The sequence below is a fragment of the Pelophylax lessonae genome, assembly GCF_965119305.1.
Source record: "Pelophylax lessonae genome assembly, chromosome: 1".
In the NCBI taxonomy this organism is placed as follows: domain Eukaryota; kingdom Metazoa; phylum Chordata; class Amphibia; order Anura; family Ranidae; genus Pelophylax; species Pelophylax lessonae.
In genome coordinates this window covers 508,206,545-508,350,723 of record NC_138768.1, presented here as the reverse complement: position 1 = coordinate 508,350,723, position 144,179 = coordinate 508,206,545, and the positions used below count along the sequence as shown (strand labels likewise).

Sequence of the window (144,179 nt, the reverse complement as noted above, 5' to 3'; positions counted from 1 at the left end):
GAAAAGGAGCAGAGCCTAACAAGAGCTGCTTGTGTATAGAGAAATTTCAAACAATATCTCTTTCCTGCTGTAAGAAAAAAACTTTATCTCCTGTCATATAAGAATGAAGTTCTTGAAAATAAATAAAATTCATATAACAGATTAACTGTATGTTGCTCTAAACAGGGCTGATCAATCCTTAAATCCGCCCCATCAGAGATCCTTTCCATGTGACCTTCTTCATCAGCTTTTCAGCACAAAAATACAAAATTTTCAGTAAAGTTTTCCTTTTAGAGTTAAGATAGAAAATCATAGAAAAAAAATCTGTCTTTGAGCTCCCACAAGTGCCCTTTTCTGATTGGTGATATAACCCTCTCACACACCATACTGAAATTGACCATGGGATTAAATGGGTCCAGCAACGACTACCAACTGGTTATGGGGTACGACATGGATAAAAGATATTTCACCAGCACACTGACAAGCTTGTTTTAAAGTACAAAGCTCTTTATTCTTGTATGATCACATTGAAAATCAAAGTCTGGGGACAACACAAAGACTTTTTTTTCACCCAAGTGTAGATTTTGTTTTTCATGGATGTGGCTGGCACGGCATTGCACCTTCTATATCTGAAAGACAACCAGCTTAAAGGAATTGTAAAGGCAGAAGGTTTTTAATCTTAATGCATTCTATGCATTAAGATAAAAAGCCTTCACATATGGTGGGATTGCCCCCCCCCCCCATTCGGAATCTCTAGGAAACCATTTTTGTTCTGTACTGCAGGCTGATGGTGACCTCTATCCAACCCTCAACTGAAGTAGCCCTACTATCTATGATTACGGGCTCTCTCAGATCAATTAAAAAATATGTCCTGTGCTATTTCTTGGTTGCAACCAGGGCAGTGATCTCTAGATACTGGAGGGCGTCAGACGTGCCTTCCCTGGGGGAGTGGGCCATTGAAATGGACCAAATCAGAGACCTGGAACATCTTTTGGCTCAATAATCTGGAAAGGAAGAACAATTCTTCATGTCGTGGACTTCATGGTCCATGTTTAGGTTCTCAGTGGAGTTTGACAAATGGGCTGTAGGCACACCTGACAATACTGCCCCCTAACCGTAATGGAGAGTGTTTCCCTTTATCTCACCTGTGTCTTCCCCCTCTGCTCCATCTTTTATCCTCCCTTTTAATGTGACAACCTATTGGAATTTACTCACCCAAAAATCAGATCCACGACGCCATCCATTCATTACAAAATCTAAGCAATCCCGCCAGTATAACATTTCCTGAGAGAAGGAATCTGCAGATGAATATTCGAGGCCTTGCAATACTATATAGTGCTCACATACTAGCACAGGCTATTTAGGTTAATGATTGCTATGGAGTCTGTTAATGTTTTCGTATTACTTACATGGTAAGTTACTTTAATACATCACAATATAGATAATGTATTGTCAATATTAACCCTCCTTCCCCCTTTTTTTCTCTACTTACTTAGAGTGCCTTGCGAAAGTATTCGGCCCCCTTGAACTTTGCGACATTTAGCCACATTTCAGGCTTCAAACAAAGATATAAAACTGTAATTTTTTGTGAAGAATGAACAACAAGTGGGACACAATCATGAAGTGGAACGAAATTTATTGGATATTTCAAACAAATAAAAAACTGAAAAATTGGGCGTGCAAAATTATTCAGCCTCTTTACTTTCAGAGCAGCAAAATCTCTCCAGAAGATCAGTGAGGATCTCTGAATGATCCAATGTTGACCTAAATGACTAATGATGATAAATAGAATCCACCTGTGTGTAATCAAGTCTCCGTATAAATGCACCTGCACTGTGATAGTCTCAGAGGTCCGTTTAAAGCGCAGAGAGCATCATGAAGAACAAGGAACAATACTACACCGACCAGGATCGATAGATCAGCGCTCACTGCAATCACATAATGAAGGACTGTACATAATGTTATATATGGCACATAGTCATAAATCCAAAAAATCTGTCCGCAGGTGTGCTTCAGTGTGGTGTCCTGGGTTGAAAGATGAGATGGTCTTTGTAGTATATGTGGGGGAGGGAGTCCAATTATGTTGAGGTGCAAGACCGGCTGCTCCTAGAAGAGGTGAGGGATCCCTCCAGACATGCAGAATAAACGAAACAAGGGCGCCAGGTCAGAGTAATGTTTAAATTAAAAACAAATTTATTGCAATGCACTTACATTTAAGAGAATCAACATCAGCATTCAGGTGAACAGCATGGATCCCCAACGATAGGTGCCGAGGGGTGGTTGGGACGCAAGCACCCAGCCACAGGTGTATTCACAGATCCAGGGATGGAGGATGGGGAGTGGATGGTCCAGAGAACCTGAGGGAAGGGGATCTCGCTGTGCCTCCTCCTCCTGGGGACATCCACGGTGCACAGCCGCAAGCCGGATGCAGCGTCACAAGACACTGCCGGTTCCTCCACGGAAGCCGGCAGGAGACAGCTGAGACTGTGGAGAGGGCGGGCCGCAACGTCGTTTCAGAGGATCAACCTCCTTCGTCAGGCTGGCCCGCCCCTCCACTTGAGGTGCTTTTATCACGCCACAGGGGAGTGACAGGAGTAGAATATTATCGCTAATTGGTACTACTAAGGAACTGCTATTGAGGGAAGGAAAAGGAGGTGTATGGACTTAAAAACAAGGAAGGCTAAGGGACCATAGGCAATTTCCAAATGTGAAAATAATAAGGTGCACCTACTAAACAATGGAAAACATGTATGTATATCTGGAAAAAAAAAACGCATGTTAAAATCACTAAAAACGTAGAAAAATCAGAATGGAGGAAAATGGGGAAGGGGGGGGGGGTTGAAGGGGGGGGGGAGATTGTATACAAATTTATTAAGAATATGTAAAAAAACAATATAATATGACGATGATACTGATATGCCTTATGCACATATAGTGATGCCTCGAACAATAAAAAGTAAGAGGAGGGGGAAGGAAGGAAGGAGGGAAGGGCAAGTTAATAAGGTCACATCGGAGGATCGTGTTTATCTCCAAATCTTCGTTGAGTCCACCGGGCGACAATGAATTCAGGGTGAATATCCAAAAAGTTTCCCTGCAACATAGGGTCTGAAACCGTTCAGCCACCGAGTCGCAGGGAGGGATGGCCTCAATGACCCAAACACGCAAGCCCTCTGTGGACTTGTTGTGATGTAGAAGGAAGTGTCTGGGAACACTATGTTCATCAGAACCCTTTTCTATGAGTCCGAGATACTGTTGTGGAGAAGTTTAAAGCTGGATTTGGATACAAAAAGATTTCCCAAGCTTTAAACATCCCAAGGAGCACTGTGCAAGCGAAAAAATTGAAATTGAAGGAGTATCAGACCACTACAAATCTACGAAGACCTGGCCGTCCCTCTAAATTTTCAGCTCATACAAGGAGAAAACTGATCAGAGATGCAGCCAAGAGGCCCATGGTCACTCCGGATGAACTGCAGAGATCTACAGCTGGGGTGGGAGACTCTGTCCATAGGACAACAATCAGTCCTATACTGCACAAATCTGGCCTTTATGGAAGAGTGGCAAGAAGAAATCCATTTCTTAAAGATATCCATAAAAAGTGTCGTTTAAAATTTGCACACCAAACATGTGGAAGAAGGTGCTCTGGTCAGATGAATGCAAAATCTTTGGCAACAATGCAAAATGTTATGTTTGGTGTAAAAGCAACACAGCTCATCACCCTGAACACACCATCCCCACTGTCAAACATGGTATGGCAGCATCATGGTTTGGGCCTGCTTTTCTTTAGCAGGGACAGGGAAGATGGTTAAAATTGATGGGAAGATGGATGGAGCCAAATACAGGACCATTCTGGAAGAAAACCTGATGGAGTCTGCAAAAGACCTGAGACTGGGACGGAGATTTGTCTTCCAACAAGACAATGATCCAAAACAAAGCAAAATCTGCAATGGAATGGTTCACAAAACAACATATCCAGGTGTTAGAATGGCCAAGTCAAAGTCCAGACCTGAATCCAATTGAGAATCTGTGGAAAGAACTGAAAACTGCTGTTCACAAACACTCTCCATCCAACCTCACTGAGCTCGAGCTGTTTTGCAAGGAGGAACGGGCAAAAATTTCAGTCTCTCGATGTGCACAACTGATAGAGACATACCCCAAGTGACTAACAGCTGTAATCGCAGCAAAAGGTGGCGCAACAAAGTATTAACTTAAGGGGGCTGAATAATTTTGCAAGCCCAATTTTTTAAATTTGTTAAAAAAGTTTGAAATATCCAATAAACTTCGTTCCACTTCATGATTGTGTCCCACTTGTTGTTGATTCTTCACAAAAAAATGACACTTTTATATCTTTATGTTTGAAGCCTGAAATGTGGCAAAAGGTTGAAAAGTTCAAGGGGGCCGAATACTTTCGCAAGGCACTCTATGTACTTGTAACATCATTATACAAGATATGTATACTTTATTCTGTGTTCTCTTCAATAAAATAAGATTGAACTAAGATAAAAAGCCTTCTGTGTGCTGAAGTCAATCAAAGTCAGTTAGCCAATTAGGAGAGAGCAGGGGCAGGGCTGAAAGGCAGCTCCGTGTCTGAATGAACACAAGGAGCTGCAGCTTGGTTCGGGTGCCCCCAGGGCAAGCCTAAAATGCCTTTGACACTTATGAAATGCTTGTAATCGTACTTCAGTTCATAGTAATGTCTGACAAAAATATCTAAAAACACTTGAAGCAGCAGACTTTGTGAAAATGAATATTTGCATCATTCTCAAAACTTTTGGCCAGGGCTGGAGATTGAGCCACCATACAACCCATTTTCCAAACCTGTGGGTATATCTCACAGAGCTTTCTTTCCCTTTTGTAATATATTTATTAGCATTTTTGATTGGGTAACTGCCATGATATTGTGTGAGTAGCGAGTGCACAGTGTTTTGGATATATGTCGCTTTTCTGTACCCTATGCTCCCATTGACAGCAGCAAATACTGACATGTAAGGGAAGAGCTTAGCCCAGAGACAGACCAGATTTTAGAATTGAACCTGCATTCACACCAGAGCAGAGAGTACGGGCATTTTAAAAGCATTTTTCTGTGTGTATTAAGCCTCAGGAGTTTGTTTCCTGGACTGAACAAGGGAATGAGAGCCGTTCTATGGGAGGAATTCTTCAGACATCAAAATGTGAGCAAAGACGTGCATATTATACACACACACACAGTTGCTCTCATGATTAAAGCGTAATACTAATTTTTTGAGCATAGGGCGATTGAACATACAAGTGTGAACAGGGATAACTGGAAATAATGGGATTCTGCATGTTGAGCATAGTCAGCCATAGAAAAACAAGCAGAATAAGGCTCAAGTGGGAATGGGGGATACATTGAGAGCTACAACTAAGCAGTGTGCAAAAGCAAAAGGCAAAAGTCTCAGATTACATGTCAAACACTGGGCAATGCTTTGTCCCATGCAGGAGCCCTATGCATTACATTGGTGAGTTTAAATGTTCCCTCCATTAAATGACAGGTATGGAGGTACAGCTATATACATACATAGTAGGTGAGGTTGAATAAAGACAATAGTCCATCCAGTTCAACCTGTGTAGGTGTGTGTGGCTGTAATCATCTCTCATACCCCTGAATGTTCTGATCCTTGAGATGCACGTCCAATAGTCTTTTGAAAGCCACCATACTACCCGCAGAAACCACCTCTTGTGGTAGAGAATTCCACAATCTTGTAGCCCTAACAGTAAAGAACCCCCCATGTTGCCTGAGGTTAAAACGCTTCTCCTCTAATCGCATTGTATGCCCCCGAGTCCTCATGCAATCCCTTCGACTAAACAGCTTTTTTTCTAAGCTGAGATCCCCATTGAGATATTTAAAAATTGCTATCATGTCCCCCCTCAGGCGTCTCTTCTCCAGGGAGAATAAATCAAGCGATTGCAGACGCTCTTCATAATCAAGGTCCTCCAATCCCCTAATTAGTTTAGTTGCCCTTCTCTGGACTCTCTCCAGCTCCAACACATCCCTCCTGAGGACTGGCGACCAGAACTGGACAGAATACTCCAGATGCGGTCGGACCAGAGTTTTATAAAGTGGAAGGATTATAGTCTTATCTCTGGAATACATCCCTTTCTTTATGCATGCTAATATTCTGCTAGCTTTGGCAGCTGCCGCTTGACATTGCATGCTGTTGCCTAGTCTATCATCAACCAAGACTCCCAGATCTTTCTCCATTTTTGATTCCCCCAAGGGTTCCCCTCCTAACGTGTATTGTGCTTTTATGTTTCTAGTCCCCAAGTGCAAAACCTTACACTTCTCTACATTAAACCTCATTTGCCAAGTCGTTGCCCACTCCGTTATTTTGTCCAGGTCATTCTGTAGGATATCTGCTTCATGCTGTGCGGTTATTGCCCTGCCCAATTTTGTGTCATCTGCAAAAAACTGATATTGAACTACTGACCCCGACCTCAATGCTGTTTATGAATAAATTCAACAAGGTTGGTCCCAGGACTGAGCCCTGGGGCACCCCGCTTACTATCTCAGACCAGTCCGAGTATGCGCTGTTTATTACCACCCTTTGGACACGCCCTTTTAGCCAGTTCCGTATCCAAAAGCACACCCTGCTGTCGATACCTGCAGACCTTATTTTATAAATGAAGCGTTTATGGGGAACTGTATCAAACGCCTTAGCGAAATCTAGGTACACCACATCCACTGGTCTGCCCCTATCTAGCTCACAGCTCACCTCCTCGTAGAATGCTAATAGATTGGTTTGACAAGAACGCCCACTTGTAAACCCGTGCTGGTTATTACTGATGATACTGTTGTCTACTCTACGATATAGTCCCTTATCATCCCCTCCAGAAGTTTACCTACTATCGATGTCAAACTGACAGGCCTATAATTTCCCGGGACATGCCTCTGACCCTTTTTGAATATCGGAATCACGTTAGCTTTCCTCCAATCTCCTGGTAGATCTCCTGTCCTAATACTGTCCGCAAAGATCAGGAACAGTGGTCTGGATATAACCTTACTGAGTTCCTTGAGTACTCTTGGATGTACGCCATCCGGGCCTGGTGATTTGTTTGTGTTAAGTTTATCCAGCCTTTCCCTGATTTCACCCTCTGTTAGCCATAGTGGCAAGTCCTGTGTATTACTACTAACCAAACAGTCATGGTCAGTGTACCCCTCCGTTTCCTGTGTAAATACTGACGAGAAAAAAGCATTCAGCACGGTTGCTTTTTCAGTGTCCTCTGTAACCATCCTCCCATCATCGCTAATTATGTGTGCAATATGCTCTGCCCTAGTTTTTTTGCTATTGATATACTTAAAGAATTTCTTTGGGTTTTTTTTACTATCCTCCGCTATTTGTCTCTCAAAGTCTATTTTAGCCATCTTGATTTCGTGTTTACACTTCTTATTTGCCTCCTTGTATTGGTCGAAAGCCAATACTGTGCCTTCTGATTTATATTTCCTGAAGGCCAATTTTTTTCCCCTAATAAGGTTTTTAACGCTACGGTTTAGCCAGCCAGGTTTGGCTTTGTCTCGTCTAAATTTTTTTCCCATAGGAATGCACTGCAAGATGCCTTTGCTTAATATGTTCCTAAAGCATTCCCATTTTTCCTCTGTGGTCAGGGATCCTAGGGTTCGGTCCCAGTTTACCCTTTCCATCAATGAGAACAATTTTGGAAAGTTTGCCCTTCTGAAGTTAAGGGTTCTTATGTTCCCCACTTGCCTTGTTCTATTGTTATTTACACTAAATGTGATCATCCTGTGATTGCTAGAGCCCAGGTTGTCCTTGACTCCTACCTCCGAGATTATGTCTGGGTCATTAGTGATCAATAGATCCAGGACTGCATTTTCTCTAGTCGGAGAGTCCACCAACTGTGACATGTAGTTGTCCTGTAAGGTTTCCGTGAATAGACAGGCCTTCTGTGAGTGTGTAGTCCCCTCTCCCCAGTCAATGTCGGGATAATTGAAGTCCCCCAATATGATGACAGATCCTAGCTTTGCCACTTTACCCAACAGTGCTAAAAATTCCAGCTCTACCTCCTCCCCTTGTTTAGGTGGCCTATAGCAAACCCCCACAATTAATTTTCCCTTTTCTCCTTCCCTAAGGAGTTCTACCCTCACGGATTCTAACTCCATACTCATCCCTTCCGTAATGTCACTCCGCTCTATCACCCTTACATTGTTCTTGACGTAGAGACATACCCCTCCCCCTCTTTTTCCTATCCTGTCCTTCCGGTACAACGAATACTCTTGGATATTTGCCAGCCAGTAATGTGAGGGGTCGAACCAAGTCCTTGCTATTCCCACAAGGTCTATGTCCTCCTCATGAACTAACATTTCCAACTCATCTATTTTATTAGCTAGACTCCTGGCATTAGCATATACCCCTCTTAGTTTTACGGACGTTAAACGTGATTGGTTATGTTTATTCCTGTTCGGTCTGAGGTTCTCCCGCACAGACCTACCGATTGACGTTGTGGACCTACTGTCGCTGCTGACCCTACAACTGCCTTCAGTACTTTGCTCCCTCCTGACTGACTCTACTTCTGAGCCCTCCCCCCCGTCTCCTAGTTTAAAAGCCCCTCCAATATAGTTTTCAAAAGGTCCACACATTTTTAATATAATGTTTATACACATATTCATATGCACCCAGAAAACACAAAAAATTGAACAATTTTTACAACGTGCTTCACGTTATTCCTAAAAATGGTTAACTGCTTCCCACCTGTGTCATTGTATTGTTCTAGGAGGACGTCATATGACGTCCTCCCAAGAATGGGCTGTGCTCCACTGGATACAGCGGATGACTGTTCACTATACTGGCCCACTGCCAGTGTCACGTGATTGCTCTGAGCAATCACAGCAGATCACACGGCAGTTATAAACAATGAATGGCTTCTTTTCATGCCATTTATTGAATACAATTGTGTTGCTAGATGTGATTGGTCATAGTAACCACATGGTACAGACAGGGCCAATCACAGCCCATTTGCACCAGGTGAATAGCTGTGACCAATCACAGCTAATCACAACAGACAGTGTCTACACATTGTCATTCAGTAAAAATATTTGCTTATAGCAGTGAAATTTACTGCAATAAGCAAGTATAGTAAGTAAAAGAAAAAAATCCTGATCAACTCCTCAGGGTGGTACAGTGTTACTATGGTTACACTGTATTGCTCTGGCCACAGTGTGAAAAAAATAAAATAAAAATATTTTATTTTTTTACATACTGTCACCAGTCAGTATCTATGGTGAATGCCACACCAGTTATATGATGCCGCTGCACTGCACTGGTACATTCTTCATTTTCCAAAAAAGAAACAAAAAATGACATGCCATGCCTCTTACTAAATACTTCAGACTGTCTTTTTCCAAAAAGGTCATTTGGAGGGTATTTGTACTATTCTGGCATTTTTGATTTTAAGAAATTAAATTGGACGTCAGTACAGCAGGATTGATCGATTTTCAGATATACTGTATATACACCATAGCTTGTAGACGCTATAACTTTCCTACAGACTAAATAATATACACTAATTTGGGTTATTTTCACCAAAGAAATGTAGCAAAGACATTTTGGCCTAAATTTATGAAGAAAGATTATTTATTTGTTAAAGTCTATAACAGAAACTAATAAAAACTCATTTTTTTTAAACATTTTTGGCATTTTTTTGTTTATTTAGCAAAAAATAAAAAACCCAGTGGTGATTAATGACCACCAAAAGAAAGCTCTATTTATGTGAAAAAAAGAGAAATTTGATATGGGTACAGTGTGTTGCATGATCGCACAATTGTCATTCAAAGTGCAACAGTGCTGAAACCTGAAAATTGGCCTGGGCACAAAGGGGGTAAAATGCCCAGTATTGAAGTGGTTAATCAAAACAATGTATACAGCAGACACAGAAGCATACATTTTTACATGTTCAAAGACAATAAATCAGCATAAAAATAAAGCAAAAATAGAATTTTTGTAAGAGCGTACCATAAAATTATTTTTTCTGAGTCCACCTTAGGGGCTGTCTCTCTAGACATTACCCTCAGACACTCAGAGCTACTATTCAGTTTCGTTGCAAGCAGTACAGGAAGACAACCAACCCCAAGATAGAGGGGCAGGGTCTACGTCTGTCAGAGGATTCAGAGAAAATAATTTTATGGTAAGTTCTTACAAAAATTCTATTTTCTCTTACGTCCTCTGACAGATGCAGCCCTTCCAAGTATTTTTCACTATTGTCCCAAAGCAGTGCAGGTGTGAGGGGTGGGAAAAGACAAAACCAACAGAACGGTAATGTACCAACAAGGCCATAAAACAAAACGTGGCCAACAGGGCAACAAAAGCTCACCAACAGGAGCTAACCCCAAAACAAAAATTCACGAAGAAGAGAAAAAACATGTCTCTTCAACAAACAGCAGCGTTTAAAACTGGGCTGAAATCTTGTCTGACCTGTCCGGGAAACGCTCACACCTAAAGTCCTGTCGGGGGCAGATCTTAGGTGGAAGACTCCGGTGCTAGCGCTTATTTTATTGACAGTGCATTTGTTACAGCGAATTCCATACCCTTGCAGCCTCCTGTTTCTCCACTGGTTATTGAGGCGATTGATGGCAGACCCATGCAACTGGCACAGGTTACCCACAAGATTGGTCCGGTTGATATGGCGATAGGGGCTGTTCACTAGGAGTCGACCTGTTTCCAGGTTATTTAGTCCCCGGACTACTCTGTTGTTTTGGGGTACCCTTGGTTTCAGAAACTAAATCCGACCTTTGATTGGTAGTCAGTCGAGATCCTCTCTTGGTCTCCGCAGTGTGGCCCTGTTTGTATCCGTGGGCCTGTTTAGGTACTTTGTACCTCCTCTGATTCAGTGTTCCCTACTGAATATCATGAGTATCAAGATGTATTTGACAAGGTGCACGCTGGTACTCTTCCTCCTCATCGTCCGTATGATTGTGCTATAGACTTGCAACCTGGAGCCATTCCCGATCATGGCAGGGTTTATCCTCTTTCGGTTGCGGAGAATAAGGCCATGGAGGAGTACATTGGGGATGCACTTGCCCGGGGGCACATTCACAAGTCCTCTTCTTCAGCAGGTGCCGTTTTTTGCTTTGTAAATAAAAAGGGGAGTGAGTTGCGACCTTGCATTGATTATAGGGGCCTCAATTGCATCACGGTCATGAATGCATATGAAATTCCATTGATTACTGAGTTGTTCAACCGTCTCAAGGGAGCAAAGGTCTTTACCAAGCTTGAACTAAGGGCCGTATATAACCTCGTAAGGATCAAGGAGGGCGACTAGTGGAAGACTGTGTTTATTACCAGAACCGGTCATTACGAATCTCTGGGTATGCCCTTTGACTTGTGCAATGCACCCGTTGTCTTCCAGGAGTTCATCAATGATGTCTTTCGTGATATGTTGCAGGAATGTGTGGTAGTCTATTTTAGGGATGCAACGATCCGATATTAGGATAGGATATCAGCGCCGATATGGCCATAATAGCTGGATCGGGGATCGGTAAAATTAAAAGATCCACGGGCCGATCTGGTTTTGCTCTTTACATAGCTGTGAGGGAGCAGAGAAAAGCTGTCAAAGGAAAAAAAAAAAAAAGAGCCTCCTGCAAATGCCTGTCAGTCTCCCAGTTAAGTAAACACAATGCATACAATGTATATTTTCGTTCCATCTGCCAGAGGAGGGAAGTTTAACCTCTTAAATGCACAATGTTATAAGGTATCTGCCGATGCCGATCCGGAAGTATTATTTTGTTATAAGCTCACAAAACAGTCCTTCCGGATCGGACTCGGGATCGGCGATTTCACAAAGCAAAAGATCGGCATCGGGACCAAAAAAGTCGGATCGGTGCATCCCTAGTCTATTTTGATGACATCATGATTTACTTGGACTCCATTGAATCACACTACCTGGATGTCAGATGGGTGCTACAACAGTTAAGTGAGAATGGGCTTTTCCGTAAGCTGGAATAATTGTGAATTCCACCTGTCTCAGGTTGCCTTCTTGGGCTACATCATTTCTGCTGAAGGGTTCTTAATGAACCCTCAGAAGGTTTTCGGCTGTTCTACAATGGCCTCAGCCCAGTGGTCTCCGTTCCATTCAGCGTTTCTTTGGGTTTGCCTACTATCAGAAATTTATCAGGAACTTTTCCTCTTTGGCCAAACCTATCTCTGATCTGACCAAGAGGGGTAGCGATTCCCACAATTGGACACCTGCTGCCATCTAAGCTTTCGAGGCCCTTAAGTCTTTTTTCGCTTCGGCTCCTATTCTATCTCATCCCAATCCTGGTTTGCCCTTTCTCCTAGAGGTGGATGCATCTGAGACGGAAGTAGGCACCCTCCTGTCTCTGCGATGGACACCTGATGGACCCTTACTTCCTTGTGTGTTCTACTCCCAAGAAGCTGTCTCCAGCTGAATGCAATTATTAGATTGGAGACAGAGAGCTCTTGGCCATTATCCTGGGTCTCAAAGAGTGGAGACACTTGCTCAAAGGTTCTGTGGTTCCAGTTCTCATTCTCACCGATCATAAGAATCTGACGTATCTCTCGGGGGCCAAAAGGCTCACACCCCGTCAGGCCAGATGGCCTTATTCTTGTCTCGTTTTAACTTTGTGGTCTCCTATTTGCCCACCTCCAAGAATGTTAAGGTTGATGCTTTGTCTCACAAGTATTCTGAGTTGTCCAGGGAGGACTCCGTGCCAACAACGGTCATACCTTCCGATCATATCCTGGCTGCGATCCACACCAACTTAACCTCTCCTCTTGGGGAGCAGATTTTGGCTGCTCAACCTGATGCCCCCACAGAGACCTGCTGGCAAATGTTTTGTACCTGAGGGGTTGCACATCAGACTGCTGTGCACATACCACAATTCCAAGACTGCTTGTTATCCTGGTAAGAACCAGGTGTCCTGGGCCATTTTCCATTAGTTATGGTGGCTGTCTCTCCGCACAGATGTTGCTGCTTGTTCGATCTGTGCCCAGAAGAAATCTACTTGGCACCTTTTTTTGGGCCTATTGCATCACATTCCCAATGGGGAGAATCCCTGGTCTTACCTGGCCATAGATTTTATTGTGATACTTCACGCGTTTCGAGGTTACACAGTTATCCTCAGGGTGGTCGACCGGTTCTCCAAGATGTGCCACTGTGATCCATTTAAGAGGCTGCCTACCACTCAGGAGCTTGCCTCTGTGTTTGCCAGAAAGGACTTCTGTTTACACAGGTTGCCTAAGGAGACTGTCTCAGACCGTGGGAGCCAGTTTGTCCCTAGGTTCTGGCGCGCCTTTTGCTCCCAGTTGGGTATTCGACTCTCCTTCTTCTCAGCTACCCTGGGCGGAGTTTGCCAGGAACTCTGCCATCAACTCGTCTTCCGGAATGTCTCCATTCATGGGCAATTATCAGTTCCAACCCGCTGTTTTGCCCGAGGCGTTCTTGCCACAGGACATCCCGTCTGTGAAGGATCCTCTTCATGCCCTCTGTTCCTCATGGGTGCAGATTTAAGAGTCTTTACGGGTCTCTGCACAGCGTCAGAAGCTCCAAGCAGACCGGACTCCTTAAAGGGGAACACACACTTCTGTGGCTGACAGTGTCCAAACCTGGCACAGTGACCTATTTACCAATGGGTACCCCCGAAGAGGAGGTTCTTATGTGCATTATGTGGGTCAAAAGCTAAAGATGAGGGATGCAATTCTCACAGAGAATTGTTTTCATGGTTTGGTGTGCAGCGCCAGAGTTGTGGTATCACAGTCTATTCACAAGAGACTAACAAGGACTTTATAATCATGTTTTTACGTTGGAGTTTAATTCCCATTGACTGTTTGATGCTTTCATTGTTTGAGCACTTTAGTTGCGGTACCACAGTTCAATTGCAAGAGGACAATAAAGATTTGTTTTTCACACTTGAATTTTAATTTATCACTGTATATTTTATTTCTTCTGGTTGACTTTGTAGTTGCCCCTGCCAGCTGCATATACTTACCTTTCTGGTGCTTCATTCAGCAGGAAAGGAAATCTCTGCGTAAGTCACTGGAGTCAAAGCTTATGTAAAACTCCCCAGTGAGCTAAAATAAAATAGAATTTTAGACTTTGGAGCTGTCCAGATACTGAACAGCTCCTCTTAAAGTGTACATAATAGCAAGAACAAACATTTGTTATATTGTAGCTTGCCAGTCCTTCGATGTGGTGGTGTGGTTAATTTTCCTTTTTTTTTTATTTATTTTTTATTTATTTTCCCCTGGTGATTCTACAGTTCATACTTCCTGCTCTGGGTTAAACACTCATTTACTGTTCTGTATCTTTAAAGGTGCAGTGCTCTCACCCTAGTACAGGAAGTTTGCCAGGGCTACATAACATGCCCTCCTTACCTCATCTCCATAACAAAGGTGGGAGATATTCTGTAGTTCACATAAGTGAAATGAGCAGGACTGATAATACTGTTTGAGATAACACTGCAGGTAGCACAAGACAACACTGGATTTCTGTCAGGATCAACAGGTATTTTTGCACTAATTGGACAGGTATACTAAAATGCTTTTGGTGGTCTTATCAGACCAAAAAATAAACAAATAAGAGAATATCATCAACTTTAATGCAATATAAAATGACTGTCATATATTTAAAATAGCATAGGTCCATATGCTAAAATATTTGCTGCAGCAAAACAAATGTCATCTAGAATAAAGTAATACTTTAATCAACTGAGGACTGAGGTATAAGGTGCGCTCCCTACAGAACTTATGCAAAGAACGTCTTGCATGCACCATACACCCTGCTCCTCTTCTCCTACCGTTAAGAGTTGCCAGACCTCCAAATCTTTTCTTATATAAAATTGTGAAAAATGTACTGACAGATTTTTTTTTGGGGGGGGGGGGATTTGGTGTACAGAATGCACACTCAACAATTATGGCCTCTGCAAAGCTCAGGCTGGACTCCCTGAGGCTCAGGCTGGACTCCCTAAGGCTCAGGCAACATGTAGCCAGCATCTAAGGCTTCATACTCTGTTTCAAATCTCAGAGTTTCCATGCACTGCACGCATGCATCACACGTGACAGGTCTAGGAATGCTGGGGTATGAAAACTAAACTTTAGCTGTCCAGGTATGGTGAATTAGTACACCATAACAACAAAAACAGTTTGCCATGAAATAAAGCTGAATGAATATTTAAAAAGGGATTAAGGCATTCACTCCATAACCTGTAGGTTTAAAGTGTATGTATAGCTGAAACTATTTTCTTTTGGTTTTGAATATAGTAGGGAATGGTAATAACCCACTGGTTTATTATTTGCTGTGTTCTGTTGGGGGGGGGGGGGGAGTTCCCCTCACTTCCTATCCCAAAGACACAACAGGAAAGGAAACCATTTCTGGCTGGTCTCAACCTGTCCCCTCCTTGACAGCATCACCTGTAGACACTCATCTGGATCCAGAGAGAACTAGGGCAACAGATATTGATTTGGAAGTGTCCATGTCACGCAGGTGGTAACGTGGACACCCAAAGGCTCAGGATGGGAACTTCATATGATTGCAGATTTACAGTAATTAAGTAAAAATGGCAATTTAAATAATGGGCTTTTTTTTATGACAGCAGTTAGTGAGGGGGGGTGGGGTGGGCAGAAGAGACAGCCCAGAGTTCAGATTTAACGTCTATAGTAGGGAAGTTATTGGAGAGTTTGTTAAGGGGATAAATATGTTTAGCTGCATGAAAACAATATCCTAATTGATAGTCAACATGGATTCATGATAGATGACATTGTAAAACCTACTTTCATTTTATAAGGTAAGCAAACCTTGGAGAAAATAGGTGGCTGTGGATTTAGAATACTTGGCTTTGTTAAATGGTTAAACAAACATCCCCACATATGGTTGTGTTTTTAATGTCATATCATGTGATATGAAATTTCAGGCTGTAAATGGATAGAAAACTGGTAAAAAAAAAACATTCAGTAGGGATTAATAATCTATACCCTGAATGGTCAGTTTGTAAATTGTACATTCTACAGCCGGTGAACCATCACTTATTATCCTCTTTAAAAAATATACAGAGCTTGGCATGGAAATCACCATTTTTATGCTTGCAGGTGACACTAAAAACTATGTAATGGAATAAAGTCCCTACAAGATGTCTTGTAAGGGTTCATGTCAACAGGAGTTAAAGTCAAGTGCATTTTGAAAACTTATGCAGCTGTGGTCCAATGGAAAATGCTGCATTTGACCTGCTTCTCCTGCACCTTAATAGGACAAGTTGTGTTTAAAAAAAAAACAGCACAACAGAATGCAAACCAGATCAAACGCATCCTCTGAATGGACATATTAACTCTTGTATGGTCAACAGGACTTTGCTGATCTGTGTCTGGAGCACATTTCAAACGCACATTGAATTCATAGAAACGCCTATTAATATCAGCCCTAACCTATTAACTAAACCTGATGTACTCTATGGAGATAGAATGACAGTTGAGGATTAATGTTGACAAATGTAAAGATGCACTAGGGAGGTAAAAAAAATGCAAACATAATACAATATAGGGGCAGTGGAACTGATGGAGTCAATTGTCAAGAATGATCTCGGTATCTTGGTAGATATTAGACTTAGAGTGTAAGTAAAGGCAGGTAAGGGAGGGTTATAACCCTTATCAGACTCATTCTTTTTTGCCATCTGTGTTCCATGGGGGGATTCCCCTTTACTTTCTGTCCCACAGCCAAAGTAGGAAATTGCGGTTTCCTCACTTTGCAGGAATTTCCTCTAGTGTGTCACCAGAACTAGTGCCCCCATTGGAAGATTTCTCCTACATTAGTGTTCTGATGGCAACCCATCAATGCATTTTGAAGCAGCTGCTTCTTTATCAAATTGATTTCAGACTGATTTGAAAAAGATGCAGCCGTTTTGAAATGCATTATGCTTTGGGAGTCTTGTTGTGGTCCTTTTCCCCTCTATGGTGTCATGCAGCCTCCTGGGTTTGCCTTCACCCGCTTTGAATGGCCACAAGCCAAATGAACAGGCAAGTCCTAGAGCCACAAAAGATACAGAGAGGTGGTTAGTTAAATATCAATGGCTGAACCGTATGTGGCTGACAAAATAATGGATGGGCAAAAAATCATGAAGTCCCATTGATTTTCATATACTTAGGTAAGTTAGTGGACAAGGCTGCTGTGTTATCACACACACTGGCACCTCCTTTTCTTTTGTTGCAGTTGTGGCAATGAAACTTATTTAACTGTGTCATTCCCGTGGCTATTGGCCCATTCTTTCAGAGGGAAGTTTGATTTTTTACTAGTATCATCTATACCTTATACCTTTTTCATATACTGTTATTACCAGCCATCTCAAGACTCCTCTCGCTTTCCGCCCTGAGCTCATGGACACCCGCGAGCTCAGGGCAATATCCCGGTCACAGTCAGGAGCATCGATGCAGAGTGTCAGCGCCTGTGCAGTGAGAGTAAGAACGCCCGACAGAGCCGCTGTAGATCCGGCTCATAGGCGGAGTGATATGATCACATGCACTCCGCGGCAGAGAGGAAGCAGAAGCTTTGCTCTCTACTTAAGCCGCATCTTCCACTTCAGAGGCATTTTGGCGCGCGCTGGATCATCGGCCACAACACTGACCAACTCTGACCTAACCTAAACCCAGAGGCCTGTTATACCTGAAGGGTTTCACATGTACTGTCACTTTAAGGCTGGCTCCACCCAGGAGTGATGACAAGGGTCAAGGGGCAGAGTGGCCATCTTGGAGACATGTAGGAGATGTGTGGTGATACAGAGCTGTCCTGTAATGCATGCTGGAGTGTACAGAGAGTCCTGAATAAACATCCGTTGTTCCAGACCAGAGTCCTGTGTCTCTCACAACACGGAGAATATAACAGTGGCGACAAGGATGGGATTTACAAGGTTACTATCCGTGTGAGAAAGGAAAGGAAGAAAAAAAACTCTGGATTGTCAGCTGAATACAAAACCCACAGAGCCCAGCAGGAAAATGTCATTGATCGGGACATTAAGTGAATTTGATGGCGAACAGACATCATGGAGCTCCTGGATTGAAAGATTAGAACAATATTTCTGTGCAAATGCCATCCCAGGCGACAGGCAAGTAGCAGTATTTCTGACACTGGTTGGTGCTAGGACATATGACACTCTTAGGGATCTCCTTTTCCCTGAAAAACCAGCAACTAAGACTTTGGCAGAGCTCCTGACACTGTTAGGGAATCACTAAACCACTAGAGATTGCAGAAAGATTCAGGTTCTATCAGCGGCAGCAGCAGCCGGGTGAAGATATTAAGGCTTATGTGCTCGCCCTTCGCAGACTAGCCTCAACCTGTTCTTTTGGGGAGTATTTACCAACTGCACTGAGGGATAAGTTTGTCATGGGACTAAATAGTGAGTCTAGCCAAAAGAGACTGTTAACAGAGAAAGTCCTTACCCTTACAAAGGCAATTGAGATAGCTTCAGTGATGGAAATGGCTGTGAAAGATACAGAGGCATTGAACCCCCAGAGCAGATTGAACCCCCAGGTTAAAGAGGAAGTTTTCAGAACAGCAGTCAAGCAAACTGCAGCTAACGGTAAATATAGACTCTCACCAAGCCGGGAGTCAGCTTGCTACCGTTGTGGGAATACAGACCATGATCACAAAGTCTGCCGGTTTAAGGATCAGCTCTGTCATAATTGTGGAAAGGCAGGCCATCTGAAACGAGTCTGCCGTAGTAAGAAGGTGCGAAATAAACAACCTCTGAACACCAGGACAAAGGCATATATGGTGGGAAGATATACATCGTCATCTGAATCAGAGGATGAGGAAGTGCTCCACAGATTGGACATACATCATATGCATTCAGCACCCTCAGCAATGACTGTAGAGGTAACCGTGGAAGGAAAGAAACCCAAGATGGATGTAGACACAGGAGCAGCAGTTTCAGTTATCACCCAGAAACAATGGAGAAAACTTCTGATCCGAACAACTGTCCGTCCAACACCAATCAAACTGCAGACATACTCAAAGCAGATACTCCACCCACTGGGTTACGTGAAAGTACAGGTATCCTACAAGGGTCAGACAAAGAGAATGCCATTGTATATCCTAGAACATGGGGGACCCCCCCTCTTTGGGAGAGACTGGATTGCTCACTTTGGCATGCCAGACATCACCATTAACCCTTGCAACACTGTGACCATCACATCAAGAGATAACGAGGGATGGGTGGAATCCCTGAAACAGCGATTCCCACAAGTCTTTGATCACCATTTGGGAAAAATAAAGCATGACTGTGTGAGACTCAGGCTGAAACCCAATGCCCAGCCTAGGTTCTTCAAAGCTCGGACGGTACCTTTCGCACTCCGAGCAGGTGTGGAAGCTGAACTAAGCCGGCTGGAGGAACAAGGTGTCATCTCAAAGGTAGAGCACAGCGAGTGGGCATCACCAATTGTACCAGTAAAGAAAGCGAATGGGGACTTACGCATTTGTGGCGATTTCCGCATGGCACTAAATTCTCAACTGGAGATAGACCAGTATCCCCTACCCAGAGTAGATGACATTTTTGCCTCTCTTGCAGGAGGTCAAAAGTTCACCAAGCTTGATCTCAGGCAAGCTTATTTACAATTTGAGGTCCACCCTTCGTCCCGTAAGTTTCTAACCATCAACACTCACAAGGGACTAAATTGGAGTTTTGTGGCCACCTTGTGGATGCAGAGGGTATACACACCACGGAAGCCAAAGTTGATGCTTTAGTAAAAGCTCCAGCCCCAACCAACGTCCAACAGCTGCGATCATACCTGGGCTTGCTGAACTATTACCACAAATTCCTGCCGGATCTAGCACACACTTTGTTTCCGTTGAACAAGCTTTTGGAGAAACACTCCAGATGGAACTGGTCGGCTGCATGCCAACGTGCTTTTGAAGTTTCTAAGCGAAAGCTGTTGGCGTCACGCATATTCGTGCACTATGACCTCCAAAGGCCTCTCACCTTGGCTTGTGATGCCTCACCCTATGGTCTAGGGGCTGTACTATCTCACGTTTTACCAGATGGGTCAGAGAAACCTGTGGCATTCGCCTCCAGGTCCTTGACAAAAGCAGAAAGCAATTAATCTTACATTGACAAAGAGGCTCTGGCGCTCATATGGGCAATTAAGAAGTTTCATCTTTACCTGTATGGTAGGAAATTCACCATACTGACTGATCATAAACCACTCCTTCAGATCTTTAGCCCTGACAAAGGCATCTCCCAGACGACTGCGGCCCGTCTTCAACGCTATGCCCTATTCTTGGGAGCATATAGCTACAAAATCCAGTATCGCAGCCATGATGCCAATGCTAATGCGGACGCCATGTCCCGGCTGACAAGGACATTAACAGACTCTTCTCCACCTGTCAAGAGTTGTCGTTACACCAGCCTGTCCTTTCTGTCTTCCGGGGAAGTAGCAGCCCATACAGCCAAGGATACCTTCCTTCAGACAATACTCTCCTGGGTACGGTACGGTTGGCCTGCAACTGTCACACAGGATTATGAACCTTACTTCCGTAGGAGTCTGGAATTAACTGTGGCTGGCAACTGTGTTTTATGGGGAGACCGAGTGATCGTTCCACAGACCCTCCGGAGACACATTCTGGACTTGCTACATACTGGTCATCCCGGGGGCACACGTATGAAACAAAAGGCCCGAGGCTATGTGTGGTGGCCGAACCTCGACTCCGATATCACGACATATGTGAATGCGTGTGCTGGATGTGCACAAACTGCAAGAGACCCTCCTCGAGGGTGCGTCCAGCCCTGGACTTGGCCCACGGTCCCCTGGTTTCGCCTACACTTGGACTTTGCAGGCCCGATCAGAGGACACACCTTTTTGATCATTATTGATGCCCATTCAAAGTGGCCTGAGGTCATTCCTGTTACCCAGCCAACGACTAAGGGGACGATTTCCATACCGTTACATCTCGCTGCTACGTTTGGATACCCCAGAGAAATTGTCACAGACAACGGTGCACAATTCACAAGCCAGGAGTTTCAGAGTTTCCTGACTGCCCACAACATCAAACACAAGTTGACCGCACCTTACCACCCGGCTACAAATGGTCAAGCAAAAAGGTTTGTACAGACCTTCAAACGCTATTTCAAAGCTACTGTGGCTACAAGTAAACAACAGTCCCTGTCACCCCAGCAGCTGGACTCCTTCCTTTCTGCTTACAGAACCACACCACATGCAACTACTGGGAAAACTCCAGCTGAACTTCTTTTGGGTCGGCAGCCATGGACTGTTTTGGATATGCTCCGCCCTCAAACGGTCCAGGAACATGTACGGCAGTCCCAAGACAAGAGGGTCGAACACAACGAGATTCCCCGGTTTACAGCCCAGCAAAAGGTATGGGCTCGATCTTATGGCGCTTCCAACACTCATTGGCTTCCTGCTATAGTCGCAGAGACTTTGGGACCCAAAATGTATCGGGTCTGCCTGGAAGATGGTTCCATTTGCAGAAGGCATGCGGACCAATTGCGTCCTCGTTCTCAGCTGCCCGAATCCCTGACATTGGCTGCACCTCCAGTGTCTCAAGGATCTGCTCCTACTGGATCAGGAGGCATTGAGACTGATGCTTGGGGAGACTCTGAACTTTTGAACTCAGCTCCAACAGAGCGCTCCAGCCCTGGTCCAGAGGTCTGTTCACCCTCTGAGCTAGGGGATCCCCTCTTGGCCCCGCCGGTGTCCATTCCGGCCAGCCCTGCTTCCTCCGGCCCCGAGGCCCTGGGTGTCCGTCCTCAACTACACTGTCGCCCTCCTGACCGGTTTCAAATGCAAGAGCGGTTACGAGACTTTCGACGGGCCCACCGAAAGTGATCCGCTGCCATGTTCTCCCCGTAGCGTCCCTGGAAGTTGTTCTCACATCCGAACGCGGAAGAAGCCATGTAAATCTCCTGAGTTGGAGAACTGTATTGGACAATTATTAGTTACTGTTTTATGCCTGTTCTCATATTGTTGTGTTTTTTTTTTTTTTGTTTTTTTTTAGGGATGGATGGAAGGTGTTATACCTGAAGGGTTTCACATGTACTGTCACTTTAAGGCTGGCTCCACCCAGGAGTGATGACAAGGGTCAAGGGGCAGAGTGGCCATCTTGGAGACATGTAGGAGATGTGTGGTGATACAGAGCTGTCCTGTAATGCATGCTGGAGTGTACAGAGAGTCCTGAATAAACATCCGTTGTTCCAGACCAGAGTCCTGTGTCTCTCACAACACGGAGAATATAACAAGGCCAGCACAGACAAGAGAGCAGCACAAATGACCAGGCCAATACCAGCACCAGTTACCAGGGCAGCACTAGAGGTCAGTACCAGTGACCAGTACCAGTTAACAGGGCAGCACCAGTGACCAGTACCAGCATCAGTTACCAGGGCAGCATCAGTGACCAGGCCAGTACAGTACCAGCACCAGTGACCAGGTATACTGATTACATTTCATTTCCTTATTCTCTGGTTGTGTTAAATTGGAAAGGGGGGGGGGGTGCGGCGTGCGTGGGGGGGTGGCGCGGCGGCGTGCGTGGGGGGGCACCTCCCTGAAATTACTTTGCCACCTCCCTGAAATGAGTTTTTGTAGGTTGGGATGTCTATTACACAATTACGTGTCTCTGATGGATCTATGTTATTGTTTAGTTATGGCTTATGAATTAGGAACTGACTAGACATATGCCGGTTTTCGGTAATTCGATATATTACGGTATTGCATACCCACGGTATTGTTATTGTGGCATTTTTAAAATACCGGGTTTATCTGCTCCTCGGTCTGACTTGTGAAATGATACATTTGGATGACTCATTCCTCACTCAGCAGTTCACACACTCAATAGAAACAGCTCTGGTAATATGATCCTAGAGTGAGAGACTTAGCTCCTCCCTGTAACCAATCAGACGACTCCCACTCAGCACACACCCACATGTGTGCTTCCCGGGCTCAGAGAGACACAGTGAGAGACACAGTGCCTGCCTTCTACAAGCAAGTGTCTGCAAGTTTTTTTTTTTACCATACACTGTCACTAGATAGCTAGATGGAGAGACAGCTAGATGGAGAGACAGCTAGATGGAGATGGAGATATAGATAGATAGATAGAAATACATACACGGGCATAGCAGTATATATGCACAGGCATAGCAGCCCACATTACATTATTATATAGTCATCAAGCAGTGTCTGGCCTACCTGGTGATGACTGGTCCTTGCGCTCAGCTCCGATCCAATGGCCTGGTCATTAAGGGGGCAAATCCTTGCAGCCCAGAAGTGGTTAAACCTGCAGGAGGAGCGGTGTTTTTATTTGTACATTACTTTACTATTGCTTTAGGCCTGGTTCACATGTATGCGGGTTAGCGGTTCACATGTATGCGGGTTGGCGGCCCATATTTGCACAGGGATAGGGATAGCAGCCCATTGATTTGAATGGGGTTGGGCTGCTATGCCTGCGTTTTCAGCTGAAAAAAGCCGCATGCAGAATTTTAAAAAATGCATTGGCCGTGAACCCCATCCTGCTTTTGCACCATGTGACTTACTTGCAGTTCCTGCACACGCAAACTGTGTTTTTAAATGCTGGGCCCATGTATTTAAAAACGCAGAAAGCTTGCCAGAGCAGGAACTGCAGGTAAGTCGCATGGTGCAGAAGTAGGATGGATTTCAAGGCCACTGCATTTTTTTTAAATCCTGCATGCACCTTTTTTCTGCGTAAAATGAGGGCATAGCAGCCCATTCAAATCAATGGGCTGCTATGCCTGTGCAAATGTGGGCCGCCAACCCGCATACATGTGAACCGCCAACCCGCATACATGTGAACTAGGCCTAAAGCATGTGAAAAGTAATTTACAAATAAAAACACCGCTCCTCCTGCAGGTTTAACCACTTCTGGGCCACAAGGATTTAGCCCCTAATGACCAGGCCATCGGATCAGAGCGCCAGGACCAGTCATCACCAGGTAGGCCAGACACTGCTTGATGGCTTATTTTAGGCCTGGTTCACAGAGTCTGTACTGACTGACTATATAATTATGTGCAAAAGTGAACCAAAGTCCCTAAATTCAGCAATGAAATTGAAGTGAGGTAGAAATTTAATAATTTAAGTTTAATAATTGAATACCGTGATAATACCGTATACCGTGACAAAACCCTAATCAATTAATCGCAGCATGGAAATCTGATATCGTCACATGCCTAGAACTGACATAGATGTTGAGATCAAATCTGCATTTTCTAAGGATACTGATGAATTCTCGGATAACTCTATAGAAGTCATCAAAGATAAATTCGGGAATCACAAAAAATTAACTCTAAAATATCTTAATAGGAAATGGGGTATATCATCCTTGGAGTCTTATGTTGAACATTGGATAATCCCTAGAGGTCTCCATGAGAAAATGGTCCCAGCGGAACATCTACATACGGATCGATTCCTTGAAAAGTGAAAAAACCTCATGCCTAAACCGAAGCATTGAGGTTATCTGGCTGATAATCGAGGAAGAAAAATTACAACTAGAGGATTTACATAAACAAATTGAGGAAAGTGTGAGTGATCTTGATCCATTCAAGGAGGATATTAAAATTGACAAGCAGAATATACTGAAATTTAAAAGACATTTCGAGGATTGGAATAAAGGACCGATCTTTGACTTGACCATCAGAAAAGGAAGAAGAAGTCGCTCCAGAAGGAGACGTACCTCCTCAAGACGTAGTGGGATTTCATCATCTGATAGCAATCATGAAAACAAAGAGACAGGGAAACTTAACAAAACGGTTACATTGGAAAACAATCCGAGCGGAGGAAAGGATTTTTCAAAGGGGAAAATCTACCAGATGCACCAGGAGTCAGAAATGAGGATAATTTCCAAGTCTGACACACAACTAGTCCAAGCAAGTGACCTTACATTTATTAATTTATCTCATTTTAAATTTTAAAACAGTCATTATAAATTATTACAAAAGGGCCTCTCGTTTTCAACTAATAAGATGGATGAGTTTGAGGTATTTAACCACTTCCATACAGAGCAGTTTGACACCCTTCCTGCCCAGACCAATTTTCAGCTTTCAGCACTCTCACACTTTGAATGACAATTGCTCAGTCATGCTACACTGTAACCAAACAAAATTTTTATCATTTTTTTCACACAAATAGAGCTTTCTTTTGGTGGTATTTGATCACAACTGGGGTTTTTTTTTCGTGATATATGCAAAAAAAGAGCAAAAATTTTGAAAAAAAACACACTTTTTTTTAGTTTCAATTATGAAATTTTGCAAAAAATAAATTTTTCTTCATACATTTGGGCCAAAATGTATACTGCTACATGTCTCTGGTAAAATTAACCCAAATTAGTGTATATTATTTAGTCTGTGTGAAAGTTATTGAGTCTAGAAGCTATGGTACCAATTACTGAAAATTGATCACACCAGATGTACTGACGGCCTATCTCCTTTCTTGAGGCCCTGAAATGTCAGGACAGTACAAATACCGACCAAATGACCCCTTTTTGTAAAGTAGACAGTCCAAGGTATTTAGTAAGAGGCATGGTGAGTTTTTTGAAGTTGTAATTTTTTCCCACAATTCTTGGGAAAATGAAGAAAAAATTTTTTTTTATTTTTTTTCCCACAAAATTGTCAATTTATAAGCTATTTCTAACACATAGCATGTACACAGCAAAAATTACACCCAAAAATACATTCTGCTACTCCTTCCGAGTATGGCGATACCACATGTGTGAGACTTTTACACAGCCTGGCCACAAAAAGAGACTCCACGTTCAAGAAGCACATTCAGGCGTTCTAGGAGCATAAATACACATAAAACTTTCTTACTACCTATCACACTTTTCAAGGCCCTAGAGCACCAATACAATGGAAAAGTCCACAAAATGACCCCATTTTGGAAAGCAAACACTCCAACGTATATTCTATGAGGCATTATGGGTCGTTTGAACATATCATTTTTTTCCACAGGTTTTTGGAAAATGTGGGAAAAAAATGAAAACTTTTTTTTTTTACACAAAGTTGTCAATTTATAGGATATTCCTAACACATAGCATGTACACAGCAAAAATGACACCCCAAAATACATTCTGCCACTCCTCCTGAGTATGGCAATACCACATGTGTGAGACTTTTTCACAGCCTAGCCATATAGAGGGGCCTAACATCCAAGGAGCATCATCATGCATCCTAGCCACTTGCCTAGGCCTATTTTTGACATTTGGTGTTTACAAGCTAAAATCAGTTGTTTTGCTAGAAAACTGCTTAGAACCCCCAAACATTATATATTTTTTTTTAGCAGAGACCCTAGAGAATAAAATGGAGATTATTGCAATATTTTTTATCACACCGTATTTGCGTAGCGGTCTTCCAAACGCAATTTTTTTTGAAAAAATTCACTTTTTTTAATTAAAAAATAAGAAACCAGTAAAGTTAGCCCAATTTTTTTCCATAATGTGAAAGATAATGTTACGCCGAGTAAATAGATACCCAACATGTCATGTTTCAAAATTGCGCACGCTCACGGAATGGTGACAAACTTTGGTACTTAAAAATCCCCATAGGCGACAATTTAAAAATTTCTACAGGTTGCCATCTTTGAGTTACAGAGGAGGTCTAGGGCTCAAATTATTCCCCTTGCTCTAACGATCGCGGCGATACCTCACATGTGTGGTTTGAACACCGTTTACATATGTGGGCGGGGTTTCTGTATGCATTCGCTTCTGCGCGCGAGCTAACGGGGACAGGGCGCTTTAATTTTTTTTTTTTTTTACTATTTATTTTATTTATTATTTTTTATTTTTACACCGTTTAAAAAAAAAAAAAATTGATCATTTTTATTTCTATTAAAAGAAATGTAAATATTCTTCGTAATAGAAATAGGCACGACAGGACCTCTTTTTTGTGAGATCTGGGGTCAAAAAGTCCTCAGATCTCACAAGTACACTAAAAGATAGAAAAAAATAAAAAAAATAAAATAATTATAATATAAAATGAAAAAAAAAAAAAAAGGACCTTTAAACCGGTTGCTAGGCAACAACATTTTCCGTAGCTCCGGTCCTCCAAGACCATAGAGTCAAGTGAGGGCAAGCTTGCCCTCACTCGACATCCTGTCTGTGAGGATTCGGGACCGGATCGTTTTCCCCGCTGCCGGCGGGTCCGGTAAGCGGGGAAAAGGACCGGAACGCGTCGGGAGGGGGGGGGCGCCTCTTCCGCCATCCCGGAAGGGTGATCCCACGGCGAATCCGCCGCTGGGACCACCCTTATCGGAAAGCCAACCGTCCACCGTTTAAAAAAATACCAGGGTTATGGCAGCTATCTGCTGCCATAACACCGGTATTTAGGTTTAAACGGAGGACGTATATAAACCTTTTTGGACTTGGACATGGTGGCTGTATGAAGGGTGACAGGTACTCGGGTACTTTGTTGGGCAGGTGACAGGTACTCTGGTACTGGTGAGCAGGTGGCAGGTACTCGGGTACTCCGATAGGCAGGTGACAGGTACTCGGGTACTCTGATGGGCAGGTGACAGGCAGGTGATAGGTACTGATGAGTAGTACTCACTGACTGATAGGTGATAGGTGATACTGTACTGATGGGTACTGATGATCAGTACTGATACGTGATAGGTACTGATGAGTACTGATGAGTAGTGATGGGTACTGATGAGCAGGCGGCAAGTACTTGGGTACTTCAGGCATCAGGTACTCTGATGAGCAGGTGGAAGGTACTCGGGTACTCTGATGGGTAGGTGACAGGTACTCAGGTACTCTGATGACGGGTACTCCGTTGACAGGTACTCAAAGTACCCGAGTACCTGTCATCAGAGTACCCGAGTACCTGTCATCAGAGTACCCGAGTACCCGTCATCAGAGTACCCGAGTACCTGTCATCAGAGTACCCGAGTACCCGTCATCAGAGTACCCGAGTACCCGTCATCAGAGTACTCGAGTACTCGCCATCAGAGTACTCGAGTACCTGTCATCAGAGTACCCGAGTACCCGTCATCAGAGTACCTGAGTACCCGTCATCAGAGTACCCGAGTACCTGTCATCAGAGTACCCGAGTACCTGTCATCAGAGTACCCGAGTACCCGTCATCAGAGTACCCGAGTACCTGTCATCAGAGTACCCGAGTACCTGTCATCAGAGTACCCGAGTACCTGTCATCAGAGTACCCGTCAGAGTACCCGAGTACCTGTCATCAGAGTACCTGAGTACCTGTCATCAGAGTACCCGAATACCTGTCACCAGCCCATCAGAGTACCCAAGTACCTGTCATCTGAGTACCTGATGGGCTGGTGACAGGTACTCGGGTACTTTGATGGGCTAGTGACAGGTGCTCTTTATTGGGGGGGGGGGGCAATCAGTGTGATTGGGTGCACTGTAGTTGGTAACTAGCTGTTACCACAATCTCCTCCTCACACAGGATCAGTGTGTGAGGAGGAGAACACGGTGACAGCTAGTTACCGTGTTCTCTGTTGACATTTGTGACCGGCTGTGATTGGACACAGCCGGTCACGTGGTAAAGAGCCAATTTCATTGGCTCTTTACCTAGATCGGGGATCGACTCTGTCCGAGGGACGAGCCTCGTCCCCGATCGCTGCTCTGCGCGCCCCCGGGGGCGCGCATTGCAGAGAGAACGAGCGGCTCGTGCTGGAGCCGCTCATGTGATCGGCTGTGATTGACACAGCCGATCACGTGGTAAACAGCCAATTTCTATTGGTTGTTTACCTTGATCAGGGATGGGCTATGTCCGAGGGACGAGCCTCATCCCTGATCGCGCCGCTGCGCGCCGCCGGGGGCGCGCAGTAGCAGCTAGAACGGGCCGACATCATATGACGGCGGCCCGGATCTAGACAACCACTTTGCCGACGTCATTTTACATGACTCGGTATGGAAGTGGTTAAAGATCTACATTTTTTCTTAAGGAAGGTTATTTTTAGAACATACCATGACAAATTGGGGGGTAACGAACCCATCCCTGACATCCCCTTTAATGAGAGGGAAAAGCAAGCACTAGGTGATCTTGAAAGTTTATTGGAAGAATCAGAACAATTTACCATAGATGAGGGTCAACATCAATCTCTAGGTCATGGGTGTCCAACCTTTTGGCTTCTCTGGGCCACATTGAGTGTACAAAAATTTTCTCGGGCCGCATAAAAAATATATAATTTAGTTACGGTATATAAGTAATAAAATGCCGCCGCGCCCTTCCCGTGCTGCCATGACCCAGCCTGCACTAATTTAACACAACTAGAGGATGATGAAATGAAAAAGAATCAGTATACAGAGGTTTACTTCTTCTGAGAGATATTAAAGGAACACTCTAACCACCATGACCACTTCAGTGATTTGAAGTGGTCATGGTGGTAGGATGTCAGAAACACTGCACATGCTGGGATACTTACAGTTATGTGTTGGGGGATAGTTGCACCCCTAGCACATATCACTTAGGTAGCCAGAAAATGTCATGTCCTCATTCATACATGTATGAACAAGGACATGACATATTATGACAAAACACAACTAGTTATTAAAAAAACATATTGCAACAAATTACACACGCTCATGCACATACCTTTTCTACTTATTTTGCAGACTGCTGGCGATTACTGCTGGCGGGTACTGCTAGTACGGTTACTGCTGGCGGATACTCCTAACGGTTACTGCTAGCAGTTAATGCTGGTGGGTAATGCTGGTGGGTACTGCTGGCAGTCACTGCTGGTGGGTAATTCTGGCAGTTACTGCTCGTGATTACTGATAGCGGATACTGCTGGTGGTTACTGCTGGCAGTTTCTGCTGGTGGGTAATGCTGGTAGGTACTGCTGGCAGTTACTGCTGGTGGGTAATTCTGGCAGTTACTGCTGGTGATTACTGCTGGCAGGTAGTGCTGGTGGGTACTGCTGGCAGGTAGTGTTGGTGGGTAATGCTGGCGGTTACTGCTGGCGGGTACTGCTGGACCCACAGGCAATGGCCAACAGGATCCACAGGCCATGGCCAACAGGACCCACAGGCCATGGCCCGCTCCCAGCAGAACCCACAGGCAGTGGCCAGAAGGACCCACAGGCCGTGGCCAGCAGGACCCACAGGCCAATGGCCAGCAGGACCCACAGGCCAATGGCCAGCAGGACCCACAGGCCAATGGCCAGCAGGACCCACAGGCCAATGGCCAGCAGGACCCACAGGCCAATGGCCAGCAGGACCCACAGGCCAAAGGCCAGCAGGACCCACAGGCCAATGGCCAGCAGGACCCACAGGCCAATGGCCAGCAGGACCCACAGGCCATGGCCAGCAGGACCCACAGGCCATGGCCGATGGCCAGCAGGACCCACAGGCCATGGCCAACTGCCAGCCGGGCCCACAGGCCATGGCCCGCTCCCAGCAGGACCCAAAGGCATTGGCCAGTTGGACCCACAGGCCATGGCCAACTGCCAGCTGGGCCCACAGGCCATGGCCCACTCCCAGCAGGACCCACGGGCATTGGCCAGTAGGACCCACAGGCCATGGCCAACTGCCAGCAGGACCCACAGGCCATGGCCAGCTCCCAGCAGGCAATGGCCAGCAGGACCCAAAGGCAATGGCCAGCATTACCCACAGGCCATGGCCAACTGCCAGCAGGACCCACAGGCCATGGCCAGAAGGACCCACAGGGCATGGCCAGTACCAGATAGAATTGAAGGCTATTTACTATTTTAAGGTTACTGGGTGTGCAGGGCACTGGAGCAGGGTAAATGGGGTGTATGGGGAGGGGGAGATGGGATGTGGGGGTCAGGGTCTCTCACCTCAGTGATGCAGATTGCAGCTCCTTGAACAGCCTCCTGGGGGGGTGATGACATCTTTAAGTAGCAGCCAGCATCAAGTCCGAGCCAGTCACACGTGTCCCCTTGCAGGCTGCCATGCCCTGCCTCTGCCTGCCTCCAGTCCAAAGACACCCGAGAGTTAATAAAAGTATGCTGTTCTCTGGGTTTTTTAAGGTTTCACTGCTGCAGACCCAGCTGGTCACGACATGCATGACCCGTCGCCACGCCCCTCGCCTCTTCCTGCCTCCACTCTGTCTTGTAGTTTCCTGCTTCCTGGTGCTCTATTCTCTCCACCAACCGCCTCCAGGAATTTTAGCACCGCCCGGACTACAACTCCCGGAATGCAGTGCAGCAGCAACTCAGCCAATCGGCGGCCGCGGCGGCCGACTTCCTCGAGAAAAAAAAATGTCAACAGAGCGGCCGTGATAGCGGCCGTTTTGAATATACTGTATGTTAGCGGGAGACTGTCTGGAGTTCCGCGGCAGGTGGGCCGCATTGCCTGCGGCCCGCGGGCCGCAGGTTGGACATGCCTGCTCTAGGTAAAAGGAAAGCGGAGTTATTGATAAAATCTAAAAAGATGCCCTCTCTTCAAAATAATAGATAGATTAGTACGTTTCTTGAACTGTTTGGTCTTGACCTAGCTAAGGTTGATTGGTTCAGCCAACAATATGACAATCTAACTAAAGCAAAACGTAAAGCCCTACTTGAATTGAAAAAGGCACCCAATCTAATTATAAAACCTAGAGACAAGGGTGGCAATGTAGTTCTACTCAATGATATTGACTATCTAGCTGAAGTGTTGAGACAAATAAAAGATCAACTAACTTATATGAAATTGCCTCTAAATCCCTTCCCAAAATTGGTCCATCAACTTAATAACCTTTTTCTTTCTATGGAATCGGGTCTCCTCCCCAAAAAAGGAATTTGATTTTGTTAGAATTGAGACATATAACACACCAACATTCTATACGATTCCTAAAATTCATAAGGACCCACTTAAACCTCCCAGAAGACTGGAAGTGTCTGCAGTGAATGGTCCTTTTAAAAGAGCCAGCAAATATATTGACAATCTCATTAAATATCTGGTCATTACACTGCCTTCCTATGTGCAGGACACTGGTGATGTTTTGTGGTGTATCTATAATTTGGTGATTCCTGATGGAGCTCTCCTTGTTGGGGTAGACGTGGAATCACTCTACATGTCTGTTCCCCACAGGTTAGGAATTGCTGCTGTTACTTACTTCCTTGGGAGATACTTTCCTCAAATGGGTGCACAAAATGAATTATTGAATTACTTGAATTCCTATTAACTGTTTTCAATTCCTGGGTGGCTTCTATCAACAAACTAGGGGCACCTCAATGGGTGCACCCTGGGCACCTGCATATGCCTGCCTACATCTTGGTAAATGGGAAGAAGATTTGGTGAACTGTTCTCTAGCTTTTAGGTCTCATGTTTCCACTTGGATTAGCTACATCGATGACGTGTTAATCGTGTGGACTGGTTCCCTCCAACAACTTCATGATTTAATGACGGAATATAAAAAACTTACCTTTAATTTCCATTATGTTGAAATTCCCTTTTTGGACCTCTTTATCTCGATTCAAGATGAGAATATTAGCACTAGAACTTTTAGAAAGGAAACAGCTGCAAATACATTGCTCCATGCGAGTAGTCACCATTCCAAGTCGTTAAAAAAGAGGGATTTCAGAGGGTCAGTTTCATAGGATTAGAAGAAACTGTACCCAAATGGAACAATTCAAGGAAGGAATCTAAGGCTATGTATAAAGGATTCTGTGATAGGGGCTACTCGCATCGTGTGTTAAAAAAGGCCAAAAAATTAGCTTTTGATTGAGAATGGAATACTTTATTAGATTGTATGTGATAACCTATGAAGTCATGGATCCCACTTGATTGATCACCAGATTTGGCTCACAGTGGGAGGCAGTAAAAACAATCCTCAGTAAACACTGGCATGTACTCACCGTCAATCCCCTTTTAGCAGGCATTGTAGGATCATGACCCCACATGGTAGCCCGTAGGTCCAGTGTTCTTAAAGACATCCTTGTACATTCTGAGATCCCCAGACAAGCTCCGGTGAACTGCAGGAATGTTTCCCTGTTGACATTGCTCAATATGCATCTTTGTGGCAAAAACCAAGATGTTCACCAACTCCGATTGCTCTAAGATCTTTGATATCAGAAGGTTTATTAACTGCTCTACTGACAGGGTACTCTAGATCATTGAGTGTCCCTGCCATGGGTTCTATGTGGGTAAGCCCAAAAGACCCTCAAGGATATGGATTGGTGAAAATCTTAGAGGAATCAGGAGTAAATCAAAGAAAAAAGATAAGGAGAATCCCCCTCATTCTCCATTTCAAAGAGAAACATGATGGCAAAACTGATGGATTACAAGTGAAGGGCTTCTTTGCCCTCAAACTGCCTCAACATAGAGGTGACTTTGACAAAATTCTGTTACAACATGAAAAAAAAGTGGATCTTTAGATTAGGGACCTTTTTTCCAGGGGGGACTGAATACTTAGTTAAAAATCAGGGTGTTTCTTGACAATTAAAAAATACACCTGAACATATTCTGTGTTATTTCTAACTAAATACCCCTAGCAGAGATACTTCCCCTCTACTCTTTTTGTCTCTCTTGTGCACTTTATGTCAGTTTCCTTAAATTGATAATTAGAACTTATGCCTTTGTACTTGAATAAATATTTATCCCCAGCAGGTGTTCTGAATGACAGAGTTTTTTTCTTTTTAATTATCTTCCATTTGTGGGGCACCACATACTGGAAGGGATCCCTTACTATCAAGATCTATAAATTAGATCTCCACAACACCCCCTACTGTTCCTGAAGAAGCTTGCGGAGATTGAGCAGACGAAATGTGTCAAAGTTGATGGAAGTTCTGGACTTCTGATTCGACCTCATGCAATTTTCTGGCTACGAGCTGTGAACTTGCTTTTGTTGACCGGATTGGAATGGGCCATGTAGGCCAACACAGGATGAAGTTAGCCACAGTTATACAGATATTGAAATGAATAATAAATCAGTGCAATCATAAAGAGCAAACAATTGTGTATAAATATCAAAAACTCTATTCCCAAAATGAAATCAAATAACCCAATGGCTGCTTACATTATTAAAGCGTCTTTCACTACACACATAAACAGATAATCAAAAAATGCAGCGCCAAAAATAATCAATTATAATATTCAATACAATACTTAAAAATCAAGTCCATACATAATATGTGCCAAATGACACGTTCCATCAGCGAGGTTCCCCCATGCAGTGCAAGTAAAGTAATATAAAGTGCTGGTGCAGAAACTCTACATAAGAAGTGCTGGTGTTCGCTTCCACCTGTGCATACAGGCTGCTCACCTTACATTCTGACCCCTGTGTTACCAGTGAGTCAAATAGAGCTGTTCCCCTCCAGAGGTAGATATTAGTCAGGATACAGCTCACTCCTCTCCTCCTTGCTCTTCCTCCCTCCCTGATACAACGTCTCCCTCTTCATCATACCCGGAAGGCATCGCTAAAAGGAAGGGGTCACTGCTCCTATGATTACCTCTCTTTAACATAAAATTACAGAGCCTGCCCACTTATGCCACTACCAATCCCTTTACAGTAATACTACCAGGACCAGTATAGTGCCTTCTTTAGTATGGATACCCCTTTTTTTTGAGTTTCATATACTTGGATCCACAATTAGGTGAATTAGTGGACAAGGCTGCTGTGCTATCACGCACACCGGCACCTTCTTTTCTTTTGTTGCCGCTGTCTGCAATTAAACTTATTTAACTGTGGTATACTCCCTCTCTCTGCTATAGGTACTCAGTTTTGTTACAAGCAGTGTCAGAAGAATTACAACTCTACAGGGGGGTGGGGGTGGGTGCTGTGTCTGTCGATGAACATCAAAGAAATACATTTTATGGTAAGTCAAAAATCCCACTTTCTCTTTCATCCATTGACGGACACAGCTCCTGATCTTCATAATCATTGGGACGTCCCAAAGCAGTGTTAAACATGAGAGGTGGGAACAGCAAAAAAAAAAAAAAATTCCCCAAGCTAAACAGTAGCCAACCAGGCAACAGGAGCTCAACCAAAACAACTGGAGCCCACCTGAAAAAAAAACAATACACCCTCAAAGAGGATCAAGTTCTCTAAACAGCAGACTGCAAAACTCTGCGGCAAAAAGAAGCATCCGCAGATGCCAACACATCCACTTTATAGAGTTTTGTGAAAGTGTGCACCAACGACCAGCCCTGCAAACCTGCGTCACTGACGCCTGATGATGGAAGGCCCAGGAGGCACTGATCACCAGAGTAGCGTGCGCCTTGACAGAGAAAGGAGGAACCAGACCCTGGATGGAATAGGCCTGAATCACCGTCTGTCTGATCCATCCACAGAGGAAGCCGACAACACTTTCCGAGGCCCATCCTCGAGCACAAATAGTGAGTCTGACTTCCTAAAAAACTCTGTAGCTGCCAGGTGCACCCAAATTTCCCGGACCACATCCAAGGAATGCAAGGCAATACCTTCGGATGTTTCGGCCTGAGACACAGGGAAGGCAACACAATGTCTTCATTCAAATGAAAATCAGAGACAAACTTTGAGATGAACGATGGATAGGGGCATATAACCACCGTATCAATATGAATCACCAAGTAGGGTAAATGACAGGATAATGCTGCCGATTCCAACACCCTGCACGCAAAGGTGATAGCCACCAAAAAGGCCACCTTCTGAGACAACGCAAGCAAGGGAATCTCCCAAAGATTCTCAAAAGGAGGCTTCTGGAGGACCGAAAGCACCAAATTGAGGTCCCAAGGTGGCAACGGGGACCGCACTGGAGGAACCAAATGTCGGACAGCCTGAGGAAAGGTACGCATCAGGGAGTGAGTGGACAAGGGTCGCTGGAAAAAGACCGCCAAAGCCGACACCTCGCCCTTGATGATATTCAAGGCCAATGTCTGTTCAACCCCTCCGTTGAAGAAAGGTCAAAATCCGAGCCACAGAGAAGGAGCGAGGATGAACCCCAAGAGACTCACACCACGCAATGTACATCTTCCACGTAAGGTGGTAGATCTTCCTAGAAGTAACAGCATTGGAATTACTGATTTAGATAAACCTCTATCCATCAGCACCTGGCGTTCAATAACCAAGCCGTCAAAGCCAGGGACTGTAAAGCAGGTTGGGAGATTGGTCCTTGGGACAGCAGATCCTCCCTGAGAGGAAGCTTCTAAGGAACATCGGTGACCAGCCTCACCAGATCAGCATACCAAGCCCGGGGAGGCCAGTCCGGAGCAGCTAAGATGACCGGAATCCCTTCTGCTTCAATCCTGCGTAGAAGTTTTGGCAGAAGCTTGAGAGGAGGGAAGGCGTAAATCAGACAATACTGACCCCACAGGGCCACCAGCGCGTCTGTGGCCTCTGCCAGATGATCCCGTGACTGAGCCACAAACCTCTGCACCTTTCTGTTGAGCCGAGACGCCAACAGATCCACCTCGGGGATGCCCTACCGGAGACACAATCTCTGGATGAAGGGACCACTCACCTTGGTCCAGCGCCTGCTGACTGAGGTAATCCGCCTGCCAGTTTTCCACCCCGGGAATGTATATGGCGGAGAGGGTTGGAATGCACCATTCTTCCCACCTTAACATGCCAGCCAAACCCTGTAAACGGTCCAGGGACAGGCGCAAGTTGGAAAGGAGAGAACCTTACCGGGGGACAACAGTGAAACTCGATCTTGTAGCCGGACTGAATGACTTTGTGGACTCACTTGCCTTGTACCAGGGAAATCCACAGCTCCTGAAACCAACGAAGACGTCCCCCCACCTCCGATAAAGGTGAGGACGCACCTTCATGCTGAAGGAGCCTTGTCCGCGGGTCTGGAGAAGCCCGCTCTCAGCTTGCCAGACCAGGTTCATTTGGATCCTCCAGAAGAGGCCCTGAAAGGCTTCGAGCCCTTGTCAGTCAACCCTGAGGGACAAAAAAGCTTCTTATGAGCCCAGAAGGAGGGCCCACGTCTATGACAAGGTTCCTTGCCCTTAGTAGCCTGCGGAAGAGAAGTACTCTTTCCCCCTGTGAGACCTTTTCCAGGGTAGCCCCAAACAGGCGATCCCCTTGAAAGGGGAAATTAGTCAAGGGCTTTTTAGAAGCCTGATCCGCAGAAGGACCAGTGCTGAAACAGAGAGCCGACCCACTAAGAAAGCTGCATCAAAAAGAAACTGCAGCCCCTGGACCAGCTGGTCCGCCAGTTCAGCAAAGTTCAGCTGTTCTCCCTCTATGTCATGTCATAAAAGCTTAGCCCACTGGGTCAGAGTTTGCGACACCAGGGCAATGGTGAATACCGGCTTCAGTGCTGAACCAGCCAGAGTGTACATATTGCAGGCCACAGCCTCCACCATTTACTGCTGCAGTCTGGCTCTCCTGGGCAAACCGACGTAGGGCTACGTCGCTCGCCCAGAAGCCTCTAGGGGGCGAGCGCGCGCCGCTGGAGGCGCGCTCCCACCCCCGCTCATTCCCGCAAATCCCTGCGCGTGTGACCGGCGGCTCCGATGTCCGCAGATCACTTGGGATCTCCCGCTGGAGAGGGAGAAAGGCAGGCGGCTGATGTAAACAAAACCGCCTGTCATTCTCCCTGATGTAACTTCAGAGACTACACGATCCTGCTATGTAGGATCGTATGTCTCTGTTACATCAAAAGCCACGCACCTTTACAGTTAGAATCACGCCCCTAGGGAAACACTTAACCCCTTGATCACTAATAAAAAGTTAACCCCTTCCCTGCCAGTGTCATTTTTACAGTAACAGTGCATATGTATAGCACTGATTACTGTAGTAATGACACTGGTACCCCCAAAAGTGTCAAAAATGTTAGTCAGAGGTCCGATCTGTCCGCCGCAATGTCGCAAAAAAAATCGCAGATTGCCGCCATTACTAGTTTAAAAAAAAACAATAAAAATGACATAAATCTTTCCCTTAGTTAGTAAATGCAATAACTTTTGTGCAAACCAATCAAAATACGCTTATTGCGATTTTTTTTACCAAAAATATGTAGCAGAAAACAAATTGGCCTAAAATGTTAAAAAATTTTGATTTTTACATTTTTCTTTTTTTTTTTTTGGGAATTTCATATAAAAAATGTGAAAAAGGTGTTTCCTTTCTCCGCCTCTTTTGACAGAATTGTCGCTAAAAAGTGGGGACAACCAAAGTGTCCCTTTGGGGTCTCTAAGCGATGTACTCGGCGCTACCCCTACGAGGAGTCCCTTATTAACCACTAAAGCCCGGAGGATTTTCCTGCTCAAAGACCAGGGCCTATTTTGCGATTCGGCACTGCGTGACTTTAACGGACAATTGCGCCGTTGTGCGACGCTGTACCCAAATGAAATTAACATCCTTTTTTTTCCCACAAACAGAGCTTTCTTTTGGTGGTATTTGATCACTTGTGCGATTTTTATTTTTTGCGCTATAAACAAAGAGCGTAAATTTTGAAAAAATAACTATTTTCCGCTCTGGATGGCTTGTGAGTGCCAAAGGGAACCTACGCCTCAGTCGCAGCTACGTCCTCCATCTTCAAGGTCTCACGCATAGATACAATCCATGCATCTACTAGCGCCTTTTCATGCGCAGTTGCAGATGTGGAGGATTCCGGGCGCGAGTACGCAGACCCAGCAGGGTGACCTACGTCCGCGGTGGCCAATTCAGATTCAGGATCTGATGAGACAGATGAGGCAGGGGAAGGGGGGTGCTTTTTGCTAGCCCATCGCCCGAAAACCACGTCCACCCGGGACACAAAGGACTCCATGACCACCACTGTCAGTGCACCACCGCAAAATGGCCGCTGGACTACACAAACATCCAACGCCGTGCATAGAAACACACAGGCTACAGCAAAGTGAGGGGGGACAGCTACACACCATATCAGGTGGGCACCGCTCCAGACAGAACCCCTCGCTATCGAAATGGGGGGGGGCTGTCAGCCAGGAGGAACGCTGCGACTCAGGCCGAGACCCGGTCATATGCGACCTCTCAAGGCGTTTAAGTCGCAGGCAAGCCCCCGTCAAGTGGGGCTATGTAGTGGCCGACCTAGCGTGGATCTGAGATCTACGCACACTCGCTGGCCATTGATTGTAGATTTCACAGCAAAAAAACAGGAGAAACAGTTTCTATCTAAAAAAAATTTCCAGGACCACAGATCCCAGCAAGGAACTAGGCCCTTACTCCTAGCTAGGCAAAAAAAAAACCTGACTACCTATAGCAGGGAGAGGGAGTATACCCCCCTGGGACTGCCCATAGGCATAGCCAGATTATTTTTCTGCCTAGTGTCCTACTTCTGTAGGGGGCAGTATAACCAATGGTTATGAAGATCAGGATCTGTGTCCGTCAATGAACGAAAGAGAAACATAACTTCATTTGCTATGAATAGTTCAGTCCAAGTGTGCTGTACACAGTGCATCTGGAAAGCATTTACAGATCTTCACTTTTTCCACATTTTGTTATGTTACTCCAAAATAGATTTAATTCGTTATTTTTCTCAAAATTCTACAAGCAATACCCCATAATGACAATGTGAAAGAAGTGTGTTTGAAATCTTAAAAATAAAAAACGGAGGAAAAAAAAAATCACACGCACATATGTAAGCACCTTTGGCACCAATTATAGCCTCAAGTCTTTTTGAGCATGATGCTACAAGCTTGGCACACCTATTTTTAGGCAGTTTCTCCCATTCTTCTTTGCAGGACCTCTAAAGCTCCATCTGGTTGGATGGGGAAATCGGTGCACAGCCATTTTCAGATCTCTCCAGAGATGTTCAATCGGGTTTAAGTCTGGGTTCTGGCTGGGCCACTCAAGGACATTCACAGAGTTGTCAATTAGCCACTCCTTTGTTATCTTGGCTGTGTGCTTAGAGTCATTGTCCTGTTGGAAGATGAACCTTCGACATAAACTGAAGAAAAAGTGAAGCGCTGTCAATACTTTCCGAATGTATTGTAAGTAGACTAGTGATTTAAAAGATGGTGAGATTCATGTCAGCTAATGTTTTTTGCCAATAAATTCCAAATATATGCACTGAACTGGCTCTGATTTTGTCCACAATATTTGATTCCCTGTACACAGATGTATGCAAGTCATGACATGCAATCCATCTTTCAATAGGGAAATGTGGTAGAAACCTCCTAATCCCTCTCTGACAGACATTCGCCCTCATTGGTAAACACTACTTTATTCTCTCTGGAAAAAGGTGTTAGATTTCCCCCACTAAACCAGAATTGTGTATAATTACACCCGTGTGTGCTCTGTATAAGCCTTTTCAGAGTGGAAGAGGTTAACACCCTGAAGATATATGGTTTGTGTTTTCACTTACACCAGATTCTGACATTTTAATATAAGAAAAAAAATCTAAAAAGAAGAAAAATATAATGAAGTTTTTTTTTTCCAATGACAGATCAAAATGAAAAAATAAGCATAGTTTTCTTCCATTGGTATTTTTCTACATAACTGTGTTCACTCCAGGCGCTTGTGGCCTGCTCTTTCCACTTCAGTAATGGTGAATGATCAAACTTTCCAGACATAGATTTCCAGAGTTGGCTCAATATGCTTGTTTATAATGAAATAACAGCCCAAGCAAACAGGGAAACAATAGTTAAAAAAAAAAAAAAAAAAAACACGTCTTTCCGTGGAGTAAATTGCAGTTATGGCTTCTCTTCTATGTGCAGATCCCAAAACCTTAATGAATTCAACAAACTGGGTAAATATTTATACATATGTACTTACATGTGGTGTGACAAAGTAAGTGCACCCCATGGAATTTGTTGACTCTTAACATATTTGAACATTAGATTTGATTTAAATAGTGCCTACAGAAAAAGTTATATACAGTACTTAAATTACATAAGAATGACATGGTGTATTCAGTCATCTTAATGAATGAAAATGCAGATTTGTCATATGGAAAAAGTGCACCCCTACTTTTACCACCACTACAAATCCATGATATTGAATTAGGTGTCAGTGATTAGAACCTCCTTAAGAAGTATGCAGGCAGAACCAATCTTACTGTACCCCTTCACGCCGACGGAATGCAAATTTGCAGCCTCGGCTTAAGGGGGTTGTACGGGGGTGATGCCTGCAGCTAGAGGCATCACCCTGGTACCGTTGTTTAGAGCCGAAGGTCGGCTTTCTTGTAATGACAACCGATGCAGCTCAGCAGCTGCTCAGTTGTCATTACAAGGAGGGGGAGGAGATGTTCCCGCCCGCCTCGCCCGGGACTCCTGTATGACCATGAGACATGAGCGACCAGCTGACAAATCCGCCGGCTGGCCGAAGACCCGAACAAAGCCAGATTCAGGTCTGATCAGGTCTCCGACGTAGAAACCTGGAAGCGATGTCATGACATCACTTCCGGGTATTGAAACCTTAAAGGCACCAGATTTAAAATAAAAAAAATGACAACATTCAAAACAGCCAAATCTAGCATTTTGAATGCTTTTAAGTGCAGAGGAGGAGTTTGGGGCCTTTTTAGACCCCAGATCCCTCCATAAAGAGGACTTGTCACTGTCTATTAGTGTCACAAGGGATTTCTACATTCCTTGTAACAGCAATAAAAGTGATTAACCACTTTACCACTAGAGCATTTTGCTGTCTTATGTCTGGGCCACTTTTTGCGATTCGGCGCTGTGCGACTTTAACTGACAATTGCGCGGTCGTGCGACGCCGTACCCAAACGAAATTTACGTCCTTTTTTTCCCACAAACAGAGCTTTCTTTTGGTGGTATTTGATCACCTATGCGATTTTTACTTTTTGCACTATAAACAAAAAAAGCGTTTATTTTGAAAAAATAACAATATTTTTAACATTTTTTTATATGAAATTCCCCCCCCCCCCCCCCCCCCAATAAAATGTAAAAATCAAATTTTTTTAAAATTTTTGGCCAATTTGTTTTCTGCTACATATGTTTGGTAAAAAAAAATCACAATAAGCGTATTTTGATTGGTTTGCGCAAAAGTTATTGCGTTTACTAACAAAGGGAAAGATTTCTGTCATTTTTGGTGTTTTTTTTTTAACGCGTAATGGTGGCGATCTGCGATTTTTTTTGCGGGACTGCGACATTGCGGCGGACAGATCGGACCCTTGACTGACATTTTTGACACTTTTGGGGGGTACCAGTGACATTACTGCAGTAATCAGTGCTATATATATATGCACTGTTACTGTAAAAATGACACTGGCAGGGAAGGGGTTAATTTTATTGGAGAGGGAGGGGTTAATGTATGCCTGGTGCTTACTGACGTGTGGGGGGGGAGGTGACTGAGTGACACAAGGACAGATCCAGGGTTCAGCTATGCTGAACCCTGCAATCTGACCCTGCCTGTCACTTAGGAGATCCGCCCGCTTTGTTTACACAAGCGGGCGGATCTCCACACTCGATTCCCCGACGATCGGGGAAGAGCGGCAGTGATCGCCTCTGCTCCTCCCCTGACCCGACTCCCGCTGTGACTGAAAACAGCGGGAGCGCGCCGCCGAGAAGGGGGAGTGTCTGACGACGTAGGTCTACATCGTCAGACCTACAAGAGCCACTTTGCCGCAGTAGTACTACGGTACTCAGCGGTAAAGTGGTTAAAAAAGGTTTAACATTTTTTGAAGCGAAGGTATAGGCAGGTCGCGTCCGCATATGTAAATAGTGTTTAACCACCTCCTTCCCAAGTCTATTCTGACACTTCGCTCCTACATGTAAAAAACTACTATTTTTTCTAGAAAATAATTAGAACTAGTGATCGACTGATTATCTGTAAAGTCGATATATCGAGGGCCGATATGCACTTTGCCCGATATATCGGAATCGGCTTTTTGATTTACCGATATTGCCGATATATCGGGAAAGTGCTTGTACCGGGGTGATGCCTGCAGCTAGAGGCATCACCCCGGTACCAGTGTCGATAGCTGACGGTCGGCTGTCTTGTAATGACAACCGATGCGGCTGAGAAGACGCTCGGCTGTCATTCCAAGGAGCGGGAGGGGACACCCCCCCCCCCCCCTCTCGCGGCTCGCCCGGGTCTCCTGTCCCACCGAGAGACCCGGGCATCCTAACTTCACCGCCGCCATCTGACTGGAACTCCATTTCTTTGAATTCGGCATCGCCGAGTACCCAAAAGTGATGTAATGACATGACATCACTTCTGGGTACTGGCGGCGCGGAATTAAAAAACTTACAGCATTCAAAACAGCCAAACTTGGCATTTTGAAAGCTTTTAAGTAAAGACCCCCAGATCCCTCCACCACAGTACCTGTAGACATTAAAAAAAAATATCGGCCAATATCGGACGATACCGATATCCGAAGAATAAAATATCTAACATGTCACGCTTTAAAATTTCACCTGCCCGTGGAATGGCGGCAAACTACGGTGCTTAAAATTCTCCAAAGGTGATACTTTAAATGCCTTTACAGGTTACCAGTTTAGAGTGGCACAGGAGGTCTGGGGATAGAATCTCTCGCTCAGACGTTCGCAACAATACCTCAGGTGTGGTGCGATCACCGTTTACATATGCGTGCGGGAGTAACGTATGCGTTCGCATTTGCGCGGAAGCACAGTGAGTATCGGATTGTATAATTTTTTACCCCCTTCTATTGGTTAAATTGGATGGACTTTTTTCAACCAGACTAACTATGTAACTATGAGTCAACAGAGAATGGAGCCTAGAAGGGTCAATGCCAACTTTTGATGTCAAGTTTGTACTACCTTTCTTTATAGTTCATCTTTACATTTATTGTTTTATTTTTTTTTATTTATTTATTTTTTTAAATGATTGAAAAGGAAATCTTTTTGTGCCTATGCATTCATTTATAATCACATTTATCTAGGGGCAAGGTTTAAAAATTGATCCAATGATTCACATATGTTGAAAAAAGTCAATATTCATTGGGTGTACTTATTTTTTTACATAAATATATGGATTAGTAAGCAATATGACACCTTGTATGGGTCTTCTCACTACCCACAAACTCACCCGTCCTCCCCATCTCCAAACACTATATATACAAAAAGAATTTTAATGAAATTAAATAAGAAAGGTCAGAAAAGAAAAATTGCAGTGCCCCCTTACATTGATTATTAGTGGTGGCTTGTTCTCTTCCCCTGTTACATTGTTGGTAATTAGTAATGTACACCTCCCCAATACATTGACGGACAGTTGTTGTTTCCCCTCTTCATTACACTGGTGGTTAGTGATAAAATGCCTTTCTCCACCGGTTACATTGGTGGTCTGTGATGACATGCCCTGTTTCTTTGGTGGTCAGTGGAGGTAAAATGATCTTTGGTAAAGAGCAGTGGCAAAACAACCAGGGTGGCAGCACTCAGAGCATCTCTATGATACAGCCCGCACGGATGGGAGAGGAGAGAGCTGATCGGCTCCTTCTCCTCCTGTGTGCACCGCAGGAAGTGTGAAGCTAAGCAGCTTGATTTTGATCATTCACCTTCCGCAGAGCACACACAGGAGTGGGGCGGGAGGAGAAGGAGCAGATCGGTTCTCTCCTCTACCGTCCATGCGAGGGAGGAGAGAAGGGAACAATCAGTGCAGGCTCTGGGCTGTATTAGAGAGACACTCTCAGCTCACAGTCCTGCTGAGGAGGCACTGATAGGCATCATTGATGAGCACTCATAGGTGCTACTGATAGGCTGCACTGATGGGCATGCACTGATAACCATGAATGCCCTCCCAGAACTGGATGCCTGGGGATAGGTGGGGAGGGGAGGGGGGGCTTCATGGTTTCTTGCACTGGGGCCCTGAAGGTTCTAGTAAGGCCTCGGATAAAGAGGGTTCCTTACCTAAGAGAAGAGACACCATTAGCTGTGCTGTTGGCTCTTTTAAGTGATATTAATACCAAATCAGGATATCAGTAAGTACCTGCAATGCCCATCTTTTTTGGGGGTACCCAAAGCAAAGCACACCTATTTTGGTATGCAATGTTTGTACTCAAGTTTCTACTGCAGTCATTAGTACCCAATACATATTCTGCACAACTACACCAACATTTTACTGTGCAGCAATATTACAATTAGTTCCAAATGTTAAAGGCAGCCTGGAATGAAAGAGGAATCCTTAGCATAAAGAAAGTTTAGTCTGGAGCCACAAAAATTATACAAGAATATTAAATGACTTAATCCCCGTTCACACTGGGGCGACCTGTGAGGCGACCTGGTCGCCTCACAGGTCGCCATAGGTCGCCTTCCATAGAGAAGCTGCGGACCCGTTCTAATAGGAGCGACACAAGTCGCTCAGACTTAGAAAAAGGGTCCGGAGCTTCTTTGGGGCGACCCGGAGCGACCGTCATAGACTTCAATGTTATGAAGTCCGTGCCGGCCGCTCCGAGGTCGCGGCGAGCTGCTCGCACCGCGACCTCGGAGGTTGCCCCGGGAAGTCGGATCGCCCCAGTGTGAACGGGGCCTTAAAGTAACTAATCATACAACTTTGTATATATTTGCTGTATCTTTTATTTATTATAGTATAATAAAACAGAGGTGTTGAAGACCAAAATATCGTATTAATTTGCAAACAAAAACGACTCTGCCACTGCAGATCAATAAATCAATACATACAAAGAGAAAATCGAATTAAAACTAATCTAAGAAAACTTAAATATAAATGGGAATCATAAAAGCTGCCACTGGTCACTTTTCCTTCTGCAAAGCTAGTTGCCCGGCTGTCAAGGTGATCCATTGGCAATACATTTTTGACCTAGAACAAGCATGCAACTTAGGAGTTGTCAAAATTCTGATTTTACTGAAGGCATGAGTGCTACATGTCAGAGATTCAGTATTAGAAGTAAAAGGACCACTGGAGCAAGAAATCCTGGAGGCAGAGAGAGATCTCGTCTTCTTGTGGGAAGCATTCCACATAGCATGGATGCTTCACAAAACGCTCCAGGAACAGGCAGCAATCCCTAAATGTTGCACCTTCCTATTGCATCCACCACACCGACAAGGACATGCTGCTCCTGAATTCCAACAACGACCTGGATGAAACCGTCTGCGTGCAGAAGAGAGGCTGTATGGTGGCATTGATGGACAAGGAAGCTCACTACTGACTTTGGCTGGGGCGCTTTCATTCCAGTGGAGATCTTGCATCGGGTCTTCTGGTTGCTGGCGGACAGTGAGGGTGCGGTGCCCATTCTGTGCAGGCTCTCCCAGGTATGTTGGCTATGGCAACAGGTAGCGTCCAGTCGTGTGACAGTGAGTCGTTGCTGTGTCCTTCCGGGCATCACAGATGCACCGAGAACCCAGAAAAGGGTGATGAAGACAATTGGAGCACTCATCCAGCAACAGCTTCCTCAAGTTTCTGACGTTTCCCTTCATCAATGGAAGAATTTTGTGTCCTTTGTACTACAGAATTTGTCACAGTCCTGCCCACTGCTAAAGTTTCTTACGCTGTCACATTGTAATCAGGTGACTATGGAGGACCTGCTGTCAATAGGACGTTTTGTGTCCTTTGTACTACAGAATTTGTCACAGTCCTGCCCACTGTTAAAGTCTCTCACGCTGTCCCATTGTAATCAGGTGACTGTGTAGAACCTGCTGTCTATAGGACGTTGCTGTCCCCAGTTGCAGAGCCTCAACCTGCAGAACTCCAAGGTTCAGTTTGATGCTGTGCAAAGATTCCTGGAGATGTATGGCGCTCGTCTCAGGCGACTATCAATGTCCTACAGCCTTCATATGAAATAAATTATGAGCAGAATAGCACATGGCTGGTGCCCAGAACTGAGGCTTTTGGAGGTGAATCTTCCCTTAGATTCAAAGGTCATGGACTTTCAGCTCCCAATTGAAGAGTTTCAGGCTTCCTGCCCCAAGCTGGAGGTGCTGAGACTGGTAAACATCCCATGGCAGGCAAAACCCAAACCTAAAATCCCCACCAGTGCCCCTGGTTTTCCTGAGCTGCAGGAATTAATCGCCAGCTTCTTCTACTCCTCTGTCAACGATACCGCCTTCCAGAGGCTGCTGAAAAGTTCTAGAAAGCTGCGAGTCCTAGACCTGGGGGGATGCTATAAGATCTCACCACAGGGATTGTCGGCGCTCCCATGTACTGATGTGGAGCGCCTCGTCCTGGGCTTGTACTGCAGCTCTATGGTGTCTTCATCAATGGTTTCTGGGTCCCATCTGCTGACCCTTAAATGGTGGCACAACCTACAGGAACTGGACCTGACGGGTCATGGATACATAGAGGAGGATTTGGCGGAGGCCTTGCTTAATCTTTGCAAAGGAAGTGGTACAGGCAACGATCCACTCGGCAATGACACTCTCCAATCCTTAAACCTTTCAGGAACCCGAGCCACGCCTCACGCTGTCAGAGATGTCCTCCTCAGCTGCCGGTCCCTCACCCACCTCGACCTGTCTTCCTGCCGCAACATTCCCCAAGGACTGGATCGCGTTTACCACGGTAGAGAAGACATTGAGGGGTGTGTAACGGATCTGTTTCAAAAACTTCAGGAGGCGGAAGAGCAGGGACACCCCTCATGAACTCCCTCCATTGAACAAAGCGATCCAGTGGATCTCCTGTGCCCATATAATTTTGGCATAGATGTGGTCCAAAGGGTCTGAGGTTTTGGGGGGAACTACCAAAAACATTTATGGGAAGGAAATTTTATTAGGACACTAAAGCAAATTGAGTCCTGATACAGTACTTGTGTTCTGTCCCCAAAAGGGTTAAATATAGAATTTGACCTGAATTGTCTTAGCATTAATTCTGGGAAGACCCCCCCCCCCCACCCACCCACCCCCTTACTTAGGCTGCTCTGGTTTTCCCTTTATGTATGTGTTGTTTTGTTTGTTTTTGTTTGTTTTTTGGGTTTTTTTTTCTCCTAGGTCTATATATAAGGTAGATTTAATAAATTAGAGATGTTTGTTTTATTTTGTATATTGGATAAAATAATTCTACAGCCCTCTCTCGGTGTATATACTCACTTTTGGTTTCCTCTACCCTCCCTCCTTTTTTTTGTTTGGTTTTACATTAAAAAAAAAAGAAGTAAAAGGACCAGAATCACAGCCAAAAAAAAATAAAGTAGCTTTGCAGAAGATGGTCAGTAATGGCAGCCTCTACATGTCACTTACTACAAATTTCCTTAAAGTGAACAAAAACAACATAACTGTGGCACCAACCTTATTTTTTTGGGGAAATGAAGATAAAAATAAAAGGTTGTCTCACTGGAAACAGATCATAAGACATTTTACACATACCCTATGAAAACATTTATTGAAAAGAACTGCAGATTAAGGCCCAAGTGCAAATGGATAGAAGATGCTGTGCAATAAAAGGCATCCCCTGCCATAGCTGGAAAGCAGAAGCACCTATTAATAAACAACCAGAATGTCATCCCAGAGGGCAGCAGATGAAATGGTTCTGTTGTAGTGCAGATTCAAAGAAGCGCTCCGGACTGGGCCCCATTTTCTCTTTGTGACTTCCAAAGAGGGAGACGTCATTGTACTTCTTCACAGTCGTACTTGAAATCTTGCAGTACTTCACTGATTGCTTCCACGGTTTTAATTATCCTAAGGGAACGGATGGGAGCTATAAATAATATACATCTGGCTTACATTACACACAATATAGAAGTTTAGGTAGTGTTTATGAAACACCCAGAATAACAGCCGCAGTGCTTGTTTAGAGCTGAGGCGCTTGAAAAGTGTTGTCATAGTGATGTATATCAGTCACAATAATAATGAAAATAACCATTATCACTCTTTGTCGCCTAAACTGTTTTAATGCAGTGTACCACTTGTTAAAATAATACATGCATGAGTATCTTATTTTTTTGTAGCCATTTAGCTCCTTTCTTTTTTTTTGTGCATCGCATTGATGCCATAAAGGACCTTTCTAACTGTCCAGCTATTTGATTGGTTTCTAACTCACAATGGGGGTTATTTACTTAAATTGGATAATGCAAAATCTGGTCCAGTGCTGCATAGAAACCAATCAGCTTCCTGTTTTTTTTGCCAAAGCTTATTTGAACAAGTTGAAGTTAGAAGCTGATTGGCTACCATACACAGCTGCATCAGATTCTGACTGCACCAGCTTTAGTAAATCTTCCCCACTGTCACCATTGTTATGTAGAAAAAGTGTATGCCTTAAACTCAGGAAATATAGAAATTAAGCAATGACTCAAATACTTTATAGATATGGTGAATGTTCAATTTTTTGGGCCCTTTTGGGGTCTTACCAATTTTCCTAAAGCTGGCCATATACAGATTCTGCCAGGCGGACTGCATAGCGCAAATGGGTTAATCTCCCACTGCAGCTATTGTGTTTTGACAGCTAGCCCCACCAGCTATATGCTACCTCTTGTGGATTATTTGTCAATCATGGACTCTGCCTCTCAATGCAGCAGCTGCATTGGATGCAGGAATTGTTCAGCCAACAATTTCCTGCCTGCCTTCTTCCATTTTTCAATCGTAGGATGTCCGGTAGTAGGCCGCTGGCAGGGTCACCCACTAAAAGTTCCTGATGAACTGGCCAAAATTTGTTCCATGTATGTCCAGCTTTAGGGTAACGTGATGAAGATAGGCTGCTCATAGACTGAGTGGAGTTTGGAAAATCTTTGCATAGTCTTAGAGGATATATACATATACAGAAGATGCTTAATGTTATATTACCATAACCACTGCACAAACATGTTGTCTTCATATTGGTAAAAGACCATATACACCTCTCTTCTCCACCTTTTTTTGTAATTCATATTATATATATATATATATATATATCTTTGAAAAAATATTAAAGACGGAATAATGGCAGAGGCACATCTCTGTGTGACTCCCCGCTACCCAAGTAAACTTAAAGGTACTGTCAGAATTATTGGGGGATATTAAATAAAAGAAATATGGAAATATGTCTTATTCTGGTTTACATAGAAATGTTGAGCAGTGGCATCCATGTTGTAGAAGGTCACTAAAAGTTCAAACCTCCTTTTAGGAAAGGTGTCTATTCAAGAAAAGTTTCAACAGACATGCTGTGTTGACCTAAGGTAATAAATAAATAGTCTGTTTAACTTTCTTTAGATAAAGTCTAGCTGGCGCTATACCAAGATAATCTTGTGCGTGTGGGACCAAAAAACACTGGTTAACCACTTAAGCCCCGGAAGATTTTACCCCCATTCCGACCAGGGGGTATTTTGCGATTCGGCACTGCGTGACTTTAACGGACAATTGCGCGGTCGTGCGACGCTGTACCTAAACGAATTTGGCGTCCTTTTTTTTCCCACAAACAGAGCTTTCTTTGGTGGTATTTGGTCACCTGTGCGATTTTTTTGATCACGCGCTATAAACAAAAAAAGAGCGTCAATTTTGCAAAAATAACAATATTTTTCACATTTTTTTATATGAAATTCCCCCCAAAAAAAATGTAAAAATCAAAATTTTTTAACATTTTCGGCCAATTTGTTTAATGCTACCTATGTTTGGTAAAAAAAATTGCAAAAAGCGTATTTTGATTGGTTTGCGCAAAAGTTATCGCGTTTACTAACAAAGGGAAAGATTTTTGTCATTTTTGTTGTTTTTTTTTTTTAACGCGTAATGGCGGCGATCTGCGATTTTTTTTGCGGTACTGCGACATTGCGGCGGACAGATCGGACCCTTGACTGACATTTTTGACACTTTTGGGGTTACCAGTGACATTTCTACAGTAATCAGTGCTATATATATGCACTGTTACTGTAAAAATACACTGGTAGTGAAGGGGTTAACTTTATTTGGGAGGGAGGGGCTGTGTGTGTCCCTAGGGGCGTGCTTTCTACTGTGATTGGCTGTGGCTTCAGCTGTAAGGACACTGATCAACGGATCTACATAGTAGATCCATGTGATCAGTGTCTTTGCAGCGAGGAGAATGACAGGCAGCTTGTTTACACAAGCTGCCTGACATTCTCCCTCTCCCCCGCCGATCGCCGAGTGGCCGGCGGACATCGGGTCCGCTGGTCACACGCGCGGGGGGGTCCGTGACCACGCGGGAGCGCGCCTCCGGGGGCGCGCGCTCGCTCCCTAGACCCTCACAAGCAAGCAATGTAGCCCTACGTTAGTTTGCCTGTGAGGGGCTGACCGCCGACGTAGATAGTCGTGCGGCGGTCGGCAAGTGGTTAAATATTCTGTGTTTAAACCTATGTAAAAATAAGATTTACAGATATATTATATAATCCTATATGTAACAGAATATTAACAATGAAATATATATAGAACTAACATACATAGATATGTAGAAAACCGTTATATATTATAATTGTTTCATTCTTGCTAACTGATATTGATGACTCATCTCTGTATGTCAAGAGAGGCTTCAGTAAACATTTGTAAAATGTAAGTTGTAGAAAGCATCATAAAATTTTGTTTAACCTTGCCAGACTCTAGAAGGTCTGAGATTGTAAGCTCTTTGTCAATATAAGGTGCAAAGTTTATTTGAAGATAAATAATGCTGCTATATTGCTATATGCTGAAGTTAAGAGCAACACAATACTGCCATCTCTGGTGACTGACTGTTAATAGTTGAAGTCTTAGGTTGAAAAGTAATTTTCAATATATCTAGATATATATATTAATAATATATAATGGTGTTACCAGATTTAATCTTTACCTAGATACATGGTGGATATTAAATGGACATGTAATAGATGAGAGCATGGATACATTTTATGTTGTTTCATGATAGTCTTAAATGGAGAAATCCTATAGATTTAATTTTAATATTCTGGTCAACCAAGAGGTGTCACCCAATGACCTCACCAGTTAATGAATAAGATGTCCCAACCAATGGGGATAATGTCACTCCTTCTGGGTTTAACTTATGGTAATTTTTAGTACTTTGTTCTATACCATATAAAAAGGAAAACCCAGATGAGAGAGAGACACATGACATTTGCCCAACATACATCACACATACAACACACACACTACTACAGCCATGCATAGACTCATCTACACAGACTCCATTTTGCTCCATCATGTATCTGAAACTTTGAGAGACGCCAAACGAAACTCCTCCCTACCTGGCCACCATCTTGGAAATGCAGCCATCTTAAGGACTCTGGTAACGACCATTCTAAGCTAGCAGCCATTTTAAATATGCTAAATATACCTTGCTGTGTTATTTGAGATTATGTACTATCATTTGTTTCCTTCCTTAAATGTTTTACATTTCATATTTTAGGGTAACAAGATTACAATCCCAGCCGTATAAACCATATGTAGATTTTTCTCTAAAAAGCTGATTTTTGTTTCTATATGTTTTTATTAATATCAGATTTAGCGCATATTGGCGTATTAGTCTCACGTTTTGCATAGCCTATTCTCGCTTCATCTGCAGTGGAGTGACTAATTGACTGTGCATTGCGCAGACAATTGTGGTCTGATTGTATAGTACGCTTATCTATGGTTTATGCTACTACATCTGGGAAAAACGTAATCTTGCTTTATTTTTACTTTCATTATTGAGCTACAAATCACATTGCATTCATTGTTTGAAGTTTGTAAAGTTATCTTTTTGTGTCATCTCAAGTTTGATCATTTATCGTGAATACATGTCTCGTGAATAAATATTCTTATATATTCCATACTGTAGACTGTTTTCACTAAGATTGGTATATGCTTGTAAAAAGAAATGAATCAATAAAAAGAATTTATTACATATTGATTTATGGAAATAAGTGGAGATTCTCCTACCTCACAGATCTTTGCTTATTGACATAAATAGACACTGTTATATTCAGAGCAGTATAAATATTCTGACAGTACCTTTAGGTGACACAGCATCACACAGCGGTTACTAAATTCTATATGGAAACAGATTATATGGTTTAGATTCTAACAGGCAAAAATACTTACCTTAGTTCCAACAGTCCGATGCCCGCAAGGTACAGTGGTGATCGAAAGTTTGGGCACCCTAGGTAAAAATTTGTATTAATGTGCATAAAGAAGCCAAGGAAAGATAAAAAAAATCTCCAAAAGGCATCAAATTACAGATTAGACATTCTTATAATATGTCAACAAAAGTTAGATTTTATTTCCATCATTTACACTTTCAAAATAACAGAAAACAAAAAATGGTGTCTGCAAAAGTTTGGGCACCCTGCAGAGTTAATATCTTGTACTGCCCCCTTTGGCAAGTATCACAGCTTGTAAACGCTTTTTGTAGCCAGCCAAGAGTCTTTCAATTCTTGTTTGAGGTATCTTTGCCCATTCTTCCTTACAAAAGTCTTCCAGTTCTTTGAGATTTCTGGGCTGTCTGTCACGCACTGCTCTTTTAAGGTTTATCCATAGATTTTCAATTATGTTGAGGTCAGGAGATTGTGAAGGCCATGGCAAAACCTTCAGTTTACGCCTCTTGATTTAATCCCCCCGTGGATTTCGAGGTGTGTTTAGGATCATTATCTATTTGTAGAAGCCACCCTCTCTTTAACTTCAGCTTTTTCACAGATGGCATCAAGTTACCATCCAAAATTTGCTGAAATTTTATTGAATCCATTTTTCCTTCTACTCGTGAGATGTTCCCTGTGCCGCTGGCTGCAATACAACCCCAAAGCATGAGTGATCCACCCCCATGCTTAACAGTTGGATAGAGGTTCTTTTCACTAAATTCCCCTTCTTCTCCAAACGTACTTTTGCTCATTCCGGCTAAAAAGCTCAATTTTAACCTCATCGGTCCACGGAACTTGTTTCCAAAATGCATCAGGCTTGTGTATATTTTCATTTGCAAAGATCAAACGCTGATTTTTGTGGTGAGGACGTAGAAGAGGTTTTCTTCTGATGACTCTTCCATGAAGACCATATTTGTACAAATATTTCATTATAGTGGAATAGTGTACCACAACTCCAATGTCTGCCAGATCTTTCTGGAGGGATCGTGCAGTCAAACGTGGGTTTTGAATTGTTTTTCTCACAATCCTGCGAGCTGTTCTGTCTGATATTTTTCTTGGTCTTCCAGATCTTGCTTTAACTTCCACTGTTCCTGATGACTGCCATTTCTTAATTACATTCCGAACAGAGGATATTGACATCTGAAAACGCTTTGCTATCTTCTTATAGCCTTCTCCAGCTTTGTGAGCGTCAACTATTTTCAGTTTCAGTTTTCTAGGCAACTGCTTAGAAGATCCCATGGTGCTGATTGTTGGGGCAAGGTCAGATGAGTCTGGGCATTTAAAACCTTTGAGATTGACATCACCTGGTCTTCCTAGACGATGATTGAGAACAATCCATGACACTGGCAGGTCTCAGCCTTGCAAAGGGGGCAGTGTATGCTATAAATTCTGCAGGGTGCCCAAACTTTTGCAGACACCATTTTTTTGTTTTCTGTAATTTTGAAAGTGTCAATGATGGAAATAAAATCTAAATTTTTTGAGATATAAGAATGTCTAATCTGTAATTTGATGCCTTTTGGAGATTGTTCCATTTTCCTTGGCTTCTTTATGCACATTAATACACATTTTTACCTGGGGTGCCCAAACTTTTGATCACCACTGTATTATCCCCAACTTATTCCGGCTGCTGATCTTCGGTCTTGAAAAAGCATGAGCAGGAGTGCAGTCATTCCGGTGCACAGGCAGTGTGCTGGGATGCAAACAGCTGTGCACAGGAATGCAAACAGGCAATAAAGGACCTGCCTGTTCAGTTCTATTTTAAAGAAAACCTGTGCCCAGACTACGTACATGTAATTTACATGTTACCTACAAGTATTTAAAAGCACATTAAGGCACCTTTTACACTTGTGTGACTTTTCCTGCGACTTGGGACTGCAAAGTTGCATGACAAGTTGTACTCCATGATTTCAAAAGAGTACCGTTCATATCTGTGCGACTTCAAGTTGCGACGACTTCAAAGAAGTTCCTGCACTACTTTGGTCCAACTTTGGTGTGTTTTGAGGTCCATAGACAAAAGCATTGCTTCAAGTCTATTCAAAATCGCGGCAAAATTTTTTGGCAAAGTTGCGTGACTTTTAGGTTGCACAAGTGTGAAAGGGGCCTAAAACAACCCCTTCATTTACCACATTTACCAGCTGCACTTAAGCTGTTAGAAACCCACTGAAATCTGACTTTAGTGTCTCTGTTGTTATCTTTGAGGATAAATCACTTACATGTAGATAGAAAAGTCAGTGATTGCTTGTTTTAAACTTTTTACTGCCTGTTGGGAATATGTAAATACTTTTGGGCAAGTTCACACTACAACACTGTGCACCTCAACGCACATAATTTCAGTGAGACGAGTTGCAGCATGCTGTATTAAGCAGCCCATTCAAAATGAATGGCCTGCAATGTACCTTAACATCTGAAACTTTTTTGTTTATCATAATTATTTTTAATACATTTTCAACAATAAGAAAATATACAAAATGTACAACATACAAAACACAAAAATGTACATATATCAGTATCAATACAACACTAAATAGGGCAGGTGGTGGTACAGAGCATTGTTTCGGTGGATATATAAAGATCAACTCATACATAAGTGCATTGAGGAAAATACACAATGGGTGCATGCAGGCTGTGGGTGGCAAAAGGGTAAGAAAAGTAGGGAAAGTAGCAGATAAAGGAAAGGGAAGTTACAGTGGGGAGGTATAGGGTAGGGACAGAAGATAGGGCAAGGAAAATATAAGCCAGACACTGTCAGAGATATTCAAGCTTCACATCATAAATGATAACAGATGACAGGAATTGTCAATCTCAAAATGGCCATCATGGAGTTTAAAGTGTTACTAAACCCAGGACCCTGCATTAACTATATCTGGTCTCCCACAGTACACAGAACATGGAAATTGAATTATTTTAGTAAATATAAACTGCTAAGTAAGTTTTCTCATCAACAGTATATAGCAGTCTTGTGACTTCTATCAGTGTCTGACCGAGCACTAGGTAAAGCTTGTTGGAGGAGTTATTCTCCTCTGACTGTCCTATGAGGCTGCATGACCTGAATTCTGTCTGGACAGTGCTGATTGGCTCTGTGCTGACCACATACACCCTCCCAAAAAAAGAAAAAACTCTCTAGCAATCCACGCCAAACTGAACATGTGCAGAGTGCCTCCAAGGCTCTGTACTATCAGCAGATGGATTAGGAAAGTAAAAGGGAGGATCAGTGAAGACAGGATCAAACAGCATTTTTACACAATGCGGAGGTTTACCCCTTAGGTTCCACAGGGAGTATAAAAAGCATGCTTTACTGCATATATAGACTGATTTTACTCATGTGGGTTTAGTAACGCTTTAAGTTCACAATGACAGATCTAACCCATTAAACTTTAGTGCAGGATGCATATTTGTGTTGCGTTGTGTTGCAGTACAGGTGTGTTGGAGTCGCTTTCAAAATTAAGTGCTCTGCAGTGAATCAACGCATGTACAGCTTAATTCTTCACATTACCTAAGCCTGCTTTGAACAGGCCCATAATATTCTTAGTCAAGAAAAGCACCACTAAATTACAAGAAGTGCTTTCACCAAATTTCTAGATTATCGCATTTGGTATTTAAAAAAAAAAAAAAAACAGTAGAAAAGCAGTGAAGAAATTTCCCCTCTTTTTCATCGCAGAAACTCAGAAGGTGGGCCCCGCCCTAAAATTATACCAGGCCTTTCGTGTCAACTTTGTACCCCATACTCATTCACATAGGGTAGGGTGGGACGAGATCTGGGGGCCCCCTGTTAAAGGTGGCTTCCAGATTCCGATAAGCCCCTGCCCGCAGGCCCCCACAACCACAATCCAGGATTGTGGGGAAGAGGCCCTTGTCCCTGCCAACATCCAAATAAGAGTATATTGATTGGTTTATCTGGAAAATAAAGCGTCTACAAACGATGGGATATATTTATGGAATATTTATTTCATATAAATTTATTTAATACTACTAATGGCAGCAATCTGAGACTTAAAGCGGTACTGCAATATTGTGGCGCACATTATGACACTTTGCCTGGAACCAGTGGCACTAATACAGTGATCAGTGCTAAAAATATGCACTGTCACTGTACTAATGACACTCTCTGGGAAGAAGTTAACATCTAAGGTGATTAAGGGGTTAACTGTGTGCCAGCCAGTGTTTGTGTGCTCCTATTACTAGGAGAATTAATACATTCTAGTCCTTGCTTTGCAGGAACAGAGAATCTATTGTTTCCCCTGTCAGAACTGAGATATGTCTTGTTTACATAGTCATATCTCAGTTCTCTGTGTATTGCCGACAATCGACGGGTGTTGGAGGACATCGAGTGCCCGACACAGGCAGATCGGCTTCTGCTGTGAATTGTCACAGCAGAAGCAGCCCACCAGCAGCGCACGCATCCCCTGCAGGGGGGAGTTAATAATCACGTATATATGATCAGGCGCACAGCTACAGCCCTGTACCAGTAAAACTGCTATTGGGAGGACGGCAATCGGTTAATAGAGAAACATAAAAAGATTATACATAGAGAGCACAAGCATGTGTATAATCTAATATTTGTGTGGAAATATGAAGTTAAAGAGGAAGTAAACCCTCCTCTGCAACTTGTACCTATAGGTAAGCCTATGATAAGGCTTACCTATAGGTACTGTAAAGATCTCCTAAACATGCACCATTTAGGAGATATTTATTACCTTGCATGCAGCCAGTGACATCACTGGCGCATGCGCTCTGAAGGAACGGCAGCTGGTGCCATTCCTTCAGAGCCCCGTGCCATGACCGTCGGCTCCCGCGCGCTTGCGCGGGAGTGACGTCACTGCGGCTCCGGCCAATCAGATGGCCGGATGCCCGGTCCTGGAAGACGGGCGACTGAACATGTCGCCCGTCATAGAGGTAAGCGGGCAGCACGGTGGGGGCTCGTTCTAAGGTATGCGTTTCTCTTTCAGGTTAAAAAAAATAAAAAATGTTTGGGTTTACAACCTCTTTAAAAAAATATATGAATTACAGAAAGCAGTTTAGGGAAAAAGGACTATTCAGTAAAACAAGAAAATATTTTAAAACACTTAAATGAGTGACATGGAAATACACAGATGGCATAGTTGCTGGTTTAGTGTTCAGATATAGCTCCTTGTAAATATTTTAACTTTTGGGGTCTTAAATCGCAAGCAAGTTTTATCGAGTTTAGCAATTAATTAAGGTTACTTACTTATGTTTTAGTTGCCGCACCTCATCTTTGTAGGACTCCTCACTGGGGTGGTCTTGGGCATTCTGTTTGGCCAACTGCAGCCTAGCTGTCTGATAAAATTAGATCAATCCTGTAAGTACAGAATTAGCTCTACTCTGCACAAAAGAAAGACAAGAAAAGCAAATCTGCATATGTGACTGTAATTTAAAAACAGCATATATACTTTACCAATGATAATTTCTCTTTCTCCAGCTCCTGAATCTTTTCTAGGTGTTCTGAGAGATCTGACCGATCATATACTTCCCGAAACCGATCCTTCATCTGGATAATCTCTTTGCTGATGCCATTGAAAGCCTGGGTGATCTCATGCACCAGCATCCGGTATTGCATAAAGTCATAGTGTGGACCAGATTTTATGTATGCCTGATGCCCCCTATAAAAAAATAAAAAAAATGGATAAAGCTACCTCTAGGCTCCTTAAAACAAATCTGAGTTTATGAACAATAGTAGAAAATCGAGTAGAAATAAATTATTTAAAACTGAATTTTTGTAAAATCTTACCTGTAAAATTCCTTTCTCTGAGTCCTCCGACAGTCGCCGCCACTTCATATTCATCACTAATGGGGTTATTGACCTTTGCTCCGCAGGAGTAGCTAGGCAACAAAATTTATTAATATCAAAGCTTTTAGCATATCCCACCCCTAGGGGGTGGTCCCCTCAGTCAATACCTCCCTGCTTCCTGCATTCCCAACTCAGTTTCAATAGCATAGCAGTAGAGTACATAAACAAACCCCAAAAGAGGGGCGGGGGCGGCGACTGTCGGAGGACTCAGAGAAAGGAATTTTACAGGTAAGATTTTACAAAAATTCCGTTTTCTCTTACGTCCTCCGACAGTCGCCGCCACTTCATATTCATCACTAATGGGGACGTCCCATAGCAGTGTAGACATGAGGGGTGGGAAAAAACGCAGCCGCGCCTAAAGCAACGCAGTACCCACATCAGAGAAAAAGGAACCTTACCAAAGTAAGGAAACCAACTGGGCAACAGGAAAAAAACGTGTTCAACAGGAGCCACAACCCAGGAAAACAAGTAACCTAGGGATAAAGACATCCCAACAGCCAAGGACCCAAAACAAGGGACCCTAAGGCACCGCCGCACTAAGAACTTTGCGGCCAAAGGAAGCATCCGCTGATGCCTGAACATCCACCTTGTAGAATTTGGAGAAGGTGTGAATGGACGACCAAGTCGCCGCCTTACACACCTGGGCCACAGAAGCCTGAAGACGATAGGCCCAAGACGTACTCCGAGACCTGGTAGAGTGCGCCTTAACAGGGAAAGTAGGAACCTTCCCCTTCAAAGCTTAGGCTTGCACAATGGTCTGTCTGATCCATTTGGCGATGGTCGCAGCCGACGCTGCCATGCCCTTCCGAGGACCCTCTGGAAGGACAAATAGAGAATCCGACTTGCGAAAGGATTTTGTCGAAGACAGGTAAACCCTGATCGCCCGAACAACATCCAAGGAATGCAAAGCCACCTCCTTTGGATGCTTAGGTTTCGCACAAAGCGAAGGCAAGACAATGTCCTCATTGAGGTGAAATTCCGAGATCCTTTTCGGAAGAAAAGAAGGGTTAGGTCGTAAGACCACCTTATCCAAGTGAATCACCAAGTAGGGAGAGCTGCAGGACAAGGCTGCCAGCTCCGACACCCTGCGAGCCGAAGTGATCGCTACCAAAAAGGCAACCTTCTTGGACAACGAGATCTCCCTGATCTTTTCAAAGGGAGCATGCTGTAACACGGACAGAACAAGGTTCAAATCCCATGGAGGTAAAGGATCCCTCCGAGGAGGGGCCAAGTGTCGCACCCCTTGAACAAAGGTGCCAACCAAGGAATTAGACGCCACAGGGCGTTGAAAGAGAACGGCCAGAGCAGAAATCTGACCCTTAATCGTGGCCAACGCCAAACGCTGGTCCACGCCCGTTTGAAGGAAAGCCAACACTCTCGATACCGAGTATGAGCAAGGGGAATACCCCCTGGACTCACACCAGGCAAAATACGCCTTCCAAGTACGGTAGTAAATCTTCCCCGAAGAGGCCTTCCTGGCCTTAATCAAAGTGGGAATGACCTCAGGGGAGAGACCCCTATCCTTCAAGACCTGGCTTTCAACAGCCAGGCCGTTAAAGCCAGCGACTGTAAAGCAGGATGGAATATCGGTCCTTGAGACAGGAGGTCCTCTCGAAGAGGCAGACGCCACGGAGCGTCGACCGACAGATTCACGAGGTCTGCGTACCAAGACCGGCGAGGCCAGTCCGGCGCCACCAGAATCACCGTGTGCGGTTCCGAGGCTAACCTGCGAAGGAACCTGGACAACAGTTGAATCGGTGGAAAGGCATACATCAGACGATACTGACGCCAGGGTGTCACTAACGCGTCTGAGGCGTCTGCCCGAGGATCGCGCGTCCTTGCTACGAACCTTTCCACCTTGTTGTTTAGACGAGACGCGAACAGGTCCACATCTGGGGACCCCCACTTCGCGCACAGCATCTGAAAGACATCCGGGTGAAGGGACCATTCTCCCTGGTCCAGGGTCTGGCGACTCAGATAATCCGCCTGTCAGTTCTCCACCCCCGGAATGTGAACTGCCGTTATCGCCGGGACGTGCGTCTCGGCCCAAGACAGAATGTCGGCTACTTCCCGAGCCGCTCGGGCACTCCTGGTGCCCCCTTGGTGGTTGATGTAGGCCACCGCTGTGGCATTGTCCGTCTGCACCGAACCGGACGGCCTTGAAGCCTGTCCGTCCAATGCAGAAGGCAGAGATTTATCGCTTGCAATTCCAGAATGTTGATCGGAAGAGAGGATTCCTCCTCCGACCAAGTTCCCTGGGCGGACAGAACGCCCAGAACACCACCCAAGCCCGACAGGCTGGCATCCGTGGTGATCACCGTCCACGAGAAAGGGCGAAAAGACTTGCCCCCCGACACCGCCGGGGACCGGAGCCACCACAGAAGATCCCTTCTGGTACGATGACTCAATGAGATCCGTAGATCCAGAGATTGCGGTCGCCCGTCCCACTCGGCCAGAATCTCCTCCTGGAGACCCCGCGTGTGAAACTGGGCAAAAGGGATCGCCTCGAAGGCCGAGACCATCAATCCCAGACACCTCATACACGTCCGGAGGGACGAGTACTGATTGTCCCTGAGGGACTGAACTGCGTCCTGAAGCGTCCGGAGCTTGTCTTCCGGCAGGAAGACCTTCGCTTGAGCAGAGTCCAGGATCATTCACAGGTAGGGAAGACAAACCGACGGACACAGAGTTGACTTTGGAAAATTTATCGTCCACCCTAACTCCTGCAGAGTCTGCACCATGATGGACAGGTCGGTCACCAGGCCCTGACTGGTCGCAGACCGAATCAGGATATCGTCCAGATACCCCAGGACAGAAATGCCCTGGGCTCTCAATGAAGCCAGAACCGGCGCAAGCACCTTGGTGAAGACCCGTGGAGCCGAAGCGAGACCAAAGGGCAACGCCACAAATTGGTAATGATCCTCCGCAATGGCGAATCGAAGGTACCTCTGGTGACCCTCGAAAATGGGGATGTGAAGGTACGCATCCTTCAGATCGATGGAGGCCATGAATTCCCCCGGAACCAGGGCAGCCACCACCGAGCGCAGGGATTCCATGCGGAACTTGCGAACCCGCACAAAGCGGTTCAGAGCTTTCAAGTCCAGAATCGGACGTACCTTGCCCTCCTTTCTGGGCACAGTGAACAGATTGGAATAGAACCCCCGAAATCTGTCCTGATGAGGCACCGGAACCACCACTCCCTGGGCCTGCAGGTCCCGCACCGCCAGGTGCAGATCCTGCAAGCGCTCCGGAGTCAGCTGAAGGTTTGAGGGGAAAAATCTGCCCGCCGGCCGAGAGAGAAACTCGATCTTGTATCCAGATCGAACGATTTCCTGAACCCACCTGTCCCGAATGCGGTCCAGCCAGGGTTGAAGAAAACCGAGCAAACGTCCCCCCACCCCAGAACCGGGTGAGGGCGTCCCTTCAGGCCGCATTGTTATGGGCAGCAGACCCGGACTGGCCGGACTTCTGCTTACCTGTCCACGGCTTCTTCTGGGAGCCGTGGCCCTTGAAGGGCTTGCCCTTATAGAGCGACCGAAAGGCTCGAAAGGACCCCTGAGAGGGCCTAAACGAGGTATTCTTCTTACCACGAACAAACTTATTCTTGTGGGTTTGGGGCAAGAGAGTGCTCTTACCCCCAGAAATTCCCTTTATCAGAGTATCCAAAGATTCGCCAAAAAGGCGGGATCTCGCATAGGGCAAATTAGCTAAAGTCTTGCGAGAAGATTGGTCAACAGACCAACATTTCAGCCATATCAGGCGACAGTTCAATACCGCCACACTTGAAAGACGCGCAGCCAAAGGGACCAAGTCCAAGTCCGCATCACACAAATACATGACACCCTGGTGAATTTGATCCACCATAGCCAAAGTTGTTGGCGGGGCAGAGTCAGCCACCAGGGTGCGCCTGAGCACCTGCGTCCAATCCGCAATAGCCTGGGCTGCCATAATCGAAGCAAAAATAGGCGTCAGCATAGAACCAGCAACCGTATAAGCATGATGGGCCAGAGACTCCAATCTCCTGTCCGTCGGGTCCCGGAACACCGGGGTATCCTCAGCGGGGATCGCAGTGGATTTATTCAAAATCGCCACTGCATGATCCACCTGAGGCGGCACACACCAACGCTCATCAGTGGTGGGTGTAAATGGATAACGCAGTTTGAACCTACTCGGCACAGCAAAAGGCTTCTTTAAATTGCGCCATTGCTCATCAACCGCGCGCTGAAATTCCGTAGAGCAAGGAAAAACCTGCGATGTCTTGCGTTTCCTTTGCGTCCCATAAGAGGACATCAAAGCAGGAGGACATGGTTCATCCTGCAAATGCAGCGTTTGCTTGATAGAAGCAACCAACTCATCCATGAGTGCAAGCTCTTCAGACGAGCCAGGGGGAGAATTATCAACCCCTTCCACCTCAGCCTCCCCCTCAGACCCCACAAGGTCTAGAGATGAGTGAGACCCTGAGAAGGGCACTCCAGCCATAGCAGCCCCATCGCCCTCTGAATCAGAGGAAATAGACACTCTGGGCCGTTTTGTGGATCGATCAGCCACCAGCATCTGCACCTGAGCAGCCAAGTTCGCCACAATAGTAGCCAGATCAGCCCCCTCGGGGGATGCAGCAGCCCCTTGGCCCCCCACCAAGGTGGGAGGAAACTTGCAATCCTGAGAATCCATGCCCCAGCAATATTAGGAAAAAAAGGAGTACTGCCCCTTTAAGATCGCGGCGAGCGCAGCCCACCGCACCCACTGAATACACCGACCCCCACAGGGATAAGAACACTGGGCAAGGAATACAGGAAAAGGAAAGGTAAAAACTTGGAGAGATCACACAGGCTGCTGCACCGATCGCTGTCCCAGAGCAAAAGGAAGTGATGCAATGACTGACCGCCCCTATAAAGCCTATGTAAGGCTACACAAACATGGCCGCTCGGCTGAGGATTCCTTAGGCAAATAGAAAACGGCGCCGACATGTGGCCTGATCGATCGCCGCCAAAATGGCGGCGTTTGGCGCCAAAACGCAGCGCCTTACCACACAGGACCGGCCACCATAATTCTGCCACAAAAAAATGGCGGGTCGCAGCAGCGATCGCCGCACAGCACGCCTAAGCCCAGACTGCTTCATACATTCACCCAGCAGAGCGGGAGAGCCCCCCCCCCCTCGCAGCCCACACACAGGCAGCAATTCCACACAGGAATCTGACAGGGAGCTCAGCAGCCACACAGACATGCAGGGTCACACAGTCCCAGAAGACACCCAAATAGACAGGTCCCCACATCGAGTTACACTTACCAGTCCGGATGGCGTGGGGAGCCTTCTCCAGCGACCAAACCGCTGCACTGAGGACAGGGAGTGTCGCAGCCAAGACGCAGTGGAACTGCGGTGCGAAACCGCAATGGCGTCCAGTGAGGTAGCCACCTCACAGATAGCATCCCTGCAGCGAACAGGGATGGGTCGTTCAATGTGCCAGGGAAACCTGCGCTGAACGCTCGATGGCAGGCTGGGAAGCCCCTGGCCCTGAGCCCTGGGATCCAGGGTGGCCAGTCCGAGACCCAGCTCCGCACGATCATCTTCATCCGAAGAAGCTAACTAATGCTGAAAATTAACAGCTAAGTAAAAGAAAGAGAAAAAGACTCAAAATAAAATCAAAAAAGAGAATAGAGGCTGGGACTGAGAGCCCCAGCACAGGAACAGCCAGCCTACTCCTAAGCTAGGCATTAGAAACTGAGTTGGGAATGCAGGAAGCAGGGAGGTATTGACTGAGGGGACCACCCCCTAGGGGTGGGATATGCTAAAAGCTTTGATATTAATAAATTTTGTTGCCTAGCTACTCCTGCGGAGCAAAGGTCAATAACCCCATTAGTGATGAATATGAAGTGGCGGCGACTGTCGGAGGACGTAAGAGAAAATACAGTTTAATTACAAACTTTAAGTTAGGGTCACATACACCTTCTCTCTTGCTAAAGGAACCCAAAGTCTAAACCAATTGAGTAGGAGGGTGAAGGAACTAAAGTTGATGACTAAGAGGTGTCTGTATGATGAAGGTGGCCTCCAGCGCCATGCAGTATATAGCCAAGCCAAAATCTTAGAAACGTGAGTGTATTTAGGTTTTTTTTTTTAATTGAACAAGGAAAAACATTTTTTTAATATTTTAAGAGCACATATCTATTGGAAGAAGTAGATAACATCATCTATGATAACAGAACGATTGCCTAACCAGGAGAGTGGAATTCAAAGCATGATTTGGTGTATTTCATTTAGTTGAGCATGGCTGTTCTCCTGTGGGCAGGGTTTGGGTAGAACTATGAACAGAACTGCTGAGACAGCTTGATGTATGGTTCTATTAAATGGAGCAAATCCTTATTATCCAGTGCAGTACTTGCAAAGAAACCTTCAACAAAAATGGGTGGCAAAGTGACAGAGAATGTTAATAAAAAAAAACAAAGCACCCCCAAAAATGTCACACTTTTGTACATAATGAATGTCCAAATCTTTGCTACACCTGGTGTGCTGGTGAGTTCCTGCAATCTAATGGTACAAAAAATCACATGGGAGTCCACATATGCCATAGCCGCGGTGCTTTGCATTGAACTGCCCACCAAACCTGACCTATTTATCTGCAATGCACACAGATGTGGAGCATTTGTGTCAGATTTTAGCAGTGAAAACGGGTGGTGAGGAGGCAATACAAGTTTTAACAAAGCCAACATTGACATGAGTGAGTCAATGTCATAGTTGGTAAAAGACAGCAATCACCAATTCCCCAGTGTAAAAGGTATAGAAGCTCTATGCAGTTCACAGTAACAATCTCAACCCTTGTGGTCCTGGATATTACCACCATTCTATTTAAAGCAAGCACAAAATAATCAGGTCCTGAAATCACCATTGCAAATGTATTTGAAAAGCCATTGTCACATTAAAAAACTGCAGTAAAAGCACAGAAAAATCTAATATTTTAAATGCCTAGGAAGCAGCATCCCTTTCCATAAAGAATTTTCATTCACTTGCAATGTGCAAGTAAATTTTACTTCTTTAGGAAGATTAAGGGCTGGTTCATACCCAGACTGCGCAGGAATGCAGCATGCTGTCCTGTGTGATTCCTGAAGTCCCATGCAGTGCTATTTTGCAGCCCATTCTTTAAATGGATGGAAATCGCACCAGAATGCAGAGAAAGTCATGCATGCACTACTAAAAATGTGCCACATCAAATAGCAGGTTACTGCTGTACCATGCGGTTTGGTGCCTGCAAACGCACTGCATTTGCAATCTGTGTATGAGGTGCTGTTACATTGGTATCCCCAGAAGACTGCAAAGGCATTCAATTTGAGTGCAGGAAACATACAAGGAACCTGCCTTTCCCAAACCGCGTTCTGTTGTGAACCACCCCTCAATTCTTTAGCATAGCCACACTCCTGCCATAGAGGGGGTTCTAATTATTCTTTCTACTGGCTCAGCATCTACTTCCCTCTCTTTCCTGCATAACTTTTTATGAAGTTGCACCTCGCAACATTAAGAACGTTTATGTGTCTACACAAGAGAGGCTCTTACAGGTGAATAATATGCATAGAAATTGTTAAAGGCACATATCATATAGGAAGATTGTTGTTAAAATTATTGGTCTCTTTAACCACTTAAGCCCCGGAAGATTTTACCCCCTTCCTGACCAGGGCCTATTTTGCGATTCGGCACTGCGTGACTTTAACGGACAATTGCGCAGTCGTGCAACGCTGTACCCAAACGAATTTGACGTCCTTTTTTCCCCACAAACAGAGCTTTCTTTTGGTGGTATTTGATCACCTGTGCGATTTTTAGTTTTACTATAAACAAAAAAAGAGCGTCAATTTTGCAAAAATAACAATATTTTTCACATTTTTTTATATCAAATTCCCCCAAAAAAATGTAAAAATCGAAATTTTTTAACATTTTAGGTCAATTTGTTCACATATGTCTGGTAAAAAAAAAAAAATCGCAAAAAGCGTATTTTGATTGGTTTGCGCAAAAGTTATTGCATTTACTAACTAAGGGAAAGATTTTTGTCATTTTTGTTGTTTTTTTTTTAAGCGCGTAATGGCGGCGATTGACTGACATTTGTTACACTTTTGGGGTTACCAGTGACATTACTGCAGTAATCAGTGCTATACATATGAACTGTTACTGTAAAATGACACTGGCAGTAAAAGGGTTAACTTTTGAGAGGGAGGGGTTATGTGTGTCCCTAGGGGCGTGATTCTAACTGTGATTGGCTGTGGCTTGAGGTGTATGAACAGTGATCAACGGTCCTACATAGTAGAACCGTATGATCACCATTCATACACAGGGGAGAATGACAGGCGGCTTGTTTACATTAGCCGCCTGCCTTTCTCCCGCTCTAACGGACGATCGCGAGTGACACACGCACGGGGGGGGGGCTCCGGTGGCGCTCGCTCGCTCCCTAGACCCTCACAGGCTAGCAACGTAGCCCTACGTCGCTCTGCCTGTGAGGGTCTGACTGCCGACGTAAATAGTCGTGCGGCAGTCGGCAAGTGGTTAAAGTGATAATAATAATGAACATCAGAGAAATGGATTTTACTGTAAATCAAAAATACCATTTTCTCTTTTGTTCATTGACGGACACAGCTCCTGATTCTGCTTAACCATTGGGACGTCCCAAAGCAGTGTCAAACATGAGGGGTAGGAAAACAGCAGAAAAAAATTCCAAAGGCGAACCATAGCCAACTAGGTAACACGGAGCTCACCTGAAAAAAACAATACACCCTCAAAGAGGACCAGGCCCTCTAAACAGCAGCTTGCAAAACCTTGTGGCCAAAAGAAACATCTGCAGATGCCAACACATCCACTTTATAAAACTTTGTAAGCATGTAAACAGACGACCAGGTAGACGCCTTGCTAACCTGCATCGCTGATGCCCGATGACAGAAGGCCCAGGAGGCACTAAGCGTCCTAGTAGAGTGTGCCTTAACAGGGAAAGGAGGAACCTGACCCCTAATTAAATAGGCCTGAATCACTGTCTATTGCAGGGGTCTCCAAACTATGGCCCTCCAGTTGTTCAGGAACTACAATTCCCATCATGCCTAGTCATGTCTGTGCATGTCAGAGTTTTACAATGCCTCATGGGACGTGTAGTTCCACAACAGCTGGAGGGCCGTAGTTTGAAGATCCCTGGTCTATCGGATCCATCTGGAAATGGTCGCAGCAGAGGCGGCCATGAGGCCTGGGTGCGCTCGCTGGCCAGACTGGGAGGACCCTCTGGATCTAGATTTTACAGTCCGTCGCCCAGTCTGGCAGTTGATAGTAGATTCTCACAGGAACAAAATAGCAAAGATAGGAAAAAATCCATTTAAAAGGAAAGAAATTGCCAGCGCAAGAGATTCCAGCAAAGAACTAAGTTCTTACTCCTGACTTGGCAGAGTGTAGGTATATACCCCCTGGGACTGCCCATAGGCGTAGTCAAGCTTTTTCCTGCCTAGTGTCCTATTCCTGTAGAAGGCAGTTTAAACAACATTGCACAGAAAGGTCACTTTCCTCCTCTTCCTGCAATCCCCACCAGCGCTGAAGGCTCCTACCTCCTTCTGGTGCCTCCTTTAGCACAGTGTCAGTAGCACCTGGCTCTGCCCACAAGCAGGATAAGATACATAGCCAACTGAGCTGCTTTATATATGCAACCAGGGCAGAGCATCATGGACTAGACTAAAAAGATGTGCTCTGATGTGGCATGGCTAATATCTTCCAATACCTTCCAACTGGCAAGAAAAACTGAGCAATTCATAGCATAAGCAGGCGGGTCTTCTGCTGGTTTCTCTGACGATCTCGGGAGGCCGGGGACAATCGCTACCACTCCTCCCGCGGCCTGCCTCCCGCTGTGTCTAAACACAGACACTCAGTTCCGAGGGTGCCCATCATGCATTATTTGCCTAAGGTGCATAAAGATCCACTGAACCCACCCGGGCGACCAATTATTAGTGGCATTAATTCGGTTACTTCCCAGGTGGGTAAGTATATCGACTTCTTTTTGCAACCTTTGGTAACTAAGACTCCCTCATTTTTGAGGGATTCTATGCAAGTCATCAATATATTAAAAGACATAGAATGGAAAGAGAGTTACTTTCTAGTCACTGCGGATGTTTCATCCTTATATACAGTGATCTCGCATCAGCACGGTAGGGAGGCCGTAGAGCATTATTTGGGGCAAAGTCCATTACTGAACTTTCAGAGCCAGTTCATCCTTTCTTTATTGGATTATGCCATGGCCCACAACTATTTCTGGTTTGGGGGAACCTACTACAGACAGAATAGAGGTGTGGCCATGGGCGCAAAATTTGTGCCGAGTATTTTGAGGCTACAGGTGGCTCCGAATATCGTGGATCCCCCCAAGACTATCTCTTTCTTCCAACAAAGGGGGGGGTTTTACCCCTGTATAAGATGTGCCATTTGTAAATTAAATGCCAGCAAAAAGAGAAGGGTTGAATCTTTCTTTTCAAATAATTTGCAGCAGGATTATAAAATCAAGCCGTTTATCACATGCACCACGCGGTACGTCGTTTACCTCATACGTTGCCCTTGTGGCTTGGAATATGTGGGGCGTACGATACGCATGTTGCATGTGCGTTTGAAAGAACACGTGGCAAACATAATAAATGGTTTTCCTAAACACAGTGTCTCACGGCACTATGACCTCTGCCACGGGAGAGATCCTAGTGGCACAGTCTTTTTGGGAATAGACAAATTCCCGGGTAATTGGAGGGGCAGTAATCTAACAAGGGGAGTGTCTCAATTGGAGACTAGTTGGATTTACCGTTTAAAATCACATGCCCCCCAGGGTTTAAACATAGAGTGGGATATAAATTCCTTTATCAACAACTCTGAAAACTGGTATAAGAAAGTGAGGTAAAAAAATTGGAAAATTTGCCACTTCGGTCACCAAGGTGTTAAATAGAATAGGGTCAACTATTTTAAGATATTTGGAGATATTTTTTAATTTAAATTTATTATGATTGGGATTCACATTTTATACATATTTATGATATTATTGTATTTTAATGCATTAATTTGTGTAATTTTTTATGCAACTTATTATGGAAGCTGGCTGTGCGATTGGAGTTTCCTTGACTGTCGGATTGCTAGCCAGGGGGTGACGCCGTGTCCTAGGGAAGTCAGGCGTGATTGTGTTAATTTAATCGGTGTGTAAATACACTACAATTTTCATTTTTAAATTGGGTCTCATCTGGACAATGTTTTGTGTTGTCATTATATGAGTTATTAATCTAATCCCAATTTATTGTATATCTTTTGATATTGTCTTAGAATCTAGTGCCTTGTACATCATTGTTTTGCTTCCTTTACTAGGTTACTATCCGGTTCCGGTCGTTGACACGCAGGTGTTTATGTTCTGGTTCCGGATATTAAGTATTGTGCTTTGCCTGTTTCGGATGCTGACACGCAAGTGTCTTATTTCCCTGTTTCGGATAGCAAACACTGTGCTCCGCTCGTTCCGGATGTCGACACGTAAGTGTCTTACTTCCGGGATCCAGGTAATGAATTTTTTGCTCTGCCCGTCCACTTTAGCAGCCTATATATTGAAAATGACAGCCGCAGGTCACACCCCAACAACGTTAGTATTGTAACGAAACGTTTAGGTGGAGCCTGCGGCACGTCACGCTGTGACCAACGAAGGGACGCGGCGGCCATTTTCTCGGTGGGTTACAGAGTCAAGGATACTCCATGCTACACGCTCGATATTCCAGCTGAAATGTGAGTTGCCATTTTGCTGTTTTACCTATCAATAAAGTCTCTTGATGGTGTTACACTATGGAAGTTGTTCCCCTTCTTTTCCACATACACCAAATTTGAGAGGAGCAGGTACGACCAGCAAGGAAGCCAGTGTGTGATCAGGTTGCGGTTCTGGATGACATTTCATGCTGATTATGATCCCTGTAATGAGGATCATGATATTGTGGTAAGAGGCCAATCTATTTCCCTTGGTGGTGGCATTTCTTGCACTCGGCTGTCGGAGTTTGGAGTATTTGCATGCTTTTGGGATTACACACTATCATTTTGGAAGACTATCAACCTTAGAGTGGATATGTCTGGAAATTTTAGAGATGGACTGTGGTGTTCACCTCTATGGTTACCTTATAGCGCTACACCATTCATTGCTATATACGATTTGTGATCTGGTTCTCTGATTCAGGGTCAGGTGTTGGCAGCTGCACTGAAAGTTTTACATTATTTTTGTATTATATTCATACCTTTTATACTATATATTTCTATTTATATCCATGCGCAGCAAAATTCCTATTTTGAAATGTGGGTTTACAGTATATTATCAGTTAAATGATTCCATCTCCTACATAATTACATGGGTACTTATATTTTGACATCCAATCCAGGAAGTAAATGGAAGCCATAGCTCAACGAATTGTTTGTTATTATAAGTCATTCATCTATAAAAATATATAATGTCTGTCCTGTATTTTGCAGTGCTTACTGTAAAGTTATTTCTTTATCATTTAATTATTGTATTAAATGTAGAAATTTTTAGAAGAATCAGCCACTAGAGGTAATTTAGCTACCACAACGACTCTACATAATTACTTACTGTGTGTTGAGGTAAGTTGTCAGCTACAAAGGTGATGCCATGTGAATGAGTTGGTCAACTCATGGGAGGGTTAATATTTTGCAAAAGCTAGAGTTGGGCTTTAGTTTGGGCTAACATCCTTTGTTTCTGAATTGTCCAGAACCTGAGCCTGTGAAAATGCAAGTTGAACCCTGCCTATATTTCTCAAAAAGGGAAGTCATACCCAGTCTGGTAAAGGCTACACCCCAGGGCATTGAAAACTAGCAGACTTTTGCTGCAATTGTTCTTATAAAACTCAAATCAATAAAGCCAATTTTGTAGACATTTGACCTTACATACAGTTCAACAGCTTGTGGGTAAGCATCTCCACCAGGTAGGGCACCACAGAGCACAATAAAAATGAAAGTGTCCTTTACAGCATTACGTTTGGAGTCTTATTCAAAAAGGTTCCTCTGGGGGAGTTTTACTAAAAAAATGCCAACTATTACATATACAAAGACAAAAGGAATGGCCGTGGGACTTTTAAAGAGACAGACACCCACTATTAAATTAAATGCACATATTTTAAAAACAATGATAACATGGTGAATTCATCAATAGACAAAAAAATCAATAAATAATGAAATACAAATTCAAACTATATACAGCTTCATATGTGGATAATGATTTGTATTGTATAGATCCTGTTGTACACAATATCGTATAGAAGCGACAGTCTGTGTTGCATAAATCTCAACGCATGTCAGAAATGTTAGATTTGCTTCATCGGGAGACCCAGAGATGTGCATCCACAGTAAAGAGACATAATAAACCTAGACTACCAAAGGGAAGAAAAAAAAAAAAAAGGAAGGGGAGGAAAATTGTTCCACTCCTTTTCAATTCTTAAAACTTACAAATAATGCAGCAATGCGGATCGTTGCAAATGACCCAACAAGAGTCTAAAATATTCCATTGGTCATTCCATCAAAAGAAGTTGTCAATAGAGGTAACTGAAGAAACCCCCCCAAAAAATATAGGAGGTGCATGAATCTTCCCCCCAGGAGTTGAGGAGTTGGGGAGGGGAGGAAAGTCCCATCACAGGCAAATCTCACGCATTTCCTTAAAAGAAAACCCATGTAAAGTCAATAATAAACCTAAAAAATAAAAAATAAATAAAAAACAACAGTGAAGTGAAGCGGTGATGTATGCCCAAAAAGCCAGAAAAATCAAAATAACCAGTGAAGGGACTTGAAACAGAGTGCACATAGAGAAAAAGAGGTAAATCTGAATATATTGCCAATAGATAATAAACATATGATCACGAGGGCGTGCAACTCCTGAAAGAAAAACCAGCACCCATGGGGAGGAAAACATTTTTTTTTCTCTCACTGAGGCTTTTATGGCTCTGGCTTTGGATCATTGCAGTGTTTTTTATTTTCCCCAATTGCACTTTTCATTTATTACTTTTTCTCCCTTTTTTTTTTTCTCTTTCTTTCTTATTCTCTTGGCATGTCACTTGTTTATTATAATCCACAATGACTGTTCGCCAATTTGCTTTTATAATAACCGATTGATAATTTCTTTCTCAGATGTCACTTTTTTATAATTTACATAATCATTCTTTAAATCAATATTTTTCCATATTGTGTATTGGCAATATATTCAGATTTACCTCATTCATTTTCTCTATTTGCACTCTGTTTCAAGTCCCTTCACTGGGTATTTAGATTTTTCTGTCTTTTCGGGCATACATCACCTCTTCACTTCACAGTTATTTTTTTTTTGTTTTTTTTTTAAGTTTATTGTTGACTTTACGTTTTCTTTTAAGGGAATGCTGCAGATTTGCCTGTGATCGGACTTTCCTCCCTAACTCCTGGGGGTGGAAGACTCATGCACTTCTATATATATTTTTGGGGGGGATTTCTTCCGTTACCTCTATCGACAACTCCTTTTGAAGGAATGACCGTTTGAATATTTCAGACCCTTGTTGGGTCATTTGCAATGATCCGTATTGTTGCATTATTTGTAAGTGTTAAGAATTGAATACGAGTTGAACAATTTTTGTCCTCCACTTCCTTTTTTCCCTTTAGTAGTCTAGGTTTCTTATTATGTCTCTTTACCTTTAGATACACATCTGTGCTTCTCTTGATAAAGCGAATCTAACATTTCGCGAAAACGTATTGAGATTCATGCAGCACAGGCTGTTGCTTCTATATATTGTGTACAACAGGATCTATGCAATACAAATCATTATGCACATATGAAGCTGCTGTATATAGTTTGAATTTGTATTTCATTATTTATTGATGTTTTGTCTATTGATGAATTCACCATGTTTATTGTTTTTAAATTATGATGTGCAATAAATTTGTTTAATTTTAATATTGGGTATCTGTCTCTTTTAGCCCCCGTTCACACTAAGGCGACCTGTGAGGCGACCTGGTCCCATAGGGAAGCTGCGGACCCGTTCTAATAGGAGCGACACAAGTCGCTCCGATTTAGAAAAAGGGTCCGGAGCTTCTTTGGGGCGACCAGGAGGCGACCGCCATAGACTTCAATGTTATGAAGTCCGTGGCGGCCGCTCCGAGGTCGCGGCGCGCTGCTCGCACCGCGACCTCGGAGGTCGCGGTGCAAAGTAGCGTCGCTTGCATGTGAACGGGGGCTAAAAGTCCCGTGGGCCATTCCTTGTGTTTTTGTGTTCAAATTTGGGACTGATACACTTACACATTCCCCATATATCAGCGTTCTTCTCTTAGTACTGTTACATATATTTTATTTTTATTTCACAGGAGTAGACTTTAGGATGACATGGCTGCCTCTCTAGCCATTATTGGGTATCTCTGCAGCTAATTGGTTGCCATGCACAGCTGCTCTAATTCTGTCTGCTCTAGTGCTATGTCAGGTACACACAATGAGATTATCGGGAGAATAATTTTTTGTTTTGCAAGCTAATCTCAAATCGAAAATGAAGAGTTTACTAAAAGTACGAAAATTCTCGCACAACAAAATAAAAATTTGGAAGTAATGTAATGTTTTGTAGTGTATTTGTATTGTATTTTCGAATGACAACTGCACTGATTTAATTAAATCGTACCATCTGGTATCATACGAGAACAATTTTCATGCTTGCCTGATCTGATAATAATCGGACGAACTAATAATCGTAATCGGCTCTCGAAAGCTGTAATGATCAGATTATCGTACGATCGCTTTGAAAGCAGTATTTACGTGTGTACAGGCCATTAGGCTGGCCATACATTATAGATATTTCTTAATCCTTTACATTGTCCTTCAACTATGTAGTGCAAGAGCCTGCCTGATTGCATACAAATTGAAAGTGTTTAGGTTTGACCTAATATTATATGGTTTTGGTTAATCTAAAGGAAAATTGTACAAGTGTATAATATATACACTTAGTAAATTCCCCTCTCTGTCTGCAAGGTTTCGACAAGTGGGCTGATGTGCCTCACACTGGCTTGGCCAGCAATAGGAAGACAACTCTCTCTGTTTTGTAGTGAGATAGGATTGGTAACGAATAACCATATGCAGCCCTACAATGCTAAAGCAGCATTAACATATCTAAATCAATAAATATATCTGATTCTATATACATATTGAATTGCAAACTACCCAAAAAGCTATTTTATACACATTACAACTCTTTACATTAGCCTTACCTCTTACATTCTATACAGTACTGTGCAAAAGTTTTAGGTATGTGTAAAGAAATGCTGTAAAGTAACAATGCTTTCAAAAATATTTATTTTAAAGGTTTGTTTTTATCAATTTACAAATTGCAAAGTAGGTGAACAGAATAAAAATCGAAATCAAATCAATATTTGGTATGACTACCCTTTTGCTTTAAAACAGCATCAATTCTTCTACATATACCCTGTTTCCCTGAAAATAAGCCCTACCCCGAAAATAAGACCCAACATGATTTTTAGGGATGGCTGCAATATAAGCCCTAGTAAAATCCTTGATCTCAGCTCCTCCCTCTGCAGTATTCGGAGAGGGAAAGTAGAGCTTCGGAGGGTCACGTGAGTGCCCAGCGGCGCTGTAAATAAGGTATTTTCCACAATAAAGTTACAAAAAGGTGACACACTGCACATCACATAATCTTTTTACAAAATCATTTACATAAATTTACAATGACTTTATACAAAATTTATTTTTGGGAATAAAGAATGTCTTAAAGCTGACTCCTGAACTGACAGGGAGAGAGGGGGAGAGAACTTTTTTTTTTAACATTCTATTGTTTTATTCCAGGTTTTTAGAACATAGAGAGGGGTAAATGACACAGCACAAGCACTGTGCTGTCTATCATGCTTTAAAGGATCAGGATATTTATTTTTTTTATTTTAGGGTTAAAATCACTTTAAGATTATAATTGTACATACTGTAAATAAGACATCCCCTGAAAATAAACCCTAGTGTGTTTTTTGTAGCCAAAATTAATATAAGACCCGGTCTTATTTTCGGGGAAACACGGTACCTGCACACAGTTTTTGAAGGAACTCGGCAGGTAGGTTGTTCCAAATATCTTGGAGAGCTATCCACAGATCTTTTGTGTATGTAGGCTGCCTCAAATCCTTCTACTTCTTCACATAATCCCAGACAGACTCAATGATGTTAAGAGCAGGGCTCTGTGGGGGCCAAACCATTACTTCCAGGACCCCTTGTTTTCTTTTGCACTGAAGATAGTCCTTTACGGCATTTGCTGTATTGTTGAGGTTGTTGTCTTGCTTCAGAATAAATTTGGGGCCAATCACACGCCTCCCTGATGGTATGGCCTGATGCATAAGTATCTGCCTGCATGTCTCAGCATTGAGGACACCATTGATCAGGCAATGTTAAGGACTGTAGACACAGTGGTCAGCCAAAGAAACTTAATGCAGTAGATGAAAGACACATCATGCTTATTTCCCTTTGACATTGAGTGATGCCCAGCAGTGCCATCAGCACAGAACTGGGGGAAGTCAGTGGGACTCAGGTACACCATTCTGCTGTCCGGAGAAGTCTGGCCAGAAGTGGTCTTCATGGAAAAATTGCGGTCAAAAAGCCATACCTCTGACGTGCTGCAAGCGACTCTGGAACTATGCATGAAAACATAGGAACTGGGGTGCATAAAAATGGTGCTGTAGATCGATGAGTCAAAATCTGAAATGTTTGGCTGTAGCAGAAGTCAGTTTGTTTCACGAAGGGCTGGAGAGCGGTACAATAATGAGTGTCTGCAGACAACAGTAAAGCATGGTGGAGGTTGCAAATGGAGTTTGGGATTTAATAAGGATCAATGGTCTCTACTATGCTTATAAATACAGGCAAATATTTATCCATCATGCCATACACACAGGGAGGTGTGCGATTGGCCCCAGATTTATTCTGCAGCAGGACAACAGCCCCAAACATACAGCTAATGTCATTAAGAACTATCTTCATTGTAAAGAAAAACAAGGAGCCCTGGAAGTAATGGTTTTGCCTCCACAGAGCACTGATCTCAAAAATCCAGTCTGGGAGTACATGCAGGAACAAAAGCATTTGAAGCATCCTACAACCACAAAAGATCTGTTAGTTCTTCAGGATGTTTGTAACAACCTACCTGCCGAGTTCCTTCAAAAACTGTGTGCAAGTGTACCTAGAAGAGGGTAGTCACACCAGACATTGATTTGATTTGGACCCCTCTTATATTCATTTCCTTTCTGTTTTGGTAATTGATAAAAGTAAACTATTAACACTTCTGTTTCTGAAAGCATTCCTTATTTATGGTATTTTTTCACACCTGCCTAAAACCTTTGCACAGTATTGCGTTTATATATATATATATATATATATATATATATATATATATACACACACACATACATACATACATACATACATACACATATACACACACACACACATATATACATATACATACACACATACATATATATTCCTTAAATTGCATCAATCACAGCAGCATAGCTAAAATGTGCAGTCCCTTTTCCTCCAAACTGATGTGAAAAATCATAGCAGAACAGAAAAACACTAAAGACACTGACAACACCGTAAAAGGGGGTTCGTTTTCCAACAAATTCACTTTACCTAAGATTCATTTGTATTTGAATCCCATTCTAGAGGTTAATATTCTCAAAGTATTATAGGCAATAAAACACACAATTTCTACACTGACTTTATGAGTGTGTTTGTTAATCTTCAGTAACACAAATATGATTAACACATTGCAGAAAAAGTTGTATATTTCTTATAGATAAAGGACACGGAGCTAGCAGATGTCTTTATATCAACAATCTGCAATATCCTGTCATCTGGGAAAGTTTAACTTTTTATTATATACTTTTTTTTATTTTATTATTTTTTCAAATATACGTTCCAGTTTTATAAAAATGTATTTAAATAAGCCAATGATATGAGGCAGAAGTGTTAAAATTGGAACAGACACTGTTTTTGTCTTTGTAAAACTAACTTGTAGATTGACCTTGAAAGATTAACCTTTAAAATCTAGTATACATTCATAAAGAGCTGTTTAAATGAAAGGACAAAGTTGCAGATGCTTTTGGATAGATGTATGAAATAATAATATTCAGGTTTTACAGCTAAAAGATGGAAAATCTGGATTGCATATTGTATTAGATACAGCTGAGATAGATAACATAAGTTACATATCTGGACACATAAGTTACATATCTGGCAGGGTTTCTACCTTCACTTCTCAGAGTTCAAAGGTGAAAAGACTCAGTTTTAGGTCTCATGAAATATAATAATTTATATTTGCAGCAGAAGCAAACAACCCTACTGCATACAGTTAACTTCACACTTGAAGAAAATTCGGCAACAAAATTTAAAGGATAAGTTCACCAAAAAATTTAGATTTTTGAACATCTATTAAAATCTCTTTCTTGGAGTTCATTGAAGGACAGAGGATTCTGGGACTATTGGATTATACTGTTGCCTACAGTAGCATTTGGACACTGGCAAAAAAAAAAACAGTGACCAGCCCAATATAACCCTTCTCACTTCCCACTCGGTTTTATAGAGAAGCAATACTAGGAGCAAGATCATATACACAAAATGGTAGAATTCTGTCCCTCACTGAACTACAAGAAATTGATTTTACAGTACAAGACAGTAAGAAATTTCTCTTTCTCATTCATTGAGCGACACAGGATTCTGAGATGATTAAGACTTCCAAAAGCAGTCCAAATAACGATGGCCAACAGTAACAAAATACTAAAAGGCAACACGGCAATAACAGAAATGAAGGCTGTCTGTAGTTCACCGAGCTGCCTAAAAGGAACTTAAACCCAATGGCATCAAATGAGGGCTGAACATCTACCTAGTAGAACTTTGAGAATGTGTGAACAGAAGAACAAGTGGCAACATAGCAAATCTGGGAAACAGTTGACTCCAATCAGGTTGGAGTACCACATGTGCCTGGACCAGTCCAGAAATGAGGTTCACCAGAATGCCCTCTATACCCAGGGCTGTTGTTTGAGCAGGTGCCATGACAAAGAGGATTTGTCAGCAGGTTTGAGGGATTTAAAAAATTAGGGTTTGTGGTTGAACTGGGCACCTGGCTTGGGTCTGATTTAGGAGGTTTAGGCCTCAGAGTACAGAAGACCTTTTTCTTGGCTCAATGAGGGGTTGGGTCTTTCTTGCCTGAGGCAATAGACTAAAGCCGGCCATAGACGGTTTGAATCTCGGCCGGTTCAGCAGATAACGGGCGAGATTTGAACCATGTATGGGCAGGCTGATTGTACCCAGGTTGATCGGTCAGCTTGTCAGATTTTTCATGCGATTATTGCCAGCGGCTATATCAATAATCGCTGTGTGTTCTTCCAGCTGGGACAGCTCCTCTTGCCAAGAGAACACAATAGCTCCACGAGAGGAAGCAAGTACTTAACTTATTAATGGGAAACACTTTAAACCATAAATTAAGGAACTAGAATCATGTCTCTCAGTGATCAATTAACAGTGATCAGTGCTAAACAAACTGCACTGTCATTGCGCTGACACTGGCAGGGAAGGGGTTAACATCAGGGGCGCTCAAAAGGTTAAGTGTGGGATGGACTCACTGGATGAACACAGAGATCCTGCTTAGCAGGAACACAAGATCACGACAGAACGGCAATCTGCCTTGTTTACATAGTGTCAGAACCTTCTGTAGCACAGTGTAAAGCTCCGCTTATGAAGTCAATTTATTTTTACAATATTGTCAACACTTGTATTCAGCTGGCAGCTTTCATTCAGATTCCTATTATCATCTAGCGCGGACCTTTTACTTATTTATGTTAAAATATTTATCACTTGTGGAGATAATACTTTTCTCAATCTCATATTGTCCCTTATCAGACTCGAATTGAAGATATTCAAGAGTGGATAGTGTGGTTAAATGATCAAACAAGAAAGATGCTGATGTGGTTTGTTGACTCCTAAGTTTTTTGGAGGATTAGCAGGAGAGCCCTGTTTCGTGAAGACTGAACCAGCTGAGTTGCAGGATGTATTAGGTGATCTGAATTCAGCTGTCACAGAACATTCCGATTGGTTGTCTGAAGCCTCTGGTGAGCTAAAGTTGACTTTCTTGTCAGTTGCCGTGCCCAGTTTTCTTTTTAGTTTCAAAAGTTTTTATTGAGTTTTTAGCAGGCATAACAGGGATAAACAGCCAAGTGAACAAATCACAGTAGTATAAATAGGGTCAAGGCGTAGAGTACACAACAGTAAGAGAAAGCAAATACAAGTATCATTATATCATAGCTTAGTTATACAGGTGAGTGAACATATCCATAACACGTCTGACATCACCCCCTGGGCACCCCAAGGGGAACAAACTGTGCCCTGGGAGGATGACAGGAGATAGTTTTGATGGTCTGTGAACCTGTAGAGGTCTAACAATTGTATAACCATTCCGTATCACAAAATGCCCAGAACGTAGAGCAAGATACATGAGGTCGACCCAGTTATCAAGGTAGAGCACTTGGAGGAGGCAGGGGCTGGAGAGGCAAAACGGTGGGGAGAAGAGATACGAAAAACAGGGACAGGATCGGAGGTAGGGAAGAGCAAGGAGAGCAGAGGGAAAGGGTAGGAAGAACAAGACCGAGAAAGGTCCAGCTAGGTCCAGGTAACGAGATCAGTCTAACATATCAGTCTGGGATCGTGCACTTGGGGTGAGACAGCCAAGCTTCCCACTTCCTCCGGAACGAGGGAGTGGCAAGGTTGACAATCGCAAGTGTTTTCTCCATCATACAATGGTGGTTAAGTGCTAGGATGACTTCATTACAAGAAGGGGGTACAGGAGATTTCCAGTGTGTAGCTATAGCAGTTTTTGCTGCAATAAGCAAATGTATAATAACCGTTCTATGGTGAGGCTGAAATTCATGAATATTAATATGCAGGATGGCTAAAGCCGGAGATGGGGGGACCTTGTGTTATGTCCAATATTAATGTAAATAATTTGTTCCAGAAGGACCATAGTGAGACACAAGACCACATCGTGTGGTACAGAGTACCTATTTCTCCACACTGTCGCCAGCATAGGGAGGGGTGGGAAGGATAGAACTTAGAGAGCTTGAAGGGGGTGAGGTACCAGGAGTGGAGCACCTTCTGGTACTGTTCCCAATGGGTAACACATTTCGTGGCTGCATAGGCGGAGGCAAAGGCTTTCAGCCATGTGGAATCGGAGAATGACGACGACTGGGTACCTTCCCATTTGGTGACTGAAGTAGGTTTAGAGTTTTCTTTTTAAAAAGAACGTAAAGACTTACAATTCCAATGCACATACACCGTGTCATCTTAATAATCTTTGAGATCCCGTATAACCTTGGATCTCTTGTTTTCTTTTTTTTATATTTATAAAGTTTATTGATTACAACCAGGTACAGTTAATTCAAAAAGTCATTAATTAGGTTTTAGCATCATCACATACGCAAATCAACCCCCCCCCCCTTAAGTACCCTAGAGAGAGAAAAAAGAAACCCCTTACTGGTATGCAACCTTTTCTTTTTTTTTTTTTCCTTTCCTTTTAGTAGGCAAAAAGGTCTACCATTAGGATCAAAATAAGAAAAGAGAGAGAAAAAGAGAAGAAAGGAAATAGTAATAAAAGAGAAGAAAAAAAAAAAAAAAAACACCCAAAGAAGGGGACCTATATCCCTAGGCCATATTTGACCCTGCCATCAGACCTTAAGTATGACTATCTGTTCTTTTAATTTAATCATTCCACCATCAGACGAGCCCCCTCTCCGGAAGTGTTAAAGAGATCCCACATCCTCCATTTTTCCGCATGTCCATCTCCCCTATGTTGGTAAGTCACGATCAAATTCTCCATCCTATTAACCTCTTCAACCCTCTGTAGCCAATGGGCAATACGCGGAGGTGTCGTCTGTTTCCACATAGATGGTATACATGCCTGGGCAGCATTCAAAAGAGGACAGAGCAAGGATTTCTTAAAGGCTCCCAATGGAACATCTACCACTTGAAGCAGAAAAAAAGTCGGATCATCCGGGATATTCCATTCCGTGAATCTTACTAATATTCTACGGACCTCCCTCCAGAAAGGTAACAGCATCGGGCATGACCAAAAAATATGTAACAACGTACCTTTCTCGCCTTTACATCTCCAACACCGATCTGATGCCTCATGAAAAAAATGATGGAGACACTCTGGGGTATAATACCAACGTGTCAAGAGCTTAAAATTAGTCTCCTGTGTCTTGGTACAGATCGAGGAATTCAAAGCTAGATGGATCATATTTTGTTTCTGCTGCACAGTAAGCTGGGGTCCAATATCTGTCTCCCACTTCTCAATCCAGGGTAGAGCAACCTGCTCAGGCTGAGGTTGAAGCAAACTGTATGACTGAGAAAGGGTATGAGGAAGCACCGCTTTCTCCAAACACAAAGCTTCAAATGAGGTCAGAGGCCTAGAATAGGCAGCCGGCGTCAGGAGAGAGACAAGGAAATGATGAACTCTAATGGCAGACCAAAACTGAAGTACAAAAGGTCCCCCTTCTGACATTAATTCGGCGACAGTTGGCCATCGGGTCCCTATCAAAAAGTGGGAAGCTCGATAAATCCCTCTATCCCGTAAAGCCGCCAGAGCACGATCCGAAGTTCCCATAGGGAACAACGGATGGCCCAGCACCGGCAGAAGGGGTGAGGGCAAGGAAACAAGATGGTGGCGTTCACCCCAATGTTCAATCACTGTAAGGGTGGCCCCAATTAAAGGATGCCAGCGAACCAGTGGTGGAACATATCGGATGCACCATGGTGCTCCCCGTATTGGGAAGCCACATTGTGCCTGTTCCATCTGGACCCATAGCTTGGAAGTAGCATGTCTGCACCAATCCAAGGCCCTGCAGAGATGGGATCTCTTGGTTTCCATTATTTCTGATTCAATAATTTTTATGTTGGTTTGAAGATCCCTGTTAAAGCATATAAAGGCAGGGAACAAAATTGGTTGGCCGGTTCCTTTAAAGGTGCAATATCTTGATTTACCTCCAACAAAAACTTCTCTTTAGGGTGTACTTTTAATAAACAGAGAAAAGCCGTGATCCTCAGGGTCACGACTGATCTCTGGTGTGTACCGGTTTAGGTAGCTGAGATGAAGAGCAGAGAACATGTTCTTCACTGCTCATCACAGTACATGACCGTTCTGTCACAAAATGCCAGTTTAGAAAAGTGAGATCTGAAGATCTCACAGCCGTTTCTCTGAAATATCTCCATTCCAGATTCTCCAGCTCAGAGGTGGAGAATCAGGGAGAGAAGCTAGTGTGATTAGAGGAAGAAGACTTCTTTCTTCCGATATATCAGCACCAGTGGGTTCAAAATTAAAAAAAAAAAAAATATATATATATATATATATATATATATATATGGTATGTGTGTGTATGTGTGTGTGTAAATATATATATTTACACACACTATATATATATATACACACACACACACACACACACACACACACACACACACACACACACACATATAAACACTGTATGTACTGGTGTGTGTGTATATATATATATAAACACTGTATGTACTGGTATATATATATATATATATATATCTATATATATATATATACACACACACGTACTGGTATGTATATATATATATATATATATATGTATGTGTGTATATATATATATATATATATATATATTAGGGATATATGTATATATAATGTGTGTATATATATATATATATATATATATATACTGTATATGTGTGTGTGTATAGATAGATAGATATTGTGTCAGAACATGTCATTACGAGTGCTTTTAAACTTTGGTTTCACTTTTTAAACTTAGCGGCACTGTAATCTCACAATACAGTGCCTTGCGAAAGTACTCGGCCCCCTTGAACTTTTCAACCTTTTGCCACATTTCAGGCTTCAAACAAAGATATAAAACTGTAATTTTTTGTGAAGAATCAACAACAAGTGGGACACAATCATGAAGTGGAACAAAATTTATTGGATATTTCAAACTTTTTTAACAAATAAAAAGCTGAAAAATTTGGCGTGCAAAATTATTCAGCCCCCTTAAGTTAATACTTTGTAGCGCCACCTTTTGCTGCGATTACAGCTGTAAGTCGCTTGGGGTATGTCTCTATCAGTTTTGCACATCGAGAGACTGAAATTTTTGCCCATTCCTCCTTGCAAAACAGCTCGAGCTCAGTGAGGTTGGATGGAGAGCATTTGTGAACAGCAGTTTTCAGTTCTTTCCACAGATTCTCGATTAGATTAATGTCTGGACTTTGACTTGGCCATTCTAACACCTGGATATGTTTATACATATGGAACCATTCCATTGTAGATTTTGCTTTATGTTTTGGATCATTGTCTTTTTGGAAGACAAATCTCCATCCCAGTCTCAGGTCTTTTGCAGACTCCATCAGGTTTTCTTCCAGAATGGTCCTTTATTTGGCTCCATCCATCTTCCCATCAATTTTAACCATCTTCCCTGTCCCTGCTGAAGAAAAGCAGGCCCAAACCATGATGCTGCCACCACCATGTTTGATAGTGGGGATGGTGTGTTCAGGGTGATGAGCTGTGTTGCTTTTACGCCAAACATAACGTTTTGCATTGTTGCCAAAAAGTTTGATTTCGGTTTCATCTGACCAGAGCACCTTCTTCCACATGTTTGGTGTGTCTCCCAGGTGGCTTGTGGCAAACTTTAAACAACACTTTTTATGGATATCTTTAAGAAATGGCTTTCTTCTTGCCACTCTTCCATAAAGGCCAGATTTGTGCAGTACACAACTGATTGTTGTCCTATGGACAGAGTCTCCCACCTCAGCTGTAGATCTCTGCAGTTCATCCAGAGTGATCATGGGCCTCTTGGCTGCATCTCTGATCAGTCTTCTCCTTGTCTGAGCTGAAAGTTTAGAGGGATGGCCAGGTCTTCGTAGATTTGCAGTGGTCTGATACTCCTTCCATTTCAATATTATCGCTTACACAGTGCTCCTTGGGATGTTTAAATATTGGGAAATCTTTTTGTATCCAAATCCAGCTTTAAACTTCTCCACAACAGTATCTCGGACCTGCCTGGTGTGTCCCTTGTTCTTCATGATGCTCTCTGCGCTTTAAACGGACCTCTGAGCCTATCACAGTGCAGATGCATTTATACAGAGACTTGATTACACACAGGTGGATTCTATTTATCATCATTAGTCATTTAGGTCAACATTGGATCATTCAGAGAGCCTCACTGAACTTCTGGAGAGAGTTTGCTGCACTGAAAGTAAAGGGGCTGAATAATTTTGCACGCCCAATTTTTCAGTTTTTTATTTGTTAACAAAGTTTGAAATATCCAATAAATTTCGTTCCACTTCATGATTGTGTCCCACTTGTTGATTCTTCACAAAAAGTTACAGTTTTATATCTTTATGTTTGAAGCCTGAAATGTGGCAAAAGGTCGCAAAGTTCAAGGGGGCCGAATACTTTCTCAAGGCACTGTATCTCGTGAGATTACAGGCAATCCACCCTGTTATACACGGATCTTGGCCGTTTTCAGAGGAAAAACTTCTCCTCTGATCACCCTTTGAGAAGGGAAGTTCTCCGCCTTCTAAACTGGGTGCCAGAGGAGATAATTTTTCTCTGAGAACTGCCGAGAAGTGAACTGAGTGAAAACTTCTCAGTCTATTAAACGTACACCTTGATGACAGGATGAGTCTCATAAGTTTCAAGGAATACTGTCTAAGTATATCATTCCACTCTACTTGGAATTTGTCAGAATAAATCATCTATGGTGCTTTTTTAATTCTCAGACCTCTGGGTATCATATTTTCATCAATTAATTTCTGTAATTCCATGTGGTCTAACCAAAGTCTCATCTCCTTTCGCATTAATTTCTTCAATCTCTCAATTTGCATGAAGCCTCAGAAGTTGACGCACTCTCATCTTTGGAGAAAACTTGAGATGACTTTATACACCGATCCAGGATGGTAGGATTTGGGTATACAGGGAGTGCAGAATTATTAGGCAAATTAGTATTTTTGAGGAATAATTTTATTATTGAACAACAACCATGTTCTCAATGAACACAAAAAACTCATTAATATCAAAGCTGACTATTTTTGGAAGTAGTTTTTAGTTTGTTTGTAGTTTTAGCTATTTTAGGGGGATATCTGTGTGTGCAGGTGACTATTACTGTGCATAATTATTAGGCAACTTAACAAAAATCAAATATACAGTATACCCATTGCAATTATTTATTTTTACCAGTGAAACCAATATAACATCTCAACATTCACAAATATACATTTCTGACATTCAAAAACAAAACAAAAACAAATCAGTGACCAATATAGCCACCTTTCTTTGCAAGGACACTCAAAAGCCTGCCATCCATGGATTCTGTCAGTGTTTTGATCTGTTCACCATCAACATTGCGTGCAGCAGCAACCACAGCCTCCCAGACACTGTTCAGAGAGGTGTACTTGTAAATCTCACATTTGATGATGGACCACAGGTTCTCAATGGGGTTCAGATCAGGTGAACAAGGAGGCCATGTCATTAGCTTTTCTTCTTTTATACCCTGTCTTGCCAGCCACGCTGTGGAGTACTTGGACGCGTGTGATGGAGCATTGTCCTGCATGAAAATCATGTTTTTCTTGAAGGATGCAGACTTCTTCCTGTACCACTGCTTGAAGAAGGTGTCTTCCAGAAACTGGCAGTAGGACTGGGAGTTGAGCTTGACTCCATCCTCAACCCGAAAAGGCCCCACAAGCTCATCTTTGATGATACCAGCCCAAACCAGTACTCCACCTCCACCTTGCTGGCGTCTGAGTCGGACTGGAGCTCTCTGCCCTTTACCAATCCAGCCAGGGGCCCATCCATCTGGCCCATCAAGACTTATCAGTCCATAAAACCTTTGAAAAATCAGTCTTTTGATATTTCTTGGCCCAGTCTTGACGTTTCAGCTTGTGTGTCTTGTTCAGTGGTGGTCGTCTTTCAGCCTTTCTTACCTTGGCCATGTCTCTGAGTATTGCACACCTTTTGCTTTTGGGCACTCCAGTGATGTTGCAGTTCTGAAATATGGCCAAACTGTGGCAAGTGGCATCTTGGCAGCTACACGCTTGACTTTTCTCAGTTCATGGGCTGTTATTTTGCGCCTTGGTTTTTCCACACGCTTCTTGCAACCCTGTTGACTATTTTGAATGAAATGCTTGATTGTTCGATGATCACGCTTCAGAAGCTTTGCAATTTTAAGAGTGCTGCATCCCTCTGCAAGATATCTCACTATTTTTGACTTTTCTGAGCCTGTCAAGTCCTTCTTTTGACCCATTTTGCCCAAGGAAAGGAAGTTGGCTAATAATTATGCACACCTGATATAGGGTGTTGATGTAATTAGACCACACCCATTCTCATTACAGAGATGCACATCACCTAATATGCTTAATTGGTAGTAGGCTTTCGAGCCTATACAGCTTGGAGTAAGACAACATGCATAAAGAGGATGATGTGGTCAAAATACTAATTTGCCTAATAATTCTGCACTCCCTGTATGGCCCCAGGTCGATTATCCCCCCTGGATGTTTGTATTATGCTGTGTGCTCATATTGCATGAAATATTTGTATGAAGCTGCACTCGAACTCAAAACTTATATCCAAACTCTCTTCAGCTGGAGTGGGTGTAGGAACAAAGTTAGGCTGGCCATACATAATCCAATTTTCTTACAATTTTCTGTCCAATTTTCTTTAAATTTACCTTCAAGTATGTAGTACAAAGGCCTGCCTAATTGGATACAAGTAAGAATGTTGTTTAGCTTTGACCTCATATTATGTGGTTTGTGGTAAATCTATCGGAAAATTGTACAACAAAAATTGAACATGTATGGCCAGCCTAAATGTAGAAACAAAGGAGACTCACCCAAACTCTACCGCAGTATTGAAAGATATACGAGTTGAGTGTCAGTGCTCAGGCTATAACGTCCAACACAAATTCATAAGTTTAAAAAGCCGGCAACCCGAGAGCTTCTTTGTTATGGAACTTTATTTGAGCACTGACAGCAATTGCAACATCATTAAAATGCTAAAGTGTTTTGGCCGAAGCCTTACTTAAAGCATACAAGAACAACAATAAAATCAAACTTATATTGTAATACACACCCGCACTGCATGGGCTAACTGCTTGTTTTGTAGAGGGGTGAACACAGAGTCTATACTCACCTGATCCTTCAAATCTCGGGAAACCGGCACTCCCCCACGTCCAACGGTGGACTGTTCCTGAAGTCTTTGGTGTGATGACGTCAGGAACAGTTCACGACACAAGATCGCTGGAACGTGAGGAGGCAGGAGCCAATGGGGTCATCTTGCTCTGGGAGGATAAGAAGTTTAGGTGAGTATGTCTCGGCTCTTCGAACCCCTAGACAAAATCGAGAAGTTAACCCATGCAGTGTTGTCACAGGAACAAATTTGCCCAGAGTTTTGCTTTAATGCTGATAAATATAAAGTCATGCATGTTATGATAATGAGCACTGGGCACCCAAAAATTGTGTGAGAAGACACAGGGCAGCCTTGTTGTTTGAAATTCATAGGTCAGCAATGAGAGTTTTTAGAACAGGAGACACAGAGGCACCAGTTACCCCTTTCCCGAACATGCACAACTTTTCCAGCAGTACCAAAAAAACCTCTTAGTCCTGACCGATTATTAGCTAAAGCTGTAAACAACTACCTGAATGCTTTAACAGAAGGTCTGGAACAGAACACTGCAATATGGCAGGCGTTGCTTATTTTAAAGAGGAGCTCAAGTCATATTTGTATTTATTAAAAGTCAGCAGTTACAAAAGCTGTAGCGGTTGACTTCTAATAAAACAGACACTCACCTGTCCCAGGAGCAATGTGCTTACCCTAGACATTCTGTCCCCAACACCAACATCTCAACTGTGGACAGGTGATAGCTTGCGGCTTCACAGCCGAGTGCCCAGAGCCCATGGTCCCTCAGTCTTCCAGACCTGTGATGTGTCCCAGAAGACTGCAGGGAGGGGGTGGGGAGGAGAACTTTCGTGGGAGCAGGTTCCTGTCATTACCAGTAAAACTGTAGTGTAAAGAGCTGCGCTAGACAGGTGACAGGTTTGTCACCTCTACATATTTTAACCGCTTCCATACAGAGCAGTTAGACACCCTTCCTGCCCAGACCAATTTTCAGCTTTCAGCACTCTCACACTTTGAATGACAATTGCTCAGTCATGCTACACTATAACCAAACAAAATTTTTATCATTTTTTTCACACAAATAGAGCTTTCTTTTGGTGGTATTTGATCACAACTGGGGTTTTTTTTTTTCGTGATATATGCAAAAAAAGAGCAAAAATTTTGAAAAAAAAACACTTTTTTTTAGTTTCAATTATGAAATTTTGCAAAAAATAAATTTTTCTTCATACATTTGGGCCAAAATGTATACTGCTACATGTCTCTGGTAAAATTAACCCAAATTAGTGTATATTATTTAGTCTGTGTGAAAGTTATTGAGTCTAGAAGCTATGGTACCAATTACTGAAAATTGATCACACCAGATGTACTGACTGCCTATCTCCTTTCTTGAGGCCCTGAAATGTCAGGACAGTACAAATACCGACCAAATGACCCCTTTTTGTAAAGTAGACAGTCCAAGGTATTTAGTAAGAGGCATGGTGAGTTTTTTGAAGTTGTAATTTTTTCCCACAATTCTTGGGAAAATGAAGAAAAAAATTTTTTTTTCTTTTTTTTCCCACAAAGTTGTCAATTTATAAGCTATTTCTAACACATAGCATGTACACAGCAAAAATTACACCCAAAAATACATTCTGCTACTCCTTCCGAGTATGGCGATACCACATGTGTGAGACTTTTACACAGCCTGGCCACAAAAAGAGACTCCACGTCCAAGAAGCACATTCAGGCGTTCTAGGAGCATAAATACACATAAAACTTTCTTACTACCTATCACACTTTTCAAGGCCCTAGAGCACCAATACAATGGAAAAGTCCACAAAATGACCCCATTTTGGAAAGCAAACACTCCAACGTATATTCTATGAGGCATTATGGGTCGTTTGAACATATCATTTTTTTCCACAGGTTTTTGGAAAATGTGGGAAAAAAATGAAAACTTTTTTTTTTTACACAAAGTTGTCAATTTATAGGATATTCCTAACACATAGCATGTACACAGCAAAAATGACACCCCAAAATACATTCTGCCACTCCTCCTGAGTATGGCAATACCACATGTGTGAGACTTTTTCACAGCCTAGCCATATAGAGGGGCCGAACATCCAAGGAGCATCATCATGCATCCTAGCCACTTGCCTAGGCCTATTTTTGACATTTGGTGTTTACAAGCTAAAATCAGTTGTTTTGCTAGAAAACTGCTTAGAACCCCCAAACATTATATATTTTTTTTTAGCAGAGACCCTAGAGAATAAAATGGAGATTATTGCACTATTTTTTATCACACCGTATTTGCGTAGCGGTCTTCCAAACGCAGTTTTTTTGGAAAAAATTCACTTTTTTTAATTAAAAAATAAGAAACCAGTAAAGTTAGCCCAATTTTTTTCCATAATGTGAAAGATAATGTTACGCCGAGTAAATAGATACCCAACATGTCATGTTTCAAAATTGCGCACGCTCACGGAATGGTGACAAACTTTGGTACTTAAAAATCCCCATAGGCGACAATTTAAAAATTTCTACAGGTTGCCATCTTTGAGTTACAGAGGAGGTCTAGGGCTCAAATTATTCCCCTTGTGGTTTGAACACCGTTTACATATGTGGGCGGGGTTTCTGTATGCATTCGCTTCTGCGCGCGAGCTAACGGGGACAGGGCGCTTTAATTTTTTTTTTTTTTTTACTATTTATTTTATTTATTATTTTTTATTTTTACACCGTTTAAAAAAAAAAAAAAAAATTGATCATTTTTATTTCTATTAAAAGAAATGTAAATATTCCTCGTAATAGAAATAGGCACGACAGGACCTCTTTTTTGTGAGATCTGGGGTCAAAAAGTCCTCAGATCTCACAAGTACACTAAAAGATAGAAAAAAAAAAAAAAAAAAAATAATTATAATATAAAATGAAAAAAAAAAAAAAAAGGACCTTTAAACTGGTTGCTAGGCAACAACATTTTCCGTAGCTCCGGTCCTCCAAGACCATAGAGTCAAGTGAGGGCAAGCTTGCCCTCACTCGACATCCTGTCTGTGAGGATTCGGGACCGGATCGTTTTCCCCGCTGCCGGCGGGTCCGGTAAGCGGGGAAAAGGACCGGAACGCGTCGGGAGGGGGGGGGGGCGCCTCTTCCGCCATCCCGGAAGGGTGATCCCACGGCGAATCCGCCGCTGGGACCACCCTTATCGGAAAGCCAACCGTCCACCGTTTAAAAAAATACCAGGGTTATGGCAGCTATCTGCTACCATAACACCGGTATTTAGGTTTAAACGGACGACGTATATAAACCTTTTTGGACTTGGACATGGTGGCTGTATGAAGGGTGACAGGTACTCGGGTACTTTGTTGGGCAGGTGACAGGTACTCTGGTACTGATGAGCAGGTGGCAGGTACTCGGGTACTCCGATAGGCAGGTGACAGGTACTCGGGTACTCTGATGGGCAGGTGACAGGCAGGTGATAGGTACTGATGAGTAGTACTCACTGACTGATAGGTGATAGGTGATACTGTACTGATGGGTACTGATGATCAGTACTGATACGTGATAGGTACTGATGAGTACTGATGAGTAGTGATGGGTACTGATGAGCAGGCGGCAAGTACTTGGGTACTTCAGGCGTCAGGTACTCTGATGAGCAGGTGGAAGGTACTCGGGTACTCTGATGGGTAGGTGACAGGTACTCAGGTACTCTGATGACGGGTACTCCGTTGACAGGTACTCAAAGTACCCGAGTACCTGTCATCAGAGTACCCGAGTACCTGTCATCAGAGTACCCGAGTACCCGTCATCAGAGTACCCGAGTACCTGTCATCAGAGTACCCGAGTACCCGTCATCAGAGTACCCGAGTACCTGTCATCAGAGTACCCGAGTACCTGTCAGAGTACCCGAGTACCCGTCATCAGAGTACCCGAGTACCCGTCATCAGAGTACCCGAGTACCCGTCATCAGAGTACCCGAGTACCCGTCATCAGAGTACTCGAGTACCTGTCATCAGAGTACCCGAGTACCTGTCATCAGAGTACCCGAGTACCCGTCATCAGAGTACCCGAGTACCCGTCATCAGAGTACCCGAGTACCCGTCATCAGAGTACCCGAGTACCCGTCATCAGAGTACCCGAGTACCTGTCATCAGAGTATCCGTCATCAGAGTACCCGAGTACCTGTCATCAGAGTACCCGAATACCTGTCACCAGCCCATCAGAGTACCCGAGTACCTGTCATCTGAGTACCTGATGACAGGTACTCGGGTACTTTGATGGGCTAGTGACAGGTGCTCTTTATTGGGGGGGGGGGGGCAATCAGTGTGGTTGGGGTGCACTGTAGTTGGTAACTAGCTGTTACCACACTCTCCTCCTCACACAGGATCAGTGTGTGAGGAGGAGAACACGGTGACAGCTAGTTACCGTGTTCTCTGTTGACATTTGTGACCGGCTGTGATTGGACACAGCCGGTCACGTGGTAAGGAGCCAATTTCATTGGCTCTTTACCTAGATCGGGGATCGACTCTGTCCGAGGGACGAGCCTCGTCCCCGATCGCTGCTCTGCGCGCCCCCGGGGGCGCGCATTGCAGAGAGAACGAGCGGCTCGTGCTGGAGCCGCTCATGTGATCGGCTGTGATTGACACAGCCGATCACGTGGTAAACAGCCAATTTCTATTGGCTGTTTACCTTGATCAGTGATGGGCTATGTCCGAGGGACGAGCCTCATCCCTGATCGCGCCGCTGCGCGCCGCCGGGGGCGCGCAGTAGCAGCTAGAACGGGCCGACGTCATATGACGGCGGCCCGGATCTAGACAACCACCTTGCCGACGTCATTTTACATGACTCGGTAAGGAAGTGGTTAAACCTACAGACAGAAATTCTTATATCCGGTCAATAGTTGCTATCATGGCTCTTGGTTAGGATCAGTTCCCAAGGGCCAATATATAAGGCTCAACCGTAATTGTACTGAGCCAAGTGAATTCTTTATACAAGCTGAAGTCTTGAGCAAGAGATTTGTAGAGAAGGGTTATTCCCTGGAATCATTAAAGTCAACCTTGGGCCAGGTGACTCAGATGGATAGGGCTGACTGAGAAACCCCTTGGTTAGAGGAACCCCACCTCCCCTGTAGATCCCTTTATCACCTATTTTTCCATACAGCATCGTAATATTAAACACCTTATACAGAAACATTGGCACATTTTGGGCAATGATAGGGTGCTTAATACGGTTCTGCCTAGCAAGCCCCAGGTGATTTTTAGTGGTGTCCCTTCTCTGAGGGATAGGTTGGCCCTGAAGGTCCTTGATCCCCTTACAAAGCGACCTAGCTTCTTTCAAAACTTGACCAGATACTATCAATGCAGGAAGTCTCAAGTGTGTTCATCAATAGTTGTGGAACCAGGAGGACAACTGGTTTTACTTCTATCAGCACTTCAACAGAATTTTAAATAAGACCATTTGTCACATGTTCTACGGTCAGAGTGGTATACCTACTGCAGTGCCCTTGTGGGCTACAGTATGTGGGTAGGACCAAACGTCCACTTCAGGTTCGACTCAACAAGCGTATCAATAATATTAGGAAGGAGTTCAAAAACCATTCTGTATCCAAGCATTATAGAGACCCTACCAACACCATAATTTGGGGATAGATAAGTTCAGTCCCCATTGGCAGGGCAGTTCCCTTGTTAGGGAGATCTCAAAATTGGAGATGTCCTGGATTTATAAGATAAAATCCTATGCCCTTTCGGTTTGAACGTTGATGTGAATGTTAATGCTTTTATTAATAATTCTTGAGCTCAAATATTTTTTGGGCAATAGCAGTGACCATTTTTTGTAAATTAATTGTGACATTATTTGGTCCCAATTTGTGTATTTGTTCTATTTCATGTAATTTATATACATTTATTGTTCTTGTGAACTTGATTTGAGTCTTGGGCAACTGCGTCCTTTCCCCTCCTTTAATTTGTTTTTTTCCTCCTTAGTATTAGGTTTATCTATTTATTAATATTAGTCAGTTTAATTTAATTATGACTAATTCTTAAAATTCATTGTTAGGATTCATGTGGTATTTCAATTCTGACCACTTTAACAATTGCAATGTCGGGTTTGTTTACATAATGTATGTTAGGTTTTTTTAAATTTTTAATTTGGTGGGGTGGTCCATATACCTGCAAGGTTGATATCTTTTGACCCTTCCCTTTTTGTTTCATTTAATTTCATATCAAGCTCGGCGAGGCCAGTCCGGAGCCATATGAATGACCGGAATCCCTTCCTCCTCGATCCTGCGAAGAAGTCTTGGCAGCTACTTGAGAGGAGAAAATGCATACATCAGCTGATACTGACCCCACGGGGCCACCAGCACGACTGTGGCGTCTGCCAGAGGGTCCCAGGAGCGGGCCACAAACCTTTGCACTTTTCTGTTGATCCAAGATGCCAACAGATCTACATCTGGAGTGCCCAAACAAAGGCACAACTACTGGATCACCTCTGGATGGAGAGACCATTCCCCTTGATCCAAGGTCTGTCGACTGAGGAAATCAGCCTGACAATTTTACACTGCTGGAATGTGAACAGCGGAGAGAGCTGGAACAAAGCATTCTGCCCATCGGAGGATGCCGGCCACTTCCAAGGCCGCAAGAACACCTTTGGTGACTTGGTGACTGACATAAGCCACGGCCGTGGCATTGTCAGATTGAATACGCACCGGACAACATTGATGGTACTCGGTCCAGTGGACTAGGCAAAGTCTAAGCGCTCTCAGCTCCAGTACATTTATTGGTAACCTGGATTCTTCCAGGGACCAGACTCCTTGAGCAGAAAACCTCCAGAGAACCCCAATTGTGCAATATATAGGAAGGAAGGATTTTCCTTGTTTGAGCGTCGGGGACTGAAGCCACCATATCAGGGACTCCCTGGTCACCTGGCTCAGCTGGATCTGATTGTCCAGGGAATTTGGATTCTTATTCCATTTGAGAAGGATTTCCCTCTGGAGGATTCTCGTGTGGAATTGAGCGAAGGGGACCGCCTCGAAGGACGACACCATCAGTCCCAGAACTCTCATACAGGTCCAAAGGGACGACCATTTGCTGGACAGCAACAGCTGAATATCAGTCTGGAGTTTTTCGAGAGGAAGAAACACCCTGGCTGAGGACAAGTCCAAAGTCAGGCGCAGATAGTCAAGTCTCATGGAAGGGACCAGGGACGACTTCTGAAGGTTCAGAATCCACCTGAACTCCTCCAGAGTTCTCATGGTGATCCCCAAATTTGTCACCAGCACCATGGTAGACTCTGTACAGAGAAGCAAATCATCCAGGTAACCCAGGACCCATATCCCCCGCTGCGGTAACAGCGCCAGGACCAGAGCCAATACCTATGTGAAGACCCGAGGAGCAGAGGCGAGACCAAAGGTTAACGCCACAAACTGATAATGATCCTCTCCCACAGCAAAGCGCAGAAACTCTGGATGTCCTACACATATTGGGATGTGAAGGTAGGAAACTTTGAGGTCTATGGAGGCCAGGAAATCCCCCTGATGCAGGGAAGCCACCACCGTGCGAATGGATTCCATCTTTAAGTTTTGAACTTGCACGAAGCAATTCAGTGCCTTCAGGTCCAGGATTGGACACACCTTGCCTTCCTTCCTGGGGACCGTAAATAGGTTTGAATAAAAGTCCTGAAAACGTTCCTCACACGGAACAGGAACTATTACCCCCTGTTGTATCAGGTCCTGTACCGCCCCAAAGAGAGCCTGTAGGCGATCTGGGGACAGTCTGACATTGGAAGGGAAGAACCTTCCTGGTGGGAAACTCGATCTTGTACCCGGACCTTATGACCTCGTTAAACCATTTGTCTTGTATCCGGGATAGCCACAGGTCCAGGAACCGGCAAAGACTTCCCCCCACCTAAGATACAGGTAAATGCGCACCTTCAGGCCGAAGGGACCTTGTCCTCAGGTCTGGAGAAACTTGATTTTTGTTTGCCAGACCAGGGTTGCTTGTAACCACCCGAGGGGGTTTTGAAGGACTTTGCCTTATCGACTGACCCTGAGGGAAGAAAAAAACTTCTTATGTGCCGAAAAGGAGGGACCCCGTCTGCGATGTGAGTCCTTACCCTAGTTAGCCTGCGGGAGAAAAGTACTCTTACCCCCTGTGAGACCTTTGATAATGTCATCCAAGGTAGCCCCAAACAGGCGATCTCCTTGAAAAGGCAGATCAGTCAAGGCCTTCTTTGAGGTCTGATCTGCAGATCAACATTTTAGTCAAAGTTTATGCCAGAGGACCACTGCCAAAACCGACAGTCGGTCCAAAATGGGAGCAGCATCCAGCGCGGCATCTCAGGAGGAAGATGTTTCCCCTCCAGGTCATGGTGTAGCAACTTAGCCCATTCAGTCAATGTTTGCGAGACAAGGGGAACCGTAAACACCGGTTCAAGTGCAGACCCCAATAGGGAGTACATATTGTGGGCCACAGACTCCGCCTTTCTATCAGCTGGATCCTTAAAGGACGGGAAATCCTCCAATGGGATCATAGAAGCTTTATTCAGTCTTGAGACCGGAGAGTCCACCATAGGTGGCACAGTCCACTTCTTTATAAAAGGGACTCCTCCAAGGGGGTAGCGTCTAGCAATCCATTTAGGCACCTCAGGGGAACGCTTTGGGCGGTCCCATTCTTTTTTGAGCATGTTGTCAAAATACGCAGGAAAGGGAAAAACCTTTGCCGCTCTGGATGGCTTGTGAGTGTCAAATGTAACCTGCGTCGCAGTCGCAGCTGCGTCCTCCATTTTTAGGGTCTCCTGCACAGATACAACCAGTGCGTCCACCAGTGCCTTTTCTTGTGCGGTGGCGAAAGTAAAGCTTGTCATCATCACTGTCAGAGGAGACAGGGCGCGAGGTTTTAGACACGGCAGGGAGACCCACGTCTGCGGTTGCTGAATCAGACTCAGAATCTGACACATCAGATGAGGCAGGGGTAGGCAGAGGGCGATTTTTTGGCACCTCGCCCCTTAAAGGCAGCACCGCCGAAACAATTTCAGCACCGCCGAAAATGCAACTATGGACAGCTGGGATCCGGAGGGCCCTGGGACCTCTTTGAGGGGGTCAGGTGGGGACACATGTTCTGCAGGGTCCATGTTACACCAGGGGAATCAGTCAGCAAAAAATTAAGAAAAACATTTTTTTTTCTTCAAAACGTCCCACCGCGCTACAGCGCCCCCAAGAGGTCAGGCAGAGCACACTGAAGACCCCCAGTAGAGAGAGAGAGAGAGAGACCCCCCAGACTCACCACCCTACACCAAAGATGCCCCAGGAGGCCCAGAATGTCTGCACAGCATGTGTCTGCAGCGATCTGGATCCAGAAAGAAAGATCTGAGGATCAGCACTAGGGAATAGGGAGGGACTCCACCAAGAAAAAACTCCTCCAAGAACTCTCGAAACATGGCCGCCAGTGATTCCTATTAGAAATCCACCGCAAAATGGCTACTGGGTGTACCAATATGGCCGCTGAATCTTGCAGAGCACTTTGGCTACAAGAAAATGGTAGCCACGTGCGGCCTGCGGAGCTACTGAGGACTGTTGTGGGGACCCCACAGCCTCCTGGATGGGATCGAAAGGAAGGGGGCCCTGGGAGTGACAAGTAAAATTCCCCCCGCGCGATCGATCATTCGTTCGTCGTCGCCGGTGCACCCCCACCCACGGCCTGACGCTCAGTCCCAGCCACAGGGAATAGTTATAAACCGTCCCACAGCCCCAGTAGTGGGGGGGGGCAGGTAGGTAGGGGGTGTGTGACAGGACAGAGGGGACCATCCTAGGGAGCATCCACCCCAAAATCCACCAGGGGAAGAGGGGGGAACATTTACTCACCATACCAGGAACAGGCGGGCGCCATCTCTTGACAGAACCCCTCTCCGCCGAAGTGGGGGGCTGTCGGCCAATAGGAATGCTGCGACTCAGGCCTAGACCAGGTCGTATGCGACCTGGCAAGACTTTTAACTTGCGGGGCCAGTCCCCATCCAGTGGGACTATGTCACGGCTGACCCAGCGCAGAGCTGGGGTATGCGCGCGCTCGCTGGCTGGCTGGGGTGACCACTGGATCTATAAATCCAGCCCGTCGACCAGATCCGGCTTAGTTGCTTGTAGATCTCACAGGGAAAAAATCCGGAGAAAAAGCTAACTAGAAGAAAAACTTTTTCCAGGACCAGAGATCCCAGCAAGGAACCAGGTCCTTACTCCTGACTAGGCAGATTAAAAGTGACTTCCTATAGCAGGGAGAGAGGGTATACCCCCGTGGACTGCCCATAGGCATAGCCAGAACTTTTCTTTGCCTAGTGTCCTACTCCTGTAGGGGGCAGTATAACCCTACTGATATGAAGATCAGAGACTGCGTCCATCAATGAACAATAGAGAAAATACAAATATACATCTGGAAAAGCTACTCCCTCCATTTTCGGTCGCTGTAGCGTTGTTAGTTCTAACTTACATCTTCCATTAGCCCATATGAATCTTGTAAAGTGGGAGTTCAATTTTTGAAATATTGATTTAGGTATTATTACTGGTGAATGTGAAAATACATATAAACAGTAATGTTATTTTTTTAATCAAATGTATTCTTTTTACTACCGCCAATGGCATTTTCGACCATATCCCCTTCACATGTTTGTGTGTTCCTGTGTAAGGGAGAGAGAGACGGAGAGACTGTTACAGACATTCCACCTTCTTAACCACCCCTAAAAAGATTGTGCCTGACTGTGAAGCAGGAGAGTTTTGAACATAAAAGAAATCAGTAATACACTGTTAAAAACCTGATATTCAGATGTGGGCGATGGTTTTGTAAGGCAAAAGGAAAAGTTTAATTATGTTGCAGAAATAAAATCATAGAACTGATTGTAAAAAGAGCAGCTAATAGTTTTGATGATGTGGTATGGGTATTTAAGTTTTTTTTTCTCTGATTAAGTTGAATATGAAACAATAGCGAAAAATACTAGAGTTTGATTAATAGTATTGTTGTATTACATTTGGGATGGTTTACTTATTTTTAAATGATTTGGGAGGTGGAAGAAAACCCAAACATTTACACTAAAAATGTGATTGTATATCTTTCCGTATTGTCCCTTCGTGGGTGTTTTTAGCTTAAATATAGCAGCATCTACTTTGGTATATTATGCCATAATAATTGTAGTGGCCTGTAAGGCTATCACGTACCTGGTCCTGAAGCTGAAATGCTGAGAGATCTCTCCTTGCAGCTGAGTGCTCGGTGTCCCTGAAGGTCGTAACAGGGAGCACGAAGCTCAAAGTAGCAGGAATTGCCAGCTGTGCCCCAGATGAGGGTTGGTGGTAGGGAGATCTCTCTGCAGGTGAACACCAGAGGAGGTGAGCACTAGGACCCAGGATGGTGCAGACTGCACACGGTTGGAAGTAGTTTGTAATGGGAAGTGCAGCAGGCAGGATCAACAGGTAAGTACTGAAGGCAGGTAAAGCAGGCTGGGTACAGCAGATGGGCACCAAGGCGGATCACAGCAAAAGGCACAGCAGAAGGCGTAGTCGGGGACAGAAGCCGAGGTCAGTAAACCAGTGGTCAGCAGATCAGATAGCAGAGTCGTGGTTAAGCAAGCCGTTGTCATACACAGGGCAGATGACAAGAGAATGACAAGATAAAGGCCAGAGGGTGCTGCGATTGGACATCCAATTTGTGCGCCAGCGCGCACATGTCTTCGCCCTAGCGAACGTGCCTTTGCAATACGTGTGCGCGTATTAATGCGGGCGCGGCCATGTTGAGAACTGGCTAATGTGCCAGGTCTGTGAGCGACTATTCTCCGGCTAGTTCCCTGACAGTGCCACCCCCCCCCCCTTATGGGCAGCATCCGGATGCCCAAACGTGACACCCTCTCAGGGTTTCTGTTTAAGAATTCTTGCAGTAACCTGGGGGCATGAATATTTTCCTTGGGCTCCCATGAATTTTTTTCAGGTGGGTATCCCTTCCACCTAACAAGATACTGAATATGTCTTCCTCGCTTTCTGCAGTCCAGTATTGCTTCCACCTCAAATTTGGTTTCCTTGCCAATAGTAACTGGAGGTGGTGGTGGGTCCTCCCTTCCTGGGAAACGATCTGGAACAGCAGGTTTAAGAAGAGACACATGGAAGACTGGGAGGATTTTGTAAGATTGGGGAAGAGAAAGTTCGAAAGCCACAGGATTGTTCATTCTTTTAATTCCAAAAGGTCCGATGAACCTTGGTCCCAGCTTACAAGAAGGACAGGGGAGTTTTAGGTTGGCCGTAGACAGCCAGACTCTGTCACCAACCTTGAAGGCCGGGTTCTTTCTTCTCTTCTTATCATAATTCCTTTTATAGTCTTCCTGGGCCTTTTGTATTGCCTCCTGCAGTGTCTGGTAATTCGTAGAGATGGAGGTTAACCTATCTTGTACTGCGGGCACAGCAGTTTCTGGCAGAGAATCTGGGAAAAAGCATGGATGAAAGCCATAGTTAGCCCAGAATGGGATTTGGTTGGTGGCCGCGTGCACTGAGTTATTGTAGGCAAATTCAGCACAGGGGAGCAGAGATACCCAGTTGTCCTGTAAAAAGGTGAGGAAACAATGAAGATACTGCTCTAAGGTCTGGTTGGTCCTCTCTGTCTGACTATTGCTTTGTGGGTGGTAGGCTGAGGACAAGCAAACATCAATATTTAAAGCTTTGCAAAGGGTTCTCCAGAATTTGGAGGCGTGAATTGCACGCCTCTGTCTGATACAATGCTTCTGGGCAGGCCGTGAAGTCTCACTACTTCTTTAATAAAAGCCAGAGCCATGTCTGTGGCCGAAGGCGTACCCACCATAGGCACAAAATGTGACAACTTAGATAATCGATCAGTGACTACAAAGATAGATGTGAATCCCTCAGCAGGAGGCAGGTCCACTATAAAGTCCACTGACAACATCTTCCAGGCCAAATCAGGAACTGGTAACAGCCTTAGCAGGCCCCAGGCTCTAGTGTTACTTCCCTTATTGCGAAGGCACGTAGTACAGGAGCCAACATAATCCTTACAGTCTTGACTCAGGCCTAGCCACCAAAAAGATAATTGAATGAGCTCAATGGTCTTGTGTACCCCGAAATGACCCACCAATTGATGGTCATGACATGCCTTCAGGACTAGGGTCCTTGCTTCTTGTGGAATGAAAATTTTGTCATTTTGCCAGAAAAAATTGTCTTGTTTTTTCAAGGAACCTTCAGACTCAGGATACTGAGTGGAAGCTTGCTGGATGGCTGATTTTAAATCAGGTTGCAACAGCAAAAAATTTGTGGTGAAAGGATGGTACTGGAGGAAGCCAATTCAGGGGTCTCTGGAAACATTTGTGAAAGTGCATCGACCTTGCCGTTTTCTGACCCTGGCCGGTAGGTGATATGAAAATTAATTGGGAGAAGAACAAAGCCCACCGTGCTTGCCGAGGCCTAAGGCGTTTAGCAGTCCTGAGATATTCCAGGTTCTTGTGATCGGTAAATATCATCACTGGATGGGCAGCTCCTTCCGAAAGATATCGCCATTCTTCTAAGACTGTTTTGATAGCCAGTAGCTTCCGATCACCGACATCGTAATTTCTTTATGCTTGACTCAGCTTCCGAGAAGAAAAAGCTACCGGATGGAGCAAGGCTTTAGGCCCCATACGCTGTGACAAGATTCCCCCAGTGGCGACCTCTGAGGCATCCACCTCCAAGACTCAAGGCAGAGCAGGGTCTGGGTGCCCAAGTATTGGAGCGGAGGTGAAAAGAACTTTCAGTTAATTGAAGACCGCCTGGGCCTCCTGGGACCACTGGAATCTGGAGTGTTGACGTGTGAGCTGGGTAATGGGAGCAATATTGGATGAGAACCCTTTAATGATAATGAATCTCCTGTACAAGTTGGCGAACCCCACAGATCTTTAGATCCCCTTTTTATCCACTGGAGCAGGCCATTCCAGGACAGAAGACACCTTTTGAGGGTCCATAGCAATACCATCAGTCGATATGATCAATCCTAGGAACTGGATGGTTTGTCTTTCGAATTCGCATTTCTCTGCCTTGGCGTAGAGTTCATGTTTCCTGAGGGTAGACAAGACATTCTTTATGTGCACATGGTGCAATTCGAGAGATGCAGAGAAGATGAGAATATCATCGAGATAGACTATAAAGGAAGTTATCCAGAAATTCTCTAAAGATGTCATTTACGAGGTGTTGGAAAGTGGCTGGGGCATTGCAAAGTCCGAAAGGCATCACAAGGTATGCAAAATGTCTGAAACCGGTTCGGAAGGCCATTTTCCACTCGTCTCCTTCTCTAATTCGGACTAAGTTGTAGGCACCTCGTAGATCCAGTTTAGTGAAAACTTGAGCCGCCAAAATCTTTGAAATAGTTCTGGTATGAGAGGGTAGCGGTTCTTGATGGTAATTTTGTTTAATTCCCTGTTATCTACACAAGGTCTGAGTGTATGATTCTTCTTTTGAACAAAGAGGATTCCTGCTCCTGCAGGGGAAGAGGATGGATGGATAAATCCTTTTTCCAGACTCTCGTTTATGTAGAGTCATAGAGCCTCCAGCTCTATTTCTGATAATGGGAAAATCCGACCAAAAGGAATTTCTGAACCTGGAAGTAGCTCAATAGGACAATCATAGGAGCGATGAGGTGGCAACACATCGGCCTTCTTCTTATCGAACACATCCAGGAAGCCATGATAGCTGGTAGGCACATACTGACCGATATCTGAGACTGCCTGAACAGTCAGGCAGCTGCGAGAGTCCAATAGTTCAGGAGCAAAACAGTGCTGCTGGCAGTAGACTGAAGAGAACATGATCTCCCCTTTAGACCAGTCAATTTTGGGATTATGGGCTCGCAACCAGGCAATGCCCAATATTATCAGAAACATGGGGGAGTAGAGGACATCGAAACATAGGAACTCTTGATGTCCAGAGTCAGTAATCGTTCGAATTGGTTCAGTTTCTTGGGTAACGGGCCCCGACTTGGGAATGGTGCCATCTTCCAGGTGAACAGTAAGACTCAGTCTTTTAGGTCTAAGTGGAATCCATAATTTCTTAGCTAATGTAAGATCCAGGAAACTGCAGGCACCTGAATCAACTATGGCTCGGAATTTGACTTCCCCTTCTACCACTTGCAGTGAGACAGGCAAGATGATATGAGCGGGAGAGGATCCAGGGACCGAGGCATATGTGGGACGAGAGGACAGGAACTTACTGGGTCTCACAGGGCAGTTTGGAAGAAAATGTCCAGTACCGCCACAGTATAGACAAAAGGTTGGCTTGCCGCTAGCGGATCCTCTCTTCAGGGGTCAGGGAAGGCCGCACCAGGCCGAATTGCATGGGTGTAGTGGTGGTTACTGAAGATTTGTAAGATTGAGTCCATTCAGACCACCGCTCCCGTAATCGGCGGTCAAGTTGTACAGTCAAATGTATAAGGCGTTAAAGGGTAGTGGGAGCTTCCACCTGGGCCAGCTCATCTTTGAGTGCCTCGGACAGAATAAGTCGGAACTGGTACTTGAGTGCGGCTTTATTTCAGTCTGTATCTGCTGGCCATTTGCGGAATTCAACCGTATAGTCCTTTACAGGCCGGTTTCCTTGCTGGAGTGTGTGCAAGGCCGCCTCGGCCGAAGCCATTCGCTGGGGGTCATCATAGACCTGTGACATGGCTCCAAAAAAGGCTGAAAATGAGTCTAGGACCGGGTTACTTTGTTCCAAAGGATGGTGGGCCCAGGATTGAGGTTTTTCTGTGAGCAAGGAGATGATGAAACAGAATTTGACAGTTTCAAGGGATAAAGTCCGTGGCTGTAGAGTTAGGTGTAACTGACAAGCATTTTTAAACGATCTGAATTTTCTTCGGTCCCCGGAGAAACGTTCGGGTATGGGGACTCTTGGTTCAGGTGGGGGTACCACTACCATGGGTGTGACAGTGGTGCATTCAAAAACAGCAGAAGCTGGAGCAGAGACCACATGTGCAGTGTTCTGGTAAGCAGAAGAGGAAGTAGAGGGTATGCTGTGCAGGCGACCTTCTAGTTGCATATAGCCTTCTTGTAGATTCTGTACGGCTTGTGTGAGGGCTGTAACTTGTTGGCACAAAGCCTCTAGCAGGGATGCACCTCTGTCGGCTTCAGACATCTTATGGCTGACTGGTACGGTCACGTACCTGTTCCTGTAGCCGAAATGCTGAGAGGGCTCTCCTTGCAGCTGAGTGCTCGGTGTCCCTGAAGGTGGTAACAGGAAGCATGAAGCCCAAGGTAGCAGGGATTGCTAGCTGTGCCCCAGATGAGGGTTGGTGGTAGGGAGATCTCTCTGCAGGTGAACACCAGAGGAGGTGAGCACTAGGACCCAGGAGCGCTGAGGATTGTGCAGACTGCACACGGCTGGAAGTGAATGTGCAACAGGCAGGATCAACAGGTAAGTACTGAAGGCAGATTCTGCAGGCTGGGTACAGCAGATGGGCACCAGGGCGGATCACAGCAGACAAGGCACAGCAGAAGGCGTAGTCGGGGACAGAAGCATAGGTCAGTAAAACCAGTGGTCAGCAGATCAGATAGAGTCATGGTTAGGCAAGCCGGGGCATACACATGGGGCAGATGGCAAGAGAAGATCCGTGAACAATCCGAGGTCAGAGCTGGGAGCGAGACAAGAGGAATCCAAGAGCAGGCCGGGTTGACAACAGATGATCAGAAGCAGCAGCAAACACAGGAAAAGGAAGCAGGAAGCTGAAGACCAGTCAGCTATGTTCATGTGCCACAGACATTCTTTTAAAGGCCAGAGAGAGGGTGCTGGGTTTAAAATCCATTTTGTGTGTGCCAGCGCGCACACATCTTTGCCCTAGTGAACGTGCCTTTGCAATACGTGTGCGTGTATTCATGCGGGCACGGCCATGTTGAGAATTGGCTAATGTGGCTCCCAGGTCTGTGAGCGACTATTCTCCGGCTAGTTCCCTGACAAAGGCAGAGCCACTGTTGGAGTGTGCATAAATAAAACAGAATCCACAGGATGTATACAGTACAGGAATTGAAAGGGTTACACTAAAGTTAAATGTTTAACTTGGGTTTTACATACAAATGGTATCTGCTTTGAAGTACATTTTTCTACAAGAATGACAGTTGAATTCAAGCAAATCATGTCATTCTTTATTGAAAAGGTAATTCTATGTCCACTCATAATTATTGGTTTCAATCAAAGATAATCATGGTTACAGCAATTGTTGCAAATTTTAAAGCAAGTCCTTAAAAATATGGTGCTGTAAAAATTGATATATACATTTTTATATCTGACACTCAGAGATCCTTTGGCCACCTTGTTTGATATACTTGATTACATTGTCTTGGTAAACTATTATAACATGAGATAGGTTCCCAATTTTGGTTTTCCACAATCCTTCCCGATTGCTTGGGTTTGAGACTGGCACATACAGTATGAGGGCAAATATGTGGATGGGTAATGTACGCACATACTGGGGTCAGTGTAGACAAAAGTCAGTTTGCCTGCCAGACTGTTTTTAGAGTGTGGGAGGAGACTTGGGTACATAGAGGAAACACATACATTAGGTAGTTTGAAAAAAGGGCCTATAGTTGAACACAGTTTAGTTAAGATACAGAGTAGTGTTCCTGTACCAATATTTCACTCTGAACGAATTAAGCCGAGTTTTTCTTTTAGCGTTAGGCTAGGTCGCTATGGATCATGGATTTAACGGTTCAGAAATCTATAAGGGCTTTATGGGCATTGTTTTTAGTTATGGAATGTTGGACTGACCGTCTTGTTAACACACCTGCCTTGACGTCGACCACAAGCATATTGGAGAAAGGAGACAAACGCTTTTGACAGCAGACACCGTCTATAAAGATCAGCACCTGAACTGTTAGTGCAAGTTCCATCTTTTCTGGTGGTCAAGTACCTTAACCGCTTGCCGACCGCCCACAGTATATTTACTGAGGTAGTCAGCCCCTCACAGGCAAAGCGAAGTAGGACTACGTCGCTAGCCTGTGAGGCTCTAGGGGGCGAGCGCGCGCCGCCGGAGGCGCGCTCCCACCCCCACTCGCTCCTGCACATCCCCGCGCGTGTGACCGGCGGACCCGATGTCCGCCGGTCATTCGCGATCATCTTGGGCAGAGGGAGAAAGGCAGGCGGCTGATGTAAACAAAGCCGCCTGTCATTCTCCCCTGTGTAAGAGCAGAGATCATACGGTCCTGCTATGTAGGATCGTATGTCTCTGTTGTTACACCACTAGCCACGCCCCTTTACAGTTAGAAGCACGCCCCTATGGACACACTTAACCCCTGCATCACCAATAAAGTGAACCCCTTCCTTGCCAGTGTCATTTTTACAGTAACAGTGCATATGTATAGCACTGATTACTGTAGTAATGTCACTGGTACCCCCAAAAGTGTCAAAAATGTCAGTCAAGGGTCCGATCTGTCCGCCGCAATGTCGCAGTCCCGCAAAAAAAAAAACCGCAGATCGCCGCCATTACTAGTTAAAAAAAAAAAACACCAAAAATGACAGAAATCTTTCCCTTAGTAAACGCAAAAACATTTGCGCAAACCAATTAAAATATTGTTTTTTTTTACCAAACATATGTAGCAGAAAACAAATTTTAAAAAATTTTGATTTTTACATTTTTTGGGGGGGGGGGGGGGGTTTCATATAAAAAATGTGAAAAATAATCCTAATTAATTCCTAATTAATATAGTGGCTCACTAATGCATTCAAGGCCTCTAAATCCTACCATATACCAAAGGAATGTTATTGTTAACTGGTAAAGTCCTTGAGGGGTCATATTGTTCACAAGTCTAAAGACCACTACCCAAACAGCTAAGAGTTTAGTCTCACCCAGAATGATCATGAGGCAAGTGCCTGGTCCTGATTACCTGTGCCATGTTGTGTAACAGCAAATGGGACTCCATGGCAGGAAACAAGCATCTTTAGTTAAGTATTCACATTATATTTTCTTTAAAGTTATCTGTATCTGTCATTATCTTTATTAAATGTAATATTTGTAAGTATTTGTTTGATCTCTCTTTGCGCATATCAAACACAAACTCAAAACGTGACAAAACACAGACATGACATACTTACCTGCTCTGTGCAGTGGTTGTTCACAGAGCAGCCCTGATTTTCCGTTTCCTGGGTCTCCCTCCAGTGCTCCTGGCTCCTCCCCCTTAAACAGTGCCCCCAATAGCAAGCCGCATGCTATGGGGCACTGATACGTTGCTTGCTTCGGAGCCCTGCCCCATGCATCCATAGGACACACAGAGCCGTGGCTCGGCCCCACCCTCTCCTCATTGGCTCACTGACTGTAATTGACAGCAGTGGAAGCCAATGGCCCCTGATGCTGTCTCAGGCAATGAGGAGAGGGAGTCCCAGGACAGCTGAGGCTCTTGTGCACATCGCTGGACTGGAAATGAGGGGGGAGCTGCACACTAAAGCTTTTTACCTTCATGCATAGAATACATGAAGGAAAAAAAAAACTTTCAGCCTTCACAACCACTTTAAAACCATTTTGTTTTTCTGTTGCATTATTGCTTCTTTTCTTCGGCACCATTTTTTTTTTTTTGTAAATACTTTATGTGCACAGTTTTGCTTGTTTTCTTATTAAACAATATTTTAAAATTGTTAATGTTATCTCAAACGCAAGGCAGAACTTAAAGAATTCCTGTCTTTATTAAAGTAATAATTGTTATAGCATACATTCTAAACGTTGATATGTATGATAAAATATCTGGTTGCAGTGTAACAGGTTAATTGGGTAGAAAACCAAACCCAGTGTCAATCGCTCTCAGTCTACTGGTCCCATGAGCTGGAAAATCTTTGTGCAAGGCGAGGCTGAGAGTGTCATTGTCACTTACTGGTGACAGCATCCTGTGAGGTTGACCAGATGTTTGACACGTTTGTGAAAGTGGCTGGGGTCTGACACTGCGTTCTTCACAATGCACTTGGGAGCTTAAAACATGCATGCATCATACATTCTAGGAGTAAAACTGGGGGAGTTAATGATAGAAAAGGATCTGGATGTTTTGTTAGATCATAGACTTAATAACAGAACACAATGCCAAGCTTTTTATAAAGTGAAATACCATTTGGTATCAAAAGTGGTATAGACTTCAGAGAGAGAAAGAGTGAGACATTATCTTGCCCCTGTGCCAAGCATTAGTAAGACCTCATCTGAAATATGCAGTTCAGATTTTGGCACCTGTTCAGAAAAAGGATGTTGGAACTGGAAAAAAGTGTGGAGAAGGCGCCTAAATTTATCAAAAGCATGGAGAACCCTTAGCTCTAAGGACAAATTAAAATAAGTTCACTTTTCATAAAATGTTAAACCCATATTCGGGGTGTAACATGTAACATGTTATGAATGCACCGGCCCCAGCACCTCCCCGATCCCCGCTGTGCCAGCTAGCGGGGGGGGGGGGGGTTCTTCTCCGCCCGTTAGCTGTCAAAAATATTTAAAAAAACGTGGCCGTGAGTGTTTCCGCCCACGGGCTGGGTCACTTATTCACAGTGCTCTTTGAGGCTGTCCGCTTGTAGCTTTCAATGAACTACCACGGCGCTGTGAAGAAGCAGATACACTGACAGATCTGCAGGAGACCTGCATGGCATCTGCGAAATGCTGATCACTGGTGCAATGCTTTACCTGCAAAAAATGTGCATTTATTTTTTCTAGAAAAGGTTAACTTATCCTTTAACTGAGCTGAATTTATTCTCCCTTGAGATGAGGCATTTAACGAGAGATATGACCTCCATGTATAAAACAGGCAGCAAGGAGGTGACATATCACCAAAATCGTCAAACCTCATCTGCCACAGATCTTTTTTCAGAGCGGCAGTAATGATAGCTGCATGTCTGGATAAGCCCTTAGAGCCCTTCAGCCCCTCTTCCTCCCTTTAGTTAATTTAGCTCTCCTAGATCCCTTTAGTTTTATGCAGACCTCAGAGTCAAGGACAGAGATTTTTCCTTCCAGTAACATCACCAACGCAGGGAAACACTTTTTTCTAGGGACACCACCAACAAAGGAACATTCTAGTCACACCACTGATGCAGACAAAACTTTTGCTTTCAGCAACATCACAGACACAGGGGCATTTGTTTATTTGCCAATTATCACCCCATATTTGTGTACCAATTTTAAATTCTTCAGTATGCTGCTGTGTACAACAACTAGGGTGACCACATTTCCAAACAGCCATTCAGGGATATTTTTGCCAAGGACCTGGGGAGCATAGTGGGGAATGAAGTCTGGGAGTTGACGGCCAATTCAGCGGCGGGGGTGATTTGTTGGGTGAATGGCTGGTGTTAGCACTTAAATCATCCCAACACCATGCTTGATATAGTGCTAGAATGATCAAATCACATTATTTCTATTACTACATTGTAATATATAATGAAATAGTTCTACTCACGATAATGCAGAATCAGTGGGAACCCTGAGCTTGTCACTTGCCACCAGATGCAGCGTGCCACCGTCACCTGCCACCAGATGCAGCTTGCCACTTGCCATCAATGCCTGTCAATTGCCACCATGGCGTGTCACCTGCCACCGCTGCCTGCCGCCAGATGCAACATGTCAAATGCCACTGTCGCCTGCCACCAGATGCAGCTTGTCAGTTGTCATCGTCGCCTGCTGCCAGATGCAGTGTGTCACTTGCCACCTTCGCCTGCCACCAGATGCAGTTTGCCACTTGCCACCCACATCCTACCACTAGATGCAGCATGTCACTTGCCACCCACATCCTACCACTAGATGCAGCATGTCACTTGCCACCCACAGCCTGCCACTTGCCACCCGCAGCCTGCCACCAGTCCAACACACCGGAGCCCAGAACCTCAGAGATGGCCATGTAACGCCCCAACCCGACCCTCGGAGAAGGGCCTAATCCACTCCTCCATGTGTGTGTGTGGGAGGGGGGAATTGGGGATGAGGGAATTGGAAGGGCCCAGTTTGCCATCTTTACCAAGGACACAAGATGACCTTGTCCTAGCACAGAGTGTACCTCCAGAGTGTCCAAGGCAATCCGAGACATGTGGTCACACTAACCACAACTACTAGCACTATTCCAGCACATGCTACAGACATTACATACATTTTGTGCTGCTGTTAGCCCTAATCCACTCCTCCATGTGGGAAGGGGATTGGGGAGTTGGAAGGGCCAAGTTTGCCATCTTTCCCCCAGGACACTAGATGACCTTGTCCCAGCACAGAGTGTACCTCCAGAGTGTATGCATTGATATAAACACATATACTGTATATATATATATATATACACACACACACACAGTAACGAAGTTTGCAGTCTATGCGTGCTATTAAGCTATAGGTACCAGAAAGAACAATCTTGCAGTAAGCAACTGAAATTAAAATCAGGAGTTCTTTAGTTCTGTTATTCTTTACAAAAGTGGAAAAAAAGAAGTTTAAATAGGCGTAACAAGAAGTAAAGCATTATGTTAGATTGTTGATGAACACCAGATGAGGTGCACACTGAAAAAATGAAACAACGTGTATTTGATTTCAAAGAAAGACGCATAAATGTATCCAAGTTATAATCAAATTGTATACACTATTCCAGACACACTCATGTCAGGAGAAGTGCAATGCTAATGATCTCTGCATGACCAAATTTCAATAGGTAACATTTCTTTACAGATAACACCAGGAAAATGAAAGTTGGCACAAACATTGCAGACATTAAACAGATATAGGAGGCAAAACCAAAAATCACAAAATACTTTATTCTTCTCATGTTTGCTTTCATGGTTGTAATTAGGCAACTGCAGAAAGTTTCTCCTAAATTTGACAGTGCTCTAAGCACAAGGCATACAAAACGCATGTATTTTTTTTCTACATTTTATTATACTGTAGATATTTATAAGCATTTTCACACTATAAAACAGGAGGCAACCTCCACACTCTGTGGTAAAACTACAAATCCCACGATGCCTCTGCCTTTGGCTGTATTTTCATGTGACTCACAGAGTCTTGCAATGCCTGACATCAGAGGCATGGCTTCAAAGTGGTTGTAAAGGCTGTTTTTTTCCCCTTAAAATACTAAACATGTTATACCTACTTGCTCTGTGAAATTCTATTGAACAGAGCGCCCCTGAACCTGTTCTGGGGTCTCCTCCTGGTGCTGCCTGCTCCTTCTCTTCTGTGTCTGCCCCATAACAAGCCTCCCAAGGCTATGTGTTCCTAGACACAAACAGTGAGGCTCAGCCCAGCCCAGCCCAGTCCCCACCCATTTCCAGGAGCCAATGGCTGCCTTTACTCTCAGTGAAGCTTGTGAGAAAAGAGTAGAGAGAATAACTGAAGCTGGGTACAGCGTTGGATTGTTACAGGAGTCAGGTAAGTGTTTAACCACTTTACCACCGGAGGTTTTTGCTGTCTTACATCCAGGTTACTTTTTGCAATTCGGCGCTGTGCGACTTTAAGTGACAATTGCGGTGTCGTGCAACGCCGTACCTAAACGAATATTTAAGTACTTTTTTCCCCACAAACAGAGCTTTCTTTTGGTGGTATTTGATCACCTGTGCGATTTTTACTTTTTGCGCTATAAACAAAAAAAAGAGCGTTTATTTTGAAAAAATAACAATATTTCTAACATTTTTTTTATATGAAATTCCCCCAAAAAAATTTAAAAATCTAATTTTTTTTTAAATTTTTGGCCGATTTGTTTTCTGCTACCTATGTTTGGTGAAAAAAATCACAATAAGCGTATTTTGATTGGTTTGCGCAAAAGTTATTGCGTTTACTAAGGGAAAGATTTTTGTCATTTTTGGTGGGTTTTTTTTTTAACGAGTAATGGCGGCGATCTGCGATTTTTTTTTGCGGGACTGCAACATTGCGGCTGACAGATCGGACCCTTGACTGACATTTTTGGGGGTACCAGTGACATTACTACAGTAATCAGTGCTATACATATGCACTGTTACTGTAAAAATGACACTGGCAGGGAAGGGGTTGATTTTATTGGAGAGGGAGGGGTTAATGTATGCCTGGTGCTTACTGACGTGTGTGGGCGGAGGTGACTGAGTGAGTTAGGGACAGATCGGATGTTCAGCTATGCTGAACACTGCGATCTGTCACTCCCTGTCACTTAGGAGATCCGCCGACTCTGTTTACACAGGCGGGCGGATCTCCAAACTAGATTCCCCGACGATCGGGGAAGAGCAGCGGCGATCGCCGCTGCTCCTCCCCTGGCCCGACTCCCGCTGTGACTGAAAACAGCGGGAGCGCGCCTCTGAAATGGAAGGAGTATCAGACCACTGCAAATCTACGAAGATCTGGCCGTCCCTCTAAACTTTCAGCTCATACAACGAAAAGACTGATCAGAGATGCAGCCAAGAGGCCCATGATCACTCTGGATGAACTGCAGAGATCTACAGCTGAGGTAGGAGACTCTGTCCATAGGACAACAATCAGTCGTATACTGCACAAATCTGGCAAGAAGAAAGCCATTTCTTAAAGATATCCTTAAAAAGTGTCATTTAAAGTTTGCCACAAGCCACCTGGGAGACACACAAAACATGTGGAAGAAGGTGCTCTGGTCAGATGAAACCAAAATCGAACGTTTTGGCAACAATGCAAAACGTTATTTTTGGCGTAAAAGCAACACAGCTCATCACCCTGAACACACCATTCCCACTGTCAAACATGGTGGTGGCAGCATCATGGTTTGGGCCTGCTTTTCTTCAGCAGGGACAGGGAAGATGGTAAAAATTGATGGGAAGATGGATGGAGCCAAATACAGGACCATTCTGGAAGAAAACCTGATGGAGTCTGCAAAAGACCTGAGACTGGGACGGAGATGTGTCTTCCAATAAGACAATGATCCAAAACATAAAGCAAAATCTACAATGGAATGGTTCACAAATAAACATATCCAGGTGTTAGAATGGCCAAGTCAAAGTCCAGACCTGAATCCAATCGAGAATCTGTGGAAAGAACTGAAAACTGCTGTTCACAAACGCTCTCCATCCAACCTCACAGAGCTCGAGCTGTTTGGCAAGGAGGAATGGGCATACATTTCAGTCTCTCGATGTGCAAAACTGATAGAGACATACCCCAAGCGACTTACAGCTGTAATAGCAGCAAAAAGTGGTGCTACAAAGTATAACTTAAGGGGGCTGAATAATTTTGCACGCCCAATTTTTCAGTTTTTTATTTGTTAAAAAAGTTTGAAATATCCAAAAAATTTCGTTCCACTTCATGATTGTGTCCCACTTGTTGTTGTTTCTTCACAAAAAAATTACAGTTTTATATCTTTATGTTTGAAGCCTGAAATGTGGCAAAAGGTCGCAAAGTTCAAGGGGGCCAAATACTTTTGCAAGGCACTGTATATAGGTAATGGTTTTGAAGTTGTTTTCCGGGGTTATGGCTGAAGCTATCAGCCATAACCCCAATATTTTTTTTTTCCAGCCGGGCATTCATTCTCATAAAAGTGATCCGAGAGGCTGATTAGCCACTGAATCGTTTTTAGAAGCAGTGGGATGGGTTGTCTCCCCCATCCCTGCGGCTCGCTGTTGTTTCTCGAGTTTATAGTTCTTACCAGTGAGCCGGGGGAATGATCTGATGGTTAACATGGCTGGTCACAGAGGCGAGGAGAAACCAAATCATCTCTGATCACCTCTATGATCTACGAGGACTGGAGCGACATTACTTCCACTCTAGGGCAGAAGTAAACAATTTTTTTTTAAAAGCATCAGATCAAATAGATTTTTTTTTTTTGATCTTTTGCTTTCAAAGGACCCCAGATCTCTCTATAAAGAGGCCCTGGTATTTCAAAAACCCTGAGCAAACACCGTATAACATCAAAAAATTGCAATGATCACCATTTTATTCTCTAGGGTCTCTCCTAAAAAATATTATATATATATATATATATATATATATATATATAATGTTTGGGGGTTCGGAGTAATTTTCTAGCAAAAAAAATATTATTTGTACATGTCTTTATAGACCTTGCTTTGTGCACTGGTCCAAATCATTTGGTGGAAGGGGGATTATGGTGTGGGGTTGTCTTTCAGGGGTTAGGCTTGGCCCCTTAGTTCCAGTGAACGGAACTCTTAAGGCGTCAGCATACCAAGACATTTTGGACAATTTCATTCTCCCAACTTTGTGGGAACAGTTTGGGGTTTGCACAAAGCAAGGTCCATAAAGACATGGATGAGTGAGTTTGGGGTGGAGGAACTTGACTGGCCACAGAGTCCTGGTCTCAACCCGACAGAAAACTTTGGAATGAATTAAAGCACAGACTACAGGCCTTCTCGTCCAACATCAGTGCCTGACCTCACAAATGCGCTTCTGGAACAATGGTCAAATATTCCTATAGACACACCCCTAAACCTTGTGGACAGCTTTCCCAGAAGAGTTTAAGCTGTTTTTCTCCTCAATATTGAACCCTACGGACTAAGACTGGGATACCATTAAAGCTCATGTGCGTGTAAAGGCAGGCGTCCCAATACGTTTGGTAATATAGGGTATGCGTATGTATGTATATACACATTTTTGTAAATATTATATTTTTTCATGTGACAATACTGAAGAAATTACACTTTGCTACAATGTAAAGTAGTGAGTGTACAGCTTGTAGAACAGTGTACATTTGCTGTCCCCTGAAAATAACTCAAGTTACTCAACACACAGCCATTAATGTCTAAACCGCTGGCAACAAGAGTGAGTACACCCCAAAGTGACAATGTCCAAATTGGGCCCCAAAGTGTCAATATTTTGTGTGGCCACCGTTATTTTCTAGCACTGCCTTAACCCTCTTGGGCATGGAGTTCACCAGAGCTTCACAGGTTGTCACTGGAGTCCTCTTCCACTTCTCCATGATGACATCACAGTGCTGGTGGATGTTAGAGACCTTGCACTCCTCCTTCTCCCATTTAAGGATGCCCCACAGATGCTCAATAGGGTTTAGGTCTGGAGACATGCTTGGCCAGTCCATCACCTTTACCCTCAACTTCTTTAGCAAGGCAGTGGTCATCTTGGAGGTGTGTTTGGGGTCGTTATGTTGGAATACTGCCCTGTGGCCCAGGGAGGGGATTATGCTCTGCTTCAGTATGTCACAGTACATGTTGGCATTCATGGTTCCCTCAATGAACCGTAGCTCCCCAGTGTCGGCAGCACTCATACAGCCCCAAACCATGACACTCCCACCACCATGCTTGACTGTAAGTAAGACACACTTGTCTTTGTACTCCTCACCTGGTTGCCCCGACACAAGCTTGACACCATCTGAACCAAATAAGTTTATCTTGGTCTCATCAGACCACAGGACATGGTTCCAGTAATCCATGTCCTTAGTCTGCTTGTCTTCAGCAAACTGTTTGTGTGCTTTCTTGTACATCATCTTTAGAAGAGACTTCCTTCTGGGACAACAGCCATGCAGACCAATTTGACGCAGTGTGCGGCGTATGGTCTGAGCACTGACAGGCTGACCCCCCCACCATTTCAACCCCTGCAGCAATGCTGGCAGCACTCATACGTCTATTTCCCAAAGAAAACCTCTGGATATGACACTGAGCATGTGCACTCAACTTCTTTGGTGGACCATGGCGAGGCCTGTTCTGAGTGGAACCTGTCCTGTTAAACCGCTGTATGGTCTTGGTCACCGTGCTGCAGCTCAGTTTCAGGGTCTTGGCAATCATCCTATAGCATAGGCCATCTTAATGTAGAGCAACAATTCTTTTTTTCACATCCTCAGAGTTCTTTGCCATGAGGTGCCATGTTGAACTTGCAGAGATCAGTGTGAGAGAGTGAGATCGATAACACCAAATTTAACACACCTGCTCCCCATTCACACCTGAGACCTTGTAACACTAACAAGTCACATGATACTGGGGAGGGAAAATGGCTAATTGGGTCCAATTTGGCACTGTCACATAGGGGTGTACTCACTTTTTGTTGCCAGCGGTTTAGACATTAATGGCTGTGTGTTGAGTTATTTTGCGGGGACAGCAAATTTATAAGTTATACAAGCTGTACACTCACTACTTTACATAGTAGCAAAGTGTAATTTCCTCCGTGTTGCCACATGAAAAGATATAATAAAATATTTACAAAAATGTAATGGATGTGCTTACTTTTGTGAGATTCTGTATGTTATAAATATATAGATATAGATAGAACGTGCTGCACTTTATTTGTACATTTGCATTAATCATTCCTAAACTGACCTCTGTGAAACAAAGTGAATTGCTCTTTCCTATAATATATCACAAAGAGTAAATTTGCAATATAAAGCAATGGAGCAACAGGTATCAAGTATAATAACATCAGCAGCAGAAAATTTCCAGCATGGCATACATTATCTGCTGCAACCTATGCAATAGTTCCGTTGCCTAAAAGAAAAGCAATCTAAACTGAGCAAACAATAAATGAAATTTCACACAAAAAAAAAGAAACATCAGTCCTTTGGTGATTTTTTTGACAAGCAGATTTCAGTCAGCTTAAGCATCAAAATCAATGTATTGAACAATTAAGGTACTCACTCATCAAAAAGATGGTATGTCTCCACACGTTCAGCTTGTAATTCATAGAACCTTTTTAAGAGGAGCTTAAAATCATTGTCCGTCTACAAGAAAAAGCAACAAAGAATAAGTTAAATAATTTGCATGCAATCTACCTTTAGGGATTACTAGATCACTGCATGCAGGTAGGAGTTTACAGATAAATCATCTAATGCTCACTATATACATGGTACAATATTAAAGCGGAGTTCCACTGGCTTTTGTGTTTATTAACCACTTGCCTACTGGGCACTTATACCCCCTTCCTATCCAGGCCAATTTTCAGCTTTCAGTGCTCTCATGCTTTCAATGACAATTGCGCGGTCATGCTACACTGTACCCATATGAAATTTTTATCATTTTTTTCACACAAATAGAGCTTTCTTTTGGTGGTATTTAATCACCTCTGGCTTTTTTATTTCTTACAAAACAAAAGAAAAAAGACAGAAAATTTTGAAAAAAAAAATTTTCTCTTATTTTCTGTGAGTAAATTTTGAAAATAAATAAAAATGTTCTCCTTCACTGATGTGCGCTGATGAGGCGGCACTGATGGGCACTGATAGGCTGCACTGATGGGCACTGATAAGGTGGCACTTATGGGCACTGATAAGGTGGCACTTATGGGCACTGATGAGGTGGCACTGATGAGGAGGTACTAATATGCCGCACTGATGAGCACTGATAGGCGGCACTGATGCACACTGATAGGCGGCACTGATGAGCACCGATAGGTGGCACTGCTGGGCACTGAGAGGTGGCACTGCTGGGCACTGAGAGGCGGCACTGATGGGCACTGAGAGACGGCACTGATGGGCACTGAGAGGCGGCACTGACGGGTGGCACTGATCAGCACTGATGGGGAGCACCATCAGTGCCCACACTCAGTGCCCATAGTGCTGCTAGCAGTGCCCATCAGTGCCTAGACTGAGCAGGCACTGATGGGCACTGACTGGCAGCACTATGGGCACTGGCTGTGGGCAATGATGGGGGGCACTGATGGCGGGCACTGTGGGCAGTTGTGGCATTTTATCCCCTCTTCTGTAATCAGGGCACTGGTGATCAGTGCCCTGATTACATTCCTGTGTGTCCCCTTACCGCTGTTCGGGCTCTCCTCTTCCTCACACTGCAGTCTACGTGTGAGGAAGAGAGCTGGCGATGAGAGATGATCTCATATGTTTACATATGAGATCATCTCTCATTGCACATCCCGATCACGTGGTAAATGGCCGCTGTGATTGGCCATTTACCACGATCTGTGATTGGCTGTGTCCAAGGGACACGGCCAACACAGATTTTCCCCGATGCGCGCTCGCGGGAGCGCGCGGGGAGCCTGTTTCTGGGAGGCTGTATAAAGACGGCCTCCCGAAAAATCGAGTCCGCGCTGCAGCCGTACTTCGGCTATAGCGCGGACCGGAAGTGGTTAAAAGTCAGCATCTACAAAAAGTGTAATTGCTGACTTTTAATAAACACACTGTCCCACGGTCCAGCGATGCGGCAAGGTGGAGCCTCCCTCTTCTCCCAGCGGCGCCGGCATGTATTTTTTTATAATCAATGAAAAATTCCCTAATGTATTCAACATTAGTGTCTGCTAAATCACTTATTCCTAACTGGAAGTCATAGGACATACCTTCACTTACTGAATTGTTAAATAATCTAGCACATATAATACAACCAGAAAAAATATATGCCCTACAACAAAGACCTTTTTAATAACTTTTAATAGCTTTGGTCCTTCACACTACAATTCATATACCTGTGAATTCTTATGGCATGGCTATATAAACACCATTACCAAACTGTAATAATTATATACTCAATCATGCTGTTATCATTTAACTTACATTACTCTTTTCAAGGAATATCAACATGTGTCTTCATATGTTTATGTGCAAACATTACACATCATTTAGAATATGTATATATGGAAAACTATCCACGTTCCAACTCATTTTCTTTATACTATATTGTACATAAAACAATTATAATAAAAAGATAAAAAAAATAAAAATAAAAGCAATCTTGTAGCCTATCTTTTGTTCAGGATTCCCCTTTGCAAGATGATCCTACCAGCTGATCTGTTGACTTCCTTTTTCAGGGTTTCATGTTCTTGTTACTACAATTAAATTATTTCTGCTTTGTAACCTTGTGCTACAACTGTAACTGCTTGGACAACTACATTGTGTGAGAGCTGCAGGGATGTCAAACCTGTGGCCCTCCAGCTGTTGCAGAACTACAAGTCCCATCATGCCTCTGCTTTTGGGAGTCATGCTTGTAACTGTTAGCCCTGGAATGCCTCATAGGGCTTGTAGATCTGCAACAGCTGGAGGGGCGCCAGTTTAACACCTGTGGCTTAGAGAGTGGCCATTAACTCCACTTTTCTGCAAGAAGCCATGCATTAAATGCTTACCAAGAGCTACCTCCTAAAATCCTCCCAGCACACCTGTGCCTAACCACCCATCACCACACCCACTTGTGTTTGCTTCTGGAAGATGAAATTCTGATTTTTGCTACATTCATTCTTACTGAGAAAAGAGGGTAAAAATTAGGTGAATTACATCATTTTATTTAGTTACTGTGAGTTGACAAATAAACAGGAGCCTACAGATGTACTTTAGATTGCTGACCTACTCTGGAAAAATTTAAATAGATACTCAAAAAATTTGCATAGCTGAATAGAGAATTTATTGAAAATTAACAAGTGTTTTCATTTTGGAATTAAAGCAGGCCATAGATTCATTTCGGAACAGCGGAGATTCAAACCATGTATGGGCAGGCTGAATGTACCCAAGTTAATCGATTAACTTGGGTACAACCAGCCTGCCAGATTTTACAGCCTGCAGTAATCACAGTGTTCTCCCATCGGGGATGGTTTCCTCCACCCCCGCCCATGGTTGCAGGAAAGAAATTTGCTCCGTCTATGGCTGGCCTTAAAGAGGAGTTCCACCCGTTTTGGTGTTCATTAAAAGTCAGCAGCTACAAAAAGTGTAGCTGCTGACTTTTAGAAAAAAAACACACACTCACCTGTCCCACGATTCAGCGATGCAGCCGGCAGGAGCCTCAGATCTCTCCCTCTTCTCTAGTGTGGGCACCCAGCTGTGACAGCTTGCCGCTGCACAGCCACGCTGTGCGTCCTCTCTGGACGGCAATCTTCTGGGACTTGAGACGTGTCCCAGAAGATTGCATGGAGGGAGAGTGAGAGGAGGAGAACTTCCACTCTGGTCGCCTAGGCGGCGAAAGCAGAATTGGGAGCAGGTACCTGTCAAATCTAGGTACCTGCTCCTCCTCACCCCCCCCCCCCCCCGAAAAAAAATGGCAAGCCAAATTTGGCATGTCAGGGGTCAGGAGTGCTTAAAGCAGAAGTTCCACTTTAAGTGAGATAGTATAAGTATTAGGCTATTTGTATAACTGACATAGACAAGTATAAGAAGGACAAGGTAATAATGAAAGTAAAAGGGATGACTAGAATGGAAGGCTACTAGTCTGTTAACAAGGGAATAGATAGAATAACTAAACCAATCCTTAAACAGGTCCCCCCAGTGACAAAATGCACTGGGCTAAACTAGTCAGGCAAGGCCAGAAATTGAAGTAAAACACTGTTTTATCTGCGGCAAAGCCAGGGAAATAGTTTTACTGTGAGGATATCTATAGTGCTTTTAGGCACTCTGAAAACTGGATTTTTGACTTACTGTAACATCCTTTTCTCTTAAGCTCATTGACAGACGTAGGATACACTTCTTGATATCTGTAGGGTATTGCTGCCCCCTACAGGAGTAGGACACTAGGCAGAAAAAAAGTTCTGGCTACACCTATGGGCAGTCCCAGGGGGTATACCCTCTCTCTCCCTGCTATAGGATATCAGTTTTGTAACAAAGAAGTGTCAGAGAAATCATACCAACCCAACTCAAACAGAGGGGCGGGTACTGCGTCTGTCAATGAGCTTAAGAGAAAAGGATTTTACGGTAAGTCAAAAATCCAGTTTTCTCTGTCGCTCATTGACAGACGCAGTATTCACTTCTTGATATCCGTAGGGACGTCCCAAAGCAGTGCCATAAATGAGGGGTGGGATAGCAGAAGAAAACATTCCATGAGGCCAAAAACAGAGCCAACCAGAAAGAACGGAGGACTCATTGAAACAAGAAGATGAGACCCACCTGAAAAAACAGAACCCCCGAGGTAGACCAAGGGTCCCCTCAAACAGCAGCCAGCAAAACCTTGCGGCCAAAAGAGGCATCCGCCGATGCCAGCACATTAACCTTATAAAACTTTGTAAAGGTAAGAACAGACAACCAGGTAGCCGCCTTGCACAACTGAAGCACCGACGCCTGATGGCGGAAAGCCCAGGAAGCACTAAGTGCCCGAGTAGAGTGCCCCTTAACAGGGAACGGAGGAACCTGATCTCTAATAGAATAAGCCTGCACCACTGTCTGCCTGATCCACCTGGAGATAGTCGCGGCAGACGCAGGCAACCCTTTTCTAGGGCCATCCGTGATCACAAAAAGGAAATCTGACTTACGAAAGGAGTCAGTAGTAGCCAAGTACACTCTGATTGCCCGAACCACATCCAAGGTGTGCAGCGCAAATTCCCGAGGATGACTGGGCTTAGGACACAGGGAAGGCAACACAATATCCTCATTCAAGTGAAAACCGGAAACCACTTTAGGAAGGAAGGACGGATCCGGACGCAGAACCACTTTATCCCTATGAACCACCAGATAGGGGGAACGACAGGACAACGCAGCAGGGGGAACGACAGGACAACGCAGCCAGTTCCGACACCCTGCACGCAGAAGTAATGGCCAACAAAAAGGCAGCCTTCTGGAAAAAGCTAAGCAGGGGAATCTCCCTAGTATTTTCAAAAGGAGGTTTCTGGAGAACCGACAGCACCAAATTAAGGTCCCAGGGCGGTAAGGGCGAGCGCACCGGAGGAACCCGGTGCCGCACCCCCTGGATGAAATTCCGCACCAGGGAATAAGTGGCCAGTGGCCTCTGGAAGAAAATCGCCAAGGCCGAAACCTGACCCTTGATAGTGCTCAAGGCCAGCTTCTGCTCAACCCCCCGTTGAAGGAAGGCCAAGACCCGAGCCACCGAGTAAGAGCGTGGAGGAACCCCAAGGGACTCACACCACGCTATACAAGACTTGCATGTATGATGATAGATCTTTCTAGAAGTCGCTTTCCTCGCTTTAAGCAGAGTAGGAACAACCGAAGCAGACAATCCCCTGTCCTTCAGCACCTGGCTCTCAACAGCCAAGCCGTCAAAGCCAGCAACCGTAAAGCAGGATAGAAGATAGGCCCCTGAGACAGCAGATCCTCCCTGAGAGGGAGCCTCCAAGGAGCGTCTACGACCAGCCTGACGGTGTACCAGGCCCGACAAGGCCAGTCCGGAGCCACAAGAATGACCTGGAATTCCTTCCACCTCTATCCTGCGAAGTAGTCTTGGCAGCAACTTAAGAGGAGGAAAGGCATACAGCAGCTGATACTGCCCCCCCGGGGCCACCAGCGCATCTGTGGCGTCCGCCAGAGGATCTCGGGAACGGGCTATAAAACCTCTGCACCTTCCTGTTAAGCCGAGACGCCAATAGATCCACATCCGGGTTGCCCCAACAAAGGAACAACTGACGAAACACCTCTGGATGAAGAGACCATTCCCCTTGATCCAAGGTCTGACGGCTGAGAAAATCCACCTGCCAATTTTCAACGCCTGGAATGTGAACAGCAGAGAGAGCCGGAACAAAACGTTCCGCCCAACCAAGGATGCCGGCCACTTCCACGGCCGCCAGGACACTCTTGGTGCCCCCCTGGTGATTGACATAAGCTCCGGCCGTGGCATTGTCCCACTGAATCCGCACCGGACAGGCAAAGTCTGATTGCTCTCAGTTCCAATACATTTAATCGGCAACCTGGATTCTTCCAGGGACCAAAGTCCGGGTTTCTGCTTACCAGTGAGATCTTTGATAATATCATCCAAGGTAGCACCAAACAGGCGATCCCCCTGAAAAGGGAGATCAGTCAAGGCTTTTTTAGAAGCCTGATCTGCTGACCAGCACTTCAACCATAGCATGCGCCGGAGGACCACCCCCGATCGCGACAAACGTCCCAGCAGTGGAGCAGTATATAGTGCGGCGTTTCTTAAGGAGGGACTCTTCAAACGGGTAGCGCCTAGCAATCTGCCTAGGCATTCCAGGGGGGCATTTTGGACGATCCCACTCTTTCTTAATGATATTGTCAAAGCATGCAGGAAAAGGAACAACCTTTGTCACCCTGGAGGGCTTGCGAGTGCCAAAGGCAACCTGCGTATCAGTCGCAGCCACGGCTGCATCCTCCAGCTTCAGGGTCTCCCGGACAGACACAATCAGCGCGTCCACCAGCGCCTTGTCTTGCGCGACAGCGGAGGCAGAAAGGTCATCCTCACTATCAGAGGAGACGGGGCGCGGGACAGGAGCCCCAGAGGGGAGACCTGCGTCAGTAGCGACTGGCTCAGATTCAGAATCTGAGGCATCAGGCGAGATAGGGGTAGGTGGAGGTCGTTTTTTAGACCCCCGCCCCTGAAAGGCCACCTCCACCCCGGACACAAAGGACTCCAGGACAGCCGAAAGTGCATCAATGGTTACCTGGGAACCGGAAGGCCCTGCCGCCACCTCAAGGGGATCAGGTGGGGACACATGTGCAGCAGGATCCATGGTACACCAGAGGAACCCGTCAGCAAACTTTGACAAAACTGAAAAAAAAATTTTTTTTTTTCATAGAAATGTCTCCCAGCACTACAGCGCCCAGGCAGCGTGCCTAAAGACCCCCACAGAGAGAAAGAAAGAGACCCCCAAAGGCTCACTACCCACTAGGAAAATGCACCAGAAGTCCCAGATGCCTGCTCAGCGGCGCTGTCTTCACCAAAAGAAAGGCCTGTAGAGCGATGTTCCCGGGTCTAGGGAGGGGCTCCATCCCCTCACACGCCTCCAGGAACTCCCACTGAAGCCCAGCTCTGAGTAAAAAAACGAGCTGGGTGTACCAAGATGGCCACCGCTCTGTACAACACGAGGAGGCTACAAGAAAATGGGGGCCGTGCGCGGCAGGAAAGGGGGGTCTCCGGGGGCCCCCCTCCAAACTGACTGACAATCAACCGGCAGGTAGGCCCTGGGGAGCCAGGAGGGAACCCCCCCACCCCGCACAACGGACGTCCGTACCGTCGGGACCCCCCACCCCCTTAGCAGCCTGCATGAGCAGCCAGCCACCTCACACATTGCGACAGAAACCCCCCCCCCCCCCGAGGGAGGAGGGGGGAAGAGGGGCACCACAGGTGGAGGGGTGCACAGAGGAACAGAGGGGAACCCAGAGAAATGGGGGTCCAACCGTCCCAGGGAGGGGCCCGCGTCCACCTCAGAGCCTGACATGAGGAAAGGGGGGGGAACATTTACTCACCATACAGGAACATGGCGGGCGCCACTCCTGACAAAACCCCTCGCCGCCGCAATGGGGGGGGGCGTTGGCCAAAAGGAATGCTGCGACTCGGTCGCAGACCGGTCGTATGCGACCAGGCGGGACGTTTAACCCGCGGGCCAGTCCCCGTCCAGTGGGACTATGTCGTGGCCGGCCCAGAGCGGAGCTAGGGCCTACACGCACTCATAGGGTGGCTGGGGTGACCACTGGATCTCAACATCCAGCCCGCCGCCCAGATCTGGCATAATTGCTTGTAGATCTCACAGGAACAATCCGGAGAAAAAAGCTAGCTAAAAAAAAGGAATTATTTAAAAAAGCTTGCCAGGACCAGAGATCCCAGCAAGGAAGTTAGGTCCTTACTCCTGACTAGGCAGAAAAAAAACTGACATCCTATAGCAGGGAGAGAGAAGGTATACCCCCTGGGACTGCCCATAGGTATAGCCAGAACTTTTTTTCTGCCTAGTGTCCGACTCCTGTAGGGGGCAGCAATACCCTACGGATATTAACCACTTTACCTCTGCTCACAGTAATATTACTGCGGCAGAGTGGCTCGTTATCGTCTGACGACGTAGTACTACGTCGTCAGACACTCCCCCTTCTGGGCGGCGCTTGCGCGCCGCCGGAGGCTCGCTCCCGCTGTTTTCATTCACAGCGGGAGTCGGGCCAGGGGAGGAGCAGCGGCGATCGCCGCTGCTCTTACCCGATCGTCGGGGATCGAGTATGGAGATCCGCCCGCTGTGTGTAAACACAGCGGGCGGATCTCCATAGTGACAGGGAATGACAGATCGGAGTGTTCAGCATAGCTGGACATCCGATCTGTCCATGACTCACTCAGTCACCTCCCCCCCTACACGTCAGTAAGCACCAGGCATACATTAACCCCTCCCTCTCCAATAAAATTAACCCCTTCCCTGCCAGTGTCATTTTTACAGTAACAGTGCATATATATAGCACTGATTACTGCAGTAATGTCACTGGTACCCCCAAAAGTGTCAAAAATGTCAGTCAAGGGTCCGATCTGTCCGCCGCAATGTCACAGTCCCGCAAAAAAAATTGCAGATCGCCGCCATTACGCGTTAAAAAAAAAAACACCAAAAATGACAGAAATCTTTCCCTTTGTTAGTAAACGCAATAACTTTTGCGCAAACCAATCAAAATAAGCTTATTGCGATTTTTTTTACCAAACATAGGTAGCAGAAAACAAATTGGCCAAAAATTTTTTAAAAAAAATGGTTTTTACATCTTTTTTGGGGGGAATTTCATATAAAAAAATGTTAAAAATATTGTTATTTTTTCAAAATAAACGCTCTTTTTTTGTTTATAGCGCAAAAAGTAAAAATCGCACAGGTGATAAAATACCACTAAAAGAAAGCTCTGTTTGTGGGGAAAAAAGGACGTAAATTTAGATTGGGTACGGCGTCGCACGACCGCGCAATTGTCAGTTGAAGTCGCACAGCGCCGAATCGCAAAAAGTGGCCTGGACGGAAGACAGCAAAATCCTCCGGTGGTAAAGTGGTTAAGAAGTGAATCACTATGATTTATGCATGATTATGATGTTATTTTTAGGAGAATATTTTTTACTGATATTGTCAGTGTGCTTCTGTTTCCCCTCCCCCAGCTCTCTGAGCTCCTTATGCAGCTGAAAACAGAGGCCATGTGATCTCGCATAAAAAGGAAAAAAAATATTTATCATGTTTTCGTTATATATATATATATATATATATATATATACTGTACATATACACATACACAAACACACAATTGTTTTGCATTTCATTTCTATTTTAAACTGAATGGGTTGTTTTACAAGGTAAGGTTTTATATATACTTTAATCTATATATGCACTTTACTGATTTATGCACTGGGGTTTGTAATGTAAGGGGGAAAAAAAAAAAAAACCTGTCCAGAGTCTTCATAGATGAACTCTAAGCAATTGGTTTCCTAAATTTACAAAAGGCATCACCAGTTTAAATAATTATTGTTCCCAGCACAGAGCAGAGTATCATTGATATTTCTGCTATATTTTGGAAAATGTAAATAGGAAGAGTCAAAGATTGCCCATTTGGCAACTGCAGAATAAATGTGAAAAGCAAATGTACTTTCTGCAATGTTTTACAATGTCGAAAGGAGTAAAAATACTTTAGCAGCACTGCATGATAAATGTGCAATAATAACCCTTTGAAGCAAGGGTTGGATTAGGTGATGAAGTGGTCAGTATGACTTGGCCTTTGAGACCTATTTTTTACATATATCAGTAGTAGAGCTATGTACTATGTTAGTCATCGTTAATACACAAAGTTTGGAGTTTAGGTGAATATAACGTTTTAAAGCAAAATCAGCAGCTTCTAATAAACAAGAGTTACATAAAAAAAATAGCCAAAGTGTAATTCAGGCAGCTAAAGTGCATAACTGATCAATAGGTTTCTGTGAATGCACTGGTGGTCTGGACACTAGTAGGGAGCACAGTATTCAATATATCCAGAATAGGATATAGCCAAACACCTAGCACAAGTAATGTGGTCTCAAGTCTCTAAACTCTGAATTCCTTATACAGTATAAGCATTAACAGCGTGTGCCGAGGCTCATAGAAGGAAGAATAAAGGGAGCTTAGAATTGCTACCTGCTGCTTAATGCTAGACCTAAAGCTATAGCCAGATCACCCTATTCCTCCACTCCCCCCAGGATTCAGTGTTTCCCATCTGGAAGGATGCTGCCTGCCCATCAGTCTGCTGACCATCTAGTATGGATCCATGTGCCAAGCCAATACCGCCAGCTGGCCTCAACTGATGGACATCTACAAAGTGAGCCTTCTAACCTCTTTTCATGTACTGGATTGTGCTCTCTGACTCAACTCTGGACTTATGCCTTTGATGTTCCATATTGCCGCCCAATATTTCTGATCATTGACTTTTGCTATGCCCAAAATTGCTGCCCTGTCATTGTTGCCCTGTGTTGCGGTGTCTTGCTGTTTGTTCCTTTTTGTGCCTTGATCGTCCCTGTGACCTTGGACCCTAGTTTTTGCTATACCATATTGTGTCCTGTCTCTTGCAATGCCCTGGATGGCTTCTCATGGGCCTCTGGACTATCCTATGTTGTATATTCCTACCCTGTAACCATTGCTGCTTATTCTTACTGTGCCCGGACTGCTGTACTAGCACCCTTTGCTGTTTCCTTACTGGGCTCCATGATCCTACTTTTGTCCCTCCTTGTGCCCTAGATTGCTACCTTTGGACCTACCTCGTCGCTGCACGCTTTTTTCATTCCTATGATCCAGCAAAGTCTCCCTAGATGTATCATTGTTATCCTGCCCCACTTTTGTGTACTGAAATACCCCAAAAAACACCCTGCACTTTGAGTCCCACGTGATTCATCTCTTTCAGAGTGTTTGGAGAACTTTTAGGTTGTCACCACTACAAATGAACAAGCAACAAAGACACCTTTGAACAGCACCATTGCCTGGGAAGAGTTTAGTATTAAATGCACTAGCAGATTTACATGGACTTGACCAACAAATTAAAGCCAAACACCAGCTAATTCTTTTTAACCTCTTCTCACCGGCCGTATGCATACATGCGGCCTCTTGGCAGGTCGGCTTTAAGGCAGAGAACAACACTTATGAGGTTTCAATGTTTGTGTGGGCTCCCTGCACGCACCCGGCACAGTAACCAGCAAGTATAAAAAAGCTCCCGATGCATTACTTGCGACTAGGAGTTTCTGATCATGTGACGGCTGTGACTGCCAACACAGCGGTCACATGACCAGAATGCTCGCCTCCACCTCCTGGCATTTAGAACTTCTTAAAGGCCTGGGAGGCAGGGTGGGAAGGGGTTAAACAGTGTTTTTTATTTCCTTCTCTTTTTTAGGATCAAGGTTTTACATACAAAGATAAGGGATGACCATTGTAAGCACCCTGTCAATAGTAAATGGTTTGTCTCATTCCTCTAACTGCCCCTTTGGCTTGCAGAGCCTGATCTTGACAGTTTATTTCCACACTTCCTATTTTAACTCATGAAATAAAGTTACATTTAACTCATCATGATTCTAAATAATTTTTACTCTCCATTCCACTATCTTCCTTGCCAATAGGCATGCAGTACTTTCCACGCTCAATGCACATCATGGTGGTGTTGTGAGTAAAAAAAAAAAAAAATCCCAACTATGTTCAGTCACTAAGCAGCATGTCCACACTAACAGTGAGTAATTCTAGCTTTTCCTGTGGATTTAAGTGATTAAAGCAGAACTTTAATCCCAAAGGGGGAGGTTCCACTTGTTTGCATCCTACATCCCCCCCCCCCGCCCCTTCCACTGGCACATTTGCTACCTTTTGGGGGGAGCGGGTACCTGGTTTTGACAGCGTGGCGATTTGAGCCGTAAGCTCGCCCCCTCTTCTTCCCCTGCAGCTTTCTGAGACACATCATGGATCCCAGAAAACTACAAGACCATTCACAAGGCGCAGAGCAGCTTGCGCATGCACAGTAGGAAATCTGCTGTGAAGTCACAAGGCTTCACTTCCTGGTTTCTATACTTGAGATGCTGGCACCTGCTCCCGAAGCCAATTGAAGAATCGTCTCGAGCGAGGACACCACTGGATTCCTATACAGGTGAGTGTCCTTATATTAAAAGTCAACAGCTAAAGTTTTTGTAGGTGCCGACTTTACATTTTTTGGGGGGAGCTTGGAGCTCCTCTTTAGGAGCGCGATCTTCCAGAGCCCAAAGGGAAAGATTCCTGTGCATCAGGTCACCAACAAGTGAAAATGGTAAAAGTGATTCCTTTCATTTTAATCCCTCCTGGTTTGTCTCCTCCATATAAACTGATACATTCTGCTACAGGGTTTGTGCTGTGAAAAACAAAAGACTTGCTGGCTGGCTGGCTGGTTAGATGAAAATAGAATAAAAAAAAGCCTAAAAAAGGAAACTAATACAGCCATCACATCTAAGAATTGGTATATAATAAAATGTCTGCTATTGGGTTTAATACTGCTTTAAGATGAAAAAAACAAAAGTTTTTAAGAATCTACACTTTTAAAATAAAACAATGCAAAATAAAATATTGTAAAGTAAAACATGCAATTCTTGTGTCCACTACTGAAAAGTATCGTGTGGCATGGGCGATGCGGGACCTTTTTCAGGGGGGCATCATTTTAAGGTCACCCATGCTCCGCCCCTTTTTGACAATGTCATAAAGGCAACGTCAGTCACCGCGCGAACTGCAACTCACGAGTATTTATATTTAAAGGGGAAAGGGCAGATTTTATTTTTAAAGCGTTTTTTAACCTAAAAAAAATGAAAAAATATTGATCCTGTTCCCTTAAAGCACGTTATACAGCACTGTGCTTGTGCTGTGTAAATTGGCCCCTTCTGTCACCTAAAATACCTGGCTGATCCTGCCTGGCTATGTCCTCCTCTCTGTAAACTGACCACGGTATACCATGGCTGCTGAGCCCTGACACCGTGGTCAGTCTACATGACTGTCATTTGCATCCCTCCTTTGTCCTCTATCTCCCCCCCCCCTGCCTGTCTGCTCCTGTGTGAGTGCCCGCATCCTCCCCTCCTGCTGCTGTAGTTTCAAATCCTGTCTACAGTCTGTTTAATAATCCTGTGTGCCCCTCGTATGTGTTTTTATAAAAATAAGCCGTTCTTTATCAGTTTTCAGAGTGCCGATCGCCGTTCACATGACCCGCCGCCTCTCTCCTCCTCCGGACTGACGTCTGCGGGGAATCCTCATCCCCGCCCTCTGCAGGTAGCTGTCAGACAGGGAGAGGAGAGAGCCAGTGGGTCACATGAGCGTCAATCGGCGCTCTGAAAACTGGTAAAGAACGGCTTATTTTTTAAAAAAACAGACACAGGGGCACGAGCACATAGGATTATTAAACAGACCAGACAGGATGGTAAAAGTGGCTTCACAAACACTTTAAAGGGGAAATTGAGATTCCAGAGGGAGCACTTGCCCCCCCCCCCCCCTTTGTGGACACCCATTCCGTGTGGCTTAGTTAAGAGCATTGGAGGTTGATGTCATCGGATAATAACTTTCATCATCCCTAAAACTTCATTGGGGGGATGTAGAACTTCCACATAACTAAAAGGGAAAAAAAATAAATAAAGTTAATATGATTATATAGAAATGTAATGTTTTGTCTGTGTGTGACATTTTGTTTTTTTGGATGTGTTCTTTTCCATTAATTTGTATGGAATTCATGACACTTGCACTGCTGAAAAATATGTTTTGCCTAAAACAACAAAACAACCAAAAGGAGAAAAACATGCAGAATAATTTGGAACAGTTATTTGTTCTACTGTGCAAAATGAATCATCACTGTCTGTGTTGTGTTTACTGGTGCACTTGGAGCTGCTTTTTTTCTAGATGATTTTATGTTCGGTAAAACCTGCCCTCATTTAGATTTAGGATCACATCGTTTGGAGAAGATGAATCACACAATAGGGACTGGTGTCCAAGCTAAACAATCTAAAAAAAAACCTGCATCACCATCTACTGGTGTTCTACGGATATTATCCTTTTCACTCATCATTTGTAAAATTCAAACAAAAGTCTAGATCTCTACATATTCGTATTTCCTGACTAATAAAAGACTTGTCTTGTAACAATCCAATAGTGTCAAAATCCTGTATTTAATAACAAAATTGCTAAATCTAAGCAGGCAGAATTTAGAGTATCATGTTAAAACTTTCATTCGATTGTTTACCACCATGCAATCCGATTCTGCTGCAAACCCAAAAAAGGGTCCTGTGCGTGTTCTGTCTGAATCCGATGCAAATTCAGCCATACAATCTGTACAGCTGAATTCGCATCACACAGACATAGCATGTGATTTTCAGAGCAGTGCGCTCCGAATCACATGCGATGCCTGTCATCGCTATAGTGTGAACCGGGGAAAAAAGTATTTAAAAAAAAAAAAAAAAGGGGAGAAATTGTGCTAAAAGACCCATGCAGCAGCTGGCAAAACAAGTAGATGAATTGTGTGAGCAATGTGAATCAAAAATGCCACACTACTGTAATACCAATCACATATAATATAGTGCTGTAAATTTAAAAGTGCAATGCATAAATAGCAGAGCTATCGCCCATGACCTCACCACGCACAGCGCAACAATGAAGTGTCCAGTTCGAATCCCAGGATCAAATTTTCAAAGTGAGAAGCGCTACATATTTTTGACGATTTAAGTCATTAGTACTTTTTAAGTGAATCCTTTTTATACGGTTTTAAGCTATGTTAGTGTTCGTGGCACTCTTTTCATGTTATGGTAGAATGGTAGTTATGGTATTCTTAAGGCCCCTTTCACACTTGTGCAAGTTGCGCGATTTTACCGCAATTTTGTTGACGCAATTTTAATGCCATTTTGATTGGACTTAAAGCAATGCCTATGTCTTTGGACCTCAAAACGCATTAAAATCGGCCCAAAGTAGTGCAGGGACTACTTTGAATTCGCTGCACCTTGAAGTCGTACAGATGTGAACAGTACTCATTTGAAATCATAGAGTACCACTTGCATTGCGACTTTGCAGTCCCAAGTGGGTCTAAATGGGTAAGGTGCTCTTTAGACCATAAGTGAAGACCTGGAAGCAGTTCATGCTCCCCAGCAGAGAATGCATAGATACACAAGCATATGTAATTCTTTGTACTTACAAAAGAGTCTACTAGCTCCAGTAAGAACCGTTTTACACTTAGACTGGGTTCACACTGGTGCGTGTGGAACACTGCATGGAATTCGCACAGGAATGGTACCATCGCATTCACACCAAAATGGTGCAAGACCCTTTTTTTCCCACACATGAATTGCATTGTATGGGTGTTCACACACATGCGATGGGATTCTGGCAATCGCACTGTGCTTAGCGATCTGTTTCGGGGTGTCATAAATCTAACATGGACACCCACAGATCGCATGGACGCCGTGTGATTGCTATGCAGTGCAAAGCGGGAAAATGCAGCGAATCTTGTGCATTTCCCACATCGCATTAGTGTGAACCAGGGCTTACAGTGGTGGGACACTTGAGGTGTTTGGAGCATCAATTTCATCTATATGAAACAAGACTCTTCCCTTACTATTCATTATTTGGGACTATTTTTACTCTATAATTTTTTGTTATTTATGTGTTGATTTATGGATTGCAATTTTAATTTTACAGCACTATATTATATGTGATTGGTTATTAGTCATGGCATTTTTGATTCATATAAGGTAAAAGTATTGCGTTACATCTGCAAAATGTTTCAGTTTAAAGTTATTACTTGCAAACAAAAAAATTGTTAGTCAGAAAAAAAGTGTAATTTATGGAGGGATGTTAATAATTTTGTTTTTAGCATATTTATACTATTAGAGAATAACAATATTAGAGCTGATTAAATTGATTTCACAGCAGCTGTGATCTTAAATTGCCATGTGATTTCCTGAACAAACAGGCAAGAAATAGGCATATGGAGGCCATGAGACAGCTATTAGACATCAACTAAACAGTGACTGTGGTTGGTTTTCCAATGTGCGACTAGCAGGAGAGTTTGCTGGGAAAGCCAATGTGACAATATCACCCATCCCCCCCACCCCTATTAAAAACATTACACCTGTTTAGTTTAAGAATCCTGCAGGGAGAAGAGGGTTATTACCCCTAATTTACCTTTTTAGACCATGTCAATGAGACCTAAAGTGTAACTCCACTTTTGTGGAGAAAAAACATTTTGTTCTGAGAGATCAATGCATATTGCAAGGATTATAACAAACTTTGTTACAGCTTCCTACCTTTTGTTATTCTGAAGAAATAGACGTTTGTTTGTCTGTCCATGTGCAAAGTGGACTTTAGAATTATTCAGCTGCTGCACTTGCAGGGTTCTAAAGAGGAAACTGGCAGGTTGCGCATCCTTTTAGACATGATATTTTTGTTGCAAGGGATGCCCAAAATCTGACTTGTATCTTAGTGCAGACTCATGGGAAAATCAGTAAGCCAATCACAAGCAGGAACTGACATATCTGGGGGGTGTTCTGTACACCATCTATGTACACCAGGCTGCCATAATGCATTGCATTTTACAGAAAATATTACAGAGCTGCAGATTGAAAAGGAAAGGTCATTTGTAATAACATTGAACTACAATAGGATTGTGTTGCAATTGTATATGCTATTTTTTTTTTTAATTATTTGCTAATCTTTTTCCATGAAAGTGGAGTTGCCCTTTAAAGAAAAAGTCCAGGTATACATATATTTTACATCAGACATTGTCCAGAGGTCAACATCTATTGCACCAAAATGATGCAAAACTGTACATTTTTGTGCTTGTGCCATTTTTGTTGGAAACTGATCAACACCATACAAAAGTAAAAAATGTTGCAGTCTGATAACTGGGGAAATGCTTTTTCTGGCCTGCAATAGGCTGATACCATTATCTCAGCCTAGGCTCGGTCACTCAGAAGTTTAGCATAACAAATGACTAGCAGGAAATGAAATGACAGACTAGCCGTATCGTTATGGTACACTGTAATCTTGAGGATGAGCTAAAGTTACTCATAAACATGAACTTATTGCTTATGGGTACCCTATGAGTCCAGGGCCATTGTAATAGCATCATGGGCCCTTGGGACAAAAGACTGCACTGGGGCCCCTACCAGTAAGATTGTGATCTGTGGCACCCGTAGTGCACAGCGGCAAAAGGTGGGTGTGGCTAAATTATACTAAATATTGGGTAGAGCTGCACAATTAGTCCCCATTCACACTAGCGGTGGGTCGCCCGCCATTGATTAGCACAGGACCCGTTCTAATAGGAGCGACACAAGTCGCTCCGACTTAGAAAAAGGGTCCTGTACTACTTTGGGGCGACCTGGAGGCGACCTGCATTGACTTCAATGATATGAAGTCCGTGCATGTCGTGCCGAGGTCGCCCCAGCAAGTAGCGTCGCCCCTGTCTGAACGGGGTCTTAAATCCAAGGTAAATGTGTTGCGCTAAATCATAAATAAATACATGTAATAATATGGTTCAACAGTATAAAAAATATGTGAAAAAAGGCCATAAATTCCAAATAAGTGATGATAATGCTAGATAAGCCCCTTAGGGTAAATATTATAAAGTCCACGTGTAAAAACAAATAATATTGCTGTGATCAATTCATTCCAAAAGACACCTCCGTGATTATAAGGATCCGCCACCAGATATACAAGTCTCTCACCTCAGTGTCTGACCCAGGAGCCACCCAGGGTCAGAAACAGCAGTCCCCTGCAGGGATGATATAAAGCCAGCAAAACGATGTCTCAGGCGAGTCCAGAACCATGAAGCACATAAATCCATAAAACTGGATGAATATGAGGACAGAAAACAAACACAATCTAGTGCTCTCTGTCTGTAAATCAATTAGCAAACGTTTATTTGAAGAAAGGGGTACTCACAATACACTCAATGGAGTCAGGCAAGGCAAACAAACAAGTCTCCAAGCGAGAGAGGAAAGGGAGTGATGTCCGCAGCACGGCTCCGCCCCCCTGCAAACATTACGTGGGCGCTAAGGGCTGTGACTTTTTCAGCAAGGAGACCCGGTTCCCCATCCGGGGAGGGTGTCTGAACGTTACAGGAGCTCATGCAGCGCCCTTGTTACTCATACAGACATACAGTTTTATGCTACTTATTTCTTTTTTGCATCCCATCTGATGTTGGCCGGATGGTTCTGACATGCATTTAACCAACCTTAGATGCATCGCTCTACAAGGATAAAGCTCTGCACTTTTGCTTATTTAGTCCGCTCCTGTATATGCTCACATCACCTTCCTCGTTAGTCCTATATTGCGGCATTACGCCTTTTTACAAGTTTACAGTATTATACAGAATATCTTATTATTAGTTCCAGACAAAGCTATTTTAGCGAAACATGTCAAGCAATATGACTGTATAAATCTTCTGATTGTCTGAATACAACATCAATCGATCTCGATGGACGGCAGCCTCATCTTCTGTCACCCCTCACGAGATCCTTCTGTTGTGATGTATCCTCCAACTTATGCCACTAAGAATACTGTATAAATTGTTTATTCTGTATATTATCTGTTACCAATCAATCTTATTGATATACTGACTAACAAATGCCTCGGTTGAGTCCTAGTGTTCACATTTTGATGTAATTTTAATAATTTACTAATAAAATTGTTATTTTTAACTTGGTGCCTTTAAAGTCCTTGCCTCTCCAACCAATCTATCTCTGGGTATCATGTCCGCAGTCTCTGACCATCTCTGGGTATCATGTCCGCAGTCTCTGACAATCTCTGGGTATCATGTCTGCAGTCTCTGACAATCTCTGGGTATCATGTCTCCAATCTCCTACTCAAACCTAAACACATTGCTAATAGTATTAGCTATCTGTTTATGCTGAAGGTAGGACTGTGCAGTGGGGCAGAGAGTGCAAAAGGGGGTACTGTGATTAGAGAGACGGGGGGCAGACTGCAAAAGGGCAATATGATGGGAGGGGCTGTGAAATTCGTGCAATCGGCTATTATTGCTTGCGGCTTCACAGCCGGTTGCCCACTGCGCATGCGTGAGCAGTGCTGCGATTTGTGACTGGTCACCCAGTCTTCTGGGACCGGTCACGTGCCCCAGAAGACTGCAGGAGGGAAGGGGGATAGAGAACTTCTGCTTCACAGCACCTAAAGCGGTCAGAGCAGTGGGAGCAGGCACCTGTCAAAAATCGGGTATCTGCCCCACCCCCTCCTCCCCAAAAGCTCCATTTCACAAAGAGAAGCCAGGGAGGAGGCCTTAAAGCAGAACTTCCCCTTTTGGCTGGAGCTCCACTTTAAGCATACACCCCTGCAAGGGCCATGTTTTCCCACACAGGCATGAGGATACACAGGTACTCAGTGCATTCTCATGCAGGCAGTTCTTGTCATGCTCCCAATCTGACATCTGTGTGGATGCTGAATTCACATTGTCAGTGTTTGGACACACACACATGAATGTCATATCCGGAGCAGTGGTTCTGTCCGTGCAGCTGCTGCATCCCAACTGACACGAATGGGACTGCCCGCACAGGGATGCACTTAAAGCGGAGTTCCATCGTTTTCACTCACCTGTCCCACAGTCCAGCGATGCGGCCGCCCGAAGCCTCGATCCTCTTCCCTCTGGTCTCGGCGGCGCCGGCATCACTGGTGTGGGCACCCGGCTGTGACAGTTTGCGGCTTCACAACCGGGTACGCACTGCGTATGCGCGAGTTGCGCTGCGTGTCTTGATTGGCCGGCAATCTTCTGGGACCTCTGACATGTCCCAGAAGATTGCAGGGAGGGAGGGGGAGAGGAGAACTTCCGTTCAGGGCGCCGCGGCGCTCCGAGCGCAAGTGGGGGCGGATACCTGTCAAAACTAGGTACCCGCTCCCCCCCAAAAAAAATGACACGCCAAATGTGGCATGTCAGGGGGTTATTCCTACCTAAAACGGAAGTTCCACTTTTGCTTAACCACTTACCGCCCGCCCGCCGTCATATGACGGCGGGACGGTGCGGCTATTATCCTGGGCGGACGTCATATGACGTGACCCAGTAAATGCACGGCAGGCGCGCGATCGCGGGCGCGCCGCCGTGCACTGCCGGTGTCGGCGTGTCCCCGGGACACAGCCGGTCACCGGCAGGGGGGAAACAGCCAATAGGCATGGCTGTTTCCCACGTGATCGGCTGTGTTCCAATGACACAGCCGATCACAATGGAGGCGGCCGGGAGATGACCGCGCATGCGCGATCGGGAGCGCGCAGCGCGGTCATGTCGGTGGCACTGTGTTCCGTAGGAACACAGCTGTCACCGGCGGTAGTAAACAGTCACTGACAGTGACTGTTTACTAAGTGATCGGCTGTGAATCCATTCACAGCCGATCACAAAATGTAAACAAAGAGCAGTAACTCAGTGTTACTAGCTCTTCTCTCCTCATACAGTTTCCAGTATGAGGGGAGAAGAGCTAGAAATAGTGAGTTACTGCTCTGTACACATGTAAAAAGTAAAATCACAGTAATAAAGGTCCCCACACAGTCCCCAGCCCCCCCCAATGTCACCTGTCACCCAACAGTCACCTCATCAGTGCCCAGAAATTGACACCCATAACGTTCACATGTGAGCGCAGCGATCGCGGGCAAAATCACCGCGATTCTGCCCGCGATCCGGAAATCATTGCAAATTGCGGGACGCCTGTGCGTTGCCCGTGATTTGCAATAGCACCCCAAACGCTGTGCGATGTTGCCGCCATTTCCGCCTGCCAAATCGCAGTAACATCGCGCAAACATCGCATGACGCCCAAAAAAGTACAAGAGTTTCTTTGGGGCGTCATGCGTTGTTTGCGTGATGTTACCGCGATTCGGCAGGCGGAAATCGCAGCAACATCGCACAGCGGGCAACGCACAGGCGTCCCGCCATTTGCAATGATTTCTGGATCGCGGGCAGAATCGCAGTGATTCTGCCCGTGATCGCTACGCTCACATGTGAATGTAGCCTAAAGTTCACCGGTCACCAGAGACTGCCATCAGTACCGCCGTGCACCATCGCCCGTCACCTGTCACCCATCAGTGACCATCGCCCCGTCACCTGTCACCCCATCAATCACCGTCACCTGTCACCCCATCAGTCATCGTCATCTGTCACCCCATCAGTCATCGTAACCTGTCACCCCATCAGTCACCGTCACCTGTCACCCCATCAGTCATCGTCACCTGTCACCCCATCAGTCACCGTCATCTGTCACCCTATCAATCATCGTCACTTGACACCCCATCAGTGATCGTCACTTGTCACCCCATCAATCATCGTCACATGTCACCCGGTCAGTGATTGTCATCTGTCACCTCATCAATCATCGTCACCTGTCACCTCATCAATCATCATCACCTGTCACCCCATCAGTCATCATCACCTGTCACCCCATCCGTCATCGTCACCTGTCACCCCATCAGTCATCGTCACCTGTCACCCCATCAGTCATCGTCACCTGTTTGCCATATACATGCAATCACTTACTGACCGCCTAACGACTATATGCGTCGGCCATTAAAAGCTAAATACTGGGGTTATGGCAGAAGATAGCCCCCATAACCCCGGTATTTTTTGAAACGGCGGGCGGTCGGCTTTCAGATAAGGGTGGTCCCAGTGGCGGATTCGCCGCGGAATTACCCTTACGGTGCAGGGGAAGAGGTGCCCCCCCCCCCCTCCTGCCGCGTCCCAGACGTTTTCCCAGCTTACCGGACCCGCCGGCAGCGGGGAAAACTATCCGGTCCCGGATCCTCAGAGACAGGAAGTCGAGTGAGGGCAAGATGGCCCTCACTCAACTCTATGGTCTTGGAGGACCGGAGCTACGTCAAAAGATGTTGCCTAGCAACCGGTTTAAAGGGCCGCTTTTTTTTTTTGCTTTTTTTTTTTCCTCTTTCAACAATTTTTTTTTTTTTTTTTTCTTTTTTAGTGTAGTTGTGAGGTGTGAGGTCTTTTTGACCCCAGATCTCACAATAAAGAGGACCTGTCATGCCTATTTCTATTACAAGGGATGTTTACATTCCTTGTAATAGGAATAAAAATTATCAAAACATTTTTTTTTTTTAAACTGTGTAAAAATAAAAAAATAATAAATAAAATAAATAGGAAAAAAAAAAAAAAAAAAAAATTAAAGCGCCCTGTCCCCGTTAGCTCGCGCGCAGAAGCAAACGCATACGCAAGTCCCGCCCACATATGTAAACGGTGTTCAAACCATACATGTGAGGTATCGCCGCGATCGTTAGAGCGAGAGCAATAATTTAAGCCCTAGACCTCTTCTGTAACTCTAAGCTAGTAACCTGCAGAAATTTTTAAAATGTTGCCTATGGGGATTTTTAAGTACCAATGTTTGGCGCCATTCTGTGAGCATGCGCAATTTTGAAGCATGACATGTTGGGTATCTAATTACTCGGCGTAACATTATCGTTCACATTATGGAAAAAAAATTTGCTAAATTTACTGTTTTCTTATTTTTTAGATCAAAAAAGTGATTTTTTTTCAAAAAAATCGCATTTGGAAGACTGCTGCGCAAATATGGTGTGATAAAAAATATTGCAACGATCTCCATTTTATTCTCTAGGGTCTCTGCTAAAAAAAAATATATAATGTTTGGGGGTTCCAAGTAGTTTTCTAGCAAAAAAATGATTTTAGCTTGTAAACACCAAGTGTCAAAAATAGGCCCAGTCTTAAAGTGGATAAATGGACAACTTTGTGTAAAGCGCTACTTGGATGTTAAGCCTATGTATGTGGCCAGGCTGTGAAAAAGTGTTACACATGTGGTATCGCCATACTCAGGAGGAATAGCAGAATGTATTTTGGGGTGCAATTTTTGCTATGTACATGCTATGTGTTAGAAATATTGCATAAATGGACAGCTTTGTGTAAAAAAAAATGTGTTTTCATTTTCTTTCCACATTTTCCAAAAACTTGTGGAAAAAAATGACATATTCAAAAGACTCATTATGCCTCAAAAATTATACGTTGGGGTGTTTGCTTTCCAAAATGGGGTCATTTTATAGGGGTTTCCATTGTCCTGGTGCTCCAGGGCCTTCAAAAGTACGATAGGTTGTCAGGAAATTATATGTGAAATTTGTGCTCCTAGAATGCCGGACGGTGCTGGTTGGATGTTAGGCCTCTGTATGTGGCCAGGCTGTGAAAAAGTCTCACACATGTGGTATCGCCATACTCAGAAGGAGTAGTAGAATGTGTTTTGGGGTGTAGTTGCAAGTATACATGTGCTGTGTGAGAGAAATAACCTGTTAATACGGCAATTTGTAAAAAAAAAATAAAATAAAAAAAAAAATCTTCATTTTGCAAAGCATTGTGGGAAAAAATTACAACTTCAAAAAACTCACCATGCCCCTTATTAAATACCTTGGAATGTCTACTTTCCAAAAAGGGGTCATTTGGGGGGTATTTGTACTTTCCTGACTTTTTAGTGTCTCAAGAAATGAGATAGGCCTTCAGTACATCAGGTGTGATCAAGTGTGATCAATTTTCAATGATTCACACCATAGCTTGTGGACTCTATAACTTTCACAAAGACCAAATAATATACACTTACTTGGGTTATTTTTACCAAAGATAAGTAGCAGTATAAATTTTGGCCAAAATTTGTGAAGAAAAATTACTAATTTGCAAAATTTTATGACAGAAACAAAGAAAAATGCGTTTTTTCACAATATTTTCAGTCTTTTTTTATTTATAGCACAAAAAATAAAAAACCCAGTAGTGATTAAATACCATCAAAAGAAAGCTCTATTTGTGTGAAAAAAAGGACACAATTTTTGAATGGGTACAGTGTTGCATGACTGAGTAATTCTCAGTCAAAGTGTGAGAGCGCTGAAAGCTGAAAATCGGTCTGGGCAGGAAGGGGGTGAAAGTGCACTGTAGGTAAGTGGTTAAGCATGCCTGTGTGAACAAAGCCTAACAGTAACGTACAAAGATACATATACATGCATATAAATATATGCATGTACATACACGCACACTTATACAAAACCTCACACACATACATAGCCTTTTGAAAAACCAAAGCTTACTGTACCTGACTGACCAGTGTTTGCCACCTGCACTATCCAGTAAGATGCCTGTATACTCAGTACAGCATTGAAGGGAGGCGGGGCAGGTCTGGACTCAGGAATCATCTTTGCACAGCTCTGCCTATCACTGCCTTCTACAGCTCTGCAGTTCAGGGTTTACCAGTTGCCGACCACCCGCCGCAGTTTCACACAGGCGGACCGTTCAGATCCGCCTGTCCGTTTTTTTGGCGGATCTGAACAGTCCCCCCATGCATTCCTATGGGGCATCGGATGGCAGCTGAGACATGTCCGCTGACATCCGACCCGATCCGATAAATCTGGACGGATGGAAACCCTATTTTCCATCCGTCCAGTGGATCGGATGGGATCGGGTGAGAACGGACCGATGGTCCGTTCCCATCCGATTTCCCCCATAGCGATGCATGGGGAACTGACAGCTGTGTCTCCGCACACAGCGCCGAGACACAGCTGTCCTCCTACTGCTCAGCGGGGGATCGGCGGCTCGATCCCCCGCTGAGAAAAACACAATCCGTCCGACGGACGGATAGTGTGAAAGGGGCCTTAGTGTCACTTGTGACTTCAGTTAGTGTGAGAGACAGTTAGTGGAGACAGTCCCAGATAGGTTTAGGGTACCCGCCATACCTCCTCCAATAAAGATTTAACCCCCTGATCACCCCCAGTTAACCCCTTCATTGCCCTGTCACAGTGCCACTATTACAGTGTACAAATCTTTTTTCTGACAACTATTAGTATCACAGATGATATCAGTTAGCGTTAACGTTAGTTAGCATCAATACAGGATAGCGTCTGATTGCCCGCATATTTAGTAATACATTTTAACCCTTTGATTGCCAGTGACAATCACACACACACACACTAAACACCTCCATTACTAGTATATTGTCCGAACAGATCAATAGCTTTGATCTGATCAGAACTATACCAGCGTCCCTAATAGTTTAGTATAATGTTCCCAAAATGCAGCATTAGCAGGATCAGCACTGACACCTTTAGGTCCTCCTCCCATCCACCAAGAAGTGCAGTATCAGCAGATTACTGTCACTTCCGATACATGACACACTAAACCGCAGCGTTAGCAGAGTCAGGCCTGATCTCTGCTAGCACTAGCAGTTACATTTTTTGGTAGCGGTTCAAAGAGTCCTTGACAACCAACCAGGTGCTTTTTTACCTGTGAGTCACACTAGATACCTATAAATTTATTGGCCAAAATGTCCAAACAGATGTACACTAGTGAAGAGGCCTGCACGATGCTGAACATGACAGAGAGCGATAAGGGAGGCCTCACTGTTAGATTCAGGCTCAGTATTCGAACCTGTAGAGAGCAGCGGCACCCTGACAGATAGCAGGGGTCACTACTCCGTCGTCAGAGCTAAGGTCAGGAGTACCCGACCTCGTCCTTCTGTTGCTGAGGTGCAACAATCGCAGGTTTCTCATATGCAGAAGAGTGTCGGTACTAATGCCGCTCAACCTTCTGGTGAGCTTGCAAGCACCAGCAGCCTAGTACATCCTGGTCATAGTCAAACCAGCACTGCAGTAACACTTAGTGACGTGGCGAGTCCCATAAGTGCAGTTCAAGCTGGTGCGGCGGCTAGCACAAGTAGTGTCCCGCAGCCACCAATAATTCGAAGACAGGCCCATAGAGCCCATAGTGTCTTTCCTAATGCGCTAGCAATTCCTGATTGGGAGCCCACCACTTCTGCAGCGCTCGTACTTTCCCCATTCACTAGCCAACCAGGAATTCAGGTGGAAACAGCTGATTTTACTCCCCTTGGTTTTAATGAGCTGTTTTTTTACGGAAGATCTGTACAGATCTATTGTGGACCAAAGCAATTTATATGCCGATCAAATAATTGCCGCAAATCCAAATTTGACCCTTGCCAGGGAATTTGCATGGAAACATATCACTGTTTCAGAATTTAAAACTTTCTGGGCCTATTCCTCCTCATAGACATTACTTAAAAAAAAAAAAGTGTGTTGTGAGTTGCGGTCATATTGGTCCACTGACCCAATTCATCCTATGCCCATGTTCTCTGCTGCCATGTCCAGGACTAGATATGCGCAAATCTTGCGGTTCATGCACTTCAGTGACAATGAACTCTGTCGTCCTTGGGGTGACCCTGGATATGACCGGCTCCAAGAAATTCGGCCCCTCGTAAATCACTTCAACCAGAAGTTTGCAGCCTTGTATAGGCCCTAATAAGCTGTCTGCATGGATGAGTCCCTGAGTAAATTTTCTGGCCGCCTTGTTTTCAAACAGTTTCTCCCCAGCAAGCGTGCCAGATATGGGGTCAAGATGTATAAGCTCTGTGACAGGGCAACTGGCTATACATGTTGTTTCCGGATTCACAAGGGAAAATATAGCAATGTGGAGTCCCCAAACTGCCCAGACTACATGGGGAGCAGCGGCAAGATTGTGAGGGACTTGGTGTCACCCTTATTCGGAAAGGGGTACCATTTATATGGCGACAATTATTACACAAGCGTGCCACTTTTTAGTCACCTTTTTGATTTTGGAATTGGCGCATGTGGCACCGTGCAACTTTATTGCTGGGGCTTCCACCAACGGCTTGCAGATTTCTGACTTAGACAGGGGGAGAGAGCCTGCTTGAAGTGCAATAAATTGCTTGCAGTGAAGTGGAATGTTTTCGTTCTGTCCTCCATTCACGCAGATACGACAGTCCAAATTGCAATGGTGACTGGTGTTGTTGAGAAGCCCCTCTGAGTCCAAGAATACAACCTTAACATGGGAGGGGTGGATTTCAATGACCAGATGATGGCGCTGTACTAAATTGCCCCTAAGGCTAGACGCCGGTACAAAAAAGTGTCTGTATACTTATTCCAATTGGTTCTGCTGAACGCATATGTGCTATACAAAGCATCCTTCCTAAAATTCCAGGAAGAGATTATCACAGCTCTTCTGTATCCAGAAGGTGCTGTGGCCCAAATTCACAATCCAGATGTAGTGAGCTGGCATTTTATGGTTGTCCGCTCTTGTACCCCTACCCAAAAAGCACCCCAAAGAAGATGTCATGTCTGTAGAAAATGCGGATATAAGCGTGACACCCGCTTTTTTTGTCCCTCCTGTCCTGGCCAACCTGGTCTCTGCATCGGGGACTGTCTCAGTCCTTACCACACACTAGTACAGTATTAGTATAGGGTACATCACTGCACAGTCTAGGGGGCACACTTCCACACAGGGCATCGAAAGATGTTAGATAGCTATCGCATTTTGCGAGACCCTAGCCTGGAACGTTCAAAGATTTTTTACAGTTACAAAAAAAAAAAAGTTACAAAAAAATAAAAAAAAAGTCAAAAATAAAAATAGTTGTCCTCTTATTGAGTTTATTTTTTGTTCTTACTCTACTTTTCTACTTTTACTGTACTTTATAATATACCATTATACTGTAATGTTTTATTGTTACTGTTTCATTGTTAACCATAGTTTCCTTTGCAGATACCACCATTCTACTGTTTTACTGCACTGTAAACTATTATATTGTAATGTTTTATTGTTAACCATAGTTTACTTTGTAGGTACACCCATCAGCTGCAGCACTGATTTGTTTATTCTGATAGCAACGTCGTTTGATTTCACCACAGATTCACCACAGCAGCTAAAAAAAAATGCATATATGACAAAGCATAGGGGATGGGGTGGACACAGAGGGTGGATCTCCCCTATGCGTCTCCATATCTTTTTTAACACTTTTCTTGGTAGAGATTTCTTCATCCACATCGATCGATGCAAATGAAGGAATCTGCTATGTTCCTTTTTTACTTCAGCCCAAAAAAAAAAAACAATGCATGTACTATGCACATCATTATAAGTGGGTGAATGCTGGGAGGTCTAATGGTGGGCAAGCAGTGGGAAGGAACCTGCCGCCTTCCACGTTTTTTTCGGCTCTCCTGTCCCACTGGGTAACATGAGACTGCAGCCAGTGGTTCCATCAGCTGACCATAGAGCTGATTGAAGACCAGAATGGCTCCAAACATGTCTATGGCCTAAGATACCGGAGGCTACGAGCATTTCAAAGATTTGGTTTCGCCAGATATAAACAGTGCCATTGGGAAATTGGGAAAGCATCT

At 44.2% G+C, this 144,179-nt stretch overlaps 1 protein-coding gene and 1 pseudogene across 2 annotated transcripts; one reads left to right on the top strand and one right to left on the bottom strand.

The window, feature by feature from the left end:
* The first annotated feature begins 45,606 nt into the window (after positions 1-45,606).
* Positions 45,607-47,326, top strand: LOC309547198 (F-box/LRR-repeat protein 6-like; annotated as a pseudogene). The gene has a single exon. The product of its transcript is annotated as an F-box/LRR-repeat protein 6-like (transcript).
* Positions 47,327-47,771: 445 nt separating this feature from the next.
* REX1BD (required for excision 1-B domain containing) lies at positions 47,772-126,736 on the bottom strand (the record flags this gene model as incomplete). The annotated part of the gene is made up of 6 exons (XM_082246983.1): positions 47,772-48,294; positions 57,847-57,935; positions 58,054-58,258; positions 116,099-116,181; positions 118,587-118,638; positions 126,684-126,736. The coding sequence occupies 6 exons, from the start codon at positions 126,734-126,736 to the stop codon at positions 48,222-48,224; spliced, it is 555 nt and encodes a 184-aa protein (XP_082103109.1). The 3' UTR covers positions 47,772-48,221.
* Positions 126,737-144,179: the final 17,443 nt, after the last annotated feature.